This window comes from Megascapheus bottae, chromosome 10, assembly GCF_031878675.1.
Source record: "Megascapheus bottae isolate mThoBot1 chromosome 10, mThoBot2.hap1, whole genome shotgun sequence".
NCBI lineage: Eukaryota > Metazoa > Chordata > Mammalia > Rodentia > Geomyidae > Megascapheus > Megascapheus bottae.
In genome coordinates this window covers 9,344,150-9,488,328 of record NC_143518.1, presented here as the reverse complement: position 1 = coordinate 9,488,328, position 144,179 = coordinate 9,344,150, and the positions used below count along the sequence as shown (strand labels likewise).

General features: G+C 35.3%; 5 protein-coding genes, 1 non-coding gene and 2 pseudogenes across 6 annotated transcripts in view; 2 read left to right on the top strand and 6 right to left on the bottom strand.

Annotated features, from left to right (window-relative positions):
* The window catches only part of LOC150057497 (olfactory receptor 14C36-like), a 939-nt gene extending 221 nt beyond the window's left edge, over nt 1-718 (top strand). The window contains exon 1 of the mRNA XM_090339728.1: nt 1-718. This exon is cut by the window's left edge and continues 221 nt beyond it. Coding sequence (XP_090195854.1) covers nt 1-718 — 718 coding nt within the window.
* A 5,308-nt stretch (nt 719-6,026) lies between these two features.
* LOC150057496 (olfactory receptor 11L1-like) lies at nt 6,027-17,827 on the bottom strand (annotated as a pseudogene).
* Nucleotides 17,828-27,902: 10,075 nt separating this feature from the next.
* On the bottom strand, nt 27,903-28,007 carry LOC150057495 (U6 spliceosomal RNA). The gene has a single exon (XR_016536958.1). It is a non-coding gene; the product is annotated as a U6 spliceosomal RNA (small nuclear RNA).
* A 60,909-nt stretch (nt 28,008-88,916) lies between these two features.
* Nucleotides 88,917-89,840, bottom strand: LOC150057494 (olfactory receptor 14C36-like). Its single transcript, XM_090339727.1, has one exon. It carries the CDS (start codon nt 89,838-89,840, stop codon nt 88,917-88,919), a length of 924 nt encoding a protein of 307 aa, XP_090195853.1.
* Nucleotides 89,841-99,289: 9,449 nt separating this feature from the next.
* Nucleotides 99,290-100,234, bottom strand: LOC150057493 (olfactory receptor 14C36-like). The gene has a single exon (XM_090339726.1). The coding sequence runs from the start codon at nt 100,232-100,234 to the stop codon at nt 99,290-99,292; it is 945 nt and encodes a 314-aa protein (XP_090195852.1).
* Nucleotides 100,235-107,963: 7,729 nt separating this feature from the next.
* On the top strand, nt 107,964-109,180 carry LOC150057492 (olfactory receptor 14C36-like; annotated as a pseudogene).
* A 1,587-nt stretch (nt 109,181-110,767) lies between these two features.
* Nucleotides 110,768-113,518, bottom strand: LOC150057491 (olfactory receptor 14C36-like). Its single transcript, XM_090340042.1, has 2 exons — nt 112,599-113,518; nt 110,768-110,813 (listed from the first exon to the last, which is right to left on the bottom strand). Exons 1-2 carry the CDS (start codon nt 113,516-113,518, stop codon nt 110,768-110,770), a joined length of 966 nt encoding a protein of 321 aa, XP_090196168.1.
* A 14,050-nt stretch (nt 113,519-127,568) lies between these two features.
* LOC150057490 (olfactory receptor 14C36-like) lies at nt 127,569-137,096 on the bottom strand. Its single transcript, XM_090339725.1, has 2 exons — nt 136,199-137,096; nt 127,569-127,609 (listed from the first exon to the last, which is right to left on the bottom strand). The coding sequence occupies exons 1-2, from the start codon at nt 137,094-137,096 to the stop codon at nt 127,569-127,571; spliced, it is 939 nt and encodes a 312-aa protein (XP_090195851.1).
* Between the last annotated feature and the right edge of the window lie 7,083 nt (nt 137,097-144,179).

Genomic DNA, 144,179 nt, shown 5'->3' with positions numbered 1-144,179 from the left:
CACTGTCCCCAGTGCCTGTGTCAACTCCCTCACTGGCAACAGGTCCATCTCTATGGCTGGCTGTGCAATTCAGGTATTTCTTGTAATTTTCTGTGCATGTGTGGAGCTGTTGCTCCTCACCATCATGGCACATGACCGCTTTGTAGCCATCTGCCAGCCCCTCCACTACCCTGTCATCATGAACCGCCAGTTCTGTGTTCAGACCACACTGGCTTCCTTACTCAGTGGTATCATCTATGCAGCTGTACATACTGGCAGCACATTCCAGCTGTCCTTCTGTCAGTCCAATGTGGTTTCCCAGTTCTTCTGTGACAGCCCCTCCCTAATAAGGCTGTCTTGCTCAGATACCTTCAGCAACGAACTCTTAATTATTTTTTCAACTTTAGGTGTAGGTGGTAGCTGCTTTATCTTCATTGTTTTATCATATATTCGCATATTTTCAGCAGTGCTAAAGATCCATGTCAAAGAAAAGCAAGGAAAGGCCTTTTCCACTTGTTTGCCTCACATTCTTGTCATGTCTGTGTTTCTTGGATCCAGTGTCACTGTCTACATAAGGCCCCCAGCAATTTCTAACAGTATTCAGAATATAATTCTATCTATATTTTATACCATTGTACCGCCTTTTCTGAATCCTATCATATATAGTCTTAGAAATAAACAAATAAAAGAGGAGGTGGAAAAAATGATACTAAGAATGTTGTATACAAAAAAAATTTAAAGATGTCTTAGATTTTATCTAAATCCCACTCTGAGTTTTCACCAGTAAAAATTCAGGCTACAGTACTCTACACACCTACTCCTAAGTCCCTCCATGGTGAACCTGTGTATTGAAAATTATTCTCATTATTCATCTAGGAATATAATAAAAATTTAATTATATATATTATTTTGTTGTACTTATGTATGTTATATTTATGATAATTTCATACACATATACAAAATGATGGTCAATTGAAGTCATTTGGCATATCCATCTCTTCAATCAAATATATGTATATATGCTATTAATTTTTTTATGGGAGTATCAGGACTTGTTTTCAAGGCCTCATCCTCTTGCTCACAGTGCTCTAACACTTGAGTCACACTCAGACTTCTACTGTGCTAGCTAATTGGGAAAGTAGCCTCATAAAATTTTCTACTTGGGCTGGCTGCCAACAGTTATACTCTATGAGTAAATAGAATTGCAGGAAGAACAACATGTGCTTTGCTCTTTTGAAAGGTTAAGGAGGGTGAATATCATGGAAAGAATTGACATGACTAAATAATTTTTAAGCTGTTTTAAAATATGTTTATGATCCATCAAATAGCTTTTGGTGTTGATAATATAATTTATTGGTTCATATTTTCTATTTACTTAATTTAATCTAAGCAGAACTATGTAAATGACCGAATTATTAAAATAACATAAGTACTCTGAAGAGTAACACAAACAAAATTCATAATCTAAAATTGATATCATTTTTAAACTGATTTTATGACCTGATTAGAAAGTAAACACTGTGAATGTACAAAGTGATATTTGAGGTAACTTTTTTTTTGGTCTCAGTTTTGGATACAAGGATAAGATCCTGCTAATTGAATGTTCTTTATCTTCCTTTGGCTTATCTCATTATTAATTGGAAGCTGAAACAGATAAGTCTAAGAGACAGCCTGTATTTCCACATCTACTTCATTTTGTCATGTACTTGGCATGGATGTTTAGAAGCTGACTTTTACTTCTAGGCTGATGTTTGCTTCTATACTCTATGTGTGTGGTGTTGCATGCATGTGTGTGTGTGTGTGTGTGTGTGTGTGTGTGTGCGTGCGTGCGTGTGTGTGTGTGTTTGTAGGTCATGGGGGCTTTAACTCTGGTTGAGCACTGTCCTTAAGCTCTTCAGCTCAGTGCTAGCCCTCTACCACTTTGAGCCACAGCACCACTTCCAATTTTCTAGAAATAAAACAGATAAAGCTGGAAATGGCACTGTAACTCAAGTGGTACTGTGCTAGCCTTGAGGAAAAGAAGCTCAGGGACAGTGCCCAGACTGGCAAAAAAAAAAGTGAAATTTATATCCAATAAAAGATTATTGCACAGAAGAAAAGCAGAAAATTTTAATGCTTGGATAAAAGTTGATTCCAATGGATGAAAACTTTTAAATAACATCTGTCAAGAGCCAATAACTCACAACAGTAATCTTAGCTGCTGGGGAGTCTGAGATCTGAGTATTACAGTTAGAATCCAGCCTTAGAAGGAAAGTTCCTGAGACACTCACCTCCAATTAATCATAAAATCAAAAAAGTGGAGCAGTAGCTCCCATGGTAGAGCACTAGCCTTGGGCAGAAATGCTCAGCCCAGGACCTGAGTTAAAGCCCTGGAAGTGGAAGACACAATCAATCAATCACTCAATCAATCAACCAAATTCATATATTTTTTCTATCTTTGGGAAAATATTCTTACACCTGATTAAATTTTAATAAATAACAAGGATATAAATACAAAATGCAAAATACAAGAGTCTTTTCTAGATACCAAGAACAAAGTAACTACAAAATCAGAAATAAATTCCCATTTATAACATCCACAAGATGGGAAGAACTCAAGCATTTATGGATTAGCACAATTATTAATGAGAAAGTAGCTATAATGCCAAGGCAGTCTATAGATTCAATGCAATTTCCATCAAAATTCTAGTATCATTTTTGTTAAAAATATAATAAGAAATCTGTTAATTCACTAGTAATTTTAAATCCTACCTGGACCAAGAGATAACATAACGATGATGCAGTATCACATTGTTTCCCCTTGAACAATCCTACAGAGTAACAACATGTTGAATATGCAAAGAAAATAAAGATGCAAAGACTAATATATTGGAATAGAAAATCTTGAGATAAGCTTGAAAACTTACAAGCATCTCTTTATTTCTGGCTGATAAAAAAGTATAAACACATAAATTAAGGAAAACACAGTATCTTGATCAAATGAGCTAACAAAGTTGTATACTTGAGGGGTGGGAGTTTTGCCTGTTGGTAGAGCGCTTCTCTAGCATGCACAAAGCCCTGGTTTTAATTCTCGGTATCACATACATAGAAAAAGGCAGAAGTGGTGCTGTGGATCAAGTGGCAGAGCACTAGCCTTGAGCAAAATTTTAAAAAGTCCAAGGACAGTAGCCAGGCCCTGAGTTCAAGCTCAATGACTTGCCAAAAAAAAAAATGGATATTTTCCAGTAGAGGACTGAACTTATACCCTCTTTCAAAATGGCTCAAAGATCTTAATTTAAGATTGGAGACATAAAAATAGATTATAAATTTTATATACTATATATATGTATATGGTATATATATGTATATATGTGTGTGTGTGTGTGTGTGTGTGTGTGTGTGTGTGTGTGTGTGTGTGAGAGAGAGAGAGAGAGAGAGAGAGAGAGAGAGAGAGAGAGAGAGAGAGAGGTATGTATATTGCATAGGCAAAATTGTGGCAAAGAGACTCCCACAGTTTACAAAATAAAAGCAAAAACTGAGTAATGGAATTTCAGCCATTTGACACTTAACAAAAGAAAGAAAATAATTGCCTGAGAGAAGGGAGCAAGCAACCTAAAATACAGGAGGGAATGTGGTGTTTTTTCATTAGACAGTTGATTATTATCCAGATAAAACAAACTTCAAAAAAATCAACATAAATAATAATTAATGAGCATATAAACTGAAAAATAAGTTTCAAAAGAAGTATGAGACAAATACCAGAGGAATGCAAAACAAGTCTTAGTAATTAAGGAATACTAAATATTAAGAGATCAAGATGCCAGAATGATTATTATCAAGAAAACACTTAGAAATATGGCAAGATTCAAAGGAAAGCTGTTGGTCAGCTAAATGCTAGGAACTTTTGCACATTGATTAGTGTTTACACTTCCTATTGTACTGTTACTATTTTTATGATGGATTTTCATGAACTTAGATCTCGTAACTCCTTTATTTACCATCTTCAGTGAATTCTATTATGATCCTTGTCATTATCACTAAATCCATCCTCTTCCAATGAAGAATTATTTATTACAGTTATGGTATAGGATTACAATATTTCTCACTATCAAACTCTGGATGAAAGGATATGATTGGGACCAGAGATCTTTTGAGTATATTTAAATTGCAATTGGGATATGAAACACATTATTTTCTTGATGAAATACTCAAAATCCTTATATGTCTAAATTTTGCCTTACCAAAAGGAAAATTAATTAAAATTTTTGGATGAGTGGTCGTACAGAGGAAGAAACACTGAACATAATTCAAGATATAACAAAACACAACTCAGTGAGTTTGATTTCAAAGCAACATGCTATAACTGAGATTCCCTTATTTCATTAAATATAACCAAAAAAACTCTGCACTGATACAGAATGTATCATTGTTAATGGGAGACTATATAAAACATTTTATATTCTAATGGAAAAGTTTAGAAAAGTCATTTATGTTGCATGGTAAAAGTCTCACATTTAACTGTAAAGATTATTTTCAAAAGTTAAAAAACATATACAGTTTTTAAAATATGGATTAATTAAGCATTCAAAAACATTTTATAAAATCTTGATATAACCCAGAAAAATCAGATGTTGAAGTTTACATTGCCATGTGCAAATACTTTTGATTTCACTTTAGTGTCAGTAAAAATAAATTCTTATAAACTTCCTTGCCTATGGCGGGCACTGGTGGCTCTCACTGTAATCCTAGCTACTCAGGAGGCTGGGATCTGAGGATCAAGGTTCAAAGCCAGCCCGGGCACTAAAGACCTTGAGACCTTTATCTCCAATTAATCACTAGAAAACAGAAAGTGGGGCTTGACTCAAGGGTAGGGTGGTAGCCTTGAGCTGAAGAGCTCAGAGACAGCACACAGGCCAAGTGTTAAAGCCCCATAACTGACAAAAGAAAAGAAACCTTCCTTGATTAAACAGTGCTAGTGAAGATTTTTCTTCTATGGGTTAGTTGCTCAAGTTACAGGTAGTCTTATGAAAAAGGCAGGGCTGAGATTTTTCTTACAGCTTTTGCTGCTGCTCCACTGGTCACATTTTGCAGCATCTGCTATGTGGAAACTATTACTTGAGCCCTTGTTCTGAGATTTTCTCCATATCTATGTTATCATTTTAGTTTGTAAACTACACAGAAGTTACTGAAAACCAAAAATCTTCATTTATTCAGAAGAGTCACAAAAATGATGGAAAACCTGCAAGCCTTCTTTTTATCTCAGAATCAATTATTTTATACTCCTTTAGATGCAAGATCTAGACCTGAAATCATGGGATCCTTCTCTAATCTCCAACATTGCTGGGGATTATAAGCATGCACAGGTGAAATTAGTTATGATGAATATTTGCTGGATGTTTTTAAAAGTATTTGAGAATTAATACGTAAAAAACTTTTTTTCTTATACTGTCCAACTGTTTCTTATCTCTTTTCTCTCTTTCTTAACCATTTTAAAATTTTTATTATCAGTATGATGTATAGAGGGGTTACAGTTACATTCATAAGATAGTGAGTACATTAATTCAAGTACCCTTGCTAATATTTTAAAATCTTATTCATTTATTTTGATTTTTGTGTTCCTTAAAATACTGATAAGTTTATAATAAAATTATAGACCTTTATATTAAGTAAATCATCATCTATAATTAAAAATGTATAATTTTTACTGAATGTGCTTTTGAAATAAAAAGGATTAAATTTTATTAGACCATTGACTCCATAAAGAACACAGCATCACGGAAAAGAGATTGGTAACTCATGGTTCCTATTGAGATATAAGCTATGAAAATACTGGAAATACATCTGACTCAATCTATTTTCTAACAGTAAATGCATTAGAGTCAAGAAGCTTTGTAATATTTATCATTCTATCACTATATTACTGTGATAAGACACAGAGTAGCTACAGAATAGCTCTAGAATAGAATTAAAGCTAATAAGATAAAAAGAGATTATCAAATCTCTTGGTATCAGTTTTGTAACACAATTTGCGAAGAATCCACTGTCAATTTTCCATTTTTGTTAATATCTCAAAACTTCTGTACATTTCTGCTCCAGAGAAGTCTCCTTTGTGCTAGATATTTCCAGAAAGCTTTTTTCACATCTTTGTTTCTCAGAGTGTATATGAGAGGATTGGCCAGTGGAGTAACCACACAGTAGAACACTGATACCACCTTACCAATGGTGAAGTTATACTTGGCTGGAGGGCAGACATAGGCAAAGATTATGGTGCTATAATAGATGGAAACCACGCTGAGATGGGACGCACAGGTGGAGAAAGTTTTCCTCCGAGCCTCTCTTGAAGACAGCCCGATGATGGTGACCACAATTTTGCCATAGGAAGACGTAGTGAGAAGAAAAGAACTTAGAATCACAACCGAGCTGCATGTATACCCCACCGCCTCCACAAAGAATGTATCTGAGCAAGCAAGTTTAAAAATGGAGTCTGAGTCACAAAAGAAATGGTTGATCATCTGGGGACCACAGAAATGTAGATGAGAGATAAGTAGGGTAGGTAAGAGTGGAACCATGAAGCCTCCAGCCCATGATCCAGTGGAAAACTGCAGGCAAGCCTGGAGAGTCATGAGCAGCAAGTAGCGGATTGGGCTGCATATGGCCATGTATCTGTCATAGGCCATCACAGCCAGCATGATGCACTCGGTACCTCCCATTGAGAAAAAAAGTAGTACTGAGTAGCACAGCCAGAGACAGAGATGGTGACAACCTTTGAGAGGCAGGTGGCCAACAACTTAGGCACTGTGGCTATAGTGTACCAGATCTCTAAGAAGGACAAATTTCCTAGGAAAATGTACATGGGCGTCTGCTACATCCATGTCTCATCTTCTCTGATCTATGAGGAGCAAAAATACCCAGATGACAATAGATGTCCAATGAGAAAAATATCAAGTGATCATTCATTTCCATAATAATTATACACCACTTCCTAGTTTAAAAAAAGAAAACAACTGTTCTTTTTATACACACTATAAATGAATTATCTCATTTTTTTCCAATCCAGAGTGTAAATATTTAGTCACTCTTTCCAAATGACAAAATAAAGGAGTATTTTCATTGTTTTTAAATGATAGGGTGGGTTCATAACCAGAGAAGGTTGATGAAAAAGAGAGCATTCCAATTCAAGTTCTGGTAGCTTAAATTTGTACTCCTATCTACTTGGGGGACTGAGATAGATTCGTGATTGAATCTATCTACAGCCAGGGTACAAAACATCTTGAGACTTTTTCTCAAGATGTGATGATGCTTACCATTTATCTTAAGTAGGGCAACTTAAGATAGGCAATTTTACTCAGATACATGTCAGTGGAGTTAAGTGAAAGACCTTCTCAAAAACTGACAGAAAAACACAGTTCAATAGTGAAAAGAAAGCAACATACACACAAACAAAACCCCACATAAAACAAACACTTACACAATTCAAGGAAATGTAACAACGTGGTTATATAGAAAATCCTCGTATTGTCCTATCACTGAGGAATTATTGTGTTAAATACAAAGATTGATAGAGAAGTCAGCGCATTATTTAGGACAGGCCCAGTACATAGCAGTCATGTCAACCATAGTGATTTTCTTGCTCATAGCTTAAATCCATGATCTTGGAGTAGTTTTAGATTGGAGGGATGTTGGCACATGAGTAAACTTTAAGAATTATATATGGGGCTGGGAGTTTGGCCTAGTGGTAGAGTGCTTACCTAGCATGCATGAAGACCTGGGTTCAATTCCTCATTATCACATACATAGAAAAAAGCCAAAAATGGTGCTGAGGCTCAAACGGTAGAGCCCCAGCCTTGAGAAAGTCCAAGGACAGGGCTCAGAACCTGAGCTCAAGCCAAGGACTAGCAAAAAAAAAAAAGAATTATATATGGAAGGAAGATATTTTGTTGAGAAATATTTGCCTAAATATGTTAGTTTTTGCCTACTTTTATTTTCAAAAAGACTATTATATCCTTCTATTTTCTTAGAATGACTTGGAGCACACAAATGCATTTCATGGGAATAAGAAATCTTGTCATTTCAAAATGTTTAGTACATTTTGACACTTTCATGAATATACCAATTATTTAAAAAAAAAGTATTGTAAAGATTTTGCCATATTTATGAGAAAAGCAAAAGTACCTTTTACTACTTAAATGGTCGTTCCCAAGATGGGATGAAAAAAAAAAACATAGGAACCAAATTTATATGATTTTCATTTGTGTGTGTGTGTGTGTGTGTGTGTGTGCATGCGTGTTGTGTTTAGGTGTGGTTTAATTGCAGGGCCTGCACACTGTCCTTAAGGATTCTTGCTAGTGCTTTACCACTTGAGCCATAGCTCTGTTTCTATTTTTTGTTTGTTTTTAATAGACATAACAGTTTCCTAAATTCTTCTGTCTTGGCTAACATTGGATCATAATCTTCAGTTCTCAGCTCCTGAGTAACTGGCTCAGAAGTTTTTTGCAAGACCATAAATCACATTTTAAAACATATTTTCTATTTGCCTGATTACTTAATAAAAATAGACATACTTAGTTATTCTTAAAAGGTATGATATAGCATGAGTTATAGAGATATAACATGAATTATTTCTCTCATCACAAACAGGAATGGGACAATTATTTTTTTAATGTATATGTAGAGTTTGTGCACAGAATCAGACTGATGCTGCCTAGATCCTAAAAGAACAAAACTTGTTTTTTCCTAAACAAACCATGGTCACTTACTACTTCCTTTAAAAAATGCTCCTTGAAAAAATAATCAAATATTAAAAGCATTGAATATATTTTTGTGACTTTAGTTTAAATTTATTGTATCATTTATCCAACATACATAGTGAATGTCCTAGGAAGAATATGCCCTAGCCCTAACGACACTGTCAACATCACAGTGTCATGTCATGCTGTTATTACTCATGCCTTCCCTACCCTAGACAACTAAGGAAAAGTGTGGATAATTTCTCCCTTGAAATACTCACATCCTGTGATCTACTTGGTTAATTTTCAGGAAGGAAACATTGTGAGCTAGAGTCTTCTGAGATTTCTTTACAGAAAGGGTGAGTGTTGAAGCACATTGCATTCAATCGTGGTGCTAAAGAAACAGCACCTGTTCACTGCCATGTTACTGGCAGTGGCATAGCATGTAAAGCAAAGCAACAAATTGTTTCATTCTTTGTTGTTCTCTTTTTGTTTTCTCATGGTCAGAGTCCAGAGAAAGGGAAGGCGGGAGAATCCTCCTTGTGAAAAGATCCATGGTTTCCTCAGCATGGATCTTTGGAGAGCTGCTTTCTGGCTTGGGACATCTGGATAAATTCCCTGAGAACTTTTCTTTGGTGTGCTCAGAGTGTTGTCCTCTTGGGAATTGCAGGATGTGTTAGAAATGCCACCAAAGTAACTGAAGGAATTGTGTCCTCTGAGGCTTCATTAGCTGTTGCTGCTACAAAATATATTGACCTTTCAAAATGTGATTGCAAAAATATTCCTTGATATTTCAGCCACCACATTTATGGCTTACAGTTGTATACTCTTGTATATCAAGTATAAGCTAGATAGGTATTAACAATTTTTCATTATAAAAAATAGAGATACTAAACAAAAACAAAGAGCAAAACACTTCTTTGGCATCATAAATGAAAGCAATAAAATATATAATGTGTGCCTGAGGAAAACGTTATACTCAGTCTGGTAGAGAATAAGGATCTCTATAAAAGGTATATATCCTGAAGTATGTAGTAAATGTGTGGGTAGCAGTAAAGTTTGAGAACCCTTGCTATAAGAAGAAAATAATAATTAAGATGAGAAGATAACTTAAATTATATCCATATATATATAATAATATCCATACTCCCAGCCCAAAGTAATATTTAATTGATTTCCAAAAACATGAAAAATATCAGTTTTAATGGCTTAAAGGCTATTTATTAACTTCCATTTTAATGTATACATAAGAGCATCATTTCATAGCCAAACTTTTATTATTAATCTTAAAAGAATTACAAACTAATAACTTAGCAAGGCACTAGTTCACTAAATTTAGAATGATTATCACCAAGAAAACACTCAGAAATCTAACAGTATGCAGACCAAAACTGACAGGCACCTAAGCCCTGGATATAGCAAAAGTCTTATCATCTCCCTGATGAAGAGTTTCTTCTGACTGAAAACATCTGCTTTGCCTAGTTACACAGAAAAGTTGTCCCTGAGACCTGTGCCTGGCATCTGATGCTATAGATTTTGTATTTTCTAGCCTCTGTTATTGTGTAAAAAATGTGTGGTTGTATATTCTTTTTTGGAGAACCTTGCCTGATATGGCTTCCTTTAAAATATAAAGAGGGCTGGAAGTTTTGCCTAGTGGTAGAAGCTTGCATAGCATGCACAAAGACCCACCTCTGGTTCCTTGGTACTACATACATAGAAAAAAGCCAAAAGTGGTCCTGTGTTCAAGTGGTAGAGCTCTAGCCTTGAGAAAGCCCAAGGACAGCGGTCAGACCCTGGACTCAAGCCCAGGACTGGCAAATTTTTTTTTTAAATTTAAAGAATATTTACCCAAAAAATGATGATTATGGGGCCAGGAGTTTGCCTAGTGGTTAAAGTGCTTGCCTAGAATGCACAAAGACCCAGTTCAATTCCTTGGTACCACATACATATAAAAAAGCCGGAAGTGGTGCTGAGGCTCAAGTGGTAGAGCTCTAGCCTTAAGAAAGTCCAAGGACAGCGCTCAGGCCCTGAGCTCAAGCCCAGGACTGGCAAAAAAAAAAAAAAAGATTATGAAAATTGGTATTTACCTGAAAGTTATAATTTATTTTTGTTTGAAATATTCATTAGCATTCATAATTTACATATATTAAAATCATAAGATTCTTGTAGCAGCCCTGACAACTGAAAAGAGGAGGCTCACAGACATAAAGAGAAAATCTCTCTAAACAGTTAGAGATAGGCAAGTGCCAATATTATTTAGGCACTGCCCACATATTAACATATATTTCATACCTATTTTTGCTGATAATGATATTTAATAATTATCCAGTTTCTCAGTCTTTATTACATAGTTTTGTATTTCCAAAGTATCAGTTGAGGAGATTCCATCCACTTTTCTCAAATTCCTTCAGAGCACAGCACATTGGAGAGTGCCTGTGTGTGGGGGGGGGTGCGTGTGTGTGTGTGTGTGTGTGTGTGTGTGTGTGTTCAGTTTGTTTAAGGGTATGGGGTAGTGGTGAGTGTGTGCAGTGTTCTATAGAATGATTGAGAAAATCTTATCTAAATGGTTTAAAATAAAATAGAAACTGTATCAACTTGACGTCCATATTGACCTTTCACTCATTCAATGGTAAAAATTTATGTCCCTGATCTTATTGTTTCATTGAATTAATCATCAAGTATATGCCCTCATGTTTTAAGCTGGGCATCCTTGCATCCATTTCTAGATTTGAATTGGGCACTAGCCACCAATTTTGTGCAGATTCATCTGGCTGAAATTGCCACACGCACAACCTAATCTCACTGGGCAAAGATGGCTGTGCTATCAGAGTATTTGAGGTGACTCATTAGCAGACCCATATTTTTAGATAAAAATTACGGATCCATTTTGACAGGGAAAGAGGGTTTTTGGGTTGTTGTTGTTTTCATTATATATCTGAATACATTTCTCAGTAAAACATGCATTTGGAAAGTTTTAAAGTACTTTTTAAATCCTGGATTTAGATCTACTAATGAGAGAAAAATTTAATCTCAACTTTATATCAAGAAGGATTCCAACAGCAAGTTAGCAGTGATTACTGTTACTTCCTTGATTCTCAAAATTTTACTTTAGTTTAAGAAATGTAAAAGAAATCAGAGTTAGTGTGGCATATAATATGTTAGTGAAATTGCTAATCTTAAGACAAACCAAGGTAGTAAAGTAGTAATTCAAGATAGCATCCACAGGGAAATTTTAACTGTTAAATACTATTTCTGTCATCTTAGATAATGCACACTCATATCAAGAAGTGTGACAGGTTCATGTTTGACATCTAAAACCAAAGCATAGCTACTCATTTCCTCCTTAATTTTTAAAATTATATTGTAAAGTTGATGGACAGAAAGGTTAGAGTTATATAAGTCAGATCATGAGTACATTTCCTTTTGAACAGTGTCAAACCTTTCCCTCTTCTAGTTTTTGCCCTCCTGACTTCCCTCCCTCTACCCCTCCAAGTTGTTCATTTCAACATAGTGTCTAGCAAGTATCAATGCTGTAGTTTATCCTTTGTTTCACCTTTTCTCTTTCCCCTTCACCTCCCCAATCAGATTAACTTATATACAAGACAAATGGTACAGAAATATAAAACAGAGACAAAGGGAACAAACCAAAGAAGAAAAGGAAAGACAAAAAGGAAAGAACTACTAACAATATAGGAAAAAATATATTGTTTTCCCATTTCATGGAGTTCATTTCTATAAGCATCATTTTATATGATCATATGAACATAGTTATTGAACTCTTGTTATCCTCTCCTAAGAATATTCTCTTTTGTTCTCACTGTGTTAATGTTTAGAGGGCTGTTTACAGGGCAATTATTTGTCTTTTACTATCCATCATGTTTATTTTTAAATTTAATCTGCATATTCTAATTATTACAGATTTTGAAAACTATGCAGCCTGTTTATTTGGGTTGGCTTATTTCACTTAGTATATTGTTATTTCACTTAGTATATTTCACTTAGTATATATATATATATATATCATATTTTCTTGATCCACTGAGGGGAATTAATAGGTTGACTGCATATCTGAGCTACAGAACGCAATATTGCCATGAACATGATTGTGCTGATGATTGTAAAGGGATGCTATAACCCACCACATACTCTATGTAGGTTGATGGGTGACCTGGACCAGAGCCTCTAGAAGCAAGAGTAAGTCTTTATAAATGGCTTTGTGCACGAAAAGAAAGCACAATTGTCTTCCTCTCTGAAGGTTCCAGAGGACCTGTGCACCTAATGCACACCAGGTTGCAAGGCCACTCAGGAATATTGGTGGCTCTGAATCTATGAAACAGAGACTAGTTCCTCGTCCTCCTAGACAGAGTCACTCCTTCCCTTCCTCTCTGTCTACTTTACTTTGTATGTTTTTTTTTAAATTTTGTTTTTGTTTTTGGTTTGTTTTTTTTTGAGACAGAGTCTCCCTATATAGCCCAGGCTGGTATCAAGCTGGCAGCTTGTGCCACTGCACATGACTCGTGTGTGTGTATGTGTGTGTTTGTGTGTGTTGTTCCTGGGGTTTGAACTTAGGTTTTGGACACTATCCATGAGCTTTTCACTTAAGGCTGGGGTTCTACCAACCACAGCTCCAATTTTGACTAGTGTTGGTTAATTGGAGACAAGTGTCTCATGGAATTTCTGGCCCAAGTCACAAGCAACTTTAAGATTTGATGTTGTGATTCTAGGAACAATTTAACTTGCAGCTATCTCTGATTAAGAACTTGCTAATGCTGGAGCTTAGCCCAGTGGCACCATGTGTGAAGCCCTGCATTTATCCAGTTCCCAGGACTGAGAGTTCTTCAGAATTTGTTCTATTGCTCCTCCCCAAATAACCCTGTATGGGTGAGATACGAAACACCATAACCAAGCAGAGAAATTTTCCCTAATTTTTTCCTGCCTTGTTTACCACTGAATCATAAATAAAATCTCTGGAGTTGTTTACAAAAATGTACTAAAGAATGTAATCAATGTTTGATATAGAGATCCAAATCGCATTTCTATAATAAGGAAGTAAATCACGCAAGACTATGACAAAAATGTTTAAATAGGTATTTTATATGCAAATTCACAATATGTTTAGTTATAGGTATTAATTTTGTCCTTAAACTTCCTTTCTACACATTTTAGTGCCTTGTGATATAAAATGATATATAAAGTAATGTGAAACAGACACTGGTCTGATAAGGGAAAATGAACCATAAGTAACCTATGGAAACCACAAGTCACATGTGTTCAGTGACCAACCTGAGTGATTTTCTGTTATGTTGCCTCTTTTCTCTGGCTATATTCTTCCCAATTGGATGAGTTGGTGAAATCAGAGACATTTTTGAAATCTAAACTGAAGACAAATTCTAGAGCTTCAAATTAATTTATTTAAGATTGGCATAACTAGAATTGCTACATTTTTCTTAGACAATAAATATGCAGCCAAAATACAATATTTATTATATACACATTACAACTAATACAGTAAAATATATCTAATAAAATCATTGGTGAGAGTTTTTGCTTTTATCAGGTATACAGAGAACACATAGTTTTAACCATTTTGTCTACCTACAATAAATATCCCCAGAAATTAAATATAAACTATAAGAAAAGTAAATAGCAAAGAGTAAGTGGCAGACCAATTAAGGTTGTGGGAATCTGGTGGGCATTGTTAGAGTTTTCTCCTACTTGGTATAGAAAGTAGAAAATTGGAGTATCTATTAGGCTGGAAATATAGAAGCAGTGACAAAGAATATTTCATAGTTGTATACATAGAGTCTTATCTAACAAACATGATTAACTTCATTCTTTTCTAGTTTTCATATACTTCTTTCTCTTGCCTAATTGCTCTAACTAGAGTTTCTACTACACTCTTCTTCCTTATCTAAAAGAGGGCTAAACTTATTTGCAACAAATTGAGCTGTGGTGGTCACTGATACCTCCAGAAACTCTTAGACTATATGGTACAGTAATGATCAGAATTCTTCTTGCCCCTCCATATTTCTCTCCCTCTTTAAGGCACAGGAATAAAATAAGCTGGATCCTTTAATAGACAGGATGTCTTCCATTCTTTTACCCAACTTTTCTTTTCTTTTTTTTTGCCAGTCCTGGGCTTGAGCTCAGGGCCTGAGCACTGTTCTTGGACTTTCTCAAGGCTAGAGCTCTACCACTTGAGCCTCAGCACCACTTCTGTGTTTTTTTCTATGTATATGGTACCGAGGAATCGAACCCGGGTCTTCATGCATGGTAGGCAAGCACTTTAACCACTAGGCCAAACTCCCGGCCCATCTTTTACCCAACTTTTCAATGAGTATAATTACTGAAATCTGCAAAGTAGTTATTGCAAGTTGTAATAGGAGCTATCAAAGCATGCCAAATACATCATGTGATCAGCTACTCTGGATCTCTATGGTAATGAGAAAATTCTGGAATGTTTACAAGTGAAATAGCATTATGAACTTTAACCATCTGCCAAATACTTATGAGATATAGAATGTATGAAAAAGTCTAATGACCAGATGATTCCATGGTACAAACAGATAAGCTACTGAAAATTCACCATTAGTAGAGCTTACAACTTCCACAAACCCAGTAGAAAGTAGTAAGGTGGAGACTATACTTTAAAAGATTACATTTATACTTTGAACTTGAGATTAGAGTGTGTAGAATCCTGAAGCCACAACTTGGAGATATTCTCAGTTATATTGATGTTTTCCTGCCATTCTTTTGGAGGAATACAAAAAATAGAGTACTCTGAGTGGTTTCTTGTATTAATTTATTCTATAAATGGAGTACACTTAGTTTTGTCTCACTTGAGCAATCTCATTCTTGCTAAACATCAGTGTTTGTATCTGATGACCTTTTTGTAAGTAGTCTCAATTGAGTGACTCATTTTCAGTTTCTTAATCTTCATTTTCTTTTGTAAATCCTTAGATTAACTGAAAATATCTTGGACCATATTTATCATTCTTATTTCCTGAGGTTTTGTTTTTCTTCTTCTTTTTTTTTACTTTTGTACAGGTTCAGAATTTTTTCATATCTTTATTGTAATAATAGAAGGGTTACACTATATTCACCAGATAGAAGGTGCATTATTTCACATACATTGATACCCTTTCTCATGTCTTGATCTCCATTTCCCTCCCTCCACCCCTGCCCGTCATCTTGTTTTCCTCCCTTCCCCATCCTGTTTCAAATAGCCAAATACACATATATCCAATATATCTGGTAACAAGGTAAAATACTGTAACAATATGATATACTCAAGGGATAGCAAAAGAGGTGAGAGATAACACAGTGCATTAAGGGCAGCAATCACTCATTATATGGCTTTTGCTTCAATATCCTGGAGGTCTTTTCATTTAATGTCATACTATATGGCCTTATGTATTTAGGTTTTGTTCTATTGTAAATCTCTGCTAGAAGAGCCCAAGGTTTCTATTGATTATGACAAGTGAGGGAAACCATTGAGCCTATGTACTTTGAGTCTGTCTTACTTCACTTAGTATGATTTTTTTTCTAAGTCTTTCCATTTCTTTACAAATGGGGCAATGTCTCTTTCTGACAGCATCATAGAATTTCATTGTGTATAAATGCCACATCTTGTTGTTCCGCTCATCAACTGAGGGGCATCTGGGTTGGTTCCGTACCTTTGCTATGGTAATTAGTGCTGCAATGAACATTGTTGTGCTAGTGGATTTAGTATGTCCTTGTTTCTGGACGATTGGGTAAATGCCAAGTAGTGGAATTGCTGGGTCATAGGGGAGCTCTATGTTTAATTATTTTAGCAACTGCCATCCTGCTTTTCCATAGTGGTTGAACGAGTTTGCACTCCCACCAACAGTGTAGTAGTGTTCCCTCCTAGCCACATCCAATCCAGCATCTGTAGTTATTAGATTTCTTGATGATGGCCATTCTAACTGGAGTGTGGTATACTCTTAGAGATTTTGATTTGCATTTCTTTAATTTTTAATTTTTTATTTATTGTAATATATAGAGTGGTTGCAGTTATATTCACCAGATAGTAGGTGCATTATTTCTCATACATTGATACCCCTTCTCATGTTTTTGTCCCCATTTCCCTCCTCCACCCTCTCCCAATCATCTTGTTTCTCCCCTTCCCTTTTCATATTTCAAATAAATAAATGAGTATACAATATGCCAGGTCACAAAGTCAGATACTGTAACAATAGGAGATTAACCAAAAGGCAACAAAAGAGAAGAGAAATAGCATAGTACATTAAAAATAACTATCACACATGATAAAGCTCTTGTTTCCACTTTCCTTTTACCCTGTGCTGTTTGGAGACTATTCTTTTAATTTTGACAATGTCAAACTTTATAATCCAGATGGATTTGAGGCTCAAGATCCCTCACCTCAGACTTGTGAGTGCTAAACCTACTAATGTAAACCACCACATCTGTCCAGTCTTTTCATTGCCAATATTAATTGGCAAAAATAACAGCTTGTTAGTGCTGAAAGTTCAAATGCATTTTTGAGTAAAAATGTTAAAAACAGACATCTTTGTAGTGTTACAGATGGTAGTAAGAAAGCTTTCTAAACTACACTTGTGTAAAAGTTTCCTGTTGTGAGTTAGAAAAAATCATACTAAGTGAAGTAATCCAGACTCAAAGGAACATAGTCTCAATGGTTTCCCTCATTTGTCATAATCAGTAGAAACCTAATAATCAGTAGAGCAAAACCTAGATACATAAGACTATTTAGTATGACACTAAATGAAAGGACCTCCAGGATATAGAAACAAAAGCCATATAATGAGTGATTTTTTCCTTAATGTACTATGTTATCTCTCATCTCTTTTGCTGTCCCTTGGTTATCTCATATTGTTACAGTATTTTACCTTGCTATCTCATATGTTGTATATATGTTTATTTGGTTATTTCCAATCAGATAGGGAAGGGGGAAAAAAGATGAGAGGTGGATGTGAGGGGAGGGAAATGGGGACCAAGACATGAGAAAGGGTATCAATGTTTGTGAAGTTATGCACCTTCTATCTGGTGAATATAATGTAACCCTTCTATTAATTACAGTAAAAATATGTGGGAAAAATTTTCTTTTGTTCAACCTTTTGTTTTACCATAATGAGCATGGACATGCCCAATTTATGTTACCAGAAAAGAATAGTGAACTTTAACAGATGTTTTATTCATCAAGTATTATGAAAGAATTATACTTCTTTTTGCTTTGATTTTTTTGAAGTGATTTATCTATTTATGCATTTGCATATAGTGTAACTCCCTTGTTTCAGTGATAGGTTGATGTTTAATAGTGATAGGCTAATCTGTTTAGTGTTGTGTTTCATTCCATTTATCAGTCATTCATTGAGAATGTTCTCATTATTCTTCATCAGTTATGCAGATTCTGTTATTTCTTAAATTTTTTAAACCAGGAGTTTGTCACTCCATGTAATGTGTATTGCAGAACTTTTTTTTATTGTGGGGATAATGTATAGAGGTGTTATAGTTGCATTCGTCAGGTAGTAAGTGCATTACCACTCACTCGGTGATATCCCTTCTCATGTTTTTGTCCTCATTTTCCTCTCCCAACCCCTCCAAATCATCTTGTTCCCTCCTTCTCTTTCCTATTTCAAATAAACAAACACATATAAAAATTAGTAATGAAAAAATAGTACTTAGTCTGGTCATTTTATTTTGGGAGCTAGTAGTATTTTCGAATATTTTTTAGCCCAAGTGTGAACAAGCTTTCATAGAAGTATTTTGTTTTGATAGAAGTATTGAGTAACCTTAACATTCTCTAGGAAACCTGGATGAGTATGCTCTATTGAATTTATAATTTTGTAGACAAAAATTGTCAATAAAAGCCCTGCTTAATTTGGGAGAAGCAGGTTTATTTAATGAAAAGCATATTAATTCAACTTCTGCAAAATGCTGACCATCAAGGAATATTATTCTTTCATACTTCATAGTTCCCTGTGATAATCACAAATAAAGAATATATTTAGAAATTGTTTTTTTTTCTCTCTGGAGAAAAATGTCTTCAGTATACTCTCTTGAGACTAATAAATACCCCTGTCCCCAGGAGATCCATTACAGATTGTGATTTATGATGATCTATGAGCTAGTTGAAGGCTCTGTAGATTTCCTTATCTACTTCCTTCAGTCCCACAGCTTTCAGTTATGTTAGTTTCGACCTAAATTCAGAAAACAGTAACAAACTAGTGAACCATAAGGTTTGTTTTATGTCTGAGCTAAATCTGAAGTGAGACCAATAAGAAAATCTCCCTCAAACAACAGTTTCAGTAAGTTATTTCAAGTTTATAAAATGTTCATTTCTTTCTTTGCTTATATAGGATTTACAGGATTATTAATCCTCTGGTCTCAAAGAGCTTGAGTCCAGTGAGATTTTTCTTATTCAAATATCTGTGAAATAACACTTAACTTATTTTGATGTCACTTTGTATTTGAAAATGAAATAATTTCTCACAGAGGTTAAGTCCAGTTTTCTACAGACTAAAGTGTAATCATCAAAATTTCCATTACTAATCATAACACCAGATACTGTGTACATATACTGCTATTGCTAATACTTTCAGAGACAACCTGTATTAAAACTATTACTCCTTTCTAAAAGAATGATTTTCCTCAAAAAAAGAAGTTGAGTCCAGTGAGATTTTTCTTATTCAAAAGTCTCTCAAATAACATTTACCTATTTTGATGTCCTTTAGTATTTAAAAATGAAAGATTCATGTAATATTTTGCATTCTTCCAAGAACTTTACTCTGTAAGCATAAATAGATATGGAAGAAGTTTAAAGGTTTGGAGTTATCACATATTTGTAAATGCATGTATATCTGAATATGTTGTAAGCTGATTTTTTATTTCAAGATGGTGAGTCTATAAACTGTACGATTACAACTGACATTGTGATAAAGCCAGTGTTTCAAGTATTTTTTCTAGGTTATTATGCAATCTCATGCAAAATTTAGATATACTGTGGTTTTGGTACTGGATATCTAAGTTGCACTCATTGTCTTCTGTAAAGCCTTTTATGAGGCCCGTTTTCATGTCAGCCTCCCGGGAGTGCCATCTCAGCGTTCAGACCCGGGGGCTGACCGGACCCAGCGCCCCAGCCCCGTACCCCGGAGTTTACGAGGCAGGCAGCCCATGGGGTGAGGTCCCTGCCCCTCCACGTCCTCAGTACTTCCCACCTCTCGTAAACTCCACGAGGCACGTTTGTCCAGCCCGATGCTGTCTGGATGACCCCACCCAAACCAATAATGTGTGTGTGGGGGGGTGAATTGAACTGAGACTTTCTGGGGAGGTGGGGGCTGGACTTTTTAAAGCTACTGGGAGCCTTAAAAGGGCAAAGGAACCCTTAAGGGTTCTACCTTATTTCTCCCGGGGGTGGGGGGGCGGGAATGTAAACCAAACACGCCTGGGAGGTGAAGGAGAGAGGAGGACCCGTGGTTAGGAAGGGAGAGGTAATTCATCTATGCCTATAATTCAGGACCCCTTTCCGAAATCACTGCTAGTTGAAGGAAGACACATAGACTTAAGACAAACCTGCCTGCTAGTGGCTACGGCCTGTAGTCTAATCCAGAAGCCAATCTGTCTTGGAATATCTTCCCACTGTATGCACTCCTATTTTAGTGTGTATGTTTGTGTTTGTATACGAGTTCAGAGCTTTTCTCTCTTGCACACTGATGGCTTCTCCACTCCTACCTTCCAGGTTTTTGCTGTTGAGTTGAAAGGCAGAGTCTCACAGACTTTTATGCTCCAGTTGGCTCCAAACTTCTATCCTTAGATCTCAGTGTCCTGACTAGCTAAGATCACACATGTGCGCTGCCAGCACGCAGCTCCACTTTGTATTATCTGGGGCAGCTCATTTACATTCACAGCGTTAATTTTATCTGTTGATGATGTGATGGCCCTCAAGATATCTCTAGCCTAGACCTTCAGAACTCCAGACCTTCAGAACTCCAGACCTGTATATTACAACTATCTACTGATACCCCTAAGTCTTAACGTATGTGTGTGTGTGTGTGTTTGAACTCAGTGTCTAGGTGCTGTCCCTGAGCTTTTGCTCAATTGTGCTATCACTTGAGCCATACTTCCAGTTCTGACTTTTTGTTAACTGGAGATGAGATTCACGGACTTTCCTACTCAAACAGGCTTCAAGCTATGATTCTCAGATTTCAGCCTCTGGAGGAGTTAGGATTACAGGTGTGAGCCACTAACATCTGGCTTAAGACTCTTACTAAATTTATTTTCTTCCCTGTTCTAAACAATGGAAAGAAATTATGTTGTAACCCACTGTCCTGAATTCCTTATTTTGTTGAATTACCTGATCATCAAGAGAATGAAGAATATCATAAGACTTGTAAAAAAAAAATATAAGCATTTAAAAAATCAGAGATAAATGTGTTATTTGAGGGATAATACTTCTATCATGGATTTAAAAGTGTGAATAAGGGCCAGCAGTTTGGCCTCGCAACAGAGCATTTGCCTAGCATGCACGAAGACATGAGTTTGATTCCTTCGTACCAAATACATAGAAAAGCCAGAAGTAATGCTGTAGTTCAAGTGGTAGAGCTCTAGCCTTGAGAAAGTCCAAGGACAATGCTAGGCCCTGAATTCAGTCTCCAGGACTGGCAAAAAAACCCTGAGAATAATTAATTTGTTTTTTGCCAGAAGCAAGTCATAGATTATAGTCATTTCCATAAATATGTAGGAGATATTTTCTCCAAATGTTCTATTTCCCGGATATGAGAACTTCTTTTCAAATGTGTGTGTTTGGCTGTATTATTTTAAATTTATCCATGAAGTTTCCCTTCTATTAGAGCTAATAAGAGATCCAATAAAATTATATGGTTGATTAAGTTTTAGAAGTCCTACAGACAGCGTTTTAAAATTCTAATTCTTATTTTAGTTTATAAAGCATACTTTATTATGTTTCTTTTAATCCATTAGATCTTTAAAGGATATATATATTCATTTAAATACTTAATATTTACCTGCTTGAATAAGTTTTCTGTGATGGTACACAAATAACCTGATGAATCATTGTTTGATAATAAGGGTTTTTCTTTGTTTCAGTACGTTTATGGGAGCAAGTAATCAGAGATTGCCTTGCTTTTGCTTCATTCAGCAATAATCTGTTCCCCAATTCTTCCATTTTAAGAGAAGTGCTTAATGAGGAGATACTGCTTAGGACCTATCTGATTGTGGGTGTTGTCGTTGCTGCTGTTACTGTTGCTCATAGGACTATTAAGATATTAAGTGGCTAGTATTAATAGGCTAGAATTCATGGTTCCAAAAAGAGGAAGATGAAGTATGTGGATAACATTTTCAAGTGTGAGTGCATCTCTGACTCTGAAGTAGGCCATTACTATCAAGAAAGTTACAGTGTGGAATAGGTGGCTTGAATGAAAACAGACATATGCTCCTAAGAAAGTACCCGGGCTGTGTTATCCACTCCTACTATTTCTATTGCTAGATATGTATATTTAAGACAAAGTTAAACTCTATAAAATGTGAATATTTAACCCATCAAGAATAAAAACAATTTTATTCAAAGAACACTTGCCAAACACCTGTACAGTCTGTCAGTTATACTTTATTATAAATGTTTATTTTATATGAATGAATCAAGGATATCAAATATCTGAATTAAGTGAATATATGTGAGAGCAAAGACAAATACAAGGAACAAATAAAAGATCAAATAGAAGGGTACACAATATTTAAAAGAAGATAGAGAAGAAAGAAAAAAATAAAATGGAAATTGATAACAAACATGATTTTGGAAAAATCAAATCTAATACTGCATTGTAATAGAGATTGTAGCTCTTTGGTCAGTCAAAGAGGACACATTTCAGAATTCTAATGATGTCTCCTAAAATCTAAATGTGACTCAGTCCATTGTGGAGAAGGAACTACCTACCCTAAAAGAAAAAAATAACTAAATAACCTAAATAAGGTACAAAAATGGAAATAATTTTGTCCCAAAGGAAAAGAAAGTGGTCGGAACAACCATAGTATAGTCATAGTGAAGAAGGCATCGTGCCTTGAGATGAAAAGGACTATGAAAACTAAAGCGTTTAGTAATTTTGCAAGAGATACAGAGAAATAAAATATTAAACAACAAAAAAAGAGAGATGTTACCTTACTTAAGGATTTCCTGGATACTTAAAAATCTTGATTGACAGCCATGGACTGGTGGCCCATCCCTATAACAATCCTAATTACTCAAGAGGTGGACATCTGTGGATTGTGGTTCAAAACCTATCCAAGCAGGGTGGGGGGAGATAAAACACAACAAATTAATAGACAGTTCCCAGCTCTGGGTTCAAAACCCAGGACTGGCACAAAACAGCAAAGACAACAACAAAATTTAGTCTATGATTATGTTTGTTTTCCTGATAAAGTTTTAGTCTTAGTCTACTGAGAGAATTTTAGACTTTCATTATATTTTGGGCTACTATGCTTTAAAATCTATTAACCTATGTGATACATCTAATGTATTAAAATCACAGTCTCAGCTCTCATCCACTCCTAAAACAATACATTGGCCTTTTTATTGTGCTTTAAGACTTTGGCACAGTGATATAAATGCACAATGCAACTGTATTAACTGATTAATAAAGAAAAATGCTCTGAGCTACACATATACAAAATCATTTGAAATTAATTTCAGAGTAGACACATTCAAAATCTATTTAATGGAGGTCATGAATCTTGCTTTTTGTATTTGAAGTAGTGCATTTTATTTTATTTTCTATTTGGTATTTTCATAACAAATTTTTAATTCTTCAAATCTGAAAAAATATACCAATTGGGAATCTAAACACCAGTTTTGTTAATTCTTGCAATCTTATCTCAAATCCTATGAATAGAATGCATGTTTTATCTCATGTGGCAGTTAGATCTAATTTATAAATATATGCAAATATCATACAATATCATATATATACACATGTACACAAATATGTGTCTAGAGGGGAGAATTCAAATGATGCAACTACTTTGAACCATAAAACTTATAGTCCAAATAAAGGAATAACAAGCAGTTAGCAATTGAGATGTGTAGGAGGGGATTGGTTGGGGGGGGATCATAGACAACGGGGGAAATGCAGTCATAATATTCTACATGTATGCTATGAAATTAGGAAAATTGAAGGGATGAGTAGGTTTTGGAGGGAGAAAAGAATGAGGAAGTGGCAGTATTAATCAAGATGTATTCTACTGATAAACTCACCTGCTGAATTTAGTATATTTTAATAAAATATAATTGAAAAATGATTTATTCTCCAGGTATTCATGGCTTACAGCTGTAAGTTTAGCTACTCAAGAGCTTGAGATCTGAAGCTGCAATTCAAAGCCAGTCAAGACAGGAAAATCTTCGTGGTTTGATAAAAATATTCTGAAAAATAAAATTGTTTTGGAGCCAACTTGATGAAATGATACCATAACCACATCTAAGTAAACCTTATTTAGTATGTTTTTGGAGAAGAAACCTAACAGGATAGACTTACCAAGTAATCTTAAACACTAAGCTTCCGGCTTCTGCATTTACAAGAATTGTTTGCAGATGATAAAGTTTTCAAAGAGGTCAAATCAGTCCATCATACTGGAGTTTATGCTAGGGGGACTGTCTGATGAGCCAGACCAAGAGCTACTCTTGTTTTCCCTGCTCCTCTGTGTTTACCTGACTACCATGGTGGGAAATCTACTGATCATTCTAACAACCATCTCAAACTCGTGCTTTCACTCTCCCATGTATTTTTTTCTTGGAAATTTATCCTTCATTGATATGTGTCTAACTTCCACTACAGTTCCAAAAGTGCTGATAGACATTCAGGCAGGAAATTCTACCATTTCGTTCCATAACTGTGTGATGCAACTGTATCTGTTTATCTGCTTTTCAGGGATGGAGACATTACTTCTCCCTATTATGTCCTTTGATCGTTTTGTGGCCATTTGCCTGCCTCTGTCCTACTTATCCATCATGAGTCCCAAGCTTTGTACTTGTCTGGTGGCCAGCTCCTGGAGCTTTGCAATCTTGAGTGCAATGATACACACCATCCTGTTGTTTCAATTATCCTTCTGCCAGAGTAACAAAATTCCTCAGTTCTTCTGTGATATTGGCCCATTACTAAAACTGTCCTGTTCGGATACTTATATCAATGAAATGTTTGTTTTTATTGAGGGAGGACTGGTGGTGGTTGTGAGCTTTATGTCTATTTTAGTTTCTTACGTACTTATTGGTTGTACTGTAGTCAGAATGCCATCAACCACAGGGAAATGGAAAGCATTTTCTACGTGTTCCTCTCACATCTTTGTGGTCCTCCTGTTTTTTGGTACAATAATTGGTGTTTATTTATGTCCTTCCACTTCCCATGTTGTTGATCAAGATAAAGCAGCAGCTGTGATGTATACTGTGGTTACCCCCTTGTTAAATCCTTTTATTTATAGTCTAAGAAACTCTCATCTGAGAAGAGCACTTTGGAAAATCATTCAAAAGAAATTCTTTCTCTGATATATCTAAAGTACATAGAATTACCAGCCAAATACATAAGTGAGTCTATTTTATTAAATAACTACTAATATCATTTGATGACCGAAGTGATAATACATAATTTTATTACTGTATTACCACTTTACTATTGTGTAACTAAATTCCTGAATTATAATATGCAAATATAATAAGTAGCATTTTGTCATGATCATATAATTCAGTTTCAGGCTTATAAATGCTATAAGAAAAAATAATATATCCTGGAATTTCTACATATTCTTCCTCAAATATCATGAATATTATATATACATACAAAATTTGTTAATACATGACTGAAATAGCATGAAATGATTTTTGAAAAATGGCTGAATCTAAGATTAATTTTATACATGTATTTACTTCAGGTGGAACTCCTCATGTATAATCATATATATTAAATTGTGTAAAAATGTTGTTACATATTAAATATTAACAATGTAGCTCAATTTTTAATGAATCATAGTTTTACTTAGATTAGGTAGATCAGAAATTCTAACTGCTCATTAAAAATAAAATATGATATGAATAAACAACTTCATTTGTAATTTAACTATCATTTTCAATGTTATATAGCATTCAGGAGTTTTAATTTCATAATACATTCAGCACTTTTCAAAATATATTGGACATAAATGATATATAATTGTTCATTACTTTAATTTTTAATTTTTATATGTCCACCTTGTAACTGCCCTATAAAAAATTCAAATGTATTACCAGACACATCTAAAAGAGATGTGAAGTTGTAGATTAATCATGTTTCCATTTTTGTTGCTGTTATTGGCTTGTTTTGTTTTGTGCTGGTATTAGAGATTGAACTCAAGGCCTGTCACTGTTCTTTAGCTCTTTTACTCAAGGCTGTTTAACTTCCACTTGAAACACAGCTCTCTTCCTAGCACTGTGGTGATTAACTGAAGATGAGTCACATGGACTTCACTACCCTGGTCAGTTTTGAACAACAGACCTCCAGTCACAGCCTCGTCTATAACTAGGCCTGAGCCAAGAGTGTCTGGCTATGCTTCTACTTTGACCAAAAAGTAGTAGTCATATATTAAATCCAAATCGTTGCCCTTTCAGTTGTAATATAACACATGAGAGTGAAAAATAATCATATGCTGATTTCCAAATACCTTGTTTTCCAAATATCTTTCCATTATCTTTTTTTTTTTAAACATTTCTGGGGTTTAAACTCCTCGAGCCTGGGTACTGTCCTTGGGCACATTTTCTCAAAGCTAGTGCTCTGCCATTTGAGTCACAGCACTACTTCTGTCTATTCTGAGTATATGGTACAGAAGAATCTAATATAGGGCTTCGTGTACTCTATCACTAGGCTATACTCCTGGCCCTCCAAATAATTTTTATATTCAAAAGCCAACTCACTATGTAAAACAAATGCTTCACTGTTGCTTCTCTCTGGGGCAGCAACACAGGAACGGGGAGGGACACACAGGGCCAGCCTGTAGTCCCCCGGGAGCTGAGCGAGATGGTAAGTGTTGATGACCCTGCCCTCCCCCAATTACCGGGGAAGAAAAAACCACTCTGAGTCAGAAGCAGTGTTAACCATGAAAGCGCATCAGATCTCTCTGCTGATCTCTGCTGCTCTGATCTGCTGTTCTCTCATGTTCTCTGATGCCTTTATTGCGTCAGGCAATTAGTTATATACTGTTAGGATAGGAGAAGATGGGAACTGGGGAGGCTAGCCAATAGGAAGAGGGCCTCTGTGCTACCACTAAGGGTCTGGGTGGGGCTTTCAGGTACTGGGCAGGACAGGTGCAGGAAAGCGCAGGAGACCTGAGCTGCTGCGAGACCCGCAAAGCTGCAGGGGGTTCAATCCAGTCACTTACACAGAGATGCCTTAAGACGTGTATGCAAAGGACCTAATGCCTGGTCAAAGCCCTTTAATTGCCGCTGAGCCAGAATCAGGCCTCAGAGATGGAGGTCAGGCCCCAACACTTCACTATGTTTAAAGAGTTAATGTAAAAGGCCAAAGGAAGAGAAACAATTTAAGACAAGCTGATATTAACTAATCATATTACAGTGAAGAAGAACATAAGTTCAAAGCATCTCAAGCATATTTTGGTTGTGAAAGAATCAAAATAATGTTCCAGCATCTTGGTGTGAAAGAATGTTTCCCAATAAATTAATATTAATAAAAATTCCTAGAGAAACATATTGGAGTTTTCATAAAAATAGTAAATGAACATTTAATATATAAAGATATTAAAATGAGCCAGCATTTTATATATTTGGTATATCAGGATAGTATAAATAAAGGTGGTTTTTCTCTAATGTGTAGTGGTAGAATTGTATCAATTACCCTTTTTAACTGCACTCATGTATGAATATTCACATAGCATATAACTCTTCAGAATAATAAAGATAGAATATATGCTCATGGGCTGTGCCTGTCTGCAAATATTGACAGTAGAAAGGTATGAATATTTAATATGAAAACATTCTTTTTCCCACAGTCTTGTTTGCTTGTACTTATAAAAATATTGGACTTCATCAATAAGGTAAAAATAAATAGGTTTTGATTTCAAAGATAATGTATCTCATTTATTTAGTTGTATTCATTACATACTATATATAAAGCCCTCAAAATACAGCAATAAATGAGAACAGAAAATTGTTTTATATATCTATAGATAGATGTTAATATGGAATGATTGATGAATTTGTGTCTTCCTTGATTAGAGTCCATGCTAATGTTCTCTGCATCACTCCACTTTTAGTAGTTGTGTTGCCAAGGCTAGCACTGTTTTGTACTTTGAGATGCTACAGTATATCTAATGTCCTTCTTCTGAAATAGCTCACAATATAACTTATTATGTATGAGTAAAGTTACTTTTTGTGCTTTATCTCCACTAATTCTTCTTTTTACAATTTTCTGTATTTTATTATCAGTTATATTGACAAATAATGTTCAAGAAATAATGTATTCACTACCTTAAAATGTAACTGTCACCCCTCTATACATCATCCTTACAATAAAATAAAATTTATTAAGAAGGAGTAGAAATCTCATCTGAAGTTAAGCAATCTGCCAGCTTCCATTGTCATATTTGTATTTTTATTTTCTAAATGCAGTTACAGCCAGGCCTGGAGTTAGACACCAACATGATTACTATCCTCAGAATCCTTCTTAATACTTTGCAATAAAAGTTTCTTTTTCCCTGTGCTTGCTCTGTGTTTGTCTCAGCTTAGTCTTTCTTGACTAATTGCCATTGACTAGGCAGCAAAAATAGGAAAAACTGTTTCTCACAGTTCTACAGATTGGAATTCCAACATCAATGACAACAGGAGTGTCTTCACTTAAAGCTGCCTTCTCTACCTGTTCTCACATCAAATGACAAAGAGTTCCATTTATATCTCTTCTCAAGAATTTTCAAATCCTTTTGGATTAGGCTCCTACCTTATAACCTAGTTGACATGAAATTACTTCCTAAAGATAATATCCCTTAATACGGGCATACTCTGATAGAGCTTGTCACATAACCTCTCAAACACATGCTTCATTTCTTAGTATTTTAATATTTTTAGTTAGCTTAACATTTCTATTTTGCTATTGCTTGAAGGATTTATTCTTTAAACCACATTATAGATTTGTTTTCCTTTATTTAGTGTTTTGTTAGTTCTACTTTTATCATGGTCAGATATTTATTGTTCTACTTTAAGAAGTTATAATTTATTTATTTATTTATTCATTTATTTATTGCCAGTCCTGGAATTTGAAATGAGGGCCTGAGCACTGTCCTTGGTCTTTCTCAAGGCTAGAGCTCTACCATTAGTGCCACAGCACCACTCCAGATTTTATCTGTGTATGTGATACCAAGGAATTGAATCCCAGTCTTCCTGCATGCAAGCACTCTACCACTAGACCAAACTCCCTGCCCAATAATTTATATTTTTCTATTAACACAACATGGCAAATGTCAATTATAATTTGTGTAGTTTTTGTGTTCTGTTGGGTGTTATGATTTGGACAATTTCACACCAAGCTATATTCCCACTTTTCAATCCCAATGCAGGCTTTCCAACCTAGAAGCAACACTGTAATAAACACTAAGAGATAATTCTCTGGATGAATTGTTAACCCTCAGATCTGCACACACCGATCATCCTGGTGGATGAGGCTCTGCAAAGAATAGCATCTTCGTCCCTGGAGAGCTCTGTGCTCTGTCCATTGTTTACCCAGCTGATGATACAGAGTGAATGGAAATTATTCCAGTCATTAAAAAGAAAAAAAATTAAGAAGAAGTCATTATCATTCTCTTTCACACCTTAAATAGAAGAGCTCTCCAGACACTCTCATTCTGACCAGGTGCTTCTGAATACTGGATTTTTATAAAGCAAGCTGTTACAAAGATCTTCATGGTGATACATAAACAAGTATGTGCAAAGCAATCCTTTCTTATCTGGAAGAGCTTTCAAGCAAGGGAGTAATTATAAAATTTAAGTTCCATTTGAAGTGTACAGTTTAATTGTTTAAAATTCTGTAAAGCAATTTATACTTATGATTCATATACAGAATATGCAGTGAGGAAATTTAACTGAAAATTTATTTTATACAAAGAGAAATGATTGATTCAGGATAACTTTTATTTTTCCTAGATGAACATTGTATTTCATACATTTATCTACAGGAAGTGATGCCAAAAATTAGCTAAAAGGCAGTCTGCATGGGATTGGAGCAGAATTTTAAAATCATTCAAGAGAGTGCCTCGTATTAGGAACTGAATTGAATCAGAAATATTCTGTGAAAAATCATAAGCATATTTTAGGAGCAGTAGTTTATAGTGAGTGGCATCATTCAAATTGCACAAGAAAAGACTTTACTAATTATGTTGTTTCTGAAAAAAGTCATTTTAAAGTTTCAGTTACACAATTCATTTCTTTTTTTATTAATTTTTGGTGTGCATTTGTTTCTTATGTGTATTTATTCCTTATAATTCTTTTAAGAGGTATAACACATGAGCCTGTAATATAACACATTGTAGTAAGCATTAGTTAGGCAGGATATTTCAGAAAAAGATTATGAACATTCACATCCTAGCATAACTTTAAACATGGGAAAGTTCTACTATTTCACATAAGGTAGGTGAAAAATTCTCTTTCTCTTTGTCCCTGTCTCTGTATCTGCATCTGTCTTTTTCTCACACATATAATCATTTGGTTTTTCATTTCTTTCTTGATTTTTAATTTTAAATTTTAAATTTTATAAACATTTTTGTTGGTCATACGGCTTGAACACAGGGCCTGCACATTGTCCCTGAGCTCTTTATCTCAAGGCTATCATCCTACCCCTTGAGCCACAGCCCTGTTTTATAGTGGATAATTGGAGTTAGGAGTCTCACATTCTTTAGTGCCCGGGCTGGCTTTGAACCTTGATCCTCAGATCTCAGCCTCCTGAGTAGTAGGATTACAGGCATGAACCACTGTGCCCGACTTTTCTTCTTCTTCTTTGTTGTTGTTTGTTTTGTTTGCTTGTTTTTTATTTTGTTCTTTGTGTGGCAGTTCTGGGCTTTGGACTTGGGATCTATTTACTGTCCCTGAGCTTTTCTGCCACTGGAGCCAAAGTTTTACCTCTAGTTTTGGGTGATTAATAGAATATAAGCATCTCAGAGACTTTCCTACACAGGCTGCCTTTGAACCATGATCTTCAAATCTCCCTTTGTTAGTAGCTATTATTACAGGTATGAGCCACCAGTGCCCAACTTAAGTTGGTGCTTTTAATTTTTTAGGAAAATAATAGGACTCCAGAGAAATGTCTACTTTATTATGAAAATATCATAAAAATTATTTACTAATTCAATTAGATTTTAATTTTAACATCTACATTAAATATTCCATGTACAAATTGCTCATTTACATTTGAATATTAATATCTACTCAGTGGTGTTGTTTACATCATGCTATTTTCTGCTTATTTTAACATGTGGTTTCTGCAATGTATGTTTCCTATCTATGCTAAAAATGTTGTACATACAATAAATGAGGGAGCTCCTGTATGTGTATGTGTGTGTGTGTGTATATGTGTGTGTGTGTGGTAGGAGGAAGAAGAGAGGAGGAAGATGCGCGTATGCCAGTATAAAAACCACAGTGTATCTGTTAGGAATTGCTAATATTTTAGATACATTCAACTGTTTCCCTAATTTATCTAAAATATACTTTTTTCTTAAAAAAAAGCAAAACAGTTCAAAACAGTTCTTGGTTTTTTTCTGATTTTGATGCAATGTTTTTCATTTCTTTTTATATTCTTTAGGTAGTACAAAGGAGTTGCCATTTAAAAAAACAGTTCATCAATTCAGTATATCTTGATCAATATCATCCCTTTCAACATTTTTATCCATCCTTCTCTTACCTACCCCTTCCCTCACTCTTCTTTCTTTAAAATTTATTATTATAAAGGTGATATACAAAGTGGTTACAGTTAAACAAATCAGATAAAAAGTAACCTACACTCTCCTTAGTTACTTAGAATATTCATTATATTCTTCTCTTCATTTTCCTTCTCTTTTCATCTTCTGTAATCCCCTTTTCTTCATCCCCCCCTCAATTCCACCCCACTCTTTTTGAGAACCAACTTCCTGGTATTTTATTTTGCTGAACTTTTATTCTGGATTTCCAATGAATTACATAATTTTAGGTTCCCCTTGAATCTACCATATTTCAGCTAATATATTTGTACACAGTTGCAGACCACCCAATGTATTTAGTTAGGAGTTTGTAAGCTAAATCTAGTTTCTACATAAATGGAAAATATGGATCCATTGTCTCTCTGGGTAAGACATATTTTCCAAATCTTTTCATTTCTTTCTTTTTAAAATTGTAATGTGTAGATGGGTTAGAGTTATACTCGCCAGATAGTAGGTGCATTACTTCTCACACTTTTATACCCCTTCTCATGTTTTTGTCCCCTATTCCCTCCCCCACCTCATCCCAAGTCTTTCATTTCTTTACAAATGGCAAAATATCATTATGTCTAATGGATGAATAAAATTCCATTGTGCATATATACCACATTTTCTTGATCCATTCAATCACTTATAGGCATCTAGGCTGATTTTATATACTGGCTATGGTCAATAGTATTGTAATAAGCATGATTGTGCCAGTGGTTTTACTGTATCCTCATTTGTAATTTTTTGGATAAATGCCCAAACAGAATTACTGGATTACAGGATAATTCGGTTTTTAATGTTTGAGGAATCTCCAGACCGTTTTTCAGAATGGCTGAAAAAAGTTTACTACACTCCCACCAACAGTGTATTCAGGTTCGCTTTTTCCCACAGCTTTGCCAGCATCTGTTAACATTGGTTTTCTTGCTAGTGTTTTGGGATGTAACTCAGGTAATGACCACATATTATTCTGTAAAGTGTCAACTCATCATTTTCTCATCATTTTCCTTCTGGCCTCTTTTCCTCTCAAGTTGTAAGTTCATTTTCAATGTGGTGTCCAGTGAGTATCACTGCTAAATTAATTCTCCATTGGTCCCACCATTTCTGAACTTCTCGATATCCTCCCCCAAATCAGAGAAACTTACATAGAAAGCAAAAGGTACAGAAATCAAGAAGAGCCCATTTTTATCTCTAATTTTATTTATTTGGGTGTGTTCTTTCCTCTCAATATTTTCTTTATATGAGTTTCCTTTATGGCCAGAGTTGATGAGCATTTCTTCATGCATCTATTTTCTAGGAAGATTCTCTTTAGTTCCTTAGTCCAAATGCATTTTTCAAATGATAAACTTAATTTTATGTTTTTTTCAGTGTATTTACATAATAAAAAGAAATACACCCAGGCTCACACCTGCAATCCTAGTTACCCAGGAAGCTAAGATCTGAAGATTGTGGTTCAAAGCCAGACTGGTCATTAAAGAACGTGAGATTCATCGTCAATTAACTACTAGAAAAGCACGTGTGGCACTGTGGCTCCAGGAATAGGACGGTAGCCACAAGCTAAAGAGTTGAGAGACAGTGCCCAGTCCCAGAATTCAAGCCCCATGACCAGCGAACACACACACACACACACACACACACACACACACACACACACACCTACACACACACACACACACACACACAATACTTCTGCTCTCTGAGAAAGTGAATAAATGATCCGTTGACTACATTTTCTCTGAATTGCTTCAGAAATTCACTTATGTTGTTTAAAAATTCAGCTGATAAAAAGAATGTATAAGAATACAGTCATTACTACTGTATATGTAAAATCCTCCAAAATGTTTTTTTTCCCAAATATTCTCTATATGCTGCCTCATTGACATGCTAACTATAAAGTTGAAATAGCATTCAGGGTCACAAACAGCTCATAAGCCCTCAAGAGAGGAAAAGTGTATATTTCATAAATTCCATTTAGAAGGATAATTACAGAAGTGAATATGCATGGGGGAAGGTTCAGTGTGGGCCTGATGTATGCCCTTCCCTCCTCTGCTTCACAGGAAATCAGTGCAGTGGACACTATGACAAACCTCACCATGGAGATGGACTTCTTCCTCACCCAGTTCTCTGACAGCCAGCTGCTCCAGGTCTTCCATGGCTTTCTCTTCCTGCTGATCTACCTGGAGGCTCTCATGGGGAATCTTCTCATCTTCGTCCTTGTCACTGTGGACAGGTGTCTTCACACCCCCATGTACTTCTTCCTGAAGAACTTGTCCTTGCTCGATGCCGGTCTCATTTCAGTCACTGTCCCAAACCTCATTCTGAACTCTTTCACACACAGGAGCATCATCTCTTTCCCAGGATGTGTGTGTCAGGTCTTCTTTGAAGTTCTTTTTGCTGGGTGTGAGCTTTTCATCCTAACTGGTATGTCCTATGACCGCTGTGTGGCCATTTGTCACCCACTACACTATGAAGGCTTCATAAACATGAGGGTCTGTGTACAAATGGTAGCTGTCTCTTGGATCATTGGGGGTATATTTGGGGTCTTATACTCAGCTGGCACTTTCTCATTATCTTTCTGTGGTTCCAGAAAACTCCCACAATTCTTCTGTGACGTCTCCTCTCTACTAAAGATTTCTTGTTCTAAAATGCATGTCACCATTAATGTTAGTGTGATTGCTGGGGCCTTATATGGACTTTTTTGTTTGGTGTGCATAGGGATTTCATATGCTTACATTTTTGATACAGTGTTGAGAATGCCATCCTTACAAGGGCAGTCAAAAGTTTTCTCCACCTGTGTACCTCATCTCATAGTTGTGGTTACATTTTTAGTGACAGGTGCTATTGCTTATTTGAAACCAGTTCCTGAGTCTCCTGATCTTATGGACATTTTGGTGTCTGCTTTCTATTCTGTAATGCCTCCATGTGTAAATCCTATAATATACAGTCTGAGAAACAAGGAACTCAAATCTTCTCTGTGGAAGATTCTATGGAAACTATATAATCATAATTATGGGAAACAATTGAACTAGTATGAGAAAGTATAAATGACACCTCTTGTGGAGTTGTGTAGTTTTAAAGTAATTGTGTAAATAATTTATAATATATGGAAAATAGTTTGATGACACATACCTAAATGTTTTTATTTAAATTGTGACGTGAATGCTTGCTACTTGACATGACTTGTGGAATTCAAATTTCAGAGGAGCCATGAGACTCTCACTGATCTAAAAACTATTTCCAAGTATTCGAGCTAAGAATAAATTGCTTATATAGAGACCTTACAGGTGTAATTACTGGAAGTATTTTAGGGAAGGGCAGGTTACCCAAATGTTTATACTAAATCATACCAACTTTTAAAAGCTGAAATACGTTAAAAAGGTGTTACGGAGTAAAATATATATCTATGACAAGGTGCTATTTCCTTGTGGACATAGAGAGTAGAGGATGGTCACAAATTCGAGGGAAATGGAGTCCTTGATAGATTTTTTTTAAGTAAAGAAACTACATTTCAGGGCCGGGAGTTTGGCCTAGTGGTTGAGTGCTTGCCTAGCATGCATGAGGACCCGGGTTCGATTCCTCGGTATCACATACATAGAAAAAAGCCAGAAGTGGTGCTGAGGCTCAAGTGGTAGAGCTCTGGCCTTGAGAAAGTCCAAGGATAGTGCTCAGACCCTGAGCTCAACCTCAGGACTGACAAAAAAAAAAGAAATGACATTTCCCATGAGAGAATTCAGATATTATTCAGCATTTCCAAAAATTAGCATAATGTTCATACTGCAGTTCTGTATTACATTACTGGGAAATAATGCAAGTGTTTTATTTTTACAATAATAAGGCTATGAAGTCAGCAAAATAAGTACAAGTCTGGAATTGAAAATACGTGTGTAACCCTTAAATTTGAATTGGGGATATGAGGAAATACTCTGATCCTAAAATAAAAAGTGAGGAATGCTAAAAATCACAAATACATAATTCTTACTCTCAAAAATGAAAAGGGTCCAGAATATATTGCTCATGTCCATTTCAGAGTGGGCTAACTTATTATATACACACATATATGTATGTATATATATATATATGAATTGCATCACATACTGGTCTCTTTTTGTGGCAGAAACTGAGAATCACAATACTATATTAGAAAAGAATGGAGAAAGGGTGTATTCTTGTCCTGTTTCTAATTTAAGGGTAAATACTTATTTATAATTGTAATAGAATATTTAACAGGAAATGTGATTTGGGTGCAAATTACAAGCCATAGATAAAGGTTGTTATTTAAAGTATCTTAAAATAATCATTATTTTATCTCTGGAAGTTAGTACTGGATTGGAGCTGTTGGATTCTGGGGAAATAACTATGTCTTTCTATGGAGGACAATTTCAGAATTTTTGAAAAATAATGACGAATTCATGGCCAGGAGTGTGGCCTACTGGTATGGTAGAATGCTCACCTAGCATGCACGAAGTCCTGAGTTTGATTCCCCGGAACAACATACACAGTAAAAACTAGAAGTGGTGCTGTGGCTAAAGTGGAGGACTGAGCAAAAAGTGTCCAAGGAAAGTGCCCAGGCCCTGAGTTCAAGCCCAAGCACTGACAAAAAAAGTAATAATGAATTCACTAGAAAATATTCATGATAATTAAAATCAGAATCATAAAGCATAAAACATTATATTTATGAAGCAATTCTGGGGTTTGTAATCTAGTTAGTTTTGAAGAACTTTGAATTCATTGTACTACATGTTCATGAAAAGCTTACTCAAATGGTGTGTGTAAGTATGAAGCCTATTTCACGATTTTTTCGTAGTTATTTGAAGTAGCACAAAATATAAGAAATATGCTCAAGTCATTTTGACAATTATATATTTTTTTGCCATAGAGACTAATAGTGAGATCTGAACTGGTGACCTTATTCATTACCACTTAAGCCACATCCCCGCCTTTTTTTTTCAGTCAATTTTTAGGCAGATTCTCACATATTTTTGTCTAGGGCCTAAGATTGGAGGATAACACTATCTATGCCTCATACCTACGCAGTATTGCATAGTCATAGAACATTCTTATTTTTTTATTAAGATGGTGTCTTTCTTTTTTATTGTATTTAATTATTGAGATAATGTATAGAGGGGTTACAGTTACATTCATCAGGTTACGGGTGCATTACTTCTTGAACCTTGATATCCCATCTTATGCTTTTGTCTCCATTTCCTTCCCTGTTGGAGACCATTGCTTTCAGCCTCCTGAGGAAGTAAGATTATAAGATAGCACCTGGCAGCTCGCTAATGAGTCAGTACTTGCTGACCAGGAAGTTTCTTTGCATTTGTTGATTTGTTTCTTCCATGCTTTTGGATAGAGTGGATCATTAGATTTCTTCCAGGTTTGTTTGCTGCTTTGCAGATGACCTTTACTATGATTGGCTGCTTAAGGATATAAATAGTGTGGGGTTTCCGGGGAACCGGGAAGAAGAGAGAAAAAACGGAGAAGGGAGAGGAGAGAAGGAGAAAAGAGAGAGGCAGAGAAGAAAGGAGAGAGAAATAAAAGACCTCTGCTTGCAGCGATTTGAGTCTGTGATCATTCCCAGTATGCCTCCAAAGTGACGTGTGATTGCGGCGGGCAGCGAGACTTCCCCCCACTGCTTCCCAATCAAATTCCCTATTTTACATAAACAAATAAATGTATATACAATATACCAGGTAACAAAGTCAGATACAATAACCACATGAGATTATCCATAAGAGGGAAAAAGAGAAAATAACTTCACATAGTACAATAAGAACAACAATCACAAAAATAAGCCTCTTGTTTTCATATCCTAGAATTCACTTAATTTAGTCTCACCCTGTATGACCATATGTACATAGCTTTTGAGCTATCATGATCCTCTACTAGATAGTATCTTTCTTATTTTTTTTTCTGTTTGTCTTTAACTGCAGTGGTCACTATATCTAATGACAATTTGGACTTTAAATGCAGAGCAGAATTTTTCACAGGAATAGAAACAGTTGAGACTGCATCAGATGATTAGCAGAATATTCTTTTTTAGTTACTCAAGCAAATTGTCATTTATTGACAAAAATTTCTCAACAGTAATTGTCATTTACTATATCTATATGCAAGTGACTGTGCATATGAATCATGTATTAATTAGTGTATCTTAGCATGATATTCTAAAAAAAGATTTCCTCAGTAAAAAGAACTACTTGCATCTAATCTATAGAAACAGTGAATTCTATTTCAGGGACATATAGGTAGGGCTGTCATGTGTGACTGGGTACATGTCTAGTATAAGAGATACTTTTTTGCTTTATTCTACCTCTCAGATCATCCCTGCGTTTAGATCCTCCAATTTTATTTAACATCTCTTCAAGGATACTTAATTGAAATCCCTTTATACAACTAGTTAGATATTTTTTTTTTCAGTCCTGGGACTTAAACCCAAAACCTAGATGCTATCCTTAAGCTTCTTTTTGTTCAAAACTAGTGTTCTACCACTTGAGTCACAGTGCCACTTTCAGCATTTTGTGAGTAGTGTATTGGAGATACGTGTCTTGTAAACTTTCCTGCTCTGGCTAATTCTGAAGTGAGATCCTCAGATCTCAGCTTCCTAAGTAACTAGGATTACAGACATGAGCCACTTGTGCCTGGCAAAATAATTGTTTTAAGTTTCAAACTTCCTCAAAAATATTATCTCCAAATACAGCCATATAGTCAGACTCTGAAGTTAGAGTTTAGCATAAAGATATATGTATATATATTTGAAGAATATACTTCAGTTCACAGTACTGTACTATCCTTTTGCATTTGACTTAACATATCTATTTGAGTATTTGGTTTTTCAAGATATGTTCTCCAAGCTATTTAAAAACTTACTTCACATTTTGTGAAAGTTAATACTTTTCTTTAACATGAATCCATTGGATTCATTTTGCTTCTATATCTATGTTATGGTGATAAAAACGTTTCAGACTTTTTGGGCCAGGAGTTTGGCCTAGTGGTTGAGTGCTTGCCTAGCATGCACGAGGACCTGGGTTCGATTCCTCGGTACCACATACATAGAAAAAAGCCAGAAGTGGTGCTGTGGCTCAAGTGGTAGAGCTCTAGCTTGAGAAAGTCCAAGGACAGTGCAGGCCCTGAGCTCGTGCTCAGGCCCTGAGCTCAAGCTCAGGACTGGCAAAAAAAATGTTTCAGACTTTTATTGCGACAAGGAAACACAGATAATTATAATTTTTTCATTTGCTTTTGAACTTATTTTTTTAGACCAAACCCAGGGCCCAAGTATAGAACTGTCTTCTTACTGAGCTTCATTTTCCCAGTTCCAAACACAATTCTAATTAGCAGCACAAATGGTATTCATACTTTTATACATAGGATTTTTTTCTATGTTTGCCATGAGGGAAAGCTGGAATATTGTGTTACCGTAGCTATCTCTATTGTGAGAGAACTTACTAGAGACCACGTTTGAGATATTCTTTGCCTTACAACTTTGCCACCTCAGAGGAAACATTAATAAAGATATTACAATGGGAGTTAAAAATCATTATCTAAATTCATTCACAAGTCTGAAAACAGAAGACCTTGAACTTTAATGGTCGTAGATGAGAATTGAGAAAGGAGCTCTTGGATGACAGTGAAAAGCAAAGACCCTGCTCTGAGCACCATCCAGTGTTTTCCTCATCAGGTCAGATTGACCCTCAGTGGCCCAACAGGAGAAGCCATTGCAGGAGCATAAGATCAGGGCACAGATGGGCACAGTGAACATCCCAGTAAATCAGTCTCCATGAAGAACTCCATCTCACTCCCCAAGAGAACTGTGCTTTTCCTGTTCATTGTTTCCCCAGAAGGTGATGCAGATACTAATTGAAACATTTCTCCCTATTAAATAGCAAAGTTCAAGCAACACAAAACTCACTGATTTCTCCCTTGTGGTATGGATAGTCCAAGATTTCCACATTAACAATGTGAGTCCTGCCAGGTGAGTCTGAATACGGGGGCATTATGAGTTTGTGAAAGTAAATGAAGAGTGGAATTTCCATGGTCTATATACAGCGATGAACTTCAGAGAAATCTTTATGTGCAAGAGCTTTCAAGCCAGAACATGATTTTTGTAAAATTTAAAAAAAAACTTTTTTTCAAGTATTTCATTTAAATATTTAAGGTAAAATTATTTTGCAAATACTCAAATAGAAAATAAATGTATATATTTTACTTTATATATATATGGTATAGTGTACCTAGTTTTTCATGAAAATTATTTTTCTAAGTCATTCAAAATATATTACCTGCATAAGATATTCCCCAGATAGCAGTGTCCTCAAACATTAAATTACTCATCTACATTTAAAGGGAAATTTTTACTCAATAATGCTGATGCTTGCTCCATTTTCTAATTATTATTCCTACAAGCACCAATTTTCTATAATATGTGCCTCCGATGGATGCAAACAACACTGTGAATACAGGTGAGAGGACACATATGTATGTGAGACAGATAACATGTGCATGAGGGAAAATATAAAATAGCCAATGGGTTAAATGTTGCCAATATTTTGGCCTTATTGCATGTGTGATTCTCTTATCCACAATTACTATTTTTCTCTATAAAATACATTTAGCAATTATGTCTTTCTCAATTTTAATGTCTTCTTAATGTTTAATTTTTATGATCTTTTATAAAATAAAAAAGATGAATATTTTTACTCCATTTGAAATGTTACTATTATAGATAGGACAATTCAAAAATGATCCATTGACTACTTTCTGAGCTGTTTCACAAACTCACTACACTCTATCAACAAACTAGAAATTCAGCTAGCCTTTAGGGTAATGTTTTGAAAGATATAGATATTATTAATAAATGTATCAGGTTTGTGAATAATTTCTTCAGATATTCACTGTAGTATTACCAAAATGTATTTTAATACCACATGGATATGACACTTTGATATAATAAACACCATATATATAAGATTAGAAATGTTTATTTTTAATACACATAATGGATATCACAGGAATGAAATTGACCTTCAAAAAGGTCCTACAAGCTTAATTCATGACCTGCTTTCCTTTATCTCTAAGAGGTGAAAATATCAGATGCCATGGCCAATGACACACTGAAGATGGAGTTCTTTCTCACCCAGTTCTCTGACAGCCAGCAGCTCCAGGTCTTCCATGGCTTTCTCTTCCTGCTGATCTACCTGGAGGCTCTCATGGGGAATCTTCTCATCTTCACCCTTGTCACTGTGGACTGGTGTCTTCACACCCCCATGTACTTCTTCCTTAAGAACTTGTCCTTGCTTGATTTGGGCCTCATTTCAGTCACTGTCCCAAACTTCATTCTGAACTCTCTGACCCACAGGAGTATTATCTCTTTCTCAGGATGTGTGAGTCAGGTCTTACTGGTGATCCAATTTGCTGGGTGTGAACTTTTTCTGCTAGCAGCCATGTCCTGTGACCGCTATGCAGCCATTTGTCAACCATTACATTATGATAGTATCATGAACAGGGGAGTCTGTTTACAGCTAGTAGCTGTCTCTTGGATCTTTGGTAGTTTCTTTGGGATCTTATATTCAGCAGGAACTTTCTCTGTATCATTCTGTGGCTCCAGAAAAGTCTCACAGTTTTTCTGTGATGTCCCTTCTCTACTGAAGATTTCTTGCTCTAAGATACATGTCACCATTAATGTCAGTGTAATTTTTGGAGTCATATATGCACTTGTCTGCTTAGTTTCAGTAGGGTTGTCCTATGCTTACATCTTCAATACAGTGCTAAGAATGCCATCATTACAAGGGCGGTCAAAAGCCTTCTCTACCTGTGTGCCTCATCTCATAGTCATCACCACATTTTTGGTGACAGGTGTTTTTGCCTACTTAAAACCAGTCCCTGATTCCCCACATCTTGTGGATTTCTTAGCATCTATTTTCTATTCTGTAATGCCTCCATGTTTAAACCCTATAATATACAGTCTGAGGAACAAAGAAATCAAAGCTTCTTTGAGGAAGCTTCTGTGGAAACTGCATCAGTATAAGGGTTACTGGTAACACAATAGAAATAGTATTAGTGATGCCTAAATGACATGACTTTCTTTTAGATCTGTGACTTTTTAAAGTTATTACATAGGTATTTGGTGATAGCAAGGAAATAGTTTGATGTTCTGCATTAAATATTTATCTCATTTAAATCTTGTAGAAAGCACTTTGTAGATATTCATCATGAATCAGTGATCATTTTCTCAGAACCTACGTATTTGTTGCTTAGGTTGATCTCTCTCTCTCTCTCTCTCTCTCTCTCTCTATATATATATATATATATATATATATATATATGTGTGTGTGTGTGTGTGTGTGTGTGTGTGTGTGTGTGTGTAGTTCATGCTTCAGAGGAACTATAGTAGCATCTCATATAAAAGAAAATATTATAAATTTGCAAAACTTGGCCAAGGTACACATTAGTTTCATTACAAACTGACTGAACATTACAGCTGTGAGTATAATAAATTTGAGATGATTGAATTGCCTGAATTATCAGTTTTTGAAATATAATTTTGAGTACTTTTTCAACAGGATTGCAATTCATTATGTCAGCAAAATGCATTTTGGGAAATATCACATCTTTTATCATTCTCGCCTTCCCTCTCTAGTCCATCCATCCTCCTAATTTTTCTATTTTATAGATTATCCAGTTAATATTATGACTGCAATCTCAAGGAAAAGAAAACAGCTTCAAAACTATGAAATTCTTGTTTAGAGGTTGGGCCTCTCTTCTCTAACTTCCTTCTGCCCCAACTACCAAACTCTAACTAGTTAGTCTACTTGCATTTTATTTATCTATATGTTATGTGGACATATTACCTGACAGTAATTACTCTTTTCCCACGAACATGAAATTCTGGCTCATAAGATGTTTTGCCTTGACCTATTCTTCTCTGTGGCATGCGATAATATTCATTTTGCCTAGCATGGAGTAAATGATAATTGTTGCTGAGATACTGAATAAAGAGTTCATTTGCATTTAAGAATCCTGGCATGGCGGGCCATGGTGGCTCACGCCTGTAATCATAGCTACTCAGGAGGCTGAGGTCTAACGATAAAAGTTCCAAGCCATCCTGGGCATTAAAAACCCTGAGACTCTTACCTCCAATTAACCACTAGAAAACCGGAAATGGCACTGTGGCTAAAGGGCTAGGGCAGTAACCTTCAGCTGAAGAGCTCAGGGACAGCACCCATGCCCACAATTCAAGCCCCACGACTGACCAAAAAAAAAAATCCTGGCCTGCCGCAGTCAAATATTTATTTATGATACTCCATTAGTTGGCAATGAAATTAAATACTTAATGCTAGTTATTTATCTGTTTATTCAACAGGCTTCATTCACTGTGTGCAATTTCTTATAAGATGACAAGTAATTTCAATTTACACTTTTTGTAATCTAATAAATAGAGATAATGCAAAACCCATGAAGACACAGAAATTTTCCAGAAATATGAATTGTAAAATAGAATATAAAAGGTAGAAATACTCTCAGTACAAAAATTTTGAAGGGATAAATATCCAAATGACCTCACTTTACTCACTACCATTGTACACATGTATTGAAATAGTTCGTTGTATCCATAAGTAGAAACAACTATTACATATCAGCTAAAAATCTGTAAGTACCTAAAAAATCTGAGTTGTATTTGTACTGTCAAATATAGCAGAAGTATACATAGGTGGCAGGAAAGTCCATGAGATTCCTATCTCCAATTATCCATCAGAAAACCAGATGAGGCACTGTAGCTCAAAGCATGAGCTACAAAGAAACTCAGGGGCAGCCCCTAGACACTGAGTTTAAGCACCATGACCATCACCATCAACAACAAAAAACAATTAATTTTTAAGTGTAAATTATTTGTAGAGAATATTTTCTGTACCTATTGAATCTATAAATAAAATTCAAAGATTTTACATTATATATATATATAAAACCTCATTCTCAGTATTTTGTTGATGAAACAATGTAGATTAAATTGTTATTGAGGTATTTTATAGCCATGTAACAGTGGTTCCTGAACTCTAATCCTAATTACTTAGGACACTGAGATCTGAGAATTCAGGATTGAAGTCAGACTGGGCAGGAAAGTTCATGAGACTCTTATATCCTATTCTTCACAGATAGAGTTATGCATAGAGCTGTGGCTTAAGTGGTACTGCACCAGAGCAAAATGGAACTCAGGAACAGTGCCAAAGCCCAGAGCTTGAGCCCCAGGACCAGCAGAAAAAAAAGAAGGAAAAAGTTATTTCATATGCTTCTAAAGCTACATTCTTTTTTTTATTGTAATTAGTAAAAGGGTTACATGATATTTGCCAGATAGAAGGTGCGTTAATTCACATACATTGATACCCTTTCACATGTCTTGGTACCCATTTCCCTCCCCCCCCCCAGCCCCCACCCGTCTTGGTTTTCCCCCCTTCCCTATAAAATTTCAAATATCCAAATACAAATAAATTCAATATATCAGATAACAAAGTGAGATACTATACCAATATGAGATAACCAAGGGACAGCAAAGGAGATGAGAGACAACATAGTACATTAAGGACAACAATCATTCATTATATGGCTTTTGTTTCAATATCCTGGAGGTCCTTTCAATTAGCTTCACATTATATGGCCTTATGTATCAAGATTTTGCTCTATTGCAGATTTCTGCTAGTAGAGCTCAAGGTTTCTACTGATTATGACGAATGAGGGAAACCATTGAGCCTAAGTTCCTTTGAGTTTGGCTTACTTCACTTAATATGATTTTTTCTAAGTCTTTCCATTTCCTAACAAATGGGGCGATGTCATTCTTTCTGACAGCAGCATAGAATTCCATTGTGTACAAATACCACAAAAAATGTTACCCAACTCCTACTTAATCTACAGTTTATTTTATGAAGATGTATAACTGACTTCAGAAAACATTTTGATGGTTCTCTTAACATTTTAAAAGATTCCTCTACATTCAAAATAAATGATTGACTCCTGCTGATGTATCTATTTCTACTATTTGTCATGAGTGTTCTCATCTCATTTGGAGCATGAAAAGAAGTTTCTGTTTTAAACACCAATAAAAATTATAAAACTACTTGTAGATTTCTTTGTTCAATGACAAAAATGATGGATATGGAAAGATTACCAATGTTATGTTTGAATGTTGGGCAGAATCAAAGATGGACTCATCTTTGAAATTAGAATAAGTACTTCAGATTCCATATCACACTATATTAAAACAAATAAAAATTTTATATTGAATGCTTAAATATGATTACTGATATTCTAAAACATTTTAAAGTTAAATTTGCCTCTTTAATACATTGTCAGAAGAATGACTTCTTGAAAATTCAAGAAATTGAAACAGATTATTTGTAAATGTGATGACATAAAATTTGATTTTTATTCATACAAGTACTCAGTTTTGGAAGGAAGAATTTCTTGGGAAATAACACAGTATATAAGACTCAGTTCCTTATATTTCTGCAGTTAAAACAGAATTAAGAATAAATACATAAATGTAAGAAAATATACAAAAGACACATGAACCTTGATAGATGGTCAAACTTACTAATCAAAAGAACACTTTAAAATCCACACTGGTTCTTTCTGGTTATCAGATGAAAATAAGTTTCAAATGCAGGGACTATGAAGAATTGGTTAAAAGATGGGAAATAAGAGGGGGCCAGGAGTTTGGCCTAGTGGTAGAGTGCCTGCCTAGCATGCACGAAGACCCAGGTTCGATTCCTCGGTACCCCACTGTTGCTTCTCTGGCGAACAACTCAGGAACGGGGAGGGACACACAGGGCCAGCCTGTAGTCCCCCGGAGCCGAGCGAGATGGTAAGTATTGATGACCCAGCCCTCCCCCAATTACTGGGGAAGAAAAAACCATGCTGAGTCAGGAGCAGTGTTAACCATGAAAGCGCATCAGATTTCTCTGCTGATCTCTGTTGATCTGATGATCTCTCTCTTTAGTGTGTCAGACAATTAGTTATATACTGTTGGGGTAAGAGAAGGTGGGAACTGGGAAGCTAGCCAATAGGAAGAGGGCCACCCTGCTACCACTAAGGGTCTGGGGGTGACTTTCAGGTATTGGACTGGACAAGTGCAGGAAAGCACGGAGACCTGAGCTGCTGCCTGAGCTGCTGGGAGACCCGTGAAGCTGCAGGGGGCTCAATCGAGTCACATGCACAGAGATGCCTTAAGAGAGGTATGCAAGGACCGAATGCCTGGTCAAAGCCCTTTAATTGCCACTGAGCCAGAATCAGGCCTCAGAGATGGAGGTCGGGCCCCAACACCCCACATACATAGCAAAAAGCCAGAAGTGGTGCTGAGGCTCAAGTGGTAGTGCTAGTCTTGAGAAAGTCCAAGGACAGTGCTCAGGCCCTGAGCTCAAGCCCAGGACTGGCAAAAAAAAAAAAAAGAATGACAAAGAGAATATATTGAGTAATTGGCAATTTCTGAAGAAGTTGAGTGTGTATCTCATAATGAATATTCTTAATAGAATATCCTGGAGCTTATCTGTTGGTCTTCTCAGAAATATAATCAATCAAAAAGAATGTTGGAAAATTAATTTTGATGTCAAAACGTTGGGAAAAAATGTTCATTTTAATTTTAAAAATTAAGTAAAAAAATTTCAAAACAATTCATGAAAAGGATGATACAGCTCAGTGGTAGAGCTCTGAAATATACTGAGCATGCTTGGATAAGAATTCCAGGTTGAAATAAATGACAGAAGACAAGAGGTTTTCCATGGCCACTGCAATACCTTCGCTCACTATAGTACTAGGTATTTGAGTCATTTGTCTTCCACTCAGCTATGTTCCGCTGGTAGATCTGAGCAATCAAGTCTTCATGTGGGGATACGATGGCAGGGAACCCACAGTGCTTCCTCCTGGCCTGCCAAATTTAATCTGGACAGATGAACACAGATGCCACACAGATGCCAATTCTACAATCTCTCCAAACCAGGCTTGCTCTTCTACATTGTTATGGTGGTTTTTTCCATGCATGCATATTACCATAACATAAATCTAAATGCACACATTTTATAAAATACACTATACACAAATGTATACTTTTTGATAGTTTTCTGACTCATATAAAGTAAATTGATTTTAAAGAAAATTAAAAATATTATTGCAGAAAGTAATTACTCATACAGATCACAATTTGCATTGGTTATAAGGCTTAAAGAAGTCATTGTTAAATGAGAATTTCTTTTTTAATAAGTAGTCGGAAACACTACAATGGTCATGAAGACACTAAGATTATAATAAACAAATGAATATAAAGTATATAAACAGTATTTTCAATACAGTCCTCAGGATACATGGAAATAATATCACAGGATAAAATAAAGTCACACTATGTGGTTGAGAAGCATTAAATAAATATTCAGACAAAAACAGAATGAGCTATCCCTATACCTAGGCAGGTAATAATTATGAGAGCCATAGAAAAGATCAAGCAAATAAATTCAAATCTCTTTCTTCAAGTTAAACATGAAATTTATCAGCTATAATAAAATAGATGGTAAATCAATAATGTTTCAAATATTTAATAATGGTGATGAAAAGGAACATTTATAAAACTTAATATTTGTATAATCTTATCTACAAAACAAAATATGAAGCAACTGTACAAAATTAAAACCTAATATCATTAAATAAAAGAAATGCACAAGACTAATTGTATAGAATGTCAAAGATAATTTCTATAATTTTTTAGCAAAAGCTTCATAAAGGAGTAATAGAAAAGAAAATTTTGATTTAGCATGAAAACATTATTAGCATTAGAAAATATTTCCTCCATGAATTCTGTATGAATTCATATCAGTCAAAAAAACCTGTTCATTCAAAATATGATTAAACAGTCTGAGAAAGATTTTCTGAAACTCTTCCTTTAAATGTAAAAGCTGTTTTAGTTCCTTTGAAAAGCTTGATCTTTCCTGGACTTGTTTTGTTAGAAATTCCTTTTTTGTAATTAACACTGTAATTACTAAATTGTTTTCTTAAAATATCCATTATGGGTAGACATTGGATATATATTTTTAATTAGTAAATATTTTCAAATGCATGTTATGGCTGTTTGCCTACATAATAGACATTATTGACTTGTCCAAAAGATGTAAGTATATTACAATCTTTAATATAAAAAATAAGGTTTCTAAGATTGAGATTATTACTTCAAAAGAGTATCAATGTATGTGAAGTAATGCACCTTCCATCTGGCGAATGTAATGCAACCATTCTATTAATTACAATAAAAAATATATGGAAAAAAAAAGACAGTCACTCTAAAACTGGTGCATAGGTAGAATCAACACCCTTATATATGATTTAAAAAAAACATAGAATCCATACTTATTTCCTTATGATAAACTCAGTAGAGATGTCTTCAATTATTTGGTATAAATGTAAATATAAATACATTTGATATAAACATTAATAAATTTGTTATACATATAAACAACAAATAAATTTTTATCATGATTCTGGACTCAGGATGCACAAGATCTGTTCACAGGACAAAACGGTCTGTTGAGGGCTTTCTTCCTGTTCATCATAGGCCCGTCCTGTGTCCTCACAGCACATGAGGCAAACTGAAGATCCTGTGCTGTGTTCATCATGAATTGTGTTGGTTTATACCTAAACTTTACTCAGACTTTAGGAATTCTTCAACATCCTTATCATCAAATTTAGCTATCCTATGGTTAGAGTTTAGTATATAAATTTAAAAGACTTTCTTTAGTATGCAGGACTATGATATCCTTTACTATGTACTTGAAATTTCTATTTGATAGTTGCAAGAGACAGCCCTCCAACCCAGGTAGCAAAGTCTGTGACAAGAGTCAAATCAAGATGTCAAAATGAGAACAGTGACTTAAGTCGTAGACTGCAGACCTTGAGCACAAAAACTCAAGGCTAATGCAGAGTTCCCAAGACCAACACACATACACACACACACACACACACACACACGCGCGCGCGCGCACACACACACACACACACACACACACTATAGAATAATTTTTATTTAAAGTTACTCTGTCAAGAATATATACAAGCTCAATCATCAGCTTTATAGATATTTTAAAATAAATGTGAATGGTAAATGGTGAATGAATCTCTTGGAATAAAGAAAACACAATGCACAGGATGACTATCCGGTGATATTTTGTCAGGAGACAGGTGAAAGCATTGGTGACCATACAAGAATGGTCAGTCACAGCATGAACACAAGGTAAGAGGGTGAGTTTGGAGAGGCTTCCCCACTAATCATCCCAGTAGGCCTCATTAAGTAATGTACTATGGTCCCCATGAGAACTGTTTGGCCTCTGCCCATTGTTGTCCCAGAGGGTGATGTAAAGAGCATTGAAAATTATTACAGCTTCATAAAAAAGAGGACTTGCTTAAACTGTGGATCCATGAAGAGTTCAAATGAAAAAAAAAGAAAACATTGGTACTTCAAGTCTACCAGGTGAGTCTAAATATTGGAGCTTCGTAAGACTCTAGGAAAGGTAGTCAGAGCACAGCTGATGCAAAACAGACTTTTTCTACCTGTAAATGCTTTCGAGCAAGGAACCAATCTAAGTAAAATCCAAACTACCTTGAAATGTGTGTTTAAATTATTTTCAAATATTTTAAAACTTTATAATTTATAATTCATTTATAGTGTAGTATAATAACTTGATACATTTATACAATGTAGAAATATCAGTTCAGTGTAGTTGTCTAGAGAATTATTGTTTTTGGATTTTTACAAACCCTACATTTATTTTTCCTGAATTTTGCTAGTCTAAATTTAGAAATCATGTTGGCAACGTTCAAAGTCATTTTCTACTCATATTGTGTATTGAATCTAGTTACTTATAGAAATTTTGATACAAATATTATCAAGAGTACAAATTTACCAGGTGTCATTGGCTCATACCTGTAATCCTTGCTATTCAAGAGGCTGAGCTCTGAGGATCATGTTTCAATGCCAGCCCAATTAATGCTCAATAAGAGGAAAGCTCAGACTGTGCCAAATGAATGCTCTTTCTTCTTTTGCACACATCAGGTAAATGCAGAGGCTTCATGACCAACCACACAGTGGAGCTGGACTTCATCCTCACTCAGTTTTCCGATAGCAGGCAGATCCAGATTGTGCACGGCTTTCTCTTTCTGCTCATTTACTTAGAAACCATCTTGGGGAATCTTGTCATCTTTGTCCTTGTCACCATGGACCAGTGTCTTCACATCCCCATGTACTTCTTCCTGAAGAACTTATCTTCCCTTGATGCTGGCTTCATCTCAGTCACTGTCCCTAACCTCATTCTCAACTGTTGGACACACAGCAGCACCATCTCTTTCGCAGGATGTGTGTGTCAGCTCTTCTTGGTGGTTCACTTTGCTGGGTGTGAGCTTTTTCTCCTCACAGCTATGTCCTATGACCGCTATGCGGCCATCTGTCACCCTCTACATTATGATGTCATTATGAACAAGGGAGTCTGCATGCAGATAGTAGCAGCCTCTTGGCTGTTTGGTTGTCTGACTGGGATCTTATATACTGTGGGAACTTTCTCTTTGTCCTTCTGTGATTACAGAAAACTCCCACAGTTTTTCTGTGATGTCCCCTCTCTACTGAAGATCTCTTGCTCTAAAATGCATGTCACCATTGATGTTAGTGTGGCCATTGGAATAATATGTGGCTTTTTCTCCATGTTGTGCATGGGGATTTCTTATGCTTACATATTCAATACAGTGCTGAGAATGCCATCATTACAAGGGAGATCCAAAGTTTTCTCCACCTGTGTCCCTCATCTCATTGTGGTCAACACATTTATAGTGACAGGTGTTTTTGCTTATTTGAAGCCAGTTCCTGATTCACCTCATCTTGTGGACTTTTTGTCTTCTGTTTTCTATTCTGTGATGCCCCCATCCTTGAATCCTATAATATACAGTCTGAGAAACAAGGAAATTAAGGCTTCTCTGTGGAAGCTTCTGTGGAAGCTACATAATTGTAAGTGTTCCAGGGAATGCAACAAAACTAGAATCAAGAAATCCTAAAGATCCAGTGCCTGGTGGCTCACCTTTGTAATCCTAGCTACTCAGGAGCCTGGGATTTGAAGATCATATTTCAAACCCGGCCCAGGAATGAAAGTCTGTGGAACTCTTATCTCCAGTTAACCACCAAAAAACTGGAAGTGGCACTGTGCCTCAAGGAGTAGAGCACTAGCTTTGAGCTGTAGACCTCAGAGACAATGCCCAGGTCCAGAGTTCAAGCCAAACGACCAACCAAAATATACATACATATATAGATAGATAGATAGATAGATAGATAGATAGATAGATAGATAGATAGATATAGATAGATAGATAGATAGATAGATACTTATATATCCTAAAAAAAACCTCTCTTACTTGTTTGTAGGGATTCTGGTAATCATATAGTATCTTTGTAAGGAGCATAATTCCAGGTCACATGTTCATATCTATTTTTATCTTAAAGTTCTGGAGTACTGGTTCATTGTCATCATTGTCACAGAAAGAATTTGAGTTGGTTATTGGGGACTTCAAGTGGTCTATGTAATTCAGTCTTCTGTGACTCTATAAAAAACTGATTGGTCTAAAAATATCTGTCTAGTACCAGATTGTTGGTGTCTACGAATACATTCTAGTGAAAAGTTTTAATTACAGCAAGGAGTTTTAAATGTTCACAGTGCAATCATGTCACACCTTAAAAGCTACTGCTTTAAGATTTTACTCAGCAAAAGAAATAGTTCTATGGTTGACAGTTTTATACTACTAGCATTGATGATGGAAAGTTGTCTTAATTTTCATATCTTCTACGTTTAGAATAGTTGAGGACTCACTAGAGACTCCAAAAAAAATACAGACCTACCAGCTACCCAGAACATTAGCTTTTGCAGCCTGAACTAAAATTTTAAATTACATGACTGGAAAATAATGCTGGTTTTGTCTTCAGATAATAATACTTATGATTCATACTCTCAAATATTTCTGTAACATGGTAAAATGTCATTTATGTCTGTTTTCCAATATATTATATCATTTTATGAATAAATAACCTAAACATGAATATATTTTTCATCTGTCATTTTAACTTTAACATTGTGGAATTAGAATTATAAAAAGTTATTTAAATAAGACTACCTTCTCACTGTTATTGTTTCACTGTTACCATTGATAATATCTTTCTGCTAAGATGAATATTTAGGGAATTAAATGCTTTATATAATTATTCCAATAGACATGCATTTTACACTTGTTTTTGCAGTTTGCTCATATATTTAGATATAAATATATGTATATATTTACTGTGTTGAATGATTAGAAGTTAGCTGAAGATTTTCAGCTTAATATAGAAACAAGAGTTTTATCTTGTGTGATTGTTGTTCTTAATGGATTATACTATTTCTCTTCTCTTTTTTTGCCCTTATAGTTAATCTCATGTTGTTACTGCATCTGACTTTGTCACATGGTATATTGTGTATACATTTATTTGTTTATGTGAAATAAAGAAGGGAAGAGGGGAATACAAAATGATTGGGAGTGGGTGAGTGGAGAGAAATGGGGACAAAAACATGACAAGGGTTATCAATGTGCAAGAAGTAATGCACCTCCGACCTGATGAACATAACTCTATACACTATCTCAACAATAAATATAACATTTAAAAGAAGATTTTCAGTTTAATCAGTGTTGTAGGATGGCAAACTCTGGTCAGGTCTTACAGGAGTGTGCTGCAGAGAGCAAAGTGATTCCTTAAATATGTCACAATATGTGACAGAACAAGTGTATGGAAAATCTACCAGTATTTTCCACATCATAGTTTATGATTCATATGATTCTATCACATGGGGAAATTAACATCATTACTTGAAGGGCAAGACACAGAAACAATAACTCTAGATGGTTCTGGTAATTTTCATTGCTATAATAATCAACTATAGATATAGCCTAGAAAGAACTTTCAAACAACTTCTCACAATTCTGAAAGCTGGGCTTTATAACCAAGTTGGGGATAAGATGGTCTAGTGTAAGTGAAGGCCATCTTATGGTTTGCAAGCAGCCAGCAAGTACTTCATTTTGTCTCCCATTGTATTTACAAAAAAGAGTGTGACAAGTTTGTGTTGTTCACACAGGAGGTCAAAGCATGATTTAGTCATGACCTTTTCTTACACAGTAAAGAAAATATTTCTAGTTTGATCCATTGAATGAAAGTAAACCTATATCTCCTTGGAATAAATGTTCATATGATATCTGGAAGATTTAACCCACCTGAAAGTCAGAGAGTAGATTGCAGAAAATCTCATTAATCTTGGATATGATCATAAATATCCATAGGAAGACTTTTCTTACATAATGAATGATTTATTAAAGAGTTTTATTATCTTTATTATCACTTATTAAAGAGTTTTATTCTGTCCTTTGTAAAAAGAAGTTGCCACTTACCAAAGTAGTTTATGAACTCAGTGCATAGTGCTCAACACTCTGACCTACCTTAGCAAAATACCACTACCCTTACTTATCTTAATTTTAGGTTATGTATTTACATTTTTTCCTTTTAACAAATTAATTCATATGTATTTTACAACTGTTCTGTATCATCACATCAACATCTTCACTAGATTTTCAGTGGAAAGTATAAAGTCAGGATTGTCTTCCAACAGATTTCAACATAATTTAGGGGGAGACATCAAGGGCAAAAACACAGGCACAGCCCAGTTATCCTTGCAAAGGCTTTTTGCCCTTCTGATACCTTTATCATTTACTGAATAGTATATTGAAAGAATCAAGGATCTGAGAAACAGGTCATGGTGGTTATTGTGCTTGAGAAATAGTAAAAATGTGAAGATGTTGGTCAGTGTATTAAGCTTAAGTTAAGCAGGAAAAATATGTGCTATGATTCTTTTTTTATAATTTATTAACATTGATTTTTATATCATATTTGAAATGATATGTTTAACAAGCATTCAAGAAGGGAATCTATATACAATCACTGACACTTAGATTTTAGAACATAATTAAAATTAGGCTGAGGATTTCTATGTCATAGATACATATTAATCTATGTAATAAAACATTATGTCTATAGAGTCATAAATTTTTATGTCTATGTACTTGTGTTTATATTTCCAGTACCATGTCCATAACATTGGATATGCAATTATTGAGTACTCGCTTTTGTACTGTTTGGACCTAATAGCCACATATTAAGGATACAGTGCATCTTTTGAACCTTCGGTCTTGACTTGTATCACTCAACATGATTCGCTCTAGATTCATCCATTTCCTTGCAAATGCCATTATTTTATCTTCTCTGTTGGCTATGTAGAATTCCATTGCATATATATATATATATATATATATCACATTTTCTGTATCCATTTATCTGCAGTACAGCATCTGAATTGTTTCCAACGCCTGGCTATTGTGAATAGTGCAGAGATAAACATAGCTGAGCAGGTGTCCTTATCATATCTTGGGTTATGATGTTCAGGATAGATGTCCAGAAGTGGTATGGCGGGATCATAGGAAAGGTTAATTTTCAGTTCTTTAAGAAACCTCACAACTGCTTTCCAGAGTGGCTGAACTATCTTATAATCCCACGAGCAGTGCAATAGGGTTCCTTTTTCTCCATAACCCCACCAGCATCTGTCATTGTCTGAGTTCAAAATCTTGCCCATTCTTGTTGGGGTAAGGTGGTGTCTTAGGGTTGTTTTTATTTGCATTTCCTTTATGACCATGGATAATGAACATTTTCTCATATGCTTTTCTGCCATTTTAACCTCTTCTTTTGATAAGTCTCTCATTAGTTCCCTTGCCCATTTAGTGAATGCTTTGTTGGGTTTTGTGGGGGGATTGGTTTCTTAAGTTCCATGTAGATACTGGATATTAAGCAATTGTCTGATGTATTATTGGTAAATATCTTTTCCCATTTGGTTGGCTGTCTCTCTACTTTAGTGGCTATGCTTTTATCTGTGCAGAAACTTTTTATTTTTAGGTAGTCCCGTTTATCAAGTCTCTCTCCAATCTGTTGTGACCCTGGGATTTTTCCTGTGCCTGTGAGTTCCAGTGACTCTCCAACTCTATCATGTAGCAGTTTCAAGGTTTCCAGTCTGACATTGAGATATTTGACCCATTTTGAGTTAATGCTTGTGCATGGCGAAAGGCTACGGTCAATTTTTTATTTTCTGCATATGGCTGCGCAGTTTTGCTAGCCCCAATAATTGAATAGGCTGTGTTTGCTCCACTGTATGTCTTTGGCTCCTTTATCAAGTACAAGTTGACTGTAGGTATGTGGTTCTATTTCTGGATCTTCTGCTCTGTTCCATTGATCTTCTGGTCTATTTTTGTGCCAATACCATGCTGTTTTTGTTTTTATGGCTCCATAGTAGAGTTTGAAGTCTGGTATTGTAATGCCACCTGCATTGCTCTTTTTGCCTGGAATTGTTCTGTCTATTCTAGGTCTTTCTTGTTCCATATGAACCTCTGGATTACACCTTGTATTTCAGTGAAGAATGTGTTTGGGATTGTGATGAGAATTGCATTGAATTTGTTTATCAATTTTGGCAGTATGGCCATTTTCACTATATTTGTTCTTCTTACCAATGAGCATGGGATATCTTTCCATTTCCTAGTGTCCTCTTTAATTTCTTTCATTAGGCTTTTATTGTTTCATTAAATAATTCCTTTACATCTTTAGTTAAGTTAATTCCTAAGTATTTTATTCCTTTCGGGGGCTATTGTAAATGGATCATTTTCTTGATTTGGCTTCTGTTTGCGAATTGTTGACGTACAAGGCTACTGACTTTTGCAGGTTAATTTTGTATCCTGCAACTTTGCTAAAGTGTTTTATTAATTCTAGGAGTTTGGTAGTGAGCTTATTGGGTCACTTAGGTAGAGGATCATGTCTTCTGTGAATAGGAATAATTTAATTTCTTCTTTCCCTATGTAGATTCCTTTGATGTCTTTCTCTTATTACTCTGGCTAAGGGTTCCAAGAACTATATTGAAGAGAAGTGGAGAGAGTGGACATCCCTGGCTAGTTCCTGATTTTAAGGTAAATGGTTCCAGTCTTTCAACATTTAATATAATTCTGGATGTAGGTTTGTCATATATGGCTTTATTTTAAGGAATGTACCACTTATTTATATTTTTTCTAGTGCTTTCAAAATAAATGGAGGGTGCATTTTTGTCAAATGGCTTCTTGGTATCCAGAGAAATTATCATATGTTTCTTATCCTTATCTCTATTGATATGATGTGTTACATTAATTCATTTGCAAATGTTAAACCAGTCTTGCATCTGTGGGATGAAGCCTACTTGATCACAGTGTATATTTTTAAAAATTTGTGGATTCTGTTGGCTAGTATTTTATTGAGGATTTTTGCTTTTGTCTTCATTAGAGAGATTGGTCTGTTGTTTTTTTTTGTTATTGGGTCTTTCCCTGGTTTGGGGATGAGTGTAATATTGGCTTCATAAAATGAGTTTGTTGTTGCTCCTTCTGCTTCTATTTCTTGGAAGAGTTTCAAGAGTGTAGGTGTTATTTCTTCTTTAAAAGTCTTGTAGAATTCTGCAGTGAAACCATCTGGGCCTGGGATCTTTTTGGTTGGCATTTCCCTGATTACTTCTGCAATTTCATTGTATGAAATTGGTTTGTTTAATTTGTTTACCTCTTCATTGTTCAATGTGGATAGCCTATATTTATTTAAGAAGTCATCTTTATCTACTAGATTTTCTTGTTTCTTTGAATACAGGCCCCGTTAGTACTTTTTATAATGGACTGAATTTCTTGGATGTAGTTCCCGTGGGGTCTCTAATCTTATTTGAGTCTCCCCTCTACTTGTTTTGATTAATCTTGCCACTGGTCTGTCTATTTTGTTGAATCTTTCAAGGAACCAACTTTTTGATTTATTAATTTTTTATACAGTGGATCTTACTTCAATTTCTAATTGTTCTGATTTTTTGTTATTTCTCTCCTTCTAATTGTTTTAGAATAACCTTTTTCTTGCTCCCCTAGGTGCTTCAATTTCTTCTTTAGATTATTTACATGCTTTTTTCTGTCTTTTAATATGGGCTCCTAATGCTATAAATTTTCTCCTCAGAAATGCCTTTGCTGTGTCCCATAAGTTCCTCTGTGATGTCTGTTGATTGTCATTACATTCAAGAAAGTTTTGAATTTCTTCTTTGATCTGATCTGTAACCCAGGAGTTATTCAGAAATGTGCTGTTCATCTTCCAAGTGTTTGAATGTTTTGTTTTTTTTTTTACCTTTTACTAATCTGGCTCCACTGTGGTTAGATAGAATGCATGGGATTATATCAATCCTCTTGTATCTGCTTAAGTATTCTGTATGAACTATTATATGATCTATTTGAAGTATGTTCCATGTGCTGCTGAGAAAAATGTATAAAGTTTTGCCATTGGATGGAAGACTCTGTGTACCTCTGTTAATCCCAGCTGAGCTATGGTGTTGTTTAAGTCGATGTTGTCTTTGCTTATTTTTTGTTGAGTTGACCTGTAATTTGGTGAGAGTGGCATATTGAAGTCTCCCACTATGACTGTGTTTGAGTCTATCTTATTCTGTAATTCTAAGAGAGTTTATTTGATGTATTTGGGTGCTCCTGTGTTAGGGGAGTAAATGTTTATAACTGTAATATTGTGGGTATGGATTGTATCCTTTACTAATATGTAGTGGCCATCTTTATCTTTATGTACTGATTTTACTGAGAAGTTAATTTTATCAGAGATTAAAATTGCTACTCCTGCTTTTTTGCATGGTGCATTGGACTGGAAAATTCTTTTCCATCCTTTCACTTGGAATTTTTTCTGTCTTTGGCAGTGAGGTGGGTCTCTTCGAGGCAACATATGGATGGGTCTTGTTTCTTAATCCGGTGTGTTGTTCTGTGTCTTTTGATTGGATTTTTCAGCCAGTTCACATTTAGGGAAATTATGGAAAAGTGGTTAATCTCTGTCGCCATCCTTGCTCCCCATGCCCAGTCTGTGTCTGGAGTTCCGGGCTTCCTGGCCCTGGTACTGGCCACCGCTGCTTTTGTGCCTGCTCTGTTCAGGGTTCCTGTGTCTGGATTCCATTGCTTATTCGCTATGATTCTTTTTAGGCATATTAGATGGGATGAAAGAACAACTAATAGTAATATGTCTAACATTGGTAGATATAATAGTATCTTAATATACTTGTTAAGATCATTACTATTTAATTTTCCTTTCACAAAATGATCTGTACATGATTGGTGGATTTAATAAGCTTGACTGACATCTCATTGAACTTGTAAATCATATTTTGTTACTCAGAAATGTATCCAGTTTTCAATTATTGTTTTATAGTTAACAAATAAATAAAGGTGATTCTCCCACAGCTCAGTACGGTACAGAAAAAGAAAATCTTCACATAGGGAAGAAAATGTAACTAGATTTCAACTTTTGAAAAGACCCACTTGTGTTTTCAATTTCCAGCCAAAGCCATTAGAGAAAAACATTGAGTTCAAGAAGCATTTATATTATTGAGAAGTAAATAAAGGTAGATTAAAGTTTAATGACCTCGGATAATAAACTGCCTCATTTGTGAGTTTCCTTTTACTTACCTGTAGGCATCCAGAATCTGAAGATATTCAATGGAAAATTGTCAAAATAAACAAAATAAACACCTTTATCATCTAAACTTTATTGTTATTGTGTGTAATCTCTTACTACCTCTAATTTATCATTTAATCTTTGTCATATGCATATATATACATATATGAAAACCAGAGAGGACACAGGGATAAAAATTGCCTCGGGTTTAAAACAGCACAGTGAGAGGCTTTAGAAGTATTCCTAGCTTGCTTGGTAGATCTAGAAGGAAGGATTAATGCATGTAAAAAATTATCTAACATCCTATTTGATTTGTGGAAAGTGATATCTGAGCCTTTATTATTTATACATTGGCAAAGGGTTTCAAAGAGAGAAAAGAGTTGTCAGAAAATTTTACTTCAATCAGTAAAGTCACATACAGTAGAAATACCATTCATATCTATGCATGCATGTCATTTTTGAGTTAACTTGTTATATTATTAACTTCTCAGCAGATTTGGAATATTCAAAATGTGAAAACCATAACAAGCATTGTCTTATCTTTCCAGAGAGATAACATTATTTATGTTATATAGATTTATGTAATTTTATAATCAGAACATATAACATTAGATAATCCATGCATTTCATTAGGTGGTATAATTATGGAAGTATGCAAGATATATGCATATTTATTAAGTGTCTTTTATTAGAGATTGAAATTTGAAGTTCCTCCAAGATGATAGGCTACTGATCTTTAACATTTATCATTTTTTCCAAAATATTCTTTAGAATGTGTTTTGGGGAATTCTTTTGGATGCTGAAATTGGTGTATGTCAGAATGATAGTACAATTTCAAAATTATGGCTGTTAACAAAAAATTCAAAACACATTACAATATAAATTATCAAACTAAAAGAATAAGCATATTATAGATTATTTGGGTTAATTATGATTCCAAAATTATCATGTTATATGTGACACTATTTTGCATATGAAATTATTTCTAAAAATATGCCTATTTGAGATGGGGTGCTGGTGGTTCATGCCTGCTTACTCAAGAGTCTGATATCTGGTTCAAAGTCACTTCAAGTGGGAAGTCTATAGACTTTTTTTGTGGGGGGAGTCCTGGTCCTGGGGCTTGAACTTAGGGCCTGAGCACTGTCCTTGGGCTTTCTCATGGATAGAGATCTACCACTTGAGCCACAGCACCACTTCCGACATTTTCTATACATGTGTTACCAAAGAATCGAACCCAGATCTTTGAGCCTGCAAGGCAAGTTGTATACTACTAGGCCAAACTCCCCCAACAGCCAGAAGTATAGCTGTGGCTCAAGTGGTAGCGCACTGGCCTTGAGCTTCAAGGACGTATACCAGTCCCTTAATTTCAACCTAAGGACAGAATATATATAGATACATATATGTATGCATATGTATAAATACATATAAAATATAATATATCATATTTTATAATGTATTATGATGAACATATTTATATAAATATTGGTTTAAATTTTATTATATCCAAATATTGTATTTGTATAATTATATTTATTTTATTATTATATTTATATGATTATAGTTACTATATAAGTATGTTTATAAACATAATATAAAGATATAAATATTTTATATACATATTTCATGTAAGTATCATATATAAAATTATACCTATTTATATATATATACCTTTATAGACATAATATATGATACACATATGTCATACATGTATGAGGTATAGTAAAACTATAACACTATAAGAAAAATAGTGAGAGATTAAACAGACTCTGGGGAAATTCTGACACATTAACTCTTCCATATAAAGGCTTAGTGAATGACTAGAAAAATGTCTTTTCATTGACTTCTCAGTAATAATGCAGACTCTCAGTATTTGAAGATACTCATTGCAAGAGGACATTGTTTGTGATGCAATATTTCTATATATAAATGATGCCATTTTGTGCCTTGTAATGGAGAAGAATGGATTAATAATACCTTTAGGGCGCTAGCAGCATTTCCCTTTGGAATTTCAGAGTGCAGCATTTGGGAGATGGGCAACAGAGATAAAAGCGTTCCACTCTTAACAGCAGCTGAGTTTGCTAAGGTCCAAACAGCAGGACAGGCAGTGCTATTAGTAAGAGTTTCAACAATTTCAGAAATCAGAACTTGAAAAATCTGGGCTACTGATGGGTAACCATCCCTCCAGCAATTTGATCCACAATCTGATGACCTGTGTTCTCTGCAAGGAAGACAATTTTGTAAGTTTTAATTTTACTCTCTTATAATTGCTGGTTATCATTTCAGACATAAAAATTGGCCCAAGTGAAAGTATTCATCAAAATCATAAATATATTTTTAACACATTCAACTTATTTTCTCTAGTTTTACATGTAAAATGTTTATCTCTAATATACGGATCTCCTAATAACATGTTATTTTTAACTAATTTTATAGAGTACATAAGGAGTTATCAGAAAGTTGGAAACAGATTATAATAAAGGAAAAAAACATATAATTTTTATATAGATTCATACTTTTTTATCCTAGTTTATTTTTCTTTTTTGACTTTGCTAGAGTTTGATATCGAGGGCTCATGCTTACTGGAATATTCTCCATGCTTGGGTCATGCCCACAGTCCTTTCTGCACTAGTACTGCTCCTGCAGATTCGAGCACATTCCCTTGGAGTCAGCATAGGCCATGATTTTCCTGTCTATGGGTTTCTTTGTACCTAGAATCGGGTACACGCCACAAGGACAAGCCTGTTGATTGAGACAGAGTTTTGTGGAATATTACCTTCTAATTTCTAACTTGTGACGCTCTCAGATTGCACGAGTGATACACCATACCTATTCTTTTATATTTTTAAGTTTAATGTGATTTCATTAAAAACTCACACCCCGAAATTTCTCAATATTTGAATATGCAAATGATATAAAAATTAGAAATTACTAAAGAAGGAAAGAAAATTGAAGAGAATGAAAAAGATTTTGTCATTTTATTTCTGAGTTAGCATATATATGTGACATGGAGTAGCTCTATTGTGACATGTCCACACGCAGGGCACTCGGAACACAGAAAAAGTTATCATTTAAAACCAGGTTCTCGGGTCTGGGAGCATAACTAGTGGTAGCGTGCTTGCCTGGCATGCACGAAGCCCTGGGATCAATTCCTCAGTGTCACATACAAAGAAAAAGCTGGAAGTGGTGCTATGGCTCAAGTGGCAGAGCACTGTACAAGGAGAGTGCCCAGGCCCTGAGTTCTAGCCCCAAGACTGGCAAAATAACACCATAGACACTAGAAGCCAATTTTTTAATGACAAACTATTTTTAAAGACATGACATGGGAATATTAGATATTCCAGGTCTTTCCTGCCTTTCATATACATTCACAGTGAGATCCTTTGTCACAAGGGAGCAGATGCTCTGCCTGTGAACCTACAAAGAATTTATGGATCTATCTGAGTACTATTACACTTCAAATTCTCCAAAACAAAATGAAATTACAAACATGATAAGAGTAGACATATGATCAAAACTCTGCTGTTTGTCCAGTTGAGGAACACTTCCCCTCAAAGTTGTTATTTACACACACTCACACACAGGCATTTGTATAGACAAAAGAACTAGTTCTGAACATTCCACAGGAACATATGGTATTCTTAACTATTATATTTAAACTTTTTTAAAATACAGAATGTTCCATCAAGAATCATCAATGACTCAGTGGTCACAGAGTTTCTTCTCTTGGGTTTCTCTGGCCCATGGCAGCGCCAGTTCTTGCACGCTGGTATTTTCACAGTGATTTACCTGGCAGCAGTGATGGGGAATGTTCTTGTCATCACCGTAACATCCTTAGACCCCAGCCTCCACTCACCCATGTATTTTTTCTTAAAGATTATGTCCATCTTTGATCTCTCCCTCATTTCTGCTGTGGTACCGAAAATGATTACCAACTCCATCACCCACCAAAACTCCATTTCTTTCCTTGGCTGTGTGGCCCAGGTCTTTCTGGTACTCTTCTCTGCAGACACGGGGCTTTGCCTCCTCACAGCCATGTCTGTTGATCGCTATGCTGCCATTTGTCATCCTCTGCATTATGAAGTCATCATGAACAGAAGCACATGCATGCACATGGCCACATTTTCCTGGTTCAACAGTGCCTTGATAGCAGCTATTCATACAGCCACTACCTTTTCTTTGTCTTACTGTGGACAGCATGAGATCCACCAGTTTTTCTGTGATATTCCCCAGTTACTAGCTATTTCATGTTCAAAACATATAATTGTAGAAATTGTGCTGATTCTCATTAATGTAGTACTTGACTCTTGCTACTTTATCTGTATCGCCATCTCCTATATCTATATATTCTCCACTGTCAGGAAGATTCCATCTACAGAAGGCCGGGTGAAAGCCTATTCTACTTGCCTCCCACACCTGGCAGTTATAGTCCTATTTCTCTCAACTGGTTTTATTGCTTACCTGAAACCTACCTTAGGGCCTTCGTCATCCACTGATCTCATTCTATCTGCTTGCTATATTGTGTTACCCCCTACCCTTAATCCAGTCATATACAGCCTAAGAAATAGAGCCATGAAGGGAGGGCTGGAAAAACTGATCAAAAGAAAGCTTTTCTCTAAAGAGAATATTCTTCAGTTTCACTGAGACTAAAGGAACTCCCTAATGTGTACACACATTTGTGTGTACACAGGGTTATTCCAAACTAATAAGTATTTTCCTCAGGGTTACCTGGAAGTGTGTGCTGATCCCTAGTCAAATTGGCACAAAATATACTAAAAGGTTATTAGTATCCCTAACCTTGGTGTTGGTACATTATACTTCTGGAAGTATATGGTGTATTAGTGATTCACACCCACTATGTGTTAGATGATCTTAATTTTGGGGTATATACTGACAGTTACATGACATATTTGCGTTAATACAATTTCACAAATGGATCTAGAGTTGATAACCCAGTTATTAACTCTAGGAAATATTCATAAGAATATTTAAACATAAAATTATTTTTTTCATAGGAAGTTTTCCCATTTCTCTGTATTTCTGTTTATATAACTCACAATTATTTCTTTAAATAAGTACTCCTTTGCTAACATTTTGAACATGTTCTTAACCTTCCATTCTAATAGACTTGGGTATGGAAGTGGCATAAGAATCATTATCTGTGTGGTTAATATTTTCTTCTAAGCAATGATGGATAACATCTAAAAATAATGACTTCAGGTGACACCATATTTGGAGATTTCTCTATCCCTCAGTCACCAGCTGACATGGGAGAGAGGGGAAGAAAAAAGAGAGGTAGGTAAGTTGATGATAAAAGCCAGACAAATGGGTAAATAGATGATATACATAGATTTTATAATTATCCTATAATTTTCTTCATCATATCAAAGCTAAATATAATATATAGTCAACATGATCTTTAAGGAAATGCATAGAATTAGAATGGCCATTATCAAAAAAATAGACATTAACAAATGCTGTCCAGAATGTGACCAAAAGGGAAGAAACCTTATATACGTTGCTAATAGGAATGTAAGTGTATTCAATCACTCTGAAATGCAGTGAGGAGTTTCCTCAAAAAAATAAACATAAGACAAGTGGCAAAGCACATGCCTGTGATCCTAACTACTCAGAATGCTAAAATCTGATGATCCTGGTTCAAAGCCAGCTCAGGCAGGAAAGTCTGTGACAACCATATCTCCACTAAACTACCAGGAAAAAGAAAAAGGAAAAAAAAAAGAAAGAAGAGCAAGAGAAAGAAAGCAAGAAAGAAAAAAAAGAGAGGAGATAAAGAGAGAGAAAGAGGAAGAGAAAGAGGGAAAAGAAAAACTTGGAAGTGAAGTTGGGGCTTAAATGATAGCTTTGAGCCAAAGAAGGTCAGGGATAGTTCCCAGCCACAAGCTCACATCCTAGATTCACCAAACACACACACACACACACACACACACACACACACACACACACACACACACACACACACACACTAAAATACAACTACTCTATAACTTAATAATTCTGTGTCTGTATTTTTATCCAAAATGTTACAAGCAAGGTTAGAGACAAGCGCCCAGCTCAACCATGTTCACTGAACAAGTGCTCATCCCAGCCAAGAAAGCAAATCAGTGCAGATGATCCTCAGTGGATGAACCAATGACCAAATGTGGTGTGCATACACAATGGAATTTTATGCAACAATTAGAAAGAATGACATTACACCATTTCTTTAAAAAATATAATGATTTGAAAAAAAACATATTAAGTGAAGTAAGTCAGTTCCACAGGAAAAAAGCATGCATGATTCCTCTTATATGTGGTAGCTAGAAAACTATAAGTAAACACATAGGGTGGTATGCAGCTGATTACATGTATATTAACTGAAATTCGGAAGCATCAATGGGGAAATCAAATAGTGTGATTACTCAGAACACAGTCAAAGCCCAACAAAATAAAAGTCAGGAAGCCGGTACTTTCAAAGTAGGAGCAAGTTGGGGAAAGTTGAGAAAGGTGGGGAAATGAAGAGAAAGGAGGCTAAACAAATAAAAGTATTCCTAGCTACTCAGGAGACTGAGATCTGCGGATCGTGGTACAAAAGACTGTGAGACTCTTATCTCCAATTAACCACCAGAAACCAGAAGTGGCACTGTTGCTCAAGCGGTAGGGCAGTAGCCTTGATCTGAAGAGCTCAGGATCATCACCCAAGCCCAGTTCAAACCCCACGACTAACAAAATAATTCATACATATATGCATGCATGCATACATACATATATAAAATTAAATGCTCTGTTAAATGATAACTACTTTGTACAACTAAAGAAAATTTAGAAAGTAAGCATATTCAAGTAAAATGTACTTTGGATAAGAGAAAAATGGGTATGCATTTCATTTGCTTGTCTTTCTATTATTTTCGAAAACATTTGTTTAACAAGACATGGTGGCTCACTCCTGTAATACTAGCTACACAGGAGGCTGAGATCTGAGGATGGCAGTTCAAATCCAGCCCCGACACTAAAGTCCCTGAGACACTTAGCTCCAATTAACCATTAGAAAATGGGAAGTGGCGCTGTGGCTCAAGGGGTAAAGAGGTAGCCTTGAGCTGAAGAGCTCAGGGACAAAGCCTAGGCTCAGAGTTCAAGCCCCATGACCAACACACACACACACACACACACACACACACACACACACACACACACACACTCACACACACAAGACTGTTCAAAATACATTGAAATCATACTCCCAGAGTTCTCAGCAATTCCAACAACTAAATATATATCTAAAGAAAAAGTAATCTGTGTTTCCACCATCATTACAGCTTTGTTCCTGGTCCTCAAGAACTGGGAGCTTTTGGGGAGTTTGGCCTAGTGATACTGTGCTTGCCTAGCATGCATGAAGACCCGGGTTCGATTCCTCGTTATCACATACATAGAAAAAACCTGAAAGTGGTGCTGTGGCTCAAGTGGTAGAGCTCTAGCCTTGAGAAAGTCTAAAGGCAGTGCTTAGGCCGTGAGTTCGAGGCCCCAGCCTGGCAAAAAAAAATAATAAAAAAGAAATGGGAGCTTTTAAATGTCCATTAAGTCGATGATAGAATAGAGATATGTACTATGAACAAAAATACATTGCATTGTAAGGATGAAATTCCAGTATATCTGAGAAGCTGACTAGAACTGGATAGCAGTATATGACGTGAAATAACTCAGGCCTTCTCAACGATATCCATAATCAGAAATTTGATCTCATTGAAGTTGCAAGAGTATTAGCGTTAAAGAAGATTGGTATAATGGGACTGAGAGAAGATGGTAAATATTAATAATTAATACGCTGGATGTGAACAATAAATTTTGGGGTGCCACAGTGACTATACATAACAATTATATCTTCCACATTTCTAAAGCTTGAAGAATAGACTTGAGAGCGTCTGTGATAAAGAAACAGTAAATGTTTCAGGGACAAACATTTCTAATCTGGTTTAAGATATATACAACATACTTAATTATAATTATTGAAACATCACTTAGGACTGAATATTATGTACAATTTTTATGATTTTTATGTATCAAACAAAATCAAATGTGTGGAAAGCAATTCCAATTGATTTTGAAAATATTAAAAGTGAAATAGTAAAAAAATTGCAAATCAACCAAAAATTTTTCATCAGCTATTTTTTCTTCCAGAAATTACACTCAGACATCCACATCATTCCGTCCTGCAGGTGGCAGTGCAGTTATAGCCACCACACATTATAATTGCGTATGTGCTGCCTTCTATTGTTGCAGAAGAGGTCAGAAACTTGTATATGATTAAAGTATATAGTGAAGGCTTCTGGAATCTGGGATATTAACTCACCAGCCACACCCATTTGTCATTTCAATGTGCTGGATCTAAACTTCTAGACAGCCTGACACTCCCCCAGTAGCATCATTACAATTGCATTTGCATACTGACTCTACAGATGTTATAATTGGAGGTTATAATGAGAGGTTATAATTGCCATGACTCAAAAAATATGCAAAGAGAAAAATAGGGGTGATGCCTAATTTTTTTAAAAAATGATCAAAAGTTATATCCCCATTCTTATAACCCATTTCTTTTAAACTACATTTAAAAGATCTCAAGCCCCAATGAATTGAGAAGCTGAACTATTATTCTATCTTTTATACTTCTCTTATTATTTGGTTAGATGATTAACCTCACTTCCTCACGTCTGAAAATATCACCATGAGCCATATTAAAAATTAATAATAAGGCCGGGAGTTTGGCATAGTGGTAGAATGCTTGCTTAACATGCACAAAGACCCGGTCGTGTTTGATTTCTTGGAACCACATACACAGAAAAATTTGGAAGTGGAGCTGTGGCTCAAGCAGTAGAGCTCTAGCCTTAAGAAAGTCCAAGGACAGTGCTCAGGCCCTGAGTTCAAGCCCCAGGACTGGAAAAAAATTAATAATAATTTATTATATCATTATAACAACATCAAAGTGAATTGAGAATGAGAGCTTACAGAAAGGGTAAAGACAGCTTGTGCCACTATGAGATGTTAAAAGGAAGCCCTGGTATATCCAAAAAACATGTACCAAAACTTATGAATGTTTCCAACTTTGTTCAAGACATGCACAGCAGTAAATGATTGACAAAATGGTAGACCAGGTAGTCTTGGGAATTAAGTACCAGGGGAAGGAGGGATGATGAGCAGAGAAGGTAAAGTAGGGTGAATAATATGTACTTTGTACACATGTACTATATGTGCATGTATGAAAATTGATCATGAAACATGTTAAAATTATTTTTGAAAGGGAATTGAGGGAATATAATTATTAACCATGCATTAATGATTGGTTATTAACCATGAATTATATAATTATATGATTAATTATTTAATACAAATATTTATATAATAATGAATAATTATAACAGAGTAAAAGATTTTATTGTCCCAGATAGTATTTATGCAATTATATAATTCAGAACACATTAATGTGTGTGTTTACGTTGAGAGAGACAGAGAGAGAGAGAGAGAGAAAGGAGCTGGGGAAGGAGGAAAGCCAGAAGAAAAGAGAGGATGAAGTAAAACTGTTCTACAAGATGTGTACTCTTTCCTTACTTGCATAATGGTAACAGCTCTGTACATCAACTTTACAATTAAAAAAACAAAGTTCCTGAGGAAGGAACAGAGAACATTCTGAGGAAATTGACCCCAACATCACAAGCAGCATGTGGTCAACAGGCAAAGGGAGGCTCAAAGTCAAGTAAGATGTAAGCTGGTGGTGCCTGGGCCATGAGGGAGTGTGCCAAGCCTGTCAAAGATTTCCAACACATACAGCGAGTATTCAACATCTTAGTCCACACCTAGAGATATGTTTTACTTCATTGTTTTGTTTTTTAGAGATACTGTTTTGCTACTTTTGCTCAGGATAGCTTCTACTTCATCATCTTTGATATAGGAAAAAGGGGAATTGATAATAGTGATTACAGCAATACCATTTTCAAATATTTATCAAAAACACTCCAACTCAAGATTACAGTAAATGTACCTATATACTCACATTCACTGATGCACTATTCCATAGCCAAGTTATGGAAACAGCCCAGAAGCTTTACAATGGATAGCATTTCATTAAAATGCTTTGCTTTGGCCTTCAAACAGGTGAGAATTCAGATAGATATCACCATGCCCAGCCATAGAGAATATTTAACTCATCACAAAGAAAAATGGATGAAACAAGGAGGGAAATTTAGACACAGGAATGCAGTTATGAATGTAGAGTGATTGGAGGAAGGCACACACATGGATATGAACATACACACTCAGGAAAAGGCAAAGAGTACCCAAAGTCTTTACATCCTTGATCATTTCTGAAGAAGCAGTCTGCAATGACAGAAAACATTTCATTGTTAGTAAAAGCCCACATTTCAACCCAAACTAAAGGGTGCAAAACCCAGGAAATTGTATCATATTTGAAGGAATGAATGTCCAGATTTTAGCACTAAAGTCACAGTATCAGAGTTACTATTTGAAACAAATATTTTACTTCTGCTCAAAGGCTAAAGGAGTAGCCTAACATAAAAAAACTAGAAAATGATTTATGAACCCAAGAAAGAGAATTATCAACAAAATATAGAAAATGTAAGAATTGTGATGTTAAGAAGATCTAAGTTTAATACTTTACCAAAAGTAGGCAAAGTTGGATCAGTACAGCAGAAAGAAAAATTAACAAACTACAAAACAGGTAGCTTGAAATGATGATCTGAGCCTAGTGCTGAGCACAGTAGGCTTGGTACTCACAGTTTGTAGCCAGTTCAGACAGCAAAGTCCATGAGGCTTATCTCATTTCACCACCAAAATCTGGAAGTAGAGCTGTGGCTCAAGTGATAAAGTGATAACCTTGAGTAAAAATGCTGCTTTCAAGCCTCAAGAGAAAGTGAAAGAGAAAGGGAAAGGCAAAGACAAAGATAAAGAGGAAACAATTATGGTCTGGAAATTCAAATTACGTACAGACACAACACAAAAAAGTATATTAAAGTATTCATACGTCACTAGAGATCAATGAAGAATGGTGGAAAATTTTCTCAAGAAGACATACAAAACTTCACATATTTGAGAAAAGATATGATGTAAAATTTAAGGTACTCAATGTTCTCTAAGATAATCCCCCCCAAAAATCAGAAGATAAATTGTAATTAAAATCCCTAAATCCAGAAACTTTCCTAGAAGGACTAGATTGACTAATTAAAAAAAGAAACAAACATGAAGTTAATGAGCATATTTATGTAACTCTAGTGTTGACCAATAGGCTTCAATACAGGCACAGCTGTGGAATGTGGTGTACTCCTGAGAAATAAGTATTATCAAAAAAATAATAAAGGATGGCATTTAAAAATATATGAAATATATGTTTCAATATATTAATTAATATCAATGAATTATTATCCCATAATATGTAGCACATTTATTATTTGTACATATTTATGTTAATGTATTCAATTATCCCCCATTAACTCTACAGGAAGATTTCACTGTGTTATTTCCATGCATATGTATAATGTACCCTGATCAAATTCACCACCTCTATTATATTCCCTCAATTCCCTTTCAAAAATAATTTTAACATGTTTCATGATCAATTTTCATACATGCACATATAGTACATGTGTACCAAATACATATTATTCACCCTACTTTACCTTCTCTGCTCATCATCCCTCCTTCCCCTGGTACTTAATTCCCAAGACTACCTGGTCTACCATTTTGTCAATCATTTACTGCTGTGCATGTCTTGAACAAAGTTGGAAACATTCATAAGTTCTGGTAGATGTTTTTTTGGATATACCAGGGCTTCCTTTTAACATCTCATAGTGGCACACGCTGTCTTTATCCTTTCTGCAAGCTCTCATTCTCAATTCACCTTAGAGTTCACATAAATAATACTTGACTGTGCTAGTCTTATGCTTTTGACCTAATTTTACCTAACAAGAGATAAAATCTCTAAGGAATAAGTGAAAAAAGGACTCAAAATTTCAGATCAAAATTATTAGTCATTTTCTCCTCAAGAAGCATAACTGAGAATACCAGGAATCCAAAGATAAGATAGATAATCAGGTATGCTTAAACACGCATGAAGCCACTTCATTAATGCATAATCTGAGTATCTACATTTCTTCAGAAGTATTGCACAATCAACTTTTAAGCAGGTTGTCGCAATGAATGTATCTAATAAAAGGCACTGAGAAATTAACTTAAAGATAAACTTCATAAAAGTGATTTTATTGACAGTGGATTTTTGTCATAAGTGTTACAAGTTGATTGTTCTTTAAGTAAAATAAACATCAGATTTTAAAAACATAATAGTTATATATGTGGGAAGCCAGTGATCTTAGTGTATTTTGTCACATGCACCTCTAAAAAACTGATTAAAATCAAACTTTCCTTTCTTCTCTCATCTTTTGTAGAACTAATCTACATTAACATTAACTTTGATAGCAATAACAATAGCTCTAACAATACATTTTGGCTGAGCATGATCCACTATCAGCTGACACCTGACCATTCTGAAGTAGTGAATTCACCTCATTACTATAATTCCTGTGTTTCAACATTCCCCAATTTTGAGCAAATAAAAGTAGATTTTCAAATGTCAAAGAATCCCTATTAAATCTAAGTTTCTTTCTATGATGCACAGAAGAGTCTGTCTTACTGAACTATGCCAGGATCTTGTAGACAGCTTGCATTCAGAGAATATCTCCTCCCTTCCCTTGGGCACCCTTAAAGAACCACACAGGACAGTGGCCTGCTAATGAGCACAAATACAAAGAAGAATGAGTGTGTGTAATAATGAGGTAAGGTTTGGGGATCAAGTTAAACTTTTTGTAAATGAAGGACTTGAACCATAACCATGGGACTCGTTAAGCTAATAAGATCACCTCTTGGATAACTTCTTCAGTCTCCTGGGGTCATTTCCTTCATTAACTATAAGTCGTATGAGTAACAGTCAGAAGGCAGAGAGCTAATGCATGTGGGGATCTCTTGGGAAACTCAGAAACCAAAAACTGAGTGTCACACGACTGAGAAAAATAATATGTCCCCAAGTATCTGTAGGAGGAACATTTTAAGAAAGAAGGAAAAACAGGAATAGAGGATACTGGCTTTGTAAGATGGTAGAAATAGAATGTAACCTACGCATGCACAAGTAGAATTTCTAGTGGTTAAGATATTTAATTTTTGTCCACACTGCTATTTTTTGAAATGACATGAAAATAGAACATTTAGCATCCAGAGTTTAGAAGTACGATTTTATTGGAAAAGTTTCTTGTTTGAAAGACCAACTCTGAGTTGTCATTTTCTCTAAAGTCAATGTGTAAACAAATACTGAGCCATTTTGCTTATATAAAACGTAAACATTTCTAAGAACATATGCTTAAAAGTTTTGGCATGTCACTTACAACAAGGCATGTAATATGTAATATAATAAGCCTCTTTATAGACATAGAATGTATATTAGTAAAAGTCAGGGGCTGGAGAAGGGAGAGGTAAGGACTAGTGTAGATTTTTCTTCTTTTATATTGCAGGGGTGTGGGGAGATATATGAAATTAGGTAGTAATAGTTCTATACAATTTTGTGGATGCACTGCAAAAAATCCCTACATTTTATATTTTACATGGATGAACTATTAAATATGTCATTTGTATTCAAGGTTTCCTATGATACATTACTTCACAAAAATTGATACCCTTTATGCACCTTCTATCTGGTGAATATAATGTAACCCTTCTATTAATTACAATAAAAATATATGAAAAAAGTTGATACGTGATGCAAACTCATGGGTGTAATGTGAAAAAAGCATGCAGCGGTAAATATTTAAATCTTTTGTACCTCTCTTAACATTAGATTAATTCTAAATTGGTTTATATTATAGGCTTATTTTCTAATTGTGGATTATATTTTTCTTATTCTGACCAGTATTTGGGTTTTATCCTTCTGATTCCACATAATATTGTATTTATGCACATATTCTTTAAAAAATTTAGATTGACATGTCATTTGTACAAAATAGCTTCTTTTTAACAAATGTGTGTGTTTGTATGTATATGTGTTTGTTGATCATAACTTCTCTACTAATATTAGTAACCTTAATCAGCATCCTGCATGATTTCTTTGAAACTCTGATTCAGTTGTTGCTTTTAATATATTGATGGGAATTAGGGGGAGAAATAACAGAACGGTTATTAAACTAGAGTCAAGTGTTCTCTTCAGGAAAGGCAAGAAAATCCTACATTCCATCCCATATGAGGGCTGAGCTCCCCATTAAGACCTTGAGGAGGCCTAATTTAATTCTACTTAAATATCTTTGAGTATGTTTCCATTTACTTGTTACTACCTTGGCACAAAACCTCATAATTTGTAATCAGAATTATAAAAGCAATATCCTAAAGTTTAAATCCATTCTATGAAGCACCATGAAGAAGAGACATACAGTTTAGAGACATGTTACCAGAACAGAGACAAATTAATAAAAATAATTAGACGTAGGTGATAATATAATGTCTTATATGTGATGAGGTGCAATGATCACAGAGGTTCCGAATTATCTTACAGAAACTTTCATATGCAGATGTTTTCTAAGAGAAATAGGATATGAATTTTAAAAAATGTTTCTTTGCTTACATTTATTTCCAAATTATTATATTCAGTATAATAAATAATCAAATTAAGCAAGAAAAGAAATTAGGCAAATGGAATTTGTTAGCTAACTGGAAAAGTAATAATATTTACAGAAAATCTAATATAATCTATGAAGTATTGCTAGAAAATTTAATTGAATTCAGCAAGTGTGAAAGTTATAAGTTCATTATATATGCATGTGTTATTTGATTGTCTTTCTTGTCAATCAATACAATATTGAAACTAAAAATGTTTCACATATTAAAAAATGCATCAAAATGCTAGAATTCTTAAGAAATTACCTGGAAAATCCATGAAAACCTGTTATCAAAAATGCAAAGTGCATTATTGGTATGAAGATGAGAAACAAATTTAACAAAACATAAATAAAAGTTTCCCTCCAAAACCCTTATTTATAATTATGCCTCTTGGTTATTTACATAAATCCAGAAATCATTCATTTAAGAACAGTATTTTCTAAAAATGATGCTAAAAGTAGGAACTCATGATAAGTGAAAAACTGAATTGAGTTTACATCATATCAATTTAATTGAATATAACCCTGTGAGAAAGTATAAAACTGAAATTAAGAATAAATAAATACTACAAAAAATAACATAGAAAAAAGCTCTTATGATTTTGGATTCCATTATATTTTGTTTTTATTTTTAACACTTATTTTTTTCTCAGGTAGACACTGTAATCCTAGCTACTCAAGAAACAGATCTGAGGATCAAGGTTCAAAGCCAACTTGGGAAAAAAAAGTCTGTGAGATAAGAATCTCCAATGAATTATGAGAAAGCCAGAAGTAGACATAGGACTTGGAATCAAGCAGAAATGGAGAAACAGTGCCCAGATTTTCAATTCAAGCCCTAGGACCAGCACACACACACGCACACACACACACACACACACACACACACACACACTGTAGTTTTTTCTCTTAGTCCTATTTGTATTAATTTCCTGATTCTGCTATAATAAATTATCTTAGATTCATTGACTTGAAACAACAGAAATGAGTAACCTTGCAGTTCGAGAGGCTCTGACTGCTGAGAGAGTCTTCAAGAGCCACAACATGGTAGAATCCCATTTCCTTTTAAAGGGTCTACTGGACAATTTTTTGCCCTTTCCTCCTTGTAGAAGCAACCTATGTCACTTGGTCCCTGGTCTCTTCTATTTTTAAAGTCAACAGTACAGCATCCTTTCATTTCTCTTTTGCAATTTCAAGGTTTCAGTTTTACATATTTGAATCTGATCATCTTAACTTTTCTGGTACTGGAGTTTGAATGCAGGATGTCGTGCTTGCCCAGCTGATTCTATACTACCTGAGCTATGCCTCCAGTCCTGATGGCTTATTATTTTGTACAGAATGTCTCTCAGAATTTTCTTCCCCAGGACTGATAAAATGGTAGACCTCGATTTTCCTGTCTTCTGAGTAGCTAAGTTTACAAGTATGAGCTATCCGGGATGACACTAAATCTTTCTAAATAAACAAGGATAATCTTTTTCACAGCCATGTCTGCAAATTCCCTTTTGGTTTTAGTGTAAAATTCTTGATAATCCAAAACTTTGTGTATAAAACTTACTAGATACATTTGAAACAAATTTGTGAAATTTTGGTTAAAATAAGAGACAAAAGAAATTCTAGCATGAACCAGAATCTGGTTTATGTGTAAGTTAAAATTTTATTTGAATCATTGATATGGAATCTTTCTTCAGTCTGACTCTAAACTCTATTGTTTTTGCTTTAATAAGTCTGTTATGATCTAGCTGAAATCTTCAAACCACTAAAGAATAAGTTTATAGACCATGAGGGCACTTACAGTCATGGAGATAGATCAGAATATCTGACAGCTGTGTTGTTGTTTTCAAGGGAGTGCTATGTTTTTTACTTCTTGTCCTGTCAATCAAAATTAAGACCAAGCAAACTACTGGACATAGCCTAGGGAGATGAGCTCACACAGGAATAGGTTTGAGAACCAGCTGATCATACACTGAGGTTCTTCAAGAATTAGATTACCTTCTTTGCTTTGTTGACTGCCATTTCTAATGTTCCCAAGGCTTAAACTGTCTTGACGTGATGATGATAGGTCTAGGGAGAGATGAGCTAATGGCACTCCTTTATAATCACATCTCCTTGCCTAGTTCCACATGGACTTCCATCAAATGTTCTTTGGCTGTTTACTTCTCTCCTTCCTTAACGGTGAGTACTCAGGATACAGAGAATGGGTAGGCAAAGTAGAATATTTTCAATGAAATATTGTCAAGGAGCATTCTCATAGACTTTTAGTCTAAAGTCTTACTGAATCCAAGGAAAATGCAGTAGATACTTTCAGATATAAAAATATCAACTTTGTGGAATGCATTATCCATACACTTATAGGATTTGAAAGGATTTTAACTCTTTGAAATACATATCTATATATATTTAAATTAGAATCATATTCAACTTTTATTTTAATGGGTTTTCTATTTATGTTTCATTGCTGTGTGAACATATGTAAATTTTCATGGCATAAGAATTACCAAATCAGAAATAATGCAGTATCTTCTAGTTGATTCTTTTATTTTGAAACTATTTTAGATTACTTCAACTTTTAAGTGTTTTATTGTGACATCTCAAGTTGTAATATTCAAACTTGCTTCAGTTGTCTAATATACTTTTTCTTTAATTATGCTATTTTTCCAGAATTTATACTTCAGTGGGCTGTTTGAACGCTGGGCTTTGGCACTTACTAGGCAGTCACTGTACCATTTAAGGCATTTTAACTTGGTCATTTTTGAGATAAAGTCTTTTATTTTTGCCTAACCCAGCTGGATAATGATCCTTCTATTTAGGTAGCATAGTCAATAAAGCAGCCCTTTACTGTCTAGATAATCATGAACTTTTTTCCTCAGGTTAGCTTCCTACTGTGATTCTTTCGTTTTGTTCCTCTTAATGAACTTAGCTGGTGCTGATGGACTTCTTGCTGGTTCTATGATGATTTGACTTAAGAATGCTTGATTGTCAGTTAGGGCACAGCTAGGCTTTTTTTTTTCTAAGCAGTTTACAAAGGGATTAAAAGTTAGATTCCGAGTGCAGTGTTTCACGGTCATTGACTTTTGTCTTGGTCATTGTTGCTCACCCTTCCTCTCTCCATTCCTGTAACAACTTTAGCTGGACTGTTTTAGGTGACATAGCACAGGGGTGTATTCTGCAGATGATTCAGGTTTCTAGGGTCCCCATCATTTCCTACAGTAGGGCGCACAGCTGCCATCCTGGGTATCAGAACAGCCAGAGTGGCTGTTCAATGCCTGTGGAGAGTCACAGACTTTATCCGGCTAGTGGTGCTCCCACAGCTTAAGATCTGACTGTACTTTATTCTTGGTTCACCTTTCTTAGCCATGCCTCTGTCATATCTACTTTAAACTAACAGTATTCTATAACTAGTTGTCGTGAGCACAGCCAACTTCCTCTTGCTTCTTCCTTGTCTCTCAACAAACCTTTCCAAGATGGTAATTCCTCATCACTCCAGGGACACAGGAGACAAAGAACATTCCGGATACAGCTGCAGTCCCAGTTCCTCTGTGAAGTCCAGTCTTCAGTCCCTGAAAGGCACACCAGCCCCTCCTTTGAAGTCCTTATGATCATGAAGATCAACACTGCTTCCATGTACGTTGTCCTTCAACAATTGTTTTTCTTCCAAGCTGGCATTGGAATCTCTGCCAACATCTTCCTTCTTTTCTTATATATTTTCACATTTCTTCAGGATTTCAGAGTGAAACCCACTGACATGATCAGCTGTCATTTGGCCCTTGTCCATATGGTGATGCTTCTCATTGCGCTGTGTATTTTTTCTCCAGACATTTTTGAATCATTGAACTTGCAGAGTGACTTTAAATGCAAAGCATTGATTTATCTGCAGAGAGTGTCTCGCAGCCTCTCCCTCTGCACCACCTGCCTCCTGAGTGTGTTCCAGGCCATCACCATCAGCCCCAGAAACTTCTGGTTATTAAGATTCAAACACAAACTCACAAACTATGTTATTTACATCATTATCTTTCTTTGGTCCTTCAGTTTATCTTTTGGTAGTAATATCATCTTCCATACTGTAGTGTATTCCAACACAAGCCAACAGAATTTAATGCAAATCAATAAACACTGTTCAATAGCCTCCATAAACCCCATCATCAAGGAACTCTCTTTCATTCTGACATTTTTCAGAGATGTCTTTCTTGTAGGACTTATGCTGTTGTCCAGTGCATACATGGTGATTCTGTTGTTCAGGCATCAGAGAAAATTACAGTACCTCCACAGCACCAGGCTGAACTCAAGAGTCTCTCCAGAGCAAAGGGCCACAAAGACCATCCTGCTGCTGGTGAGTTTCTTCGTGATCATGTACTGGGCAGACATCATCATCTCAATCTTCTCATCCTTAGTATGGAAATCTGACCTAATGCTTTTTAGTGTCCAGAAACTTGTCCTTAATATCTATGCCACTATTTGTCCCATAGTACAAACAACCTCCCATAAAATTATAAAAGCTAGTGTGCAAAACATAACAAATACTAGTGCTACCAATATTCAAAAAATAAAAATATTTTTCAAAGTAAATAGGTTATCTACCAATGAAATGAATAAAAGAAATGGGACATGACATTTTTCTTTGATGTTAAATAAAATCTGTGTGAGTAAATTAAGTTACTGTGTTATCTATTAGGTTTCTAATAGGTCTGTTCGTCCACATGATTTGTTTCAGTCAGGTATTTTATTCTTTCAATTTCATTTTATTTAAATGCAGAAAAAATATTTTTGAAAAGTATTGAAGAGCTCTTATTAGAAATCACTTTGTATTTGAATTGTTGGAAATACTTTTTTCATATATTTTTATTGTAATTAATAGAAGGTGCATTACTTCACATACACTGATACCCTTTCTCATGTCTTGGTCCCTATTTCCCTCCCTCCCACCTTCTCCCCTTCATTTTGTTTTCCTATCCCACTTCCAGTAACCAAATACACATAGATACAATATATCAGACAGCCAGGTGAAATACTGTAAAAATATGAGATAACCAAGGGACAGCAAAAGAGATGAGAGATAACATAGTAGATTAAGGAAAATAATTACTCATTATATGGCTTTTGTTTCTAAATCCTGGAGGTCCTTTCATTTAGTGTCATTCTATATGGCCTTATGGTTTTGTTCTATTTTAAATCTCTGCTAGGAGAGCCCAAGGTTTCTACTGATTTTGCCAAATAAGGGAAACCACTGAGCCTATGCTTCTTTGAGTCTGGCTTACTTCACTTAATAGGATATTTTCTGTTTCCATTTCCTTATAAATGGGGTGATGTTGTTCTTTTATGCATTAGATATGATTTGGTCATTTTCAGTCTGAGTAAAAATTTTCTCTACCTTCTTACTATGTTTTGTTAGTGCCTGACTTTATATAAACTCCTGAATTTCCTCCCACACACTTGACACTTTTCTTTCTTTTCACAACTTCTTAAAATGCTTTCACCATTTTAGATGTTATACACTTTTATTGTGACTATTATTGGGGGCTTCCTGGTGCTTTTCTAAGACTAGATTTCTGAATCTAGGATTCTATTTCTGATTTCCAAATTCATATATGAATGTGAGTCATTACTTCTTTGATTACGCAATTTTTTCCAGTGAATAATAGGTACTTTCATTACTAGCCTATTCTATTTTCATATTCGAGCCCTATGATATATATATTATTTTCTTATATTGCTTTTTTGTTATATTCCCTCCAGGTCTTTTACAAAGATGGTTTGACAAACATATAGTTTCTTGCTCTTTCACCATTGGATTGAAATCTATTCATTACATTAATGAAACATGATATTTTATGACTAGTAAAGAAACAGAAAGACTTGGAAAAAATTATATTAAACAAAGTTAAGCCAGAGCCTAAGAAATATAGGCTGTGTGGTTTTCTTCATTTGTGGTAACAAGAATGATATGGTTAATAGAGGCTCATTATCTATGTGCATGTGATCATATAAAATAACATTACATAAAATGAACTGCAATAAAAGAAAACAAGAAACAGTTTTAAGTTGCTATTGTTATTTTCTTCTTTTTGTCTTATTTGAATTGAGGAGAGTAAGGGAGGTCACAGAAAATATGCAACAAGTGTGAGCAAATATCAAAGTGGTACTCACTAGACACTAGATGGATAATGAACCAAGTACCTTGTGAGAGAGAATGGGAGGGAAAATCTAGGAGAGAGCTATGGAACGGGAGAGATGGTTCAGAATGAACTGTAGGGCTGGTAGCGTGCCCTAGTGATAAAGTGCTTGCCTAGCATGTATAAAGCTGGTACCACATACATTGGAAAAAAGCCAGGAGTAGTGCTGTGGCCCAAGTGGGAGAGTACAACTCTTGAGAAAGCCCAAGGATAATACTCAGACCCTGACTTCAAGCCCCAGAACTAGCAAAAGTTGTACTCATTAGTCATTATTTAATTCATGTAACTGTAATCACTCTGTATATCAACTCCACAATAATAAAAAAGAAAATTATAGAATTTAAAGCTAATTTCTAGATTAGAATGGTATGTGAATAAATATTTTTTAATCCACATCCAGGTAGTTTTCTTTCAAGTCTGCATAAAACAATATTTGGATTCCAAATGTAAATGTGAGGATATCCTGAATTTGAGACGTCTGCAGCCATATTATTTTTTCCCTTACATGGAAATTGGACAAGATACATAGATATGATGTTTTGAAGATCAGCATATATGATGATATGTATCTAAGAGCTTATATCATATTTTGAATATAACTCAGATATAAGCCTTATGTACTTCAGTTTCTGAGAATTTCCCAAATGTTCCTCCCCAATATATGTGTATGTAAATTCAGGAATTTCTGGCAAGCTAAGTCAAACAATATATTAAAATAGATATAGACCATGAAGAGTTATTTAACTTAAGTTTTTATTTTACAAATATAGCATGGATAAGATATCACAAAACACCCAATACTGTATGATATTACTTTGGAAATGAACAGAAATAATCATTTTATACACAAAGAAAAATATTGCATATACATAACTCAAAACCTAGAAGAAAACATCCAAGACCTATTAAAAATCATCTATGAAAATTACAACTGACCTCATACACACTAATTAAAGAATGGGTCATAATCTATAACTTAAAAAAAGGTTACACAATTTTTAGTTTTCAGCATGTGGCTGCCCAGTTTTGCCAGCACCAATAATTGAATAGACTGTGTTTGTTCCAGTATATATCTTTGGCTCCTTTGTCAAATACAAGTTGCCTATAGGTATGTGGTTCTATTTCTGGGTCTTCTATCTGTTCCACTGATCTTCTGGTCTGTTTTTGTGCCAATTCCAAGCAGTTTTTGTTATTATGGCTCTATAGTAGAGTTTGAAGCCTGGTATTGTAATACCACCAGAATTGGTCTTTTTGCCTAGAATTGTTTTGGCTATTCTAGGTCTTTTCTTGTTCCAGATGAATCTTTGGATTATATCTTCTATTTCTGTAATGATGGGGATTGCATTGAATTTGTATATTAATTTTGGCAGTATAGCCATTTTCACTGTGTTGGTTCTCCCTAGCCATGAGCATGGGATGTCTTTCCATTTCCTAGTGTCCTTTTAATTTCTTTCATTAGGCTGTTATAGTTTTCATTGACTAATTCCTTTACATCTTTGGTTAAGTATATTCCTAAGTATTTTATTCTTTTGGGGGCTATTGCGAATGGGATCACTTTCTTGATTTGGCCTTCTGTTTGTGTATTGTTAGTGTATAAGAAGGCTACTGACTTCTGAAGGTTAATTTTGTATCCTGCCACTTTGCTAAAGTAGTTTATTAATTCTAGAAGCTTGGGAGTGGAGTTTGTTGGGTCACTTATGTAGAGGATCATGTCTTCTGCAAATAGGGATAGTTTAATTTCTTCTTTCCTGTGTGGATCCCTTTGATGTCCTTTTCTTGCCTTATTGCTCTGGCTAAGGGTTCCAGCACTATATTGAAGAGAAGTGGAGAGAGTGGGCATCCCTGTCTAGTTCCTGATTTTAAGGTGAATGGTTCCAGTCTTTCACCATTTAGTATAATACTGGCTGTAAGTTTTTCATATATGGCTTTCACTATTTTGAGGAATATACCTCTTATTCCTATTTTTTCTAGTGTTTTCATCATGAATATATGTTGTATTTTGTCAAATGCCTTCTCCGCATCCAGAAAATTATCATACAATTCTTCTCCTTAGCTTTATTGATGTGATGTATTACATTGATTGATTTGTGAATGTTAAACCAGCCTTGCATCTGTGGGATGAAGCCTACTTAATCATAGTGTATGATTTTTTAAATTTGTTTCTGTATTCTGTTGACTAATATTTTATTGAGGAGTTTTGCGTCTGTGTTCATTAGAGAGATAGGTCTGTAGTTTTCTTTTTTTGTTGGGTTTTTCCCTGGTTTGGGGATGAGAGTAATATTAGCTTCATAAAATGAGTTTGGTATTGATCCTTCTGTTTCTATTTCTCAGAAGAGTTTCAAGAGTATAGGTGTTATTTCATCTTTAAACGTCTTGTAGAATTCCGCAGTGAATCCATCTGGACCTGGGCTCTTTTTGGTTGGCATTTCCCTGATTGCCTGATTTCGCTATGCACAAGCATTAACTCAAAGTGGATCAAAGACCTCAACGTTAGACCGGAAACCATGAAACTGCTACATGATAAAGTAGGAGATACACTGGAACTCATAGGCACAGGCAAAAGATTCCTGAACAGAATCTCTGGGTCACAACAGATTGGAGAGACTCGATAAATGGGACTACCTAAAAAGAAAAAAAATTCTGTACAAATAAAAACATAGTCGCAAAAGTAGAGAGACAGCTAACCAACTGGGAAAAGTTATTCACCAACAATACATGTGACAAATGCTTATTATCTAGTATCTACAGGGAACTCATGAAACTAATCCCCCCAAAACCCAATAAGCCATTCACTAAATGGGCAAGGGAACTAAAGAGAGACTTATCAGAAGAAGAGACTAAAGTGGCAGAAAAGCATATGAGAAAATGTTCATTATCTATGGTCATAAAGGGAATGCAAATAAAAACAACCCTAAGATACCACCTTACCCCAACAAGAATGGCCAAGATTTTGAACTCAGACAATGACAGTTGCTGGCAGGGTTGTGGAGAAAAAGGAACCATACTACACTGCTGGTGGGAATGCAGACTAGTTCAGCCACTCTGGAAAGCAGTGTGGAGGTTTCTTAAAGAACTGAAAATAGAACCTCCCTACGATCCCGCCATACCACTTCTGGGCATCTATCCTGAACATCATGACCCAAGATATTTTAAGGACACCTTCTCAGCTATGTTCATCTCTGCACTATTCACAATAGCCAGGCGATGGAAACAATCCAGATGCCCTACTGCAGATGAATGGATACAGAAAATGTGGTATATATACACAATGGAATTCTACATAGCCAACAGAGAAGATAAAATAGTGGCATTCGCAGGGAAGTGGATGAATCTAGAGCGAATCATGTTGAGTGAGACAAGTCAAGACCTAAGGAACAAAAGGCGCATGGTATCCTTAATATGTGGCTGTTAAATCCGAAGAATACAAGAGGGAGGACTCAATTACTGCATACCCAAAGCTATGGACATGGTAATGGAAATATAAACATAACTATATAGACATAAAAACCTATGACTCTATAGACATAATGTTTTATTTCATAAATTAATGTTTCTGTGACACACAAATCCTTAGCCTAATTGTGATTAAATTCTAAATACTAAGTCCCAGTGATTGTAAATAGAGATTCCCTCCTTGAAACACTTGTATGTTAAACTTGTCATTTAAAATATGATGTAAAAATCAACGTTAATGAATTCTTTTAAAAAAAGGTTAAACAGTAGTTGCTAGATTTATTATTTTATTTGAAGGACCAGTAGGGCCTAAAATTATTTAGGAAATTAATATCCTCCATAATAGGAAAGAAAGAAAACTTTATTTCACTGCAAATGTTACAATCATACACAGTATGATTTTCCAAAGAAATTTGAGGAACTGACAAATATTGTACCAATAGCAATTGAGATTGATTAACACAAATTAAACTTTGCTTAGACGTTTTAGTTACAAATTTGAACATTAAATTCTGAAAAAAAATCCCCTTCATAATAACAACAAAAGAAATCAGTGTACAAAAATTATCATGAGTACAGAATTTCAGGCAAAAAATTAAAGCCTTGACAAATCAAAAGAAGCAAATAGAATATATCAACATAAAGCCTGGTGTGGTCTAATCCTAGCTACTAGGGAGGCTGAGAGAGACCTGAGGATCTCAGTTCAAAGCCAGTCTGGGTACTAAAGCCTCTGAGACTCTTATCTCCAATTAACTACCAGAAAACCAGAAGTACCACTGTTACTCCAGCAATAGGGCAGTAGCCTTGAACTGAACAGTTCAATTGACAATGCCCAAGACCAAGGATAGAGTCCAGGCCCAGTGTTCAAACCCCACAACCAACAGAAAAAAAGATATCAATGTATAAGAAGGCCAAGGTTCAACATAATACTGAAAATAATATAATACAAATTTATCTAAAAAGTCAATGCAGTCCTCAAAATCTATATTTGTGTGTGTGTGTGTGTGTGTGTGTGTGTGTGTGTGTGTGTCTGTGTTGATCCTGAGACTTGAACTCAAGCCCTAAGTACTGTGTCTGAGCTTTTCTGCTGACAGCTAGTGTTCTCTCACTTGAGCCATAGCTCTACTTCTGGATTTTTAGGTGGTTAATTGGAATAAAATTTGCAGACTTTCCTGAACCTGCTTTCTTGAACCTGGATCCTCACATCTTAGCCTCTTGAGTAGCTAAGGTAGCAGGCATGAACCACTATCACTCAGTTTCAAAATCTATAGTTTTGATCAAAATTGACAAGCTTCCCCAAATCCATAGAAAGATGACGTAGTACCAGCCTAAGGATAGACGGATATAAACAAGTAGTGAACAGTTTAGTATGCAATAAGAAGCACTTTTGGCATGTATCTAACAAGTTTCAATATGGAAAGAAGTCCTTTTCCTAACTAATTGGAGACAATTTGAATAATCTTATGTAAAAGCATGAAGTTAGACCCCTAACAGCCACTCCTTTAAAAACTTTTTTTACAAAATTTAAAAAACTGCAGGCTTGGACTTTGGCCTAGGGATACAGTGCTTGGCTACTATGTAAACAGTCCTGGGTTCGAGTCCTTGGTACCACATACACAAAAATGCCCAAAGTCGTGCTGTGGCTCAAGTGGTAGAGCACTTCTAGTTGGACTGAGTTAGATATCTAAACCTCTTTTACCATGGAGCTTGAACAAGGTGCTGTCCCTGAGCTCTTTTGCTCAATGCTAGTACTCTCTTCTGTGAGGAACAGCTCCAAGTCAGGCTTCCTGTTGGTTAATTGAATGTAAAAGCTTCAATGACTTTCCTGTCCAGCCTGGCTTTGAGCCATGATCCTCAGATTTAAGCTTCCTTAATATTCATATGTATGTTAGAGGAGAGGAGATGTAAAGAATGCTATTTTAGCATAATATTTTGTGTAAATTTGTCTAATTATTATACTTTACAACTCTGTACAATCTTAATAATAATCATTTAACATAGTTTTGTTCTGAGTTATATGTAGGTTAGTAAAAATATTCATAATACATATTTATGTCAAATAAATTTAAGATGATTCAATACATAGCACGGAAGCTGGATTTAGTGCTAATTTCAGTGAAATTTCATAGTAAACCCAAATAATACCAGAGAAGCCTTCCTTCAAAAATCTTCCTTAATATTATTTTCTTAATATTACTTTCCCATGTTAGCTTTTCACTGTTTCTGAAACTGTAGAAGATAAGACTCAGGAATGGTGGATCAATGGTATAAATACAGAAAGAATCATGACTTCATCGCCATTTCAGAGTTTATTCAAGTTCTCAGATACACAATGATACCAGAAGGAAGAAACACAGGCACCACAACAATGTGAGGAACATAAGCGGGAAAGATTTTTCCTTACTCTTCTTTCAGTAGGAACTTCAGCAAGTAGAAAATATGAGTCCATACAACATGACAGTAGCAATGAAGTAAAACAGCTGCCCAAGATTCCAGCAATAGAAACAGAAATTTAGAGTTTATCGCTTAAAGTGCCTGAGCAGGAGAGCTTCAGCAGAAAGGGCATAGGAGAGGAGAAGTGAGGCACAACGTTGAATTGACAGAGGATGCCTAGATGTGTAGCCAGTTTGCACACTACAACAAGAAGATCACTGTGAGTCAAGATGACAGGGAAATAAAAGGGGCTGACAGCTGGCCACAGAGTGTTCCTGGGCCATGATGGGAGAAGATTGTCATTTCCACAAAAGCACAGAAGATGACTAAGAAAATCTGTATCACACAGCCAGCTACTGATATGAGCAAGGGAGCTGACACAGACATTTGAGACACTAATGCAGAGACGTCTAAGGAAAAAAGTATGTAAGTGTGTGCAGGTTCTGGTCAATGTTGGTGACAATGATAAAGTTTCCTAACAGGGTGGTCAAGTACATCAGCAGAAACGACAACAAGAGCACAAACTTGAGCTCCCACACCTCAGCAAAGCACTCCAGGAGAAACAGTCACTGTCTGAAACTTGACCATATTCTAAAACGTTATTTGGAAAACTGGATTCTAGAAGAAAACATTTTAAAATATAAACATGAACATATGCCCTCATGCTATTTACTTCTGTTATATGTAACTGACCATGAATACACAAGTAACATTTGTGTTGTTGTGAACTGGTCCCTTTTTCACAACCTTTCTTGTGAACATACAAAGTTTATAAGGGAGATGGGAGAATCCAATCACATGGCATGGGCGGAAAAATAAAGCCCTATTTCTCAGCTTAACTATTTTACCCATATCTCATGACTGTTTGGAGGTGGTCCTGAAACTTGAACTCAGAGTCTGGGTACTGTTCTTGACCTTTTTTGCTCAAGAACAGTGCTCTACCACTTAAGCCACAGCTCTACTTTCAGCTTCTTTGGTGGTTAGTTGGGATAAGAGTCATAAAGACTTTCCTGACAGGAATGGATTCAAATAATGATCTTCAGACATCAGACTCATGAGAAGCTGGGATTATAAGTGTGAGCCACAGGTGCCTGGGCAGCTCATGAATTTTGAAATGGTATGATAATGAATGTTTAAGTGCTCAATGTATAAACATTCCTTTCACTGTTATAAATATTGAATGAGACAACAAGAGACCAAGAGGCAGAGAGTATGTACCAAATAAATTTAAATATATGTGTATATAATTGTTATTTTATTTATACATATTTATATTCAAGATTATATTACATGTGTTATATATATTAGATATGTGCTATATATACACATTTACATAATATATGTGAATATATATTATGCAGCCATATTTATATAAATACATATGCATATTTATACCATATCTTATAAAATTAAGATTAAAATATTGCCTTTAAGTAAATATCTGTGTTTATCATTTTGTCCATCTAGTGTCCTGCCATATATTTATGAATCTATCATGAATCTTTTTATTTGTCAATTTGCATGTATATATTAATACATACAATTGTAAATAAAAATATTTATACCTCTATATGCAGAAAACTAAATATTATAATCAAAATCCTTCAACACAAACAACTCAATATTAAACAAAAATATTAAAATCTCAGAATTTTATGGACAATAAAATAAAATAATGGACAATAAGTTTATAGAAAAATGCTATAGCATAAAACTTGTAAGTAACTTGAAATAAGAAATATGGAACTATCAACTCATTCAGAATGAACAGCTTTAATTAGAATTGACTGAGATTTGGAGAGATTACTTTACAGAGCTTGTGGGAAAGTTAGTGCAACTACAATGGTCATTATGGAATTTCCTCCAAACTATTAAATCTGGCACTGTCCACTCATCCAGAAATATCACTTCTGATGTTATATGAAAAATACCCAAGTGAAGGATCTCAGATGCCTCCAAGATTTTCTGTTCATGGCTACAGTACAAAAGATAGCCAAGGTATAATGGAACCTACGTCAATTAACAGACAGAAATTTTAATATATTTGAATATTAGAAGATAATTCAGGGCTGGGAGATTGGCCTCGTGGTAGAGTGCTTGCCTAGCAGGCATGAAGACCCAGGTTTGATTCCTCGGTATCACACACATAGAAAAAAAGCAGAAGTGGTGCTGTGGTTCAAGTGATAGAGCTCTGTCCTTGAGAAAACCCAAGGACAGTGCTCAGGCCCTGGATTCAAGTCGAGGACTGGAAAAAAAAGAATATAATACAACTTTAAGTACTTCCTTCCATTAAAAAAAACAGTACTTTTTTTTATTACACTTACTATAAATGATACATAAAACATAAAGAAAGGTTGAAGGACAGGAACTATTTTTAAGAGCTACTGTACACAAAGTAAGTATTTTACACTTCTATATAACATATTTATATTTGTTAAAATGTAGATCTTAATTTTTATTACAAATATAAAATAATAAAGTAAAACGGAATTAGTGAACATGATCGCATATAAAAATTTGTGATTTGGGCCATAAATTTGTGTTCATAACAACTTAAAATAATCAGTATGCATATGTCCAATATTTCAAGTTTTGTGTGTGTCAATTGGATATAGGTAATTAAAATGCAGGAAACAGTAATAAGCAACAAAACTTAAAAATACATATTTAACATCTGGAAAGTAGTGAAAATTAGCAGAAGCAGAAGCTTCCCAAGGACAATACATCTACTTTTTGCTTTACTACTTTGTCTCAATTTTTGTAGTTAGTTTGAACATAACTAATCAACACTTTTCTTATGAGACCAAATAATACTCAATAGATATTCTTTTCCCATTTTATTTTCACTTACTAATCAATCTCATAAGAAATTCTCAACAATGAAATATTCAAATATAATTATATATGGAAGTAGATAAATATACAAATAGCCAAATAAATCTTAATTTCATCATCAATTTTCTCAAATGAAAAAATGCATGATAATTGTAGCCTGCAATTTTTTGAAATTATGGATTAAAATCAAATTTTCATCGTATGTCTTAAATAAAATTACTGTCAATGACAATTTCAGAGTTAAAAGAAAACCAATGACTTAGTTGAAAAAATACGGGCCAGGCAAAAAAGAGTTACAAGATTCCTAAAAATTGATTGGGCCTAATTGCTTTCTTCTCTTTGTCACTAACTTACATATTGTAAGTAATTTTGAAATCAATGAGATTTATGTAAGAAACAATGATCAGCTATGATGTAGTTTACTACCAGAGATATGAGTTCTCCACACTCCCTGACATAATTCGGTGACATTTGAGATTATAGGATAAAATACTTAAGTACTCTCTGTGATTGCTTTTTTCTTAAATGAATTAACTATTATTGCTTAGGATTTTCCAATAATTAAACTTTCTTAACTTCTCCTTTACCATTTCATTTTCCATTGTTTTCCAGCAGTCCACCTTTCACTTATGTATATACGTACACTTGTGTGTATGTACATGTATATGCATATAGGTGTGTGCAAAAATCACAATTATAGTATATAAATCATATTTGTAGTATATATGTTTCATATATAAGAAAAACCTCTACTTGGCTTTCTATGTCTGGTTTATTTCATCAAAGATGTCAATCTAAAGCTCTAATTATTTTCTTGTAAATACATGCTTCCTTAATATTTATGGTTAAAACATTCTATTTTGTAGGCATATTATGGTTTCTTTTTGCATTTACTTGTTAATGGCCACTGAGTTATTCTATTGGTTATATATTATAAATAATACTGCTACAAATATGAACTAGGCTGACTTTCATTCTTTTATATGCACCCACAGGAATAATATAGAAAAGTCTTATAGTAAACATCATAGGATAATTACAAACAATTATATTCAAGTTTTCCCATAAAAAATTCTTAATATTATTTTCTTAGTATTATTTTCCTGAAAGCTTGTTTTATCTGTTTGTTTCTCAGACTGTAGATGATAGGGTTCAGAAGTGGTGGAACAATGGTATAAAAAACAGACAAAATAATGTCCTGAATCATTTCAGAATTTACTGGAGGTATTAGGTAAACGACAGCACCACAACTGAAAAACACAGACACCACAAGAATGTGGGGGATGCAGGTGGAAAAGGCCTTTCCTCGTTCTTCTTTCACTGGGAACTTCAGCACTGTTGAAAATATGCGAACGTAGGACATGACAATGAAGATAAAACAGCCACCGACTGCTCCAAACACAGAAATAAAAATTAGGAGTTTGTTGCTAAAGGTATCTGAACAGGACAACCTTAATAGAGAAGGTATATCACAGAAGAACTGAGGCACCATATTAGACCAGCAGAAGGACAGCCGAAAAGTGTTGCCAGTGTGAACAGTTGCATAGATGAGACCAATGAGTAAGGAAGCCAGTGTGGTCTGGACACAGAACTGGTGGTTCATGATGACAGAGTAGTGGAGAGGCTGGCAGATGGCCACATAGCGATCCCGGGCCATGATGGTGAGAAACAAAGTTTCCACAAAAGCACAATAAATGACTAAGAAAACCTGTGTCACACAGCCAGCCATGGAAATGATTCTATTGTTAATGAAAGAGTTGATGCAGGTGTTGGGGACAGTGACAGAAATGTAGCACGTGTCCAAGATGGACAGATTTCTGAGGAAGAAGTACATGGGCGTGTGCAGTTTCCTGTCCATGGTGGTGACAGTGACGATGAGAAGATTCCCTAGCAGGGTGGCCAGGTACATGAGCAGATACAACATGGAGAGCAGGAGCCTGAGCTCCCAAGCTTCAGCAAAGCCCTTCAGGAGAAACTCAGTCACAACCATGCTGGTATTGGCCATGTTCTAAAAATGCTGAATAGAAGAATCAGAAATTTAAAACAAATGATAATGTGAGCATGAATATTTTCTCTGACATTTTTACTTCTGTTTTATGCAATTAAAATTCACTTAGCAAATATCAGACTTCTGTCCCTATAACCTGTGTGCACACTACCACAATGCCTCCTTGGTTAAAGGTGCTAAGGAAGATGGTGCATGTCAATTTCATGCCTGTGTTGATATAGTAAATACTCATTCATTTTTCTCATCAATACAGAGTATATGAATTTGCTTGCATTAAATTGTTAGATTGATTCATATATGAAAGATTTTTCTTAGAGACTGAAGTATCTAGATTAGTCAGAAATTGTGATGCAGCAGAATATATGTACTATATATTATACGCCACCTTTGTATATATTTACTTTGCATATTAGTATATACTGTAACATAATATTAGTTTTTTCCTTACATGCCTATTTCCACCATTCTAGCTATCAAACACTATGTTCTACATTTCTATCATCTATCTATTGATAATTAAATGTGTTATATATCTATTTTGACATTATTTTCTTTTTTATTATAATTAATAGAAGGGTTACATTATGTTCACCAGATAGAAGGTGCATTGCTTACAAACATTGATACCCCTTCTCATGTTTTTGTCCTCAGTTCCCTCCCCAACCCTTTTCCCTCATCCTGTTTCCCCCTCCCTATCCTATTTCAAATAAATAAATAAACATACATACAGTATACCAGGTAACAAGTAAGATAATATAACAATATGAGAATAACCCAGGGACAACAAAACTGACTATATTTTCTAATGGATATAACTTATGTATATGTATATTAATAATGTTAATTTTATTTACTCAAATTAATACACTTTGGCTTCCCTAACACTATTGGTTGGCTTTTAAGATTACAACTGTTCTAAAATAATAAAGGTCTCTCTAAGATATCTCTTTTCTAAAATTCATTAGCTATCACATCCAGCTTTATTTTAATAATTAAAATCAAGAATGACTATGTAATCATACCTATGTCTGATTGTTATAGTATTATTCTCTTTCCACACTTTCACTGCTATTCTTTTTTAATTTATAAAACCAGACAAAAATACTAGAAGTCCAGAATTCCAGAACTAGATAAAAAAATATGTGTGCATTCCTCATAAAGGCAAAGATCATTGTTGAGAGGAGATGAGAACAAACCACTCTGTGTTTTATTTATAGGTCAAGAATAATTGTTCAAGAGCTACTGCAAAACTAAGCTTGCATTATTTCCTATATATTCATGTTTACTACAGTGTAGAACTTAATTTTTATCACAAATATACAATAATAAAGAAACTACACTGAGAAAAATAGCAAAAAGAAACGAAGAAATGCGGTCACATAGGAAACTGATTGCTACAATTATGTACAAATATTGTTTACAAAAATATCAGCCTCCTATTTTAAACTATGTAAGTAATGTTTTTTTTTTCCAGTCCTGGGCTTGAGCTCAGGGCCTGAGCACTGTCCTTGGACTTTTTCTCAAGGCTAGAGCTCTACCACTTGAGCCTCAGCACCATTTCTGGCTTTTTTCTATGCATGTGGTGCCGAGGAATCGAACCCGGGTCTTCATGCATGCTAGGCAAGCACTTTAACCAGTAGGCCAAATTCCCCGCCTGTAAGTAATGTTTTGCTGATAAGATACAAGCAAGGTAAATTCTGTATAAAAATAATATGGAGATTTGTGAATGAGATAGCTATTTTATTTATTTTTAATTTTTTATTGTCAGTGATATGTAGTGAGATTACAGTTACATTTGTATGGTAGTGGGCATATTTCTTCTTGAACATTGTTATCTCTTTCCTGATTTTCTCCCACTTTCCCTCCCCCTCCCTTCCAGGTTGTAGAGTTCATCTCCAACACAGTAACATATTGTCTTGTGAAAACTGCTCTTGCACTGGTTCATGCTTTTTCATTTGACTCATTATCTTGTTTTCTGGTTTTTGGCCATAGGGCTTGAACTCAGGGACTGAGCATTTTATTTTTTGCCAGTCCTGGATTTGAATTCAGGGCCTGAGCACTGTCCTTGGGCTTTCTCAATGCTAGCGCTTTACCACTAGAGCCACAGCACTATTTCTGGCTTTTTCTGTGTATGTGGTAAAAAGGAATTGAACCCAGGGCTTCATGCATGCTAGGCAAGCACTCTACCACAAGGCCACAATCCCTGTCTTGATGGCTATTTTAATAGCATAGATTGGGGCATAAATTTTTGTCATAAACTTTCAAATTCATTAGGCTGTGTAGAGTCTTGATTTGCACATGCCAAGTAAGGGACAGCACCCAGGCCAAGTTCAAGCCCCATGACTCGCAAAAAAAAAAAGAAGAAAGAAAAAAGAGACTTAGAATAGTAGAATTCGACATTACAGGGCTTGTACCTCATGATACAGATAAATGCTTTGCAGAGAAAATGTTTTCAAGACTTGATGCACACTTAAGCAGATAATCTATGTTTGTGTGAAGGATGGAAAAAGTACATTATTTTTAAGTATAATATATTAATATTACTTTAAATGGTGTAATACACACATATAGAGATACATAGATATAGCTATAACTATACCTTTGTGTTTAATCTGTAAAGAAATTCAACAAAAGATAATATTCAAATTTTCATACGGGTGATAGTACGGGAGAGTATATGATATTGAATGTTCACAATTACTCTAATAAATGTTCTATAAATTATAGCAATTTGGTTGGCAAATTAATAGGCTACTATTTTTACCTATTAATTTATAATGTACTTTATAGCCCTTTATTTGTGATTACATTTTATAATTGCATATGCAATTTTTATATGATGCAGAATTGTTTTTTTACTTTAATTTTAAAATTTCAGTAGTTCAGCAGTTGGATTGAGTTCAATATCTTAATCCATACTTACTACTCAATAATATTCCAAATATTAAACTGTCTTAAGTTGTAGAATTATTAATACTATAGTTACTGCTTTACTAAAACTAAGGGGATGGGCATGAAGACATTTTTGAATGTAAAATGTTTGTCTTCTCATTTGTAATTGATACATTTAGACTTACATAATCATGAAAAACAGATCTTTTTTTGGTAATGGGTACATTACATTATGTATTGATTGATTAATGAAGAGGTTTTTCAAATCAAACATAAATGTCCAAAATAAGTAAGACAAATCCCTGGAGACTCAGGTAATACTTTTTGATATAATACAAGCAAAAGTAAATCCTACAAAATTACTTTTTTTGTTATACTTTCATTATAATTTTATTATAATACAGAAAATATATGAAAATGATAGTGATAGGAAAAAAACTAACAAGCCATATGAAACAAGGAAGATTTTCTGTAGCTAAATGCATCCTTGGTTGTGATAAGTAGGCAAAATTTCTCTTCTGCCTGTGTTTAAACATCAATGCTGTACACAAATGACTTTTGTTTGTTACATATATTGTTACATTAATGAAAAAAATCATCATACCTTGTCTTTTCTAGGTCTCACTGTGCTTTACCACAGAGGTACAAATATTTTCCACTCATTCTCTTATCCTTTATACTAAGAGTAGACACCTTCTCCTTACATGCTTGTGAGATGTTTTGAGTAATGCCTGGTTCTAAATACTAATTTAAGGAAAGTTAGGAGATTTCTGTAGCTGAGCAATTGGAAACAACTTCCAGAAAATAGAATCCCAGTTTTGCATCAACCCTTCTTTCTAGAAGAGTGAGATTTGGATTGGTCACTACATATGTGCACTGCCATTCTATGCGCTAAGGCAATTATTATTTCCTTTATATTTCTTTTTTTGCCAGTCTTGGGCTTGAACTCAGGGCCTGAGCACTGTCCTTGGACTTTCTCAAGGCTAGAGTTCTACCACTTAAGCCTCAGCACCACTACCGGTATTTTTTCTATGTGTGTGGTACTGAGGAATCGAACCCAGGTCTTCGTGCATGCTAGGCAAGCACTCTACCACTAGGCCAAACCCCGGACCTAAGCATCACTTCATTCAGTCTTTACAACAGTCCAGGAAAGTAGGACCCAGTATCCCAAATTTACATAAGAGAAATTACAGACTCAGAGAGGCAAAAGAGCTAGATTTTAACATCATGCCAACCATTCTACAAAGCCTTGTGCAAACTCACTGTGGTACACAGCTTTGTTAAGGAATTTGGTCTGATAAAGCTTGGAATGACTCAATTTGCTGGTGAAATGCTTTTGGTCATGGTGATAATCCAGGTCCTTTTTGCTCCTAGATGGCTTTTCAGAAGTAATACCAATAGATAACTCACATAACAGGTGAATGTTCTGTTCACAGAAGAGAGGGAATAGACAGATTCTGGGTTGTACATGAAGACCTGCAAACCATGTATTCTAAAATAAAATAATAAACAGACTTCTCAGGAAAAGTTATCTTTTCCAGATTGTATGCACTTTGGAGAGCTTGGCTCATTAAAGTTAATGTAGCTTACTATAAATGCAAAGTAGAAGGAAAGAAATACAAAAACTTAATGAAGCTGAACCTTTGATGTATTGTAATCAATGCATAAAATTTCTGTTGACTTTGAAAAGTCTCATTTATTTTAGAGTTGTATATAACATTTATATGCAATAATTGTACCATATATATCCTACATGATATGTGTGTTTATATCACATAAACACATATATGTGTGTAGATATATACATTTGCTCACATAAAATGCACGCACGTGCGTGCACACACACACACACACACACACACACACACACACACACACACACACACACACAGATATTGCTAGCTAGAATCCTGGGGCAGGATGCTGACTCTGAGTTTCCATACAAATAATTCTATCAAAAACATGCCATTAAAAATGTTGAAGATACATAAGACCAGTGTACTCACTCCTATCTTTTAAGTACTAAAATTAACTTCATAATTAAATACAAATTAAAGCAAAAAACTCTGGACAAGAAATGAGTGTATATGAGAATTTTTTTATTATTATCTAAGGACTGGTGGAACAGGGTCTTTCAGATAAGCTAAATTTGCTATTACTTGTGGTTTATATTTAAAACATCAAGGATGCTCTCAATATATTGCAATAGAATACATGCTTACAGAAAAATCAAGTGACCAGAGTAAAGAAAACATCTCTATGCCCAAATGAAGACCTTGTACAAAGAAAACTCTATTCATACATTCATCATTCCATCTATTCCATCTATATATAGAGAGAGATGTATGTAAGATTTAATTAATTGCACATTATTTTCCCCTTAATATTGACATCTGCTAGACATATTTAAATAGAAGGTGAATGTTTAAAATACATAATATAATTCTAAAAATGTTGATGTATTTATAGTGTATCATATGGTGTTGTCTTTGTAGTTTCATGTTTCTAATAATCTTTCATGTTTATAATAATATTCATAATTTCCCCTTTAATTTTATGCCAGTTGTTTGCAATTAGAAATTTGAGATCAATGAAAGATTATAAAATGATAGAATGATCAGCAATGCATCTATTCAGTTGTCGTTCCTGGTGCTACTATGTAGTATATTACATGATTACAACTGCTATCAATCAATAAATATATATCAGACTGGTTTCTTTTAAAAGTAATAGACTTTTATTAAATTCTATATTTTTATGCAATGAAATCACTAAGTAATTCATAGAAAATGTTCATATGAGCATTGCAATAATATATGTTTGCCATATGTTCACTCAACTTCCTTTCACACTTCTAGAGAAAGCAAAATTCCAAATTGAAATGAAGCCCTAATTTAAATGGGAGAAGAAATTAAGGGAGCCACAGACAGCAGTCAGTGCATACTCACTCTTAGGATCTTCCTAGATATGAAGTAGAAGACAGTAGTGCCTCCTGTAAATGCTTCCAAATCAAAGATTAAACAGGGTTTACACAAATGCCCTTATTCTGACAATACCTGATATGTCTTCAGATAAACAAATCACCCTTGATTACACTGGGAAAATGATTCTACAGTGATCTTTCTAATCTAAAAACATGTACCCTGCTAGGCATAATTTGCAAATATTTTGGCAACATAGTCTTTATCAAGAAAATCAGCAGATTGCCTAAGGGCAATGTCAAATAGATAACGATCTCCAGAGACAAATGAGTCCTAGGGACTCAATTAAAATTCATATATGGACAGAAGGTTTAGATTGATAGAAACAATATTACCTGTGGATGAAAAAAATGATGGTTAATATAGTGAGCTATTCAAGTCAGGGACAAAAATAAATAATTATCTTTGCAAGAATGAATTCAGCTGAATGTGGTGGTGCACACAGAGTATCTTAGGTAATTGCAGTTGACTATACTCCCATTTTAATAGCAAAAAAACCCAGCATAGTGTCAGCCATTCTAATAGCATCTAAGTTATTAGAACCATGCCTCAGGCTAACCAAGCAACACATTTCTTAACTACAACACATCTTAAAAATACTGAAGAGCTGAGCAGCTTTAATGGCGCTTACCTGTTCAGCTTAATTTGTAGCCAACACGACTCAGGACTTGTGCCTTTCTCTTATGCAATTTTATCAGCTTTCTAGAAGTGTCAGGAATATCTCTATGCAACCTCATCAATGAATAGGGGGGTCATTCTTTTCCTGACACAGTGAGTCTCCTAAAACTGAGAGATATTTTTTTGCCAGTCCTGGGGCTGGAACTCAGGGCCTGAGCACGGTTCTTGTGCTTTCTCAAGGCTGGAGCTCTACCATTTGAGCCATACCACTTCCAGCTTTTTTCTGTGTATGTGGTACCAAACTCCCAGACCCTGAGTGATATTTTTAAACACTCTAAATATATAGTTTAGAAGTCAGTTCTAAATAAGACTCAGATTAGTTATTTGTGTATAACAGAAAAATCACTTATTTTGAAGTTTCTAAGTACACTCTAGCCAAATCTACAGCTACTGATAGAAATATTTGATGTGCATTTTCTGTCTCTAGAAAATTTACTGCCTCTCTCAGGGTGTAGTATCCTTACCTATGCCACACCTGGGGCATGCACAAGGGAATACTCTTCAGGTCTTTATATTTATTTTCTTGTTTCCTTTCTTACAGCTGAATTCAATGCAGAGAATATTTGACAGGACCACTAACTAAAACATAACTTTTAGCATTGACCTTAGTCTTGATCTACCCATCTCCTTTGATATAAAGACTTAAAAATGAAACAATAATATTATCAATTAATAGAATACAACTACCAAGTTGTTAATGAAAGCTTTATTTATATTTTAAAACAGAATAGCACATGTAGGCTATAAACATGTATGGAAAAATGTTTGAAGCCTGTTTAAGTGAGACTAAGAGTTCTTCTGTCTTTTCACTTGTGAAACAACAGGCAGGATGCGGAGAAAAACAAAAAACTTTATGATGACACTTAAAATAGAGGATTATGTGGTACTAACATAGTATCTACAGATCCTATAAATGCTTTTCATTGATAGAGGTGTAGGTGTTATGTTACAGGAGCATGAAGACAGATTTTCCAGAATACAATAGACATGTAGAATCTTATTAACATGATAGCTCTTATGAGAAATAATCACCATTATCCATTTTCTATCTTTGTGGTAAACAAATTTCATGAAATATCTAGTATGCTTTAAGTTAGTACCAACAATGCAAATTAATGTATGTACTTACTCATTTATTCTATAACTGTTCCTATAACTTTTGATAACTTTTCTGTCAATGGTAAGGAAAAATATGAAAATTTACTGTACAGAATAAGTTGATAATTTTATAATATAGAGATAATAAATCAAATTGAACTTAGGAATTCATACATGTTCATAGTAAAAATAATGAATGACTGGTCATGCCAGGAGTCTGACCTGCCTGAAGAGTGCTTGGCTAACATGCTCAAAGCTCTGTGCTTGATTCATTAGTACACATAAAAAGCAGGAAATGGTGCTGAAACTCACTCCAGTGATAGACTGCTAGTCTTGAGAAACCAAAAGGACAGGCCCCAGGCCTGAGTCCAAACCTCAGAACTTGCAAAAAAGGGGGAAAAAAGATATAATGAGTGAGTGGTCATCTTACTTCTATTCTTAAAAATAACATGAGATATTTGTTGGAGAAGAAAACAGTAAGAATGGTAACTGTACCCAAATAGCATACTTCTATTCTCCAAAAACAGGGCGTTCTGCAGGGAATGTTGAAAAGTCTAAGTGGAGGTTTAGCGCAAGTTGAAGAGCCCTCTTTGAGCAAAAGCTAAGAAAGACCACAAGTCAGTCTCAAAACACACACACACACACACACACACACACACACACACACACACACACACACACAGGATCACAGTCAAAAAATTAGAAAGAGCTTTCAGTTAGAGGGACCTTACTCTAGCATTCAAAACAGAGGCAGGGATTACAATTTTATTAATTCCTTTTTGGATATATACTCTTTAATTTGAATGAGATCATAAAATTGGTTTTGATATAATGTAACCTTTAATTTCTTTTGGGTTTTTTATTTTAATTCCTCAAAAATTTTGCTTTCAATCAATAAAGTTGTCCAATTTATTTTACATGGAATTAAACAAATCAGATTATTTATTTGTAAAATTAAATTCTCATTTAAATTGTCAAAGTATCTTGGTACACAATCAAGATATCCAAATAATTGAATTATATACAATTAATACGTTTAATTATGCTAGTTCTCTAAAACTCTTTTGGATAAGTATTCTAAAATTATCATAGTTTGTATGCAAGTTTGTATGTTTCAAATTACATTTAAAATGCATAGTCATATATAATAAAAGAATTGTTAATTTTGAAGAACTTTTATTCAGTTCACCTGTGATAAAATAGTGGTTAATATTTAATAAATTTGATTCGGTCCCAAAGAACAATGTAAAACAATTATAAAATACTCTATTTGGGTGGGAGGAGGGAAATGGGGACCAAGACATGAGAAAGGGTATTAATGTGTGAAGTAATGCACCTTTTATCTGGTGAATATAATGTAACCCTTCTATTAATTACAATAAAAAATATAGGGAAAAGTTCCAAAGGCAAAAAAATACTCTATTGAAGCACTCAAGTATAATAATAAGCAATATAATTCATAGAACACTTTTTTTAAATTAAAACTCACTAAGTGAATATCAGATTTTAATATTTTATTTAAATTGAAATAAATTGTATCCAGGTATCATTGGCTCTTGACTGTAATCCTGACAACCTAGGAGGCTAAGATCTGGGGATCTTGCTTCAAAGGCAGCCTAGATAGGAAAACCATGAGTCTTTTATCCCCCAGAATTACTCAAAAGAATCCAGAAGAGTTGCTGTAGCTCAAGTCATAGAAAATTACCCTTGACCAAAAAGAGACTCAAGGAGAGAGTCCAGGCACTGAGTTAAATTCCAAGGAATATCAGAAGAAACAAAGCAATAATTTAATTGCAATTAGGTATTAATATTTTTCTGAATTAACATTTTTAATATTACTTTACATGCAGCCTGTTTTATCTGTTTGTTTCTAAGACTGTAGATGACAGGGTTCAGGAATGGTGGAACAATGGTATAAAAAACTGATAGAATCATATCCTGAATTATTTCAGTGCTTGATGACTGTCTTAGGTACACGACAGAACCACTACTAAGAAATACAGACACAACCAGAATGTGAGGCACACAGGTAGAAAAGGCCTTTCCTCGCTCTTCTTTGACAGGAAACTTCATCACTGTTGAAAATATTCGAACATATGACAGGATAATGAAGATAAAGCAGCCACCACCTAGTCCCACAGCAGACCAAAGAAGTAAAATTTGGCCACTAAAAGTATCTGAACAGGATAGCTTTAATAGAGAGGGGATATCACAAAAGAACTGATGGACCATGTTAGACTGACAGAAGGACAGCCGGAATGTGTTGCCAGTGTGTACAGCTGCATAAATGAGACCACAGAGTAGAGAAACCAGTGTGGTCTGGATACAGAACTGGTGGTTCATGATGACAGGATAGTGGAGAGGCTGGCAGATGGCCACATAACGATCCTGGGCCATGATGGTGAGTAACATCAGCTCCACAGATGCACAAAAAAGTACAAAAAATATCTGCATCGCACAGCCAGCTACTGAAATGGCCCTGTTCCCAATGAGAGAGTTGAAACAGGCACTGGGGACAGTGACAGAAATGTAGCACATGTCCACAAAGGACAGGTTCCTGAGGAAGAAGTACATGGGCGTATGCAGGTTCTGGTCAAGGGTGGTGACAGTGATGATGATCAGATTCCCTAGCAGGGTGGCCAGGTACATGAGCAGAAACAGCATGGAGAGCAGGAGCCTGAGCTCCCACACCTCAGCAAAGCCCTCCAGGAGAAACTCAGTCACCATGCTGACATTGACCATGCTCTGCAAAATAAAAGTAGAAAGGTAATAAATATAAAATATTGGATAAGTTGGTCTCTAGTTATTTCTTTTTAAGTGTTTTCCTTGATTATATATGTGACTACTACGTGTTGAAAATTTTAGCTGATCAACATGTTTTGACTACTCCAGGTTGACTATAATATGAAAAAAAGGCATCCATTTTATTTACACAGATTAATTTAAATAGGGTTACTCTGTTTCTTCATTAAAAAGCAAGTAATAGCTGGGCGAGGTGGCTCACGCCTGTAATCCTAGTTACTCAGGAGGCTTAAATCTGAGGATCAAGGTTCAAAGCCAGCCTAGGCACAAAAGGACCTGAAACTTATCTCCAGTTAGCCTCTAGAAAATGGGAAGTGGTGCTTGGCTCAAGGGTAGGGTGGTTGCCTTGAGTTGAAGAGCTCACAGAGAGGGCCCAGGCTGAGTTCAAGCCTCATGACTCACGCAAAAAATATTCTCAACATAATATTTTCTGGTAAGTAAATAAAAACTGTTTGGAAATACAAATTGTGAATCAGATACTATAAAAATTCAACCATCATTTTTTATATGTACTCCATAACTTTGCTACGTACATTTCCTGATTTTATTCTGTAACAATTGAAATGGGAAAAATTTCCACAAAACAATTACATTTTGTCCAGAATTGTGCTTTAAAAAAATAATTGACCCAATTGTCCAGAAACAAGCACATACTAAAGCCAGTAGCACAAAGATATTCATTGCAGCACTATTTACCATAGCTAAGATATGGAACCAACCCAGATGCCCCTCAGTAGATGAATGGAACAACAAGATGTGGTATTTAGACACAATAGAATTCTATGCTGCCATCAGAAAGAATGACATCGTCCCATTTGTAAGGAAATGGAAAGACTTAGAAAAAATCACATTAAGTAAAGTAAGCCAGACCTAAAGAACATAGGCTTGATGGTTTCCCTCATTTGTAATAATTATTACAAAGATATGACAACCCTAGAAGAGGATTACAATTGCTCAAAACCTAGATACATTAGGCCATATAGGTTGAGGCTAAATGAAAGGACATCCAGGATATGGAAACAGGGGCTTTATAATGAGTGAATGTTGTTCTTAATATACTATGTTATTTCTCATCTCTTTTGTAGTCCCTTGGTTATTCTCATATTGTTACAGTATCTTACCTTGTAATCTGTTATATTGTATATACATTTATTTTTTTACTGAAATAGGAAAGGGAAGAGGGGAAAACAAGATGAGGCAAGATGGTGTGGGGAGGGAAATAGGTACAAAAGCATGAGAAAACGTATCAATGTGTGTGAAGTAATGTTCCTTCTATCTGGTGAATGTAACTGTAACCCCTCTATTAATTACAATAAAAAATATAAAATAAAGTCTATTAAAAAAGAATTTGAGGTCTGGAAGTTTGGCCTAGTGGTAGAGTGCTTGCCTGGCATGCACGAAGACCCGGGTTCAATTCCTCGGTACCACATGCATAGAAAAAAGCTGGAAGTGGTGCTGAAGCTCAAGTGGTAGAGCTCTAGCCTTGAGAAAGTCCAAGGACAGGGCTCAGCCCCTGAACTCAAGCCCAGAAGTGGCAAAAAAGAAAAAAGAAAAAAGAATTTGAATTTGAGAATCAGCGGAAAAAAATAATTTATCACTTAGAAGTTTCTTAATGAAATCATGAGTTCCTGACAGGAAAAAAATATTTGCACTTATATTTCTTGTCCATACTTTTAATTAGAATTGCAATTCACATTACAAAACATTATTTCAAATTGAATCAAGGCATTCCTGGGGAATCTTATTTTGAACAAGGTGGAATACAAGGCATTTGCAGTAATCACAGTATACTCACAGTCAGAGACTGTTCTAACCCAAAGAGAACGCAGCTTTTTCTTGTTAATGTCCACACATCAAGGTGATTTAACCAAATGCAGGATTTTAGGATGTCTCCATATAAACAACATTTCAATGTAATGTTTTAACAATGGTTGAATGAGGTTGCCTTTTATTTAAACTCTGTGTGTGTGTGCAGGTTCACAGAGGGAGCAAAGACCTATTGCCTTTTGAGAGTAGATGTCCCAGTGGTAATTTCAGGCCAGTGACAAACCACTTTATATTCCACCAACATTGTAGTGGCCGTCTTTTTTGACCACACCCCCACCAGCATCTACTATTATTTGATTTCTTGATAATAGCCATTCTTGCTGGGTAAGAATGAGGTAGAATCTCAGTGTGGCTTTTATTTTCTTTCTTTTATGGTCTAAGATGTAGAATATCTACTGGCTATTCTTATATCCTTTCCAGAGAAGTCTCTTTTTTAATTTTTTAGCCCAACTTTAAATGACGTGGTTGTTTCTTTGAGGATTTGTTACTGCGGAGTTAAAGTTTTTGAGCTCTAGGTATATTTTTGATATAAGGATGTGTCTGTTGTATAACCATTGAAGATCTTCACCCATTCTGTAGGCTTCCTTTTTATCATGCTAGCTATGTCCTTTAGGAAAGAATGACAATATACCATTCATAAGGAAAAAGAAAAATTTGAAGAAAATCATATTAAATGAAATAATTAAGATCCTAAGAAACATGGGATCCATGGTTTCCCATTTTTGTAATAATTAGTATATATTTAGAATATTCAGAAAAAAGAATCACAATCCCTTAATAGCTATATACATATGACAATAAAAAATATGATGCTGGCTGGAAGTTTGGCCTAGTGGTAAGAGTGGTTGCCTAGTATGCACCAAGACCTGGATTCAATTCCTTGGAACAACATATATAGAAAAAATATATATATGTACATATGTATGTATATGTATATGTACATATATATGTTTATCTGATTTGGGTAAGGGAAGGGGATTAACAAAATGATGGGACATAAAACAAAGCACGAGCCAATATAACCTCAATACTTGCAATACTTTACAACTTGGGGTGCTGGATGGGGATGGAATGTAGTTAATGAGAGATGAAGGGGTAACACTGTTCTAAAGAAGTGTATTTATTTCATTACTTATGTAACTGTAATGAATCTATATATCACCAGTAAAACAAAATAAATTTTTAGGAAGTTCAAAAAGGACACGAGTTTTAAGGTATAGACTGGGTTGCATAGGAAGATTGGTAAATGGCATTGTTGGTGACTTAGTAGATTTATGAACATGAATAATTATTTGAAGAGTGGATTTGTTATGGAAAAAAGAGTATACAATTGAATTCTAGAACCCAGGGTGACTGAAAAAAATATTCCAAAAAATTTATTTGGCTAGCAGATTTTTTTACTTACACTAGAAAATTTATTTGCACACATTACTACCATGCATAGATGTTTTAGATTTTATGTGTATTTATCAGCCTTTAACATAGAATATAATTTTTAATTTGAAGACAGGCATTTCTCCTCACACAGAGAAATTGATTTCCAACTCCCTTTTCTTAATAGCCTTCTTATATCCAACTGAAATATCATCTGGTTTGACATCTATACGAGGTTGTGCAGGGGCATCTTGTCCTAGTTATGGACTTGGTTATATGAACAGTTCCACCTCTGTGTTCAGTGACATCACATTGGTCATCTGGTTTTTATTGTGGTTGGAATATTTGCATTATAGAGCCTTTCAAAACCACATTAAAAATCATCCCAATCGCCACATTTTCTTTTTCAGGATATGGTCTATCTGTATACCACCAACAAATATTTAACACATTTAAGATAAGTGAATATATTTCTTGTTTTTGTATCTTTTCCTTGTTTTTATCATGCTTGCTGTGTTTAAATTTTTCCCCCAAATTTTATTGGCATGAAATATTTGTTATGGACGTTCATTTTGATATCTCCATGTATGTACATAATCTACTTTGATCACACTCCCTTCATCATTCTTCCTCATTTCCCTCCCCACTTTACCAAAACAATCTCGCCAAGCATCACTATTACATTTTCTTACATATTCAAATAGTGTTTTGACCATGTGTCCCTCTCAATAGTACCAACGTCTAAGACAGGGAGACATGCTTACTTTACATTCATTGCTTCTATTTTATTTCAATCAAAGTGAATATTAATTGTTGGAAGAGGTTTCCACCATGATATTTATTGTATTCTGCTTATACAGTTCTTCAGTTGCTAGGCCCCTGACTTATTCTGAATTTCCCAAAACAGATTGAGTCATAGGTCTGTATACTTAATAGTGATCTGCATTTCTACCTTTATGAATTTATTCCATGTGTTTAAATATTTTGAAAAGAAAATTTCCAAATGGATGGTTTCTATTTACTTCTCTTAATTTAAGTCACAGCGGAAGAGATTCCTGTATACATAACTATTTATTCTATAGTGGGATTGATCATTGTATTATAAGACAGTATTTGACATTGGCTCAGAGCTCTATGCAAATGCATTAATTCACTCCAGATGGCTAACTAACTAGTTTGCTAATTTTATCTTTTACACATATCTAGAGACAGTATTACCTTCAAGTTCAACTTTGTGTCCATTTCTGAGTTTTCATTGGGTGCTATTTACCTGTCCTCTGGAGATTAGCACTGGCCTGAAATTATCTATGAGCAACTTACTATCACAAGGTAATTAGGTTTGTGATCCTAGAGTGTTTATTGGTGACCCATTTGCAGGCTCACATTTTCAATAAAAGATGATGTTATTTATTCATCCTTAAACATGATATCAGAATGAAATTAAGGCATTCTTATTCCTGCTCCTGGTTAAGGCATTATTAAGTCATTGATGTGTAGCTTTAGCCAGAGGAAGACTTTTCCTCTTCTCTGAATTAAGAAGTCACTAACAGTAAGTACACTGACTACTGCTGTATCTATGTCTGGTTCACAGGAAGATTGCCTAAGGATCTTTCAGTTCACTTGGAATATTGTTTAATGATAAATAGTTGCACAAAGAGTTTCCAAATGCCACACATCAGGTTATGAATCTGAATAAATGTCATAATTTCCAATGCAGTCCTTCTTTACTCCTTTCCCATTCCTGCCTTCAATTAATTCTTCAAGTATTTCTTTTAACATACGTCTTATTTCTTCCTTTGCCTTGCAACCACCATTCTGCCCTGTGCTAATCTACATGTTGGTTATTCTCTGTGAGCTTGATTTCACTTAACAAAAATGGTCTCTAGTACCCTCATTTTTTAAAGTATGATTTATATAAATATAAAGAAGCATGTAGATATCACATCTTTGTGTTTCACCCCTGAATATCCTGGATCTTTTTGTACACAGTGCAATTATTTTTATTGAAGCCTAATGTAAAATATCTATAGAAATTATGAGGTAATATTCTCATATGTGTGAGTATTTTAACCCTCTAATAACATCATTTTTTAAAATTTATCTATCATTTAAAATTAAAATTGAAATAATCTTAAATATAGGATTAGCAATTTTTAAATGACAGGACTTTACTTTTTTGACTACAAGATACGTTCCATCGGAAAAAATGTATGACATTTTGCTTACCCTTGAATTAATATTTAGGTTCTTCCACATCTTGAAATTAGGAGAAATACTTCAGCTAGCGTACAACCCAGAGAGCTCAGAGATTTAAGATATAGAGTCAAAAGTGAGATTGCTAGGGCAAGCATGGGGTACAATGTAGAATGCTTGCCTAGCATGAATGAAGCCCTGGGGCTGATTCCTTGGTACTACATACACAGAAGCTGGAAGTGGTCCTGGTGCCGGTTCTCAGGTGGTAGAGTGATGGCATTAAGAAAGCACAAGGACAGTGCCCAGATCCTGAGGTCAAATCTCAAGAATGGCAAAAACAACTGAGATTGCTAAATCATGTAGGCAAATCATGCTGATTTTTATGAAAGAACTTCCCTAATTATTTGCAAAGAATTATACCAATGTGCTCTTTACAAGAGTGGAGAAGTGTTTAGTAACCAACCATTCTTATATTTTTGCTAAATATATTTACATATTCTTAGTACAGCTTTCAATCTGCTTATTTTTTGCACTTGAGATAGAATTATTTTTGTTTAGTATTGATTTTAGACTAGTAAACTAGTAAACAAAGTACGGTTACCAAGTGTTTTCTTTCAATTTTGTTCTAATTTTACTTTGTTCATTTATTCACTTGACATGCAGAAGCTTTTTAGTCTCATATATTTCCATTTGTCTAGTTTTGCTTTCCTATATTTTTTAATTTTATTGTCGGATAATATGTAGAGCCATTACAATTACATTCACCAGGTAGTAAGTGCATTAGTTCTTGCACATTGATACCACTTCTCCTGTTTTCTCCCCATTTCCCTCCCCCCACTACCTCCCAATCATCTTGTTTTCCGCCGTTCCCTTCACTATTTCAAGTATTTTAATCATTAAAAATAGAAAAGACTAATAATTTCCTCTTGAAGTATTAGAGTTCAAGATTTTATGTCTATGTTTTTAAGCCAGTTTGGAACTAGTTTTAATTAAGCTAAACATATAATATTTGCTCATCAGGTATATGGAGCTCTTTAATCCCCCAATAGCATTTCATGAAGTCACTGTTCATCTTGATGATGTGTTCTCTACATGTGTACAAAAGGCTACTGGGATATGTTTTTATTCTTCTATGATTGGATAAGTCTATTTTTCTGGCATTGAAGCTTGAATCTCAAGATATCAGAATTGCTTGGCTGGCTTTCTCTGTACTGATAAATTACTATTTGAGTCACATTTCCAGCTGTCATTTTGATGGTTATTTTGGAAAAAGGGTTAGCTTGTAGCATCAATTCATGGAATTTAGGCACCATTAATTTCTAGTATTATATGACCAGTCACCAAACCTGAACATTTTTTTAATGAAATTATCACAGAGTTTGGATCAGTGTAGGTTCTCAATCATTACCTGAAGTCAGGAAATAAGATTTTTCCTGCTTTGATCACATCTTATTCAGTTTTATTATTGGTAAAAGGAATCTTGTTTGCTTAATAATTTGGAAAATTTTTGCTTATATAAAATGTTTTCATACCTGCATTTATTCTGTTGATACATTTACAAAACATGTTTTCTCTGTACACAATTCACTTGCAGTTATTTTATTGTGTGCACTGTTTAAAAAAACATTATCTAACCTCTGTAAGTCTAAACTATGTATATATATATGTATATTTGTTAGTATTCTCTGAGCAATCCTGATTCAGAAAATTCACATAATAGTGTGTGATTAGAAGTGGCTCTATATAAATACATTTAAACATCATTAAGGCTTTAAGCATGTAACCTGGGTATTACTGCAAAAAATATGAAAGTACATTGTAATAGGAGAAGGTATCACCAGACAAAATGTACTCTCCTTGTGCTAGAACGCTAATTTCTACATGAATCAGAGTAACAAAAAGGAGACTTTATATAAGAAGAGCTTTTACTTACAAACTGTTTATAACATCAAATAAATTGTTTAGAATATATTTCTGTCTGAATATGTATGTCTCTGTATGCCAATCCTAGGGTTTTAACTATAGGCACTGGTGTTATTCCGTAGATTGTGGGGTCAAGACTATTGTTTTAATATTAAGCCACAGCTGCACTTCTGGATTTTGTGGTCAATTGGAGATGAGTCTCATGAACTGACTGGTTTCAACCCCAATCTTCAAATCTCAGGCTCCTAAAATGACAGGTCTGAGCGACTGGTGTCTGGGCCTGAAACATATTTACCAATATTTTGACTCTCCTCTATGTTTTATTTTCCAGATGAGCCTTCATTTCCAGAACATGAGCAATGCCAGCACAGTGAGTAATTTTCTCCTGGAGGGCTTTGCTGAGGTATGGGAGCTCAGGCTCCTGCTCTCCACCCTGTTTCTACTGACATACCTGGCCACACTGATAGGGAATTTTCTTATCATCACTGTCACCACCATTGACCAGAATCTGCACATGCCCATGTACTACTTCATCAGGAGTTTATCCATTGTGGACATCTACTACAGTTCTGTCACTGTTCCCAAGGCCTGTATCAACTCTTTCACCAACAACAGGACAATTTCTGTAGCTGGCTGTGCAATGCAGGTATTTTTTGTATTTTTGGGTGCATCTGTGGAGCTAATGCTTCTCACTATCATGGCCCAGGATCGCTACGTGGCTGTCTGCCAGCCTCTCCACTACCCTGTCATCATAAACCACCATTTCTGTGTCCAGACCACACTGGGTTCCTTACTCAGTAGTCTCATATTTGCAGCAGTACAAACTGGTAAAACATTCCGGCTATCTTTCTTTTTTTAATATTTTTATTGTAATTAATAAAAGGGTTACCTGATATTTGCCAGATAGACGGTGCATTAATTCACATACATTGATACCCTTTCATAGATCGAAACACAGTGATTGTTGCTGACTTTAACATACCACTCTGACCTATGGACAGATCAACAAGGCAAAAACTCAACAGAGAAACCTTAGAATTGAACAACTATATAGACTAGATCTAACAGACATCTGCAGAATATTCCACCCAGCAACAACACTATATACGTTTTTTTCACTGGCTATCTTTCTGTGAGTCCAATTTGATCAATCAGTTCTTCTGTGACATCTCCTCCCTGCTGAGATTGTCCTGCTCAGACACTTTTGGCAGCCAACTCTTACTTCTGTTTTCTGTCGTGGGATTTGGTGGTGGATACTTTGTCTTCATTGTCCTGTCATATTTTTGTATATTTTCAACAGTGCTGAAGTTCCCTGCCAAAGAAGAGTGAAGACAGGGCTTTTCCATCTGTGTGCCCCATATTCTTGTAGTATCTGCGTTTCTTAGTAGTGGTTCTGTGGTATACCTGAGACAGTCATCAAGCACTGAAATATTTCAGAAAATGATTCTTTCTGTTTTTTATACCATTCTTCCACCATTTTTGAATCCTCTCATTTATACCTTTAGAAACAAACAAAGAAAGAAAGCATTAGGGAAAATATTTATTCAGAAAACATCAATATCTAGTTAGAATTTACTCAGATTTCTCTGTGTAACATTTAAACTTCAAAAATTTTATTTTTGGGTAATGGGTATTGTGCTGTGTTTATTAAAGTTAGCCCTCAACACATTGAATAGAAAGATCTTAAGGTCATTTTTATTATTTTGATTTATTATCCCTGAAAAAGTATTTAAAAAAATTAATAATTATTTTGCTATATGAAAGTAAAACAATTTAATGGTTTGATTTATGTGAGTAAAAATCTTCTTCAAGTTCTACTATGTATTAATATTCTTTATTTTTGAAGGGTTTTGGTGAACTTAAATTAATGAATGATCAGCCTGAAAACATTGATTGCAAAAACACTTCTTAGCAGAAAGAACAGCGCTGGAGGAATTTCAATTCCAAACTTTAGACTCTATTACAGGGCTATAATTATCAAAACAGCTTGGTACTGGCACAAGAACAGGCCTGAAGACCAATGGAATAGAACTAAGGACCCAGATATTAAACCACAGACCTATGGCCACCTAATCTTTGACAAGGGAGCCAAAAAAATAGAATGGAAGAAAGAAAGCCTCTTCAACAAGTTGTGCTGGCAGAACTGGTTAAGCACCTATAGAAAAGTAAAGTTGGATCCTTCTTTCTCACTCTGCACTAGAATTAACTCCAAATGGATCAAAGACCTGGAGGTAAAAGCTGACACACTGAAAACTTTACAAGAAGGAATAGGAAATATATTAGGCATCCTTGGCACAGGTCGGAACTTTCTTAATAAAGACCAAGAATCACAACAAATCAGAGAAAGGCTGGATAAGTGGGACTGCATTAAGCTGCAGAGCTTTTGTATGGCAAAGGACATAGCTAGTAAATTAATTAGGAAGCCTACAGAGTGGGAGAAGATCTTCACCAACCAAACAATGGACAAAGGCCTCATATCTAAAATATATCAACAACCCAAAAAATTGAATCACTCCAAAACTAATCTCCAAAGTAACAACCATCCCATTAAAAATGGGCCAAAGACTTAAAGAGAGTCTTCTCTGAAGAAGAAACAAAAATGGCCTATAGACACATGAAGAAATGCTCAACATCTCTGGTCATAAAAGAAATGCAAATCAAAACAACTCTAAGATTCCACCTCACTCTAGTTAGAATGGCCAGGATCAGGAAAATGAATAATAACAGATGCTGGAGGGGATGTGGCTAGGAGGGATCACTACTACACTGTTGGTGGGGGTGCAAACTTGTTCAACCACTATGGAAAGCAGTATGTATGGCAGTGCCTCAAAAGGCTAAACATAGAACTCCCCTATGACCCAGCAATTCCACTACTTGGCATTTACCCAACCATCCAGAATCTAGGGCATACTAAGTCCACTAGCACAACAATGTTCATTGCAGCATTATTCACCATAGCAAAGATATGGAACCAACCTAGATGTCCCTCAGTTGATGAGTGGATCAACAAGTTGTGGCATTTGTACACAATGGAATTCCATGCTGCTGCCAGAAAGAATGACATCGCCCCATTTGTTAGGAAATGGAAAGACTTAGAAAAAATCATATTAAGTGAAGTAAGCCAGACTGAAAGGAACTTAGCCACAATGGTTTCCCTCATTTGTCATAATCAGTAGAAACCTTGTGCTCTACTAGCAGAGATCTGCAATAGAGCAAAACCTTGATACATAAGGCCATATAGTATGAAGCTAATTGAAAGGACCTCCAGGATATTGAAACAAAAGCCATATAACGAATGATTGTTGTCCTTAATGTACTATGTTATCTCTCATCTCCTTTGCTGTCCCTTGGGTATCTTATATTGTTACAGTATCTCACTTTGTTATCTGATATATTGAATTTATTTGTATTTGGTTATTTGAAATTTGATAGGGAAGGGGGGTGGGTGGTGGGGGGGGAGGGTAATGGGTACCAAGACATGTGAAAGGGTATCAATGTATGTGAATTAATGCACCTTCTATCTGGCAAATATCATGTAATCCTTTTATTAATTATAATAAAAAATATTTTAAAAAATAAAAAATTATGATGAATGTATACAAACTTCATTAAATATAAATCATGTTAAAACAATAACATGGATAACATTGAAAAATCAAATATAATGTGTTTACTAGGACCGTATTTTCTGATTTATTTAATAAAATATAAAATAACTATGTAAATGTTATCAAACTTCAAGTACATTAAGTGTTTTGCAAAGTAAAATAACTACTACAAAAGTAATTAAATTTAAAATATATTTTTCTTAAGAAATTTTTTTTTGCATTTTGTTTATAGGGCTTCACCTCGTGGCCTGGCAATTGTCCTAGAGCTCTGTTACCCAAGACTACAGCTGTATCCTTTTGAGCTATAGTGCCACTTCCATTTTACTGAGCATTCATTGAGGATAAGTCTCTGAAACAGAGATTGTTTTGCCTAGGCTAGCTTTGAACCATGATTCTCAGATCTCAGCCTCCTAAGAATCTGAAATTACAAGCACCAGCACCTGTCTATAAAATGCATTTTTGACCAAAAAAAGAAATAGTAATTATTTTGATTTGCATTTGTTTTATGACTAGAGATGTTGAACATTTCTTCATGTGTCTACCGGTCATTCTTATTTCCTCCTCAGAAAAGTCTCTCTTTAAGTGTTTAGCCCACATTTAAATGGAATGGTTCTTTCTTTGAGGATTTCCTTTTGATGGATTCAGTTTTTAGAACTGTAGATATACTTTAGATATGAGGCCCTTGCCTGTTGCATGGCTAGTGAAAATCTTCGCCCACTCTGTTGGCTTTCTGTTTCACTTACTAGCTATGTCCTTTGTCATACAGAAGCCCTGAAATTTAAAGTCACCGCATTTGTCCAAATTTTCTTTAATTAGTTGTGTTTTGGGGTACTTATTAAGAAAGTTTCAACCTGTGCCAAAGAGCCCTGGTATATTTTCTATTCTTTCCAGTAAAGTTTTCAGTGTATCTTGTTAGTTTTAGAGAACTTAAGCAATAGTTCACATTCTTTCGATTAACTCTTCTCATTTTTTTCCAATATCTATCTTCAGTTGTTTTCCTGAAAACAATAATCAGCACTATAATTCATAGAACACTTTCTTTAAACTTAAAACTCACTAAGTGAATATCAGATTTTAATATTTTATTTAATTTGAAATAAATTGTATCATTGGCTCCTGACTGTAATCCTGACAACCTAGGAGGCTAAGATCTGGGGATCTTCCTTCAAAAGCAACCTAGATAGGAAACCATGAGGCTTTTATCCCCCAGAATCACTCAAAAGAATCCAGAAGATGTAGCTCAAGTCATAGAAAATTACCCTTGACCTAAAAGAGACTCAAGGAGAGAGTCCAGGCACTGAGTTAAATCCCAAGGAATATCAGAAGAAACAAAGCAATAATTTAATTGCAATTAGATATTAATATTTTCCTGAATTAACATTTTTAATATTACTTTACATGCAGCCTGTTTTATCTGTTTGTTTCTAAGACTGTAGATGACAGGGTTCAGGAATGGTGGAACAATGGTATAAAAAACTGATAGAATCATATCCTGAATTATTTCAGTGCTTGATGACTGTCTTAGGTACACGACAGAACCACTACTAAGAAATACAGACACAACCAGAATGTGAGGTACACAGGTGGAAAAGACCTTTCCTTGCTCTTCTTTGACTGGAATCTTCATCACTGTTGAGAATATTTGAACGTATGTCAAGATGATGAAGATAAAGCAGCCACCAGCTAGTCCCACACCAGACAAAAGAATTAAGAGTTGGTTACTGAAAGTGTCTGAGCAGGACAGCCTTAACAGAGAGGGGACATCACAAAAGAACTGATGAACCATGTTAGACTGACAAAAAGACAGCTGGAATGTGTTGCCAGTGTGTACAGCTGCATAAATGAGACCACAGAGTAGAGAAACCAGTGTGGTCTGGATACAGAACTGGTGGTTCATGATGACAGGATAGTGGAGAGGCTGGCAGATGGCCACATAGCTATCCTGGGCCATGATGGTGAGAAACATCATCTCCACAGATGCACAAAAAAATACGAAAAATATCTGCATCATACAACCAGCTACAGAAATTGTCCTGTGGTTAGTGAGGGAGTTGATACAGGCATTAGGGACAGTGATAGAAATGTAGCACATATCCAGGATAGATAAATTCCTGAGGAAGAAGTACATGGGTGTGTGCAGGTTCTGGTCAAGGGTGGTGACAGTGATGATGATCAGATTTTCTAGCAGGGTGGACAGGTACATGAGCAGGAGGAGCATGGAGAGCAGGAGCCTGAGCTCCCACGCCTCAGCAAAGCCCTCCAGGAGAAACTCAGTCACTGTGCTGACATTGCCATTCATTCTCTGCAAAATAAATGTAGAAAGGTATTGAGTATGAAATATTTGATAAGATGATCTTTAGTTGTTTCTTTTTAAATGATTTCCTCTCTTGTATATGTAACTATCACATGTCAAAATTTTTCAACCGATTGATATACTTTTTGATTACTCTGGATGGATTAAAATATGAAAAGAGAAGAGGGCAATATTTTATTTCCCAGATTCATTTAAACTAAGGTTAGTCATTTTCTTTTTTTTATATATTTTTATTGTAATTACTAGAAGGGTTACTGATATTTGCCAGATAGATGGTGCATTAATTCCCATACATTGATACCCTTTCACATATTTTGGTCCCCATTTCCCTCCCTCCCACCCCCACCCCTCATCTTGTTTTCCCGCCTTCCCTATCCAATTTCAAATAACCAAATACAAATATATGCGATATATCAAGTAACAAAGTGAGATACTGTAACAATATGAGATAACCAAGGGACAGCAAAAGAGATGAGAGATAACATAGTACCTTAAGAACAACAATCATTCATTATATGGCTTATGTTTCTATATCCTAGACATCCTTTCATTTAGCATCCTACTATATGGCCTTATGTATCAAGGTTTTGCTCTATTGCAAATCTCTGCTAGTAGAGCACAAGGTTTCTACTGATTATGACAAAGGAGGGAAACCATTGAGGCTAAGTTCCTTTCAGTCTGGCTTACTTCACTTAATATGATCTTTTCTAAGTCTTTCCATTTCCTAACAAATGGGGCAATGTCATTCTTTCTGACAGCAGCATGGAATTCCATTGTGTATAAATACCACATTTTGTTGATCCACTCATCAACTGAGGGACATCTAGGTTGGTTCCATATCTTTGCTATGTTAAATAGTGCTGCAATGAACATTGTTGTGCTGGTGGATTTAGTATGTCTTTGTTTCTGGATGATTGGGTAAATGCCAAGTAGTGGAATTGCTGGGTCATAGGGGAGCTCTAAAGTTGACTACCTATCAACTCTTCTGTCATCATCAGAAATTCTTTCACATTTTACTTACAATATAATTCAGATAAGAAGTCTTGTCAGAAGAAAACTAGTCATTTTATGAGATGTTTTTCTACCAGGGGAAAAAAGAGAATATATATAAAGATTGTGAATCATATGTTTTTAAAATCATAAATTTATATGTTTCATAAAATATAACTAAATTTAATATATTATACAGTAATAGATATAATGTTTTATATATGTAAAAAATAAGCAGAGTACTAGTCCTGATAGATTTTATTTGTATCCATTGCTACTGGGAGACCAAGATTAGATGGACCCTGGTTTGAGGGTAATCAAAATAGAAAACTCTGCAAGACTCCTCACTGTTAATCTGAATGAATTTCATGCACCTGCTATTCTATCTCAGATGGGAATAGAAGGCTTTCAAACAGGCACATGCTCAGACAGTATGAAAAATTTTTTCATATATTTTATTGTAATTAATAGAAGGGTTACATTATATTCACCAGATAGGAGGTGCATTACTTCACATACATTGATACCCTTTCTCATGTCTTGGTCCCCATTTCTCTCCCCTCCACTCCACCCCTCATCTTGTTTTCCCCCCTTCCCTATCCAATTTCAAATAACCAAATATGCATTTATCCAAAATATCAGGGTAACAAAGTGAAATACTGTAGTAATATTAGTTAACCAAGGGACAGCAAAAGAGATGAGAGATAACATACATTAAGGACAACAATAACTCATTTTATGGCTTTTGTTTTTATATCCTAGAGGTCCTTTCATTTAGCGTCATACTGTATGGCTTTATGTATCTACGTTTTGCTTTATTGCAAATCAGAATGGAAATTTTTACTTTGAATATCAAGTGAAAAACACGTATCACCAGCCTATCAATGCACATAACCAGTATTTACCTTATATTCCCAACAGTTAGCTTACTACATATGATTTCCAACAGAGTTTAAGGAGTATCAAATAATTTGAGAATAATGGTCACTAGCTAGCAAAAGCAAAATATATGAAAATGAAAGTATAAAGTCATGTCATAATAGAAAAAAGTATATTATTCTTGTGATAGTGTAAAATTTTAAAAATTGATAAAAAATAGGCAAAATAATTAACATCAAAGAATTGATTAGGCCCAAAATACAAATATAAAAATGTAAACTGTGAAATTTATAGCAGTCTGGAGAATTTACAGTTCAAAAATTTTATTTTGCATGATATTAAAGGTAAGGTGTAAATAGCTCATTAAAATAACTTAAGAACTTTCATGTATTCCTCATATTAATAACAAATGACAGTATAGTAAACATAAGGAATTAAAATATTAAGGCTTAGCATTTTAAAAAACATCAGTTAGAACCCAGATGTCAAAGGAAAAAAGATACAAAGCAACTATGAAGGAATGAAAAAACACTACGTGAAGTTATTTCTTTTTTCTTTTGTTTTTTCTTCTTCTGGTTTCTTACCTGCTGTTACTACATCTACTTTTGGTACCAAATGTATTGTATATACATTTACTGGAATTAGGGAAATAATAAAATGGCAAGACAAAGAACAAAACTGAACCAATGCAACAACATTCGCACTGGATACTAGGTTGGAAATGAACTTTACAACTTGCAGGGGAGGTGGCAGATAAAGGGAAAGTCGGAGAAAAGCATGGGAGGAGTGACAATGTCCAACAAGAAATGCACTCACTACATTACATAGAGAAGGGTAAACCTGTCCATCACCCTGACAAAAACTTAAATTAAAAACGATCTCAAAAATGGTTTAGTTGCAATATATCATTTTTTATTTTTTATTTTTGCCAGTTCTGGGGCTTGAGCACTGGGAAATTTTGTTGGACTTTCTCAAGGCTAGAGCTCTACCACTTGAGCCACAACACCATTTCTAGCCTTTTCTCTGTATGTAGTATGGAGGAATTGAACCGAAGTCTTCATGCAAGCTAGACAAATATTCTACCATTAGGCCAAAATTCTGGACCCAATAAGGCTTTTTTTCCTACAGATAGATTGCATCTCATCTCAAGAATTAGAAATTTGTAATGGTTTAACAATAAGTGTGAATGTGAAATTATAATGTAGTGATAAGAAGGAAAACTGATTTATACAGTAGAATGAACGTATGGTATCTTAATCATTATGCATATGTTTTTACCAGTCTTGGGGATTGCACTCAGGGCCTGAGCACTGTCCTTAGACACTTTTGGCTCAAGGCTAGTGCTCTGCCACAGCAGGCACAAGGCCATTACTTGCTTTTTCTGTATTTGTGGTACTGAGTCCTCGAAACCAGGGCATCATGCATGCTAGGTGAACACTCTACCACTGAGTCATACTGCCTGGCTTTATTCATGTTTCATAATAGAAAAAAATTTCATTTTTGAGGAAACTAAAAATAATTGTTTGGCTCAAGTTGGTGGTTGTACAGAAATTATTGAAAATCAGGCCATACTCATGATATGTGGTTAAAGTCTAGCATATTGCACTGTAGATTCCCATAGAAAGATTGCAATGTTAAAAGTGAATCTTAAATATCTAATGAACTTCTAATATCAATGCTAAAAACACAAACACCAATTTTATAAGTAGAAAATAAGAAATTAATACATTTTAAAAATAATACTTTGTGCAATCCAAGTTGCACTTTGTCCTTTATCTGTTTCTGCTCAAAAGTGACATTCTACTACCACTTACTTCAACCACAGCTCCACTTTCAGCTTTTTGTCCTTTTTTGGTTGTTAATTGATTATTTTAGTCTCATGTATTTTCTTTCCTTGTCTGACTTTGCGCCTCTGTTCATTTAAAAGCCTATTTCAAAAAGATTACTTAAATTACATAAATAATAATCAATAGGATTTCAAAGAATAATTCATGTAAACCTAACTAGAGAAGGAATAAGACTGCTGGGACAAGCCAGGAGACACTTCACTCCTGTAATGCTGAATACTCAGGATGATGACTGTTGAACTATCCATATTCAAATAGCATACCATGTAGGACAATCCAAGGATTTCCATGTCCAATTAATTGGAAAAAGCCAGTTTTGCTCAAGTGGTAGAAAGAAAACCAACTGTACAACCAAATCCACAGCAAGCCCCAGTACTAGGCACAGTAAATAAATACATAAGTAGAAAATACGTAAAAGAAAAAAAAGAATCATAATGGATTAGGATAAATAATTATAAACCCACAAATTCAATAAACCTCCACAAAGCCCTAATACATTAAATTAGCTCAGAATGTATAAACCAACACATATTATGTATTTTTCTTCATTCAAAAACATTACAAAAACTAAAGTACACTCCAAACAGCATTTCCTGACTTATAGACTCCAAAGAATCCCTTGTGAAAACCTTTTTCAATTCATACTTTCCTACTTCTGGCATGCCTTCTGCTAAGACACAGCACATGTTTGTTTATATAAATACATGTTAATATAAATACACACTTGTTTATATAGAATATATCCAAACATTAAATCCAGATTAAATTTTTCATTAGTGGAGAATTCTGAGGATAGGGTGAGTTGTTTAGCATAGGTTTAAATTTTATTCTGTTGACTCCAAGTAACATAATATTCAAAATTATTAGTTGAACTTGCTTATGTAACATTATTGGTTTCAAAACCGGTGTTTTAGTATACATTTTCTGTTGATGGTATGTACACTTAATTCTGGCAAGTAAACTTAGAAATCATGAAGTATATTCATAAAATGATTCTTTTCATCTGTACTTAACATAACATATTATGTTAAATAAGATATGATTCCCTAATGAGTTACATATGCATCCAATACTTTTTACAATTTTTTTCAAACTTCCTAGATTTATATTGACAAAGGGTGAATATATAACTTAAATGGTCAGCAAATGCATCTGGGTTGCAAAGTGGCAATGCAAATAGCAATCCATTTTTTTCTGTATAATTAAAGCTTAGCTAAACTATCATTTGGCCCTGATGATATTTTTTTTGTTTACAATGTTTTTAAAAAGGAACAGACACTCAAAAAGACTTCAAAGTGAAGTACACAAGATTCAGTTATGGGCAATCATAAAAAAAAACTGGTAACAAAGTATGTTAATAAAATAAAAGATAGAATGCTTAAATTTCCAGAAGATACAAATATTCCTTCATATCATTTGACATATCAAATGTCATATGTATACTACTCTAAAATACTGTAAATTTTAGTTCCTTTAGAAGATGTAGGAGGTTTTTTTTACAGTTTGTCTACATAGTATTTTCTGGGTAGTAAATAAAAATTTATTGGAAATTCAAATTATAAATCAGAAGCTAAAAAAAGCAACTGCCAATTTTTTCTTTTATATGTACTTGATGAGTTTATCACATTCCATTATATAATTCTGTAATAATTGTAATGTGACAAGCATCTACAGAACAATTACATTTTATGAGCAGTTGCTCTTTAAGAAATAATTTATTTTATGAGCTCATCATTGACTGGAAATATAGCAGTAACAACACTTCAAACATAAAGTTTTTCAGGGTAATTAAACCATAAAATTGCTCAACTTGAAACTGAAATTAGAGGAGCCTCAAGGTTTGGAGAATGTTAAAGGAAGATTTCAGACCATTCTACAATCCAGATTCAATTTACTCTGTCTTCATTTCTCTAATAAAGCTGTTTATTATTTTGAAAACATAATTTATCTTAGTATTTTTAATAAAACAGTGGGATCTTGACAGAAAAAAATTGTTTGCACGTCTATTTTCTGTCCATACTTTTAACAAGAATTACATGTTGCTAACAAAAACATTATTTCAAAATGGATGAAGGCATTCCTAGGGAATCCTACCTTGAACAAGGTGGAATACAAGGCATCCACAGTAATCACAATATACTCTCTGTCAGTGACTGTTCTACCCCTAAGGGGAAAACACAGCTTTCTCTTGTTCATATCCATATATCAAGGTGATTAAATCACATGCAGATTTTAAGAATATCTTCATATAAACAACATTTCATGCAATGTTTGTCAAAGGGTGAACGAGGCTATCATTAATGAAGGTGTGTGCTGGCACAAGGATCACCCTGGGAGCACAGTCCATTGTCTCTGCAGAGAAGATGTCCCAGAGGTAACTTCAGGCAAGCAGTGAACTCCAAAGGACAGAATAGAACCCAAAACAATCATGAATGGATATACTCTGCATTTTGTTGATCCATTCTTCTACTTAGGAGCATCAGGGTTTGTTCCAGATCTTAGCTATGGCTAAGAATGCTGCAGTGAACATAGCTGTGTTGGGAGCTTTAGAGTGGACTTATTTATGATTGTTTGGATAAATCACAGAAAGTAAGTTTCTAATCATAGGGGAGTTGTATGCTTAGTCCTTTGAGGAACCTCCATAATGCTTTCCAGTGTGGTTGAACAACTTTACATCCCCACCAACACTTTAATGGCCTTCTTTTTTAGCCAAATCCCCCCAGCATCTACTATTATTGGTTTTCTTGAAAATGTTGATTTGTATTGGGATGAGGTAGAATCTCAGTGTGGTTTTTTTTCCCTTTCTCTTATGGCCAGAGATGTTGAGCAATTCTTCATGAGTCTATTAGCTATATTTATACCTGTCCAGAGTAGTGTCTTTTCAATTCTTTATCCCACTTTTCAATGAGAGGGTTGTTTCTTTGAGGATTTATTGAAGGGTTATTTTTTTGAGCCCTAGCTATATTTTTTATATAAGTTCCCAGAATGTTGTGTAGCTATTGAAGATCCTCTGCGGATCTGTTGCATTTCTATTTATCATGCTAACTATGTCAATTCAGAAAGAATGACAAGTCACCATTTATAAGGAAATTCAAAAACAAGAAGTCCATATTTAGTGGAATAAGTCAGAGACATAGAAACATGGCTGCATGGATTTTCCCCATTTTTACGAATTAGTATACATTTAGGACATTCCTAGAAGAGGATCGTGATACTTCATTATGTACATATGAGGATACTAATAAGATACTAATTATAATTAACTCCAAGATGGAAATAAGGAACTTTTATTTTTGTTTTGAATGTAATATTTTAATTTCTTTTTGTTCCTTTGTTTTTTAAATTGTATCTCTTTCAGTTATACCCTGTTTTGTTTGTGTTAGATTTTTGGTTCCCTGTGTCATATAGGTCTGATTTGGGAAGGAAAGGACATTATGAAAATGAGGAGACAAAGGAAGAAACCATGCAATAGCAAGACTCACAAGACACTATGTTGGAATTGAATTTTACAATATAGAGAGTCAGGGAGAGGAGGGAAAGCAGGAGGATAACAGGAAAGGCAGAGATAACGCTTTTAAACAAGAAGTAATCTCATTGCTTTACTTACGTAAATGTAACCACTCCATATATCATCTTTATATCAAAACAAAATTTGTTTATTTGAATTGGAGAAGAGAAGAAGAAAAACAAAATGATGAGACTAAGGAAATACATTGAACCACAGTAACAATGATATGTATAATACAAAATATGGGAAATTAACATTATAACTCAGTGGGGGGTGGGCAAAAGTAAGGTGGGAGAAAAACATGGGAAGGCATAATTATGTGGAAAGCTAATGTACCCACTACTTTGTGCATATAACAGTTACCCCTCTATATAAAATGAAGACAATAAAACAAAATTTATTTTAAAAGCCTAAAATGGATACAGTTTTAAGTCATAGACAATGGTCCCTGTGGAGACTGGTAAATGTCATTGTTAGTGACAGAATGGGTTTAGGACTATGAACAATCATTTGCATAGAGGATTTTTGATAAAGTGGAACAACCTCCCATGCTCCAGAATTGGAAGAATTAACATTGTGAAAAAGGCAATCTTGCCAAGGGCTATCCACGAATTCAATGCAATACCCATCAATATCCCACTGTCATTCTTTAAAGAAACAGAAGAGGCAATCCAAAGTTTCATATGGAATAATAAGAGACCCCGTATAGCAAAAACAATTCTTAGCAGAAAGAATAGTGCAGGAGGAATTTGAATACCAAACTTTAGACTCTATTACAGAGCTATAGTGACCAAAACAGCTTGGTACTGGCAAAAGAACAGGCCTAAAGACAAATGGAATTGAACGGTGGACCAAGATTTTAACCCACAGACCTATGACCTCCTAATTTTGATAGGGGAGCCAAAAAAATAGAATGGAAGAAAGACAGTCTCTTCAACAAATGGTGCTGGCAGATGAACTGGTTAAGCACCTGCAGAAAACTAAAGTTGGATCCTTCTTCGTTACTCTGAACAAGAATTAACTCCAAATGGATCAGAGACCTGGAGGTAAAAGCTGACACACTGAAAACGTTACAAGAAGGAATAGGAGATACACTAGGTCTTCTTGGCACAGGTCAAACTTAATAAGGGCCCAGAAACACAACAAATTAAAGAAAGTTTGGACAAATGGGACTACATTAAACTGCAGATCTTCTGAATGGCAAAGGTCATAGCTAGCAAATTAACTAGAAAAGCCTACAAAGTGGGAGAAGATCTTCACGAACCATACAACGGAAAAAAATATACCAATAGCTCAAAAAATTGAATCACTCCAAAACTAATCTCCAAAGAAACAACCATCCCAATAAAAGATGAGCCAAAGACTTAAAGAGTCTTCTCTGAACAAGAAATAAGAATGACCTATAGTCACCTGAAGAAATGCTTGACATATCTGGCCATAAAAGAAATGCAAATCAAAACAACTCTAAGATAACACCTCAATCCAGTTAGAATGGCCATGATCAAGAAATCTAAAAACAACAGCTGCTGGAGGGGATGTGGCCAGGAGGGATCACTACTACACTGGTGGTGGGAGTGCAAACTTGTTCAATCACTATGGAAAAGCAGGATGGCAGTTCCTAAAAAGACTAAACATAGAATTCCCCTATGAATGATGTTCACTAAAGCACTATTTACTATAGCAAAGATATTGAACAAGCCCAGATGCCCCTCAGTTGATGAATGAATAAACAAGATTTGATATTTATACACAATTGAATTCTATGCTGCTGTCAGAAAGAATGGCATCACCCCATTTGTAAGGAAATAGAAAGACTTAGAAAAAATCATATTAAGTGAAGTAAGGCAGACTCAAAAGAACAGAGGCTCAATGGTTTCCCTCATTCATCACAATCAGTAGAAACCTTGGATTCTCCTAGCAGAGATTTACAGTAGAACAAAACCAAGATACATAAGGCCATACAGAATGATGCCAAATGAAAAGACCTCCAGGATATGGAAACAAAAGCCATATCATGTGTGGTTGTTGTTCTCAATGTACTATGTTATCTCTCATCTCTTTTTCTGTCCCTTGGTTATCTCGTATTGTTACAGTATTTCACCTGGTTATCTGATATATTGTATATATGAATATTTGGTTATTTGAAATATGATAGGGAAAGGGGGAAAACAAGATGAGGGAAGGAGATGGGGGGAGGGAAATGGGGACCAAGTCACGAGAAAAGCTATCAATATTTGTGAAGTAATGCACCTTCAATCTGGTGAATATAATGTAACCCTTCTACTAATTACAATAAAGAATATATGAAAAAATGAGGGAAAATATTTTCTATCTTTGTTGAGATGTTAGACACAAAGATGACAGATAGTTAATAGATTAATTATTTTAAATTACCTATTATTCAAAATGTTAATATGAACAAAATCCTTGAACTTACTTAGGTCTCAAAAATCCTTTCAAATGCTCAATGTGTACTTGAGAAGAATAATCTATAGTTTTCAACAATGTTGCATATCTATATTTTCGGGCAGATTTATCAGCCCTCATTTAAAAGGCAAATGGGGACCAAGGCATGAGAAAGTGTATCAATTCTTGTGGAGTAATGCACTTTCTATCTGGTGAATATAATGTAACTCTTCTATTAATTGCAATAAAAATATATGGGAAAAATGTTCAAAAGGTAATGTACCCACTAATTTGTGCATGTAACTCTAACCCCTCTATATAAAACAAAGACAATAAAATGGAAAGACATCCCATGCTCATGGCCAGGGAGAACCAACATAGTGAAAATGACTATACTGCCAAAATTGGTATACAAATTCAGTCATCAAAATCCCAAAGAAATTCTTTATGGAAATAGAAGATATAATCCAAAGATTCATATGGAACAAGAAAAGACCTAGAATAGCCAAAATAATTCTAGGCAAAAAGACCAATGCTGGTGGTATTACAATACCAGACTTCAAACTCTACTATAGAGCCATAATAACAAAAACTGCTTGGAATTGGCACAAAAACAGACCAAAAGATCAGTGGAACAGAATAGAAGACCCAGAAATATAACCACATACCTATAGGCAACTTGTATTTGAAAAAGGAGCCAAAGGTATATACTGGAACAAACACAGTCTATTCAATTATTGGTGCTGGCAAAACTGGGCAGCCACATGCAGAAAACTAAAAATTGACCCTAGCCTTTCGCCATGCACAAGCACCAACTCAAAGTGGATCAAAGACCTCAACATCAGACCAGAAACTGTGAAACTGCTACATGATAAAGTAGGAAAGACACTGGAACTCATAGGCATAGGCAAAAAATTCCTGAACAGAATCCCAGGGTCACAACAGATTGGAGAGGGGCTTGATAAATGGGACTACCTAAAAAGAAAAAGGTTCTGTACAGATAAAAACATAGTTGCCAAAGTAGAGAGAAAGCCAACCAACTGGGAAAAGATATTCACCAATACATCTGACAAATGCTTAATATCCAGTATCTACAGGGAACTCAAGAAACTAATCCCCCCAAAACCCAATAAATCATTCACTAAATGGGCAAGGGAACTAAAGAGAGACTTATCAGAAGAAGAGATTAAAATGGCAGAAAAGCATATGAGAAAATGTTCATCATCCATGGCCATAAAGGAAATGCAAATAAAAACAGCCCTAAGATACCACCTGACCCCAACAAGAATGGCCAAGATTTTGAACTCAGACAATGACAGTTGCTGGCAGGGTTGTGGAGAAAAAGGAACCCTACTACACTGCTGGTGGGAATGTAGACTAGTTCAGCCACTCTGGAAAGCAGTGTGGAGGTTCTTAAAGAACTGAAAATAGACCTTCCCTACAATCCGCCATACCACTTCTGGGCATCTATCCTGAACATCATGATCCAGGATATAATAAGGACACCTGCTCAGCTATGTTCATCTCTGCACTATTCACAATAGCCAGGCGATGGAAACAATGCAGATGCCCTACTGCAGATGAATGGATACAGAAAATGTGGTATATATACACAATGGAATTCTACATAGCCAACAGAGAAGATAAAATAATGGCATTCGCAGGGAAGTGGATGAATCTAGAGAGAATCATGTTGAGTGAGACAAGTCAAGACCTAAGGAACAAAAGGCGCATGGTATCCTTAATATGTGGATATTAAATCCAAAGACTACAAGAGCGAGGACTCAATGACTGCATACCCAAAGCTATGGACATGGTAATGGAAATATAAACATAACTATATAGACATAAAAACCTATGACTCTATAGACAATGTTTTATTTCATAAATTCATATGTTTCTATGACATACAAACCCTTTGCCTAATTTTTATTAAGTTCTAAATACTAAGTCCCAGTGATTGTAAATAGAGATTCCCTCCTTGAAAAAAAAATTACAACTGGCCCTTCTGTTTGTGTAGAGGTAAGCTCTCTGGGCTTCATTCTATCATAGGATTAGAAATTAACCTCATGCTTACCACCTCCATGCAGTAAATCTGTTGGAGAACTTGCTCTCTAAGAAAATTTATGCTTCTATCTTTTTTGGGGGTGGGGTTTCCAGTTCTAGGACTTGAAATCAGGGCCTGAGAACTCACTGAAGGCTGTCACTCTAATCTGATGCCTCAGCTCCACTTCTGGCTTTTTGATGGTTAACTGGAAATAAGAATGTCAGGGACTTGCCTAGCTGGGCTGGCTTTGAACTGTAATCTTCAAATCTTAGCCTTTTGAGTAGTTTACATGAAAGGTGTGAGGTATCAACTCCTGAATGACTTCTCATTTTAAAACTGTACACATGTTGGGTTTCTGTTGATGTTATTTTGTTTGCTTATGATTTTTAAAATACATTTTATACCTCCTGGCAAAAAAAGTCCAAAATGGACACAGTTTTCAGCTGTAGACAATGGTCCCTATGGAGATGGGTAAATGTCATTGTTAGTGAAAGAGTGGATTTAGGAGCATGAATAATCATTTGCATAGTGGATTTGTGATGAAAAATAGTAAGTACACCTCTTAAATTCTAGGACCCTGAGTAACTAAAAAATTCTATACATCCATTTCTTGAGCAGAATTTTGTAACTATATCTAGATTATACTTTTGTGTTTATATTGCTACCCTGTGAAGAGTTGGGATTTTTAGATTTTATGTGTATTTATCAGTCTTTTACATTAGGATATAACTATAAATTTGAAGTCAGGCATTTCTTCTAACTCAGACTACTTGATTTTCAACTTTATTTCCTAGAAGCCCTCTTAGGTCCAGCTGAAGTATCATCTGATTTAACATCTATGGGAGGTTGTGTAGGAGCATCTTTTAATGGTTGAGGAGTTGGTTGTATGAACAGCTCCCCCTCTGTGTTCAGTGTCATCACATTGGTAATTTGGCTTTCATTGCAGTTGGAATGTTTCCATTTAAAACACTTCAAAACCACAACATTACAAAGGGTCCCCATGACCATACTGGTTTTTCAGCAGGAGATGGCTTATCAGCACACTAACAACAAACATTATTTTAAGTTTTAGGCTAGGTGATTTGTATGTGTCATTGTTATTATAAGTGCCCATTTAATTTTTATTTGTATTACTGTTGTTATTTATCAGTTATGTAGCTTCAACTCAGAGTCTGAACACTATCCTTAGACAGGTTTTACTCAAGGTTAGTTCTCTGCAACTTGAGCCACTGCACCTCTTCCAGCTTTTTCTGGTTATGTGGCACCAAGGAATCAAACTCCGGGCTGTGTGCACACTATGGAAGCAGTCTACCATTAGATTACGCTCCCAGCTCATTACCCATTGATTTTTAGCCTGCTTACTCTATTTAAACTTTGACCCAATTTTTGTTGGCATCAAGTAATTCTCATAGGACTTCATTTTGAGATCACAAGGTCTACACATAATCTAATTTAATCAGACAAACTCTTTTCATCACTTTCCTAATCCTCTCTTACGCAAAACAATCTCATCAAGCTTCACAGTTACATTTTTCTTACATATTTCTATGGTGTTTTGATCATGTCTCCCTCTCAATACATTTGATATCTAAGAGGACCAATTTTATACTTCTTATACTTTTTTCAATCCAAATGAATATCAATCTACATTTTCTGAATGTATGAATATATTTCATATACTTAAATATTTTAAAGAAGAATTTTGAAAGGGTTGATTTCTATTTAAGTCTACTAAGAAACAGCTAAACAAACAAGTGGACACATAACACTGTATGTTCTATAGAGAGAATGAATGAGCTCCCAGCCCAAAGCCCATTGATTTTTTGCCTGCTTACTGTATTTAAACTTTGGCTGAATTTTTGTTGGCATCAAGTAGTTGTCATAAGACTTCATTTTGATATCACCAGATCTGCAACATTATACATCAAAGGATCTGATGTGGTAGTTCCCAGGTTTCTTTCTTATTTCAAACAGAATCTCTATTTCTATTTGTACGTGCGTGCGTGCGTGCGTGCGTGCGTGTGTGTGTGTGTGTGTTTGTATGTGTGTTATGGGGCTTTGACTCCGGGCCTGGGCACTGTCTCTGAGCTCTTCAGCTCAAGGCTACTACCCTAACCCTTGAGCCACAATACCTCTTCCAGTTTTCTAGTGATTAATTGGAGAGAAGAGTCTCATGGAAACCATAGAACCTTTGTTCTTTAGGTCTGGCTTATTTCACTTAACATCATTATTTCCATGTCTTTCTATTTCCATAGAAATGGGGCAATGTCATTTGTTTTAATGTCAGCATAGAATTCCATTGTGCATAAATACCACATCTCCTTGATCGAATCATCTACTGAGGGACATCTAGGTTGGTTACATATTTTTGCTATGGTAAAGCCTATGCACTGTTTTCCCTCATTGTAATAATCAGTACACACCTAGAACTCTCCTACCAGAGGATTACAATAGCTCAAAATCTAGACACATAAGGTCATATAGGATTAGGTTAAATAAAAGAATCTCTGGGATATGGAAACAAAAGCTTCATCTTGAGTGATTGTTGTTCTTAATGTACTGTTATTTCTCTGCTCTTTTGATGTCCCCTGGTTAATCTCTTATTGTATATGACTTTGTTACATGGTATATTGTATATAGGTTTATTTGTATATTTGAAATAGGACAGGGAAGGGAGAAAGCAAGATGTTTGGGAGGGGCAAGGAGGTAAATGGGAACAAAAGCATGAAAAGGGTTATCAATGTGTGAGAAGTAATGCACCTTATTTCTGGCGAATATAACTGTAACCCATATATTACACATATACATTTGTATACATTACAAAAAATAATCTCATGGATTTTATTGCCTGAGGTGGCTTTGAACTGCGATCTTCCAGTCTAAGCCTCCTGAATAGCTAGGACTACATTCGTGAGTCACTGTGCCCACCTCTGTTTAACACATCTTGTTTCCTCCTTTGCATTGCATCCGTTATTCTGCCCTGTACTGCATCACATGTTGGTTATTCTTTGTGATCTTGATTTCAATTAGCAAAAGTAGTCTCCAGTATCATCTATTTTAAAAAATAAGAGTTATACAAATACGAACAGGCACATAGATACTTCACCTGTATGTTTCTCTCCTCAGTTTCTCTTTGATGTTTTTTCTTCACAGTAAGATTTTTATTGAGAACTAATGTAACTCACACATGTGATTTTCTAAAATCCTCTAGGAGGATCACTTTCTCAAATTTATCTCTTTTAAAATATATTAAATTTAATCTTACAAATAAATTGAATATTTTTAAATGGCATGACTTTAGTTACATTTTATTTGAATACATTCCATTGGAAAAATGTATCACATTTTCACTACCGCTGAAGCTTTAATTGGTATTTAGGTTCTTCCACATCTTGGAACTTAGGAAAACCACTTCCACTTGCATACAACTCAGGAAACTCAAGATAGTCTCTAAGATTTAACACCTAGAATCAAAAGGGATTTTCTGGGCTGAGAGTGAGGCATAGTGGTAGAGTTATTGCATAACATGCATGAAGACCTGGGGTTGATTCCATGATGCCACATAAAAAGAAAAAGGTGGAAGTGTGTTTGGGCTCAAGTGGTAGAATTCTATTATTAAGAAAGCTCAAGGACAGTGACCAGGACCTGAGTTCAAGCCCGAAAATTGGCCAAGAAAAACAGTGAGATTGCTAAATCCCATAGCCAAATCAGGTTGATTTTTACTAAAGAATTTCCCTAATTATTTCCAAAGCTTATAGCAATGTGCTCATTAAAATAGTACAGAAATATTTTCCTCGGTTCCTGTTCAACACTTCTTCTCTCTTGCTTAATTGATAGTCGACATCCTAAAATTTGAAATGTTTTATGTCCCTGTGTTTTGATTTGCATTTCCCTTATTAATAGCAAGAATAGGCCTATTTTCTTTTTTTAATTTTTTTCATATATTTTCTATTGTAATTAATAGAAGGGTTACATGATATTTGCCAGATAGATGGTGCATTAATTCCCACCTGTCTTGGTCCCCATTTCCCTCCCCCCCACCCCCACCCCTCATCTTGTTTTTCCCCCTTCCCTATCCACATGTCTTGGTCCCCTTCCCCCTCCCCCCTTCCCCCTTCCACCCTTCCCCCTTTCCCCCTTCCCCCCTTCCCCCTTCCACATGTCTTGGTCCCCATTACCCTCCCCCCACCCCCCCTCTTGATTTTCCCCCATTCCCTGTCCAATTCCAAGTAGCCAAATACAAATGTACCCAATATATCAGATAACAAAGTGAGATATTGTGACAATATGAGATAACAAAGGAACAGGAAAAGAGATGAAAGATAACATAGCACCTTAAGGACAACAATCATTCATTATATGGCTTTTGTTTCAATATCCTAGAGGTCCATTCAATTAGCTTCATACTATATGGCCTTATGTATCAAGTTTTTGCTCTATTGCAAATCTTTGCTATTAGAGCCCAAGGTTTCTACTGGTTATGATGAATGAGGGAAACCATTGAGTCTAAGTTCCTTTGAGTCTGGCTTACTTTGCTTAATATGATTTTTTCTAAGTCTTTCCATTTCCTAACAAATGGGGCGATGTCATTTTTTCTGACAGCAGCATAGAATTCCATTGTGTGCAAATACCACATCTTTTTGATCCATTCATCAACTGGGGGACATCTAGGTTGGTTCCATATCTTTGCTATGGTGAATAATGCTGCAATGAACATTGTTGTGCTAGTGGATTTAGTATGCCCTAGTTTCTGGATGGTTGGGTAAATGCCAAGTAGTGGAATTGCTGGGTCATAGGGAAGCTCTATGTTTAGCCTTTTGAGGTACTGCCATACTGCTTTCTATAGTGGTTGAACGAGTTTGCACTCCCACCAACAGTGTAGTAGTGATCCCTCCTGGCCACATCCCCTCCAGCATCTGTTGTTATTAGTATTCCTGATCCTGGCCATTCTAACTGGAGTGAGGTGGAATCTTAGGGTTGTTTTGATTTGCATTTGTTTTATGTGTCTATAGGCCATTTTTGTTTCTTCTTCAGAGAAGACTCTCTTTAAGTCTCTGGCCCATTTTTTAATGGGATGGTTGTTACTTTGGAGATTAGTTTTGGAGTGATTTAATTTTTTGAGCAGTTGATATATTTTAGATATGTCCGTTGTATGATTGGTGAAGATCTTCTCCCACTCTGTAGGCTTCCTAATTAATTTACTAGATATGTCCTTTGCCATACAAAAGCTCTGCAGTTTAATGCAGTCTCACTTATCCAGCCTTTCTCTGATTTGTTGTGATTCTTGGTCTTTATTAAGAAAGTTTCGACCTGTGCCAAGGAGGCCTAGTGTATCTCCTACCCCTTCTTGTAAAGTTTTCAATGTGTCAGCTTTTACCTCCAGGTCTTTGATCCATTTGGAGTTAATTCTAGTGCAGGGTGACAAAGAAGGATCCAACTTTGGTGTTCTGCAGGTGCTTAACCAGTTCTGCCAGCACCACTTGTTGAAGAGGCTATTTTTCTTCCATTCTATTTTTTTGGCTCCCTTGTCAAAGATTAGGTGGCCATAGGTCTGTGGTTTAATATCCGGGTCCTCAGTTCTATTCCATTGGTCTTCAGGCCTGTTCTTGTTCCAGTACCAAGCTGTTTTGATAATTATAGTTCTGTAATAGAGTCTAAAGTTTGGTATTGAAATTCCTCCTGCACTGTTCTTTCTGCGAAGAAGTGTTTTTGCTATACGGCGTCTTTTATTATTCCATATGAAATTTTGGATTGCCTCTTCTATTTCTTTAAAGAATGACATTGGGATGTTGATGGGTATTGCGTTGAATTTGTAGATAGCCCTTGGCAAGATTGTCATTTTCACAATGTTGATTCTTCCAATCAAGGAGCATGGGAGGTTTTTCCATTTCCTTAGTTCTGCTTTAATTTCCTTTTTCAGGATTTTAAAGTTTTCATCAAAAAGGTCCTTTACATTCTTAGTTAAGCTAATTCTTAGGTACTTTATTTTCTTTGAGCCTATAGCAAAAGGAGTTTCTTTCCTGATTGTTGCCTCTGTCCTCTCACTGTTGGCGTAAAGGAAGGCAGTTGATTTTTCAGGGTTAATTTTATAGCCTACTACCCTTCCAAAGTTTTGAATCAGCTCAAGGAGCTTAGGAGTATAGTCTATAGAATTCTTTAAATACAGAATCATGTCATTTGCAAAGAGGGATAGTTTTACTTCCTCTTTCCCTATTTGGATCCCTTTTATGCTTTCTTCCTGCCTTATTGCATTGGATAGGAATTCTAATACTATGTTAAAGAGGTGTGGAGAGAATGGGCATCCTTGTCTCTTTCCTGATTTTAGAGGGAATGGCTTTAGATTTTCACCATTAAGTATAATACTAGGTGTGGGTTTGTCATACAAAGCTTTTATTATATGGAGGAATGTTCCTTGGATTGCTAGTTTCTGCAGAGCTTTTAACACAAAGGGGTGTTGGATCTTGTCAAATGCCTTTTCTGCATCTATTGAGACAATCATGTGATTTTTGTCCTTGCTCCTGTTGATGTGTTGAATTATATTAATTGATTTGCGTATGTTGAACCAGCTTTGCCTCCCTGTGATGAATCCTGTTTGATCATAGTGTATAATTTTTTTTGATTTATGACCAAAACAATAAGCCCCTCAATCCAATCTCTATTGTATTTGAGTCCCTCTGGCCTAGGGTATAATTGAACACGTAGATACACAGCATTGCTCAACAACCATCAAATGTAGATCCATGCATTATAAGAGCTGAAGGATGAACAGAGAATCAGAGATAGAAAAGTAATATGAAAGATTACGAGGGAGGTAGGAAAAGAATAATACGGGAGTGTAAGAATATTATAGTAATGAAGAAAGGGTATCGTGTAAGGATAACTGACCTAAGGTGATAGACAGGCAGAGTATTTGATTAGAAAGTTTAGATGAACTTAGATAAAACTTATGAAAATAAGAAGAGTAATAAGAAGAATATATGGAGAAAAGAGAGAGGTTGATATAGAAGATTTCAATGATACCAATTTAAGAAAGAAAAGAAAAAAAAAGAAACAAAACAGCAACAAAATAAAAGAAAACAGTACACACACAGAGAGAGACACACACACACAAAACGAAAACAAAAATAAAAACAAAACAAAAACAACAACAACAAAAAAAAGGTGGGGTAGATTCCTCACTGTTCTGAGTTCTTACCCAAGAGATACTAGGGTTGAGAACCCCGAGTTTAAAAAGCAGGTGACTGTATCAATATGGATATCGTTTTTGTTCAAACTGTGCCCAGAGCTGTCACTGTGTTTCTAGGAATGACCACAGTTACAGCAGGGTTGCGGGAAAAGAGAGGAGAAAAAAAGAAAAAAAAAAAGGAATGAATCATAACATTAGAAAAAAAGGTGTAGGTTAAATGGCAAAGAGAAAAATAAGAACATTTAAAAATATAAATGAAATGGGGTAAAAAAAAGATTTTAAAAATGCTGTTCTTCAGTTTTTTTTCTTTTTTTTTAGTGGGGGGAGAGGTTAGGAAGCTGTGTCCCACTAAATTCGGGATCTAAATACTTGACAAGGTCTTTTTCTCTTGTGATTTGGCTTTGCGGTTTTTCGGATGAGATTGCTTGTTTGGTAAAACAAAGCTGAAAGATCCGCAGGCGGCTTTGTTTACCAGGTCTATGGGTGCCTCAGGGGGATGGACTTCAGCAGCACTGGATTTCTGGCTAAGGGATCTCTGGGAAATCCTTTGCCAGTTAGGTGGCGCTATCAGCACACCTCTCAGGCTCCAATTGCTTTGGCCTGGGTCCTTGCCAGCAGTCAAGATGGCGCTGCTCTCAGCTGGTGCTGGAAGGCCTCCCTCTCAATGCCGTTCCTGGAGCAGAAGTGGAAACTTCTCGATGTACTCTCAAAATGCTGGATTCTCCGGTTCCGTAAAGCTGGCAGGTCCGTGCAAGGCTGGGTGTCGGCTCTGGGCTCCTGCAGGCTCTGTGTGGCTCTGTCTGCAGCAGGCGGGTCTGCGCTGCTGTGGAGCACTTTCTCTGCTCTGATTCAGAAGAGCCTTTGTCTCCCAGCTGCTCTGCGGCAGAGCTCCATGCTCTCTTTTTGCGCTGGTATTCTTCCTTTTTGCCTTTTTTTCCTCTCTGCCTGAGTTCTCTGTGGTCCTAAAGCTTACTTAGGATCAATTTCTGATAGAGGACTGTCTCCTGCACTGCCAGTACATGAATCTTGGCAGGAGCTCAGTATGTCTCACCCTGAACTGCCACCATCTTCCGCCGAATCTAGGCCTATTTTCTTTAACCTAGTAACTGTTCTTTATTTGTATTTTGCTAAATATATTTACATCTTCTCAGTACAATTTGCAGTCTGCTTATTTTTCTCACTTGAGATAGAGATATTTTTGTTTAGTACTGATTTTTGAATATTAAACCAGTAAACAAATTAGTTACTAAGTATTTTCTTTCATAAATTATTCTAACTCTACTTTGTTCATTTATTCAGTTGATTTTCAGTAGCTTTTAATCTCATGTAGTTCCATTTGCCTAGTTTTATTTTCTTATACTTTTAGTGTCATTCAAAATTGAAAGGAGTAATGGAAAGAAGCTTCTGCTATTTTCCCTTTGAAGTATTAGAGTTCAAGTTTTTATGTCTATACATTTGAGCCAGTTTGGAGCTACTTTTTATTAAGCTAAAGATAAATGTCCAATTTTTGCTCATCAGGTACATGAAGATCTTTTTTTCCCCAATATCATTGGATGAAGGCCCTGTCCACCTTGAATTCTATACAAGCATACAAAACACCACTCACAGGCCAGGAGTTTGGCCTAGGGGTAAGTGCTTGTGTAGCATTCAGGAAGACCCAGATTTAATTCCTTGATACCCCATACATAGAAAGAAAGAGCCATAACTAGAGTTGTAGACTTGAGATAACCCCAAGGACAGTGCTTATACTCTGAGCTCAATCCTGAGGACTGGTAAAATGAATAAATAAACAAATAAAATAAAACAGGTACTCAGATATGTTTTTATTCTTCTATGATTAGATAAGTATTTTCTGCATTATAACTTGAAACTCAAAGCCTCAGAATTGCTTCAATGGCTTGTTCTCTGCTGAGGAATTAATATTAGGGTCACATATCCAGCTAGTATTTTGATGGTTATTTTGAAAACAATTCCCAATTTCACTCACCCACCTCCTCCCAATCATCTTTTCCCCATTCCCTTCCCTATTTCAAATAAACAACTAAATGCACATACAATATACCAGGTAACAAAGTCAGATACATTAACCACATGAGATTAACTATAAGGTGAAAATAGGGAAAAGAAATGCCTTCACATAGTACATTTATAACAACTATCAAAAAGTTAAACCTCTGGTACCCATATCCTACAGTTCATTTTGTTTAGTCTCAACCTATATGACCATACTTGTTATTTTTAACTACTCTGATAAATGGCCTGTTAGTTTTAGGGAACTGAAGCAACAGTTAACATTCTTGCTTTTTTCAGTTACCAAATTTTATTTTCTTTCAATATTTTAGCATCTATAATTTTTCTAAAAATAAAAAGGACAACTAATGAAAAATAAATTAACTAATTACATGACACATTTAATTTATCCCCTCTTTTGCAATTATGATAAAATTATATATATATATGTGTGTGTGTGTGTGTGTGTGTGTGTGTGTGTGTGTATGTGTGTGTGTGTGTGTGTGTATACAATAGCCACTCATTTTTCTACCTTAACAATGAGCAGGAAAGATTTTTGGTGTTTTAGAGACTGTAAAGTTAATTTTCTTCTCTTCTTTTATTGTATTATTTTGTTGGAGTAATGTATAGAGTGACTAGACTTACATATGTCAGTCCTGGGTGCATTATTTCTCAAACACTGGAACCCAGTATTGTCATATTTTATCCTTTCCATCACCCTATTCCACCTCTAAATCATTTTAATTCTTGTCATTAATGTTTTGGGTACTTTTTTCTAACTATGAATAGAAATGTTATTTTTCACTAACATGTCTGACTTCGCAACTGACCACATAAAATGCATAATGTAAGTTGTGTTACTGAAAACTTACAAAAATATTAAAATATCAGAAGTATAACAAAAGATTTTAGTTCATATTTATTGTTATTGTAAAGATGATGTACAGAAGGGCTACAGTTACATGAATTTGGTAATGATTAAAGAGTAATATTCTTATTAAATCATGTCTACACTTCTTTGCTTTCTACCAGTTTTTCATTCCGAATCCCACCTAAGAGACACAGTTCAAAACACAATTAAAACACATAGTATCCTGTGATAAAATAATTAATATTTAAGAAATCTGTTTCAGTTCCATTAGAAAGAATAAGATAACACTCATAAAATTTAAGCTCTCAACAAAGTGACCTATTAATAAGCAGAGTAATTAATAGATTAAAAAAAGTTTTAAAATTTTAATCTTCCTAAGTGAATCTCAGATAGTAATACTTTATTAAAATTAATGGTAGCCAGGTACAAGTGGTTCATGGCTATAATCCTAGATCTAAGTATCTGGGTTCAAAGTCAGCCTTAAAAGGAAAGGATATGAGGCTTTGTTTTTGGGGGGGGGGAGTTTTGCCATTCCTGGGCTTGATCTCAGGGCCTAAGTACTGTCCTTGGACTTTCTCAAGGCTAGAGCTCTACCACTTGAGCCTCAGCACCATTTCCAGCTTTTTTCTATGTGTGGTACTGAGGAATTGAACCCGGGTCTTCATGCATGCTAGGCAAGCACACTACCACTAGAGCAAACTCCCGGCCCGGCTATGAGGCTTTTATATGCAAAAACTATTCAAAAGTCAACAGAATTGGTCTTTTAACCAAGTGATAAAGAATTACCCTGGAGTACAAAGTGGGCTAAGGGCAGAATCCAGGTCCTCAGTTTAAAACCCAGGAATGCTGAAAAAAAGTGAAATAATTAAACATCAATGAGATACTATTTTTTTGAATTAGCATTTCTTAATATAACTTTACTTACAGCCCCCTTTATCTGTTTGTTTCTAAGACTGTAGATGACAGGGTTTAGGAATGGTGGAACAATGGCATAAAATACAGATAGTATCATGTCCTGAGCTATTTCAGTGCTTGATGACTGCCTTAGGTACACCACGGAACTGCTACTAAGAAATACAGTCACCACCAGAATGTGAGGCACACAGGTGGAAAAGGCCTTTCCTCGCTCTTCTTTGGCAGGAATCTTCATCACTGTTGAAAATATGCGAATGTATGTCAGGATGATGAAGACAAAGCACCCACCACCTAGTCCCAGAGCAGACAAAAGAATTAAAAGTTGGCTATTAAAAGTATCTGAGCAGGACAGCCTTAACAGGGAGGGGATATCACAAAAGAACTGATGGACCATGTTAGACTGACAGAAGGACAGCCGGAATGTGTTGCCAGTGTGTACAGCTGCATAAATTGGACCAATGAGTAGGGAAACTAGTGTGGACTGGACACAGAACTGGTGGTTCATGATGACAGGGTAGTGGAGAGGCTGGCAAACAGCCACATAGCGATCTTGGGCCATGATGGCGAGAAACATCAGCTCCACAGATGCACAAAAAAGTACAAAAAATACCTGCATCACACAACCAGCTAAAGAAATTGTCCTGTGTTTAGTAAAGGAGTTGATACAGGCATTAGGGACAGTGACAGAAATGTAGCACATATCCAGGACAGATAAATTCCTGAGGAAGAAGTACATGGGCGTGTGAAGGTTCTGGTCAAGGGTGGTGACAGTGACGATGATCAGATTCCCTAGCAGGGTGGCCAGGTACATGAGCAGGAGGAGCATGGAGAGCAGGAGCCTGAGCTCCCACGCCTCAGCAAAGCCCTCCAGGAGAAACTCAGTCACTGTGCTGACATTGACCATGCTCTGCAAAATAAAAGTCAAAAGATAATGAGTATAAAGTATTTATAATATGGTCTCTAGTTGTTTCTTTTTAAATGTATTTCTCTATTGCATATGTGACTGTCACATGTCAAGAATTTTCAACTTAATGGCATACATTTTGTTTATTCCAAGTGGATAAAATATGAAAATACATGAGGACATTCTATTTTATTTCACAGATTCATTTAAATTAAAGTTACTCATTTTCTTAAGTAAAAAGTGATTCATGTTATTACAGCCTTATGAGGATTAAATTGTTTAATACCTGCCCATTTCCTCTTACTGATTAATTATCCATTTTAGTCATGAATTTTCAAAGACCGTGAATTATATATAAATATAAATTTCAACACCTGTTTATTTACCATGACCATTTTATTTTTCTCATTATATAATATGATTATAAAATTTTATGTATTTATAATTCATGTATATATAATTTATATATGCATTAATATTTTAAGAATAGAAATTACCTTTCACTTAAGATTATAAGCATATTATGTAAATCTTATATGGTTGTGAAGGGTCAACTATAGGACTTGAACTCATGGCCTGGGTACCTTCTGTGATTTTTTTGCTGAAGACTAGAGCTCTACAAGGTCAATCACATCTTCAATTTTGACCTTTTTGGGCTGAATTGGACATGAATTTCACAAGCTTTCTTGCTTGCACTCGTTTTGAACTGGAATGCTTAGATCTGAGCCACAGGAGTAGCTAGGACCACAGGTGAGAGACATGGGTGTCAGCCATAAAGAGGTGCCGCAGTCATCCATGGCCCCACATTCTTCCAAGTTAGCATTGTCCTACTAGACAGGTATGCCTTCTGTGCTAGATGTCATTTTAAATAGAATTTTTGTGCCAGCATTTATTTGTGCTGACATTGAAAAGACAATGTCTGCACTCGTTCTGGGTGTAATGGGTTCAGTTACATAGTGGGTCATTTGAGAGATACTGTCCAAGCAAGAAGGAAGATTTCTTCATGATCATGTACAACTTTGAAATTCACTGTGATTTATCAGGTGAATGCTTTGGATTCATTTCTGTTGACCTGCATGTCATTTTGAATAAAGAACTGGGATATTTTCCCCACATTAATCTCTGAATATATTTATCAACCTTAGGCATTCAGATCATATTCATGATATGCTGATTTTTTCTCCATCAGAACATTAATGTCAAATGAAAATATTGGTATAAACACTTTCCCTATCAAAACTTACAAAGTTTCTCATAGCTTTATGTTTTGCTTAGAAATCTCATACTGCCCTCCAATATAGATCCAATGGTGTGATTATTATATATTATATAATTCTCACACCTTAGTGAAAAAATAATGGCTATTTCACTGTATATTTGGCACCAAATAAATGTTACAAACCCCAAGGACAAGTTTATTTCAGTATATTTGACTTATAACTAATAATATTCTCTAAACTAATTTATTAATCCTCTGATTGAGGACTCTTTAATTCTTATTTAATGCAACTCTATGAAATAAGTATGGATGAGCATAGAATAAAGAAACTCACTTGCTAAGATTTGACTAGAACAAATTAGATTTTGTCATATCCTTTGTAGTCTTCAGAAATTCTTTCACATTTTCCTTACAATGTAATTCAGATAAGAAAGCTTATGTTGGAAGAAAACTAGGCAATTTATGAGATATGATTCTACCTAGAGCAAAAAGAGAATATATACAAAGGTTTTGAATCATGTGTATTTAGAATCTAATTTTCTATAAAATATAATTATAAAATATAATTTCTATAAAATATAATTAAAATGATGTATTAATAAATATAATATTTATATAATAAATAAGCAGGTACTCTGACTTGTACCTTTTATTTGTAATCATTGCTACTGGGAGACTAAGGATAGAAGGCCCCTGGTTTGAGGTCAGCCAAAATAGAAAACTTTACAAGACTCCTCAGATATTAGCTGGATGAGTTGTGTGCACCTGCTATTCTAGCTCTGATGGGAATTGATGACTTACAACAAGGCACATGCTCAGACAAGATGGAAGCCTCTACCTTGAATATAAACAGTGAAGAACACATAAGAAGTTGGGATCTGAAGTAAGAACATCTTTTGAACAATAATTATTGGCTAAAATGCTAACCCAGCACATTTAAAAAGAAAGTTGATGAGAAAAAAAAACACTAACAAAGAATAGGAATAATCCTTATAGAAAAGAAACATATCATCAGCCTATAAAAAGCCATAATCAATGTTTCCCTAAAATTTCAACAGCTCGCTTACTACATATGACTTACAACAGATTCTTAGGATTATCATACAAGTTGAAGACAGTGTTCACTGACTGGCAAAAGCAAAATATATGAAAATGTAAGGATAAAGTCATATCAAAATAGAGAAAAATTTAATATTGCTAGTGTAAAACTTTTTAACTTGATACAAAAGTAGGTAAAATAAAGAAATAAAAAAATAGGCAACAAAAGATAAGCAAAAACACCATTGACATAAATGACACCACAGCCCAGCTGGGCTAACACATATACACTTCCATCCAACAGCGAAACTTTATACATTTTTCTCAGCAGCACATGGAATATACTGCAAAATACATAATATAATAGTTCACACAGAAAACTTAAGCAGATATAAGAGGACTGATATAATCCCAAGCATTCTATCTGATCACAGTGGAATCAGACTAATTCTGAACAACACAGTAAAAGGTAAAAAATATTCAAACACTTGGAAGCTGACCAACACACTTCTGAATAATTTCTGGGTTACAGACCAAATCAAAGAAATTCAAAACTTTCTTGAATGTAATGACAATCAAGTGACATAACAAAGAAATTTATGGGAAAGGCAGTTTTAAGGGGCAAGTTTATAGCATTAGGAGCCAATATTAAAAAGACACAAGAACATGTAAATAACCTAAAGAAGACGTTGAAGCTCCTATAGGAGCAAGAAAAAGTTAATTCTAAAACAACTAGAAGGACAGAAATAAAAAAAATAAAATCAGAAATATCAGAGATTGAAATAAAATTCACTATACATAAAATTAATAAATCAAAAAAATGGTACTTTGAAAGAGTCAACAAAATTGACAGACGCATAGCAAGATTATTCAAAAAAGGAGAGGAGAGACTCAAATAAACAATGTTAGAGACATAAGGGAAAAATCACAACTGATATCCAAGAAATTCAGTCCATTATGAATAAGAACTACAAGGGCATATGTTCAAAGAGACAAGAAAATCTAGTAGAAATGGATGACTTCTTAAATAAATATAGGCTACCCACATTGAACAATGATGAGGTAAATAAATTGAACAAACCAATTTCATACAATGAAATAGTGGAAGCAATCGGGGGAAATGACAACCAAATAGAGCCCTGGTCCAGAAGGTTTCACTGCAGAGTTCTATAAGACTTTTTTTCATATATTTTTATTGTAATTAATAGAAGGGTTACATTATATTTGCCAGATAGAAGGTGCATTAATTCACATACACTGATACCCTTTCTCATGTCTTGGTCCCCATTTCCCTCCCCCCCACCCCCACCCTACATCTTGTATTCCCACCTTCCTTATCCAATTTCAAATAACCAAATACAAATATATCCAATATATCAGATAACAAAGTAAGATACTGTAACAATATAAGATAACCAAGGGACAGCAAAGGAGATGAGAGATAACATAGTACATTGAGGACAACAATCACTCATTATATGGCTTTTGTTTCTATATCCTAGAGGTCCTTTCATTTAGCATCATACTGTATGGCCTTATGAATCTAGGTTTTGCAGTACTGCAAATCTCTGCTAGGAGAGCCCAAGGTTTCTACTGATTATGACAAATGAGGGAAACCATTGAGCCTATGTTCCTTTGAGTCTGGCTTACTTCACTTAATATGATTTTTTCTAAGTCTTTCCATTTCCTAACAAATGGGAAGATGTCATTTTTTCTGACAGCAGTGTAGAATTCCATTGTGTACAAATACCACATCTTGTTGATCCACTCATCGACTGAGGGACATTTGGGTTGGTTCCATATCTTTAGGGTATGTGGCCAGGAGGGAGCTCTATAAGACTTTTAAAGATAAAGTAATACCTATACTCTTGAAACTCTTCGAAGAAATAGAAACAGAAGGAGCAATACCAAACTCATTTTATGAAGTTAATATTACACTCCTCCCCAAACCAGGCAATGACACAACAATAAAAGAGAACAACAGACCTATCTCTCTAATGAACACAGACACAAAACTTCTCAATAAAATACTAGCCAACAGAATCCAGAAACAAATAAAAAAATTATATACTATGATCAAGTAGGCTTCAGATGCAAGGCTGGTTTAACATTCGCAAATCAAACAATGTAATACATCACATCAATAGAGCTAAGGCTAAGAATCATATGATAATTTCTCTGGATGCAGAGAAGGCATTTGACAAAATACAACATCCACTCATGTTGATAGCACTAGAAAAAATAGAAATAGGAGGTACATTCCTTAAAATAATTAAAGCCATATATGACAAACCTACAGTCAGCATTATACTAAGTGATGAAAGGCTGGAACCAATTACCTTAAAATCAAGAACTATACAGGGATGCCCACTCTCTCCATTTCTCTTCAGTATAATTCTGGAACCCTTAGACAGAGCAATAAGGCAATAAAAGGACATCAAAGGGATCCACATAGGGAAAGAAGAAATTAAACTATCCCTATTCACATATGACATGATCCTCTACCTGAGTGACCCAATAAGCTCCACTCCCAAATTCCTAGAATTAATAAACCACGTTAGCAAAGTGGCAGGATACAAAATTAACCTGCAAAAATCAGTAGCCTTCTTATACACCAACAATACACACAAAGAGGCCAAATCAAGAAAATGATCTCATTTGCAATACCCCCGAAAAGAATAAAATCAACAGCTCCCTCAACAGCTCCCTCCCCCAGGCCATTGACTGACAACTGACAGGCGGGTAGCGCTAAGACCCAGCACCCCACCAAGGGAGGCGGAGGTGAGGTGTCCCAGTCCCAGCCCGCCCACCAGGTTCCTCTCCCAGGCCACTGGGTCTGGAGAGTGGGGAGATCTGAGACCCTGCCCTACAGCAGCGGGGGGGGGGGGGGGGGGGGGAATAGGAGCCAGCATCTGTCCCCCTCAGATCTTGAGCCGGGCATCCTCCAGCTGGGAATCCTGAGCAAGACAGCACCGAGGGGCCCCCCACATTCACAGACTCTCTGGCAAAGCAGCAGGGAACTGAAGGGCCTACCAGCAGCCAGGCTCCTCTTCTGAGAATCAGAAAGGCGAGGCTCCGCCCTTGGAGCTCACATCCTCAGCTGGGCCCCTCTGCTGGGAACAGAGCAGACAGCTGCAGGTCCTGCTGAGAGCCCCTAGAAACTCCCAAACACCAGACCCTTGGTCGGGGGCCCACCCCTAGAAGCAGCACAGGAAAACCAACCATCTGCCCAGCATGCTGAGACCAAAGCTCGCAGAGCCATCCCACGGCCCACTGTGAGGCCACTGGTTGGGCTGAGAGCTAGTCATGCAGCAGCACACAGCCTCTGGGAATCGACCAAACACCTGCAAAAACTGCAAACTCTGACCTAGTCAGCAGAGGAATCAATTTGGCCGAGAACCACAGGTATTCACATATTCCCAAAACCACAGTCCCAATCCAAGTAAAGACCACTACCTACTGACCACAGAGCGAACTACAACAACAGTTCTCCATGCCAAGGAGAGCGCAAAAAAGAATTACGACATACATAAATAATCAAAGTCCCACACAAAGCCCAAAATGTAACAAGAGGGAAGGAACGAGAGAGATGTCACCATCCCAAGAAATGACACCTGAAGAGACATGAAACATGACCCTATTCAAGGAGATGATTGTGAACATGACTAAAGAGATTAAAACAGAATTCCAAAAACAATTCCAGGAACATAAGCAGGAAATCTCCAAAGAGCTCCTCGAATTCAAAAGAGAAATGGAAGAAAAGATTAATACCCTCAGAGCAGACATGATCAGCTCAGTGTCCACACTTCAAGCAAAAATGGGGGCATTAAGCAGCATATTGATGGAGATGGAGAACAGAACATCAGAAACGGAAGACAAAACACAAGAGCTGGAACAGAGAATCCCACCTTGGAAAAATCAGTCAGAATCTACCAGAGAGAGCTCCAGGAGCTGGCAGATGCAGCAAAGAAGTCTAATCTTCATATAATAGGGATTGAGGAGGGGGCCGAATTCCAGGACAAAGGTATGCATCCTTTATTCACCAAAATCATAGCAGAGAACTCCCCCAACTTCAAAAGGGAAAATACTCACATTATTGAAGGTTTCAGGACCCCAAGCAGGCAAGATCCTAGAAGGAACTCACCTAGACATATCATAGTAAAGACATTAGACCCGAATACCAAGGAATTGATCTTAAATGCTGCAAAAACAAAGAAGGAACTATATTATAATGGGAAGAATATTCGAATTACAGCAGATCTCTCCATGCAAACCCTAAATGCAAGAAAAGCTTGGAAAAACATCATTGATGTCCTGAAGACCAACAACTGCCAACCCAGACTGATATATCCAGCAAAACTAACATTTACATTTGAGGGAGAAACAAGAATATTTCACTCCAAAGAGAAGCTTTATGAATACGTGCACACTAAACCAGCATTACAAAGAATACTAATTAATCGAGAACAAATTGTAGAACATCAAGAACCCCCATCAAGAAGCAAACATCTATAATTCACTAAACACAAAAGGGGAAAAAAGAGAGAGAAAGAAACCTAGAAGTAAAAATAAATAACAACAATGAACACTGACCACTTCTCCATAATCTCCCTAAATGTGAACGGGATGAACAATCCAATCAAAAGACACAGAGCAGCAGACTGGATTAAGAAGCACCACCCATCCATATGTTGCCTCCAAGAGACCCACCTCATTGCCAAAGACAGAAACAAATTCCAAGTGAAAGGATGGAAACGAATTTTCCACTACAATGAATCATGCAAAAAAGCAGGCATAGCAATCTTAATCTCCGACAAAATTAACTT

Coding starts and splice junctions, on each gene's coding strand:
- LOC150057494 (XM_090339727.1), bottom strand. CDS start 89,840: ATGGCCAATACCAGCATGGTTGTGACTGAGTTTCTCCTGAAGGGCTTT.
- LOC150057493 (XM_090339726.1), bottom strand. CDS start 100,234: ATGGTCAATGTCAGCATGGTGACTGAGTTTCTCCTGGAGGGCTTTGCT.
- LOC150057491 (XM_090340042.1), bottom strand. CDS start 113,518: ATGAATGGCAATGTCAGCACAGTGACTGAGTTTCTCCTGGAGGGCTTT. Junction 110,814..112,598: donor TGTAAAGTAATATTAAAAAT/GTTAATTCAGGA, acceptor GCTCTATTGCAG/ATCTCTGCTAGTAGAGCACA.
- LOC150057490 (XM_090339725.1), bottom strand. CDS start 137,096: ATGGTCAATGTCAGCACAGTGACTGAGTTTCTCCTGGAGGGCTTTGCT. Junction 127,610..136,198: donor ACAGATAAAGGGGGCTGTAA/GTAAAGTTATAT, acceptor TATTACAATGAG/GGAAAACAGTGCATAGGCTT.